Genomic DNA, 144,179 nt, shown 5'->3' with positions numbered 1-144,179 from the left:
CCTGGGGTGGGGGTGGAGTCCACAACGCCTATATGGAATTAGCTTTGGAACATCCTTTTCCCCCTAACATGACCACTGAGCTATAAAAAGTTCTTTTCTCCAATTACCTGGGGCGGGGTCCTCTCAAGAGTGCAACTTAGTAACACCAACAGAGTGCCCGCTTTTACCTCTATGAGAAGATCCCAACTCTTACGAATATGCTTCTGAAAAGGTACAGCAAGGATTGCCAGACGAGGCCACGGTTCGCTACACCGAGCCCGGTAACCCCGGGGGCACTCTGTACGATCCCACGCTCAGGGACTGCTTTAGACGCCAAAGCAGCCATGCAGTGCGGGGCGGGGCGACCCAGACACCACGAGAGGCGCCGTGACCTCGGAGGAGACCCTTTGCAGCAGCCCACCCCGCACGCGAAATCAGGCACCCCTTCTGCGGGACTACAGGATTCTGAGAGTAGGAGACACGCCGGCCTTTCCTCCCCGAGCAACCTAACCTGTCCGGGAGAGAAGCAGCGCGCGGCGCAAGGCAGGGGCGTCCTTCCGGGCGCAGGAGGCGGGAGCAGCCCCCGGCGGACGCGCCCAATGAGGAGCAGTGGAGACTTCCGGCGCCGCCAGCTTCGCGGGCTAGAGCGTTGTGAAGCGGAAGCCGCTGGCCAGAGCGCGCCTCCGGGGGAGGGCGGAGGCTGAGAGGGTCTCGCGAGGTGTTGTGTTGCTCCGGGGCGCTCAGACTTTGGCGGGGAAAAGGTTTGATCCTCAAATCACGGCTTTTAGGTCTCTGCCTTCCGGTAGTGCCCGAGGTACATTCTGCCCAGCAGCACCGCCTAGGAAATGTATACCACTAGCTCAGAGTGCCCCGCGCGGCCCCTAGGCTGACTCCAAGGAAACGAAATCACAGAGCATGTTGCGCCTTTTGGTTGAGGGTGGAATTGGGCCGAGGGGTCCCGGGTCCCTTCCTTGTCTCAGGACAAAAATAGTGCCTGCGCTCTAAGTGCGTAGTGAACGTTAGCTGTTACTGTCATCATTCTGTCGGCGTTACATCAGAAGAAATTTTAAAAAGCATCCTCTAGTAGTCTTCATAGAGCCAGCACAGAGTATTCTTAAATTTCCAAAAACAGATTAAGATTGCAGTTCTTTATGTCAAGCTTGATATTTCACAGAATAGATGAACTATTAAAAAAGGCAGGAGGCTTTTCAGACCATTTGTTTGAAAATTCCAAATTTAGATTTCTGTAATTAAATCTGTTAAAGTTTTATCTAAATGTTAATATAGGTTTAAAAAGTACTCTGTAGTGAGTAATTCTGTATGTATCTACTTTACATCTATTCCCTGTGAGACACAGGGCAAGCTAGGAATTAGGCAGTTTTAGGGACACTGCAAGAGGGGACCTCGGAGAGTTGAGGAAGGCTTCAGACATAAGGGCAGCAAGAGGAGTGTAACCAATTCCACCTGGAAAAACAAACATCCCAGGACCAAGGAAAACATTGTTAACGCTGGCCTTGGTTTCCTTCAAGTGTCAAAGGGAGGTAGAGATTGGGGAGATGGAGAGTGGTTTAATTTATGGACAACTTAGAAGGGCAGCTGTTTAACTTCAATGCAGGGATGCCCATCCAGAAGACTGGGCCGTAAAGATAAAGATGCAACAAATGGGGAAAGAGAAAGCTGTTAGATAAGGAATGTGAAGATCCCCCACTCAGTAGCAAATTAAGTGAGAAAGTGAGACAGCCGAGAACTAAGCAATCACAAAGAACCTGGTGGAGTTTTAGAATAATGAGGGGAAAAAGGTATATATTCCCTGAGACATAACTCCACTTTGGCTTCCTTGCCCCTCCCAGGCTGGGTTTCCTGGCCTGGGAGTCCCACTTTATTATTGTTCCTTTTCTCCTCAATAAACTTTTTCTTTCTCAAAACAAACCTGCCTCTTCTCGCTTGCTTGCCTGAGAGTCTGCAAAGTTCCTGCTGCGGCTTCGTGAGACACCAACCCGTGGGGGTCTAGTGGCTGGGGCTCAGCGCTGCCCCTGCAGCCTGGGCTCCGTTCCTGGCTGGGAGACTAGGCCTGACAATCCCGGTATCACCCGCTTCCCCCTTTGTAACAAAACCCCCTATTTTATTTAAATAGTCATCCTAATCCCAGCACCAGGAAATGATACTGATAAAATCTAAACCTGTCACAATACAGAATTCTTCTAGGAAAGATTATTGGCCAGGGGATGAGCAAATAAGTTAATCCAATCAGACTAAACAAAAGGACCATTTCATGCTTATGAGAAAGTTCTACCACATTGTTTTCTTGAAATGGAAACATCTAGCCCAGACTGCCATGGCAGAAGGAAATAAAGCTATTCTGAGGACAGCTGAATGAGTGAAAACAATATCATTCTAAATATAGAGCTCACTGCCTTTTTGAACTTCTTGTATGTCTAATATGCTTCCCTACAGTTTCCTGATAGAGATAATATAAAGATTAAATAAGGTTGTTTTTTTTTTTTGTAAGTGTTGGTAATGTTGCAAGTGCTCAATAAACATTGGTTAGCATTAAGTCAACCTAAGACAGGGATTCTATTTCTTATAGCCAAAATTTAGCTTATATCCCTAAGATTTTCCATAAACAGTTTAAAATCTATACTTCTCATACCAACTTGTCACTGGAGGACTTCTGATTACCCACACACCTGCTTATTAAAGGTGGATGGCCAAAAAGCCAGCTGTCTAGGCAGTGTTACCGGAGGGAGGGCAGAATCAAAATTACAGCATGGGTGGAGTAAACAGTAGTGGCTGCCATCACTGCTGCTAACTGCCAGACCAGGAAACAGACAACAGAAGTTGCAGATTTGGGTACACAGGTCTCTAGAATTATTACACAAATGTGAGAAAGATTATGCCACCCCCATTCCCAAAACTGGAGGTTAGGGACTTCAATCCCTACAAACTTTACTGCCCAGATCAACAGATCCTGTAGTAAGTAGTAGAAAAACAAGAGGTTCTGCTTCTGAAACAGGACCAAAAAAGACACTTAAAACAGATTTCAGACAGTGCTAAGGGGTAGTGCCAATGTGGGGAAACAGGTCACTATCAGTGGGATTCTTACCCACGTGCACAATTGCCAGACCACTCAGGCTGAAGTTCCAATAACCACTGGGTTTATTTAACAAAGAGGAGATTGGGGGAAAGGAAAGTTTCTAAGTTCAGAAATGGCCAGTTGTCTCACCCCCAAATAGTGTCCATAGTGTCCAGAAGTCCCAAGCAAAGGCTGCTTGTGGAAGATGAGGTGACACTGCAGTACCCCACAACAGCAATCTGAAGCCGCTGCTGGATGCCAGCCCAGACAGCTACAGACTCAACAGCAACAGTAAATGTTGCCTGAGAACCATAGACTGTGGTCAGCTCTTTGCGATATAAAGTGCTCCTTGCATGCAATATTAGGCGCAGGGTCACAGACAGATGTAGTAGCTGAGTCTCTGCAATGGCTTGTGAAGGTCTACTGAGGTCTAGTGTGCTGGAGGTCTGGAAGTCCACTGGATCCCATAGAGGTACTTGATGCTTCTCTCTCTTCAGAGGCTGTCTGTCAAATCCTTCTTTGAAGGTAGTACGATGAATGCTTTCTCTTCAAAGACCAGCTGTTGACTTCTTCAAAGGTGGTCCAACAACTCCTCTTTTCAAATGTCAGGAGAAGAATGAATTTCTTCTCCTTCAAAGGCAGTCCAATGAATCCTTTGTTCTTCACAGACCTGTTGTAGAATCTTTTTTTTTTCTTTCTTTGGAGGCCAAGAACAAAAATCTTTCTTCTTTCTTTGAAGCCACTGCAATAGTTTATAAGTTTATATATGTAATATTAATGTCTATGTGTGTGTATTGGGATAAAATCAAATAAACAATGATATTAGGGTTTTTGGAAACCAAGTTTTTTCACAGTAAGAAAATGTGTTACAAATAGAAAATCAAAAATTAATGACTTATTTCATCTCTTCCTAAATATTTTCTAGTCCCATATTCTGGTTTCTCTTCAGATCTCATAAATCTTTCATTTTTTATATATTTTCTAGTCCAGTTCACTAAAATGACCTAAATGTAATGATTTAGTGTTCAGATTGTGGTCCTGAATTACTATTTTTCTTTTAAAGAGTAAAACAGGATCTGTAAAGGAATGCCTGATTCCAGATATGTGCAGGAAATATTAAAATAAAATGTACCTGGGTTATCTTGTCATGTCTGAAAGACAACTGGAGTAATGTTAAAGGGATACAGGCATCGATTTAACCTAAAAACTATCAGAAACATTTGAAAAGTAAAACATAATGATTTGATATACATATATTGTGAAATGATTAGCACAATAAGGTTAGTCAACCCATCTACTCACATAATTGTCCTTTTTTTGAGTGAGAACACTTAAGATCTGCTTTCTTGGCAACTCTTAAGTATATGATTCAAATTGTCACCATGCTGTGTATTAACTCACTGTAACTTATTCATCTTATAACTGTAAGTTGGTTGCTTTTTCCCCCACTCCTTAGCCCAGGCAAAAATAATTCTATTCACTCTTTCTAAGCATTCAGCTTTTTAAGATTATAGCTATAAAAAAAATACCATTCATTTCTTGTCTTTGTCTGACTTATCTCAATTAACAGAATCTTTCAAGGCCATACACGTTGCTGCAAATAACAGGATTTACCTCTTCTTATTCCATACAAACATTTTTTTTTCCTTTATCCTTTCATCCCTCCATGGACACTTAGGTTGTTTCCTTGTTTTGGCTATTGTGAATAATGCTTCTTATTCCATACAAACATTTTTTTTTCCTTTATCCTTTCATCCCTCCATGGACACTTAGGTTGTTTCCTTGTTTTGGCTATTGTGAATAATGCTGCAATGAATATGGGAGTTTGAATAGCTCTTTAACATAGTGATTGCATTTCATTTGGATATAATCCCAGAACTGGGATTGCTGGATCATATGATAGATCTATTTTTAAATTGCTGAGGAACATCCATAGTTTTTTTTTTTTTTCATAGTGCTATACCAATAAACATTTTCATCAACAGTGCACAAAGTTGTCCCTTTTTCCACATTGTTACTAACACTTGTTATCTCTTGTGGGTTTTTTTCCTATTCAGAAAAACTTTTAATGGTGGGAAAAGCAAAGAAAACAAATTTATCCTGAACAAGAGGAATTACTATATGAAACTATTATGTCAAGAAGTGGTGAAGTCACCAATATTTATCCCATTTAATTGTTGGCATAAAATTAATGGTAAATGATGATATTCTGATATTATCAAGAATATGGCTTCAGTGAAGGGTTTTATTCCATTTAGACATCAATGAAAAATATCTCTTGTCTTTTTGATAATAGCAATCCCAACAGGAGTGACTCATTGTGGTCTTGATTTGCATTTTTCTGATGTTTAGTAATAAGCACCATTCCACTGACCATTTTTGAAAAAATGTAATTTGTCCATTTTAGAATGAATCATTTCTTTCATTTTTCTACTGAGTTGTATGAGTTTCCAGTATTATTTTGAGTATTAACCTCTTGTCAGGTATATAGTTTACAACTATTTTCTCCTGTTGTCTAGGTTGTGCTTTCATTAATTGATTGTTTCTTTGTTCATAGTGATACGTAAGAGAAAAGTTTTTGCCTTTTTTGATTTTGATATATTAACTCTTCAGGAAAGCTTCTAAATATTTTGTTTTTAAAGACTTAATTTACATACTTGCTCTTTTTTTCACAACATAGGATTTCTTCCCTAAGATGTGGTCACCACAGTTTTCAAACCACCAATTTATCCACAGTTCTCCATCAAAATCCATTGGGGTCTCCTCACTTCCTCTCCCTACTTTCTCCCCTCCCCTATACCCTATATGTTTCAGATCTAGGATCAAATTTAAATGGTTTGTTTTAAATTTTGTCTTTCTCTGATCCTTTGTTTGGTTTTTCTATATTCAACCTATAAGTGAGATCATCTGGTATTTAGGATAAACCCGTCCAGTTCCATTCATGTTACTGCAAATGGCATGACTATGTTTTTGTCACTGAAGAATATTCCATTTGTGTGTGTGTGTAGAAAGATTTTCTTTCAAATTAGTGTTTTCCTATTGTTTGGGTAGGAGTAGATTCGCTGGGTCTTATGGCAGATAAATTTTTAGTCTTTTGAGGAACCTGCACACTTCTTTCCATACGGGCTAGACCAGTCTGCATTCCCACCAACCATTTCAGAGATTTCTTTTATCTCCACAACTTGGCCAGCATTTGCTGTTTCTGTTTTTTGGTTGTTGTTGTTTGCTTGTTTTTGTTTTTGTTTTTGTTTTTGTTTTTTATAGAGGCATGTTTTATTTATTTATTTATTTATTTGTTTGTTTGTTTGTTTGTTTGTTTGTTTGTTTGTTTTGTTTATACAAGCACTGGGTACAGTCAGAAGCACGGGAGGGTGAGAGAATTCACCAGAGCCAGAGCTAGGAGCAGAGCAGGCAGAAGGACCGAAGTACACTGCTGAGGGGAGCAGCGGGTGGCAGGAGAGGTCTGTGCGCCATGTGGGACTCTCCTCTGGTGGCCGGGGAGCAGCCGGGGATCGAACCGGCGCCGCAGAGGCCGCGGGCAGCTTCGCAACCCAGGGCTCAACCGCTGTGCCACCAGGGAGGCCCTGTTTTTGTTTTTTTGATATACACCATTCTCCCAGGTGTGAAATGGTATCTCACGGTATTTTTGATTTGCATTTCACTGATAATAAGTGATGATAAACAATTTTTCCCCTATGCCTGCAGAGCACCTGCATGCTTACTTTGGAAAGTGCCTATTTGGTTCTTCTGTCCATTTGTTAGTTGAGTTGTTTGTTTTCTTGTTAAGTTGTATGAGCTCTTTCTAGATCTTCAATATCAGTCCCTTCTCAGGTGTATGTTGTGCAAATATTTTTTCCATTAAGTAGGGTATTTCTTTGTTTCGGTTATTGTCTTTTGCTGTACTAAAACATTTTAATGCGATGGAGTCCCAGTTGTTTATTTTCTCCTTTTTTTTCCTGGCTGTGGAAGATGAGTTAGCAAAGATGTTTCTGAAATTTTGTCCTGGATGGTTTCACCTGTTTTCTTTAATGTATTTTATGCTTTACGGTATTACATCAAAGTCTTTTATCCATTTTGAGTTGATTTTTTGATGGTGTAAAATAGTGGTCTAGTTTCATTATTTTTTTTAAAGATTTATTTATTTATGGATATAAGAGATGGGTTATAGGCTGAGATAGCGGGAGGTGAGAGGACTCACCAGAGACAGAGTGGGGAATAAAACAGGCAGACTGACTGAAATACACTGCTGAGGGGAGCAGCGGGCGAGACAGGAGCGGTCTGCTGCACCATGTGGGTTTCTCCCTGGCCGGCCAGGGATCGAACTCGTGATGCAGAGGCTGTGGATTGCTTCATCATGTGCTGCTTAACCCTTTGTGCCAGCAGGGAGGCCCTACTTTCATTCTTGAAGAGGCTTTCCTTGCTCCAGTATATATGCTTTGATCCTTTGTAATAGGCTAGTTGTCAGTACATCTGTTTTATCTCTGGGATCTCAATTGTATTTCATTGGCCTGTGTGTTTTTGTTCCAGTAGCATGCTGTTTTAATTATTGTGGCTTTATTTTCTAGTTTGCAGTCTGGAAGTGTGGTGCCTTCATTTTCCCACATTTTAGTCAGGAGAGCTTTGCTATTTGTGTGTTTTGTAGTTTTATATGAATTTCAGGAATCTGAAGAATGCCATTGAGATTTTTATTGGGATGGCATTGAGTCTGTAAATTTCTTTGAGGAAGATGGCTATTTTGACAATATTGACTCATCCACAAACAGGGAATATTTTTCCATTTCTTTGTGCCTTCTTCTATTTCTTTTAATGATGTTTTATAATTTCCTTGAAGAGCTCCTTCAGTTCCTTGTTAAGTTTATTCCTAGGTTTTTTGTTTTGTTTCTTTTTGTTTCTTTTTTGTTGTTGTTTTGTTTGTTTTTGGTGAGATTGTAAATGGGATGGCTTTCTTAATTTCCTCTTCTAGTTCAGTGTTTGTACAAAGAAAGACAATTGATGTTATGTATTGATTTTGTATTCTGCCACTTTGCTGAAAAGGTTTACTATTTTAATTAGTTTTTCCATAAAGTCTTTGAGGTTCTCCATGTACATCATCATGTCATCTGCAAATTATAGCTTTATCCCTTCTTTCCAAATTTGGAATACTTTATAGGTTTCTCTTGCCTAATTGCTCTAGCTGGAACTTCTAGTACTATGTTGAATAGTAGTGGTGAGAGTGAAAATCCTTATCTTGCTGAATCTTATCAAATACTTTTTCAGCATCTATTGATATTATCATGTGTTATTTTCTTTCCTTTTTGCTGATGTAGTGAATTATGCTGATTGATTTTTGGATGCTGAACCATTCTTCCAGGGGGTAAATACCACTTGATCATGGTGTATAATCCCTGCTTATAATGCATTTTGTATTCAGTTTGCTAAGATTTTATTATGGACTTTTGCATATGTGTTCATTAGGGAAGTTGATCTATAGTTTCGTTTATTTGTGTTGTCTTTGGTTTTGGTAGTAGTGTGATGTTTACTTCATAAAATGTATTTGAAGAAATCCTTCTTTCTTGATTATTGAAAGAGTCTGATCAGGATAAGTATTAGTTCATCTTTGAAGGTTTGGTAAAACTTGCTTGTGAAGCCATGTGGTCCTGGACTTTTGTTTTTTGGGAGGGCTTTAATTACTGTTTCAATATCCTTGCTTATGCTTGGTTTGTTAAGGCTTTCTATTTCTTCCCTTTTCAGTCCAACTCATCTAAATTGTTGAAATTATTTGCATATAAATATTCATATTGATCTCTTATTATATTTTGAATTTCCACAATGTCTGTTGTAACGTCTTCTTTTTCATTTTTGATCCTATTTATTTGAGTTTTCTTCTCTTAAGTGAGCCTAGCAAGAAGTTTGCCTATTTTGTTCATTATTTCAAAGAAGGAGCTTTTGGTTGACTTTTGAACTGTCTTTAATTTCCTTTTCATTTATTTCTTTTGTAATTTTTATCATTTCCTTCCTTATCCTTTGGGTTTTTTTTTTAATTCTTTCTTTTCTAGTTTGAGATGAGAACAAGTTGTTTGGGCACTTTTTAGTTTCTTAACGTTGTCTACATTGCTATACACATCCCTCTTAGAACTGATTTTGCTGTATCTCATATATTTTTTAATTTTTTTAATTTATTTTTAATTTTTTTTATTTTTCTATTCCCCATACAATTGCAATCCCCTGATTTTAACTCCAATCCGTCCTTTCCCTGCTCCCCCCAAAGTGTGTCTGTCTCTGGTTCATAGTTGTTTGTTGATTTTGATTTTTTTCTTTCTTATAGTTATTCTTGTTCCTGGTCCCTTATTTATGTTTTCTAGATTCCTGTAATGAGTGAGACCATCCGGTATTTTTCTTTTACTTTCTGGCTTATTTTACTGAGCATGATCCCTTCCAGCTCCATCCATGTTGCTGCAAATTGCTTGTGTTTATCTTTTTTGAATGCTGAGTGATATTCCATTGTGTATATGTACCACATCTTCTTGATCCAGTCATCTATTTTTGGGCATTTGGGTTGTTTCCATAGCCTTGAGGTTTGTCTATTTTGTTTATTTTTTTCAAAGAATCAACTTTTGGTTTCATTGATCTTTTGGATTTTTTTTTTAATTTCTAGTTCTTTTATTTGTGCTTTGATTTTTATTATTTCCTTTCTTCTACTGGCTTTAGGGTTTGGGGTTGTTCTTTTTCTAGTTCTTTGAGATGTGAGATTAGTTTCTTTGAGTTCTTTCTTGTTTGTTGATGTGAACCTGTGTTGCTATATATTTTCCTCTTATTACTGCTTTTGCTGCATCCCATACATTCTGGAAAGTGGCATCCTTCTTGTCATTCAACTCAAAGTATTTTTTAATTTCTTGTTTGATCCCCTCAGTAGTGCAGTGGCCATCCAGAAGTGTGCATTTCAATCTCCATGAAGTGGAAGGTTTCCTTGTTTTCTTTTCATGATTTATTTCTAGCTTGATGCCTTTATGATCAGAGACGATAGTTGGAATGATTTTAATTTTCATGTATGTGGTTGATGTTTGCCTTGTGGCCCAGTAAGTGAGTGATTCTGGAGAATGATCCATGTGCCTTTGGGAAAAATGTGCACTCGGATTTTTTTTGGGTGTGGTGTTCTATAGATGTCTGTTAAGAGCATGAGTTCTATGTCTTTATTTAGGGCTCTAGTGTTGTCTTTGTTTATTTTTTGTCTCGTTGATATGTCCATTGGTGAGAGTGGGGTGTTGTAGCCTCCTACTATATATGTATTTTCTTTAATGTCTGTTTTCAGAGCTGATAATAATTGTCTAATATATTTTAGTGCCCCTTCATTTGATGAGTATATGTTGATGAGTGTTATATCTTCCTGATGTATTGTCCCCTTGATCATAATGTAGTGTCCATCTATGTCTATTTTTATTTTTTTAATTTGAAATCTATTTCAGCTGATATAAATATGGCTGTTCCTGCCTTCTTTTTTGGTCCATTTGCTTGTAGGATTGTTTTCCAACCTTTTAATTTCAGTCTGTGTTTATCTTTTGTGGTTAAATGTGTTTCCTGGAGCCAGCCGAAGGTTGGATTTTGTTCTTTAATCCAGCCTGCTACTCTGTGTCTTTTTATTGATGAGTTTAATCCATTTACATTTAGAGTTCATATTGATATGTTGGCATCTGTGTTTGCTATTTTGTTTGGTTTTTTTGTGTGTGTGATTTTATTCCTGGCTTTATTCTGTTTTTCTTGTTCATTCCTTTGTTGGTTTTAGCTTTAGGACTTGTAGAATTTTTTGGAGTGGGGGTTTAGTTGTTATGAATTTTTGAAGTTTCTGTTTGTCTGAGAAGGTCCATATTTTTTCTTCATAGAGGAAGGAGAGCTTTGCAGGGTACTCTTGGTTGGCATTTGCTGTCTTGAAGTTTGCTGAATATGTTACTCCATTCTCTTCTGCCTGTAATGTTTCTTGGAGAAGTCAGGAGTTAACCTGATTGGTTTTCCCTTATAATTTATCTGTTTCTTTCCCCTTGCCAGTTTCATTATTTTTTCCTTGTCTTGGTCTCTTGCAAGCTTTTCTATTAGGTATCTTGCCATAGTTCTCTTTTCATTGTGGTAATTGGGAGTTCTTCCCAATTCTTGTATGTCTATATTCATCTCCTTTTTCATGCTTGGGAAATTTTCTTCAATTATCTCCTTGAATAATTTCTCAGATCCTTTGTCTCTCTCCTTATCTTTTGGAATGCCTATAACTCTACATTTCCTCTCTTCATGGAATCTGATAGTTATCTAAGAGTATCCTCATACTGCTTCATTTGCACTTCTCTCTCCTTTTTCCTTTTGGCTCTTTTTATTTCTGTGTCTTTGATAGTACTGATCTGTTCTTCCATTTCATCGATTCTGTTTTCATTGTTTTTCCCAGAGTTCTTTATCTCCTCTAGTAATCTTTTAATCTCCTGTGTTTCTTTTCCTTCCTTTCTTAAGGTCTCAGTTTCATTTTTCAATTCATAATTTTTCAGATTATTTGTCTCAAATCATTTTTTTCCTTTTCATTTTCTTTCTGCTTTTTAATCATGATGATTATTAATTCTCTAACTGATAGGTGGAGAAATTCTTCCTTGTCACTGTTGAGCTCTGGTGACTTTTCTTTTTGTGGTGTGTCCTCCTGCGGGCTTGCTTGGTTATTTATATTTTTTTCTTCTCCCTGTTGTTTGCTTTCTAATTAGTTCTATTTGTTGGGACATTGTGCCACTGGTGTTGGGCATCTCTTTGGAGTGCTCCTTTAGGGGTGTTGAAAACTGTTTACCAGATTGAGACCAGCACTGGTAGGCCAAAACTCCACCAGGGTGTTGATGCTGTGTTGCTGGGCTCTGTCCCTTACAGTTCCCTCCCTCTGTATTTACTCAGTTCCAAACGGGAATCAGCTAGTTGGTGATTTAGTTCTGGTCAAGAGGTGATGCCAGAGACCCATATTTGCTGACCTATGCTTTTTCCCAGTGTATCTCTGAGTAGTAGGGGGGGGGGAACACAGGGGAGCACCGCAACACAGGGGTTCTTATTCAAGCTGGGTGCTGCGTCTGATGGTGTTCACCCAGTGCTGTGCTAGCAGTTGTATGGATCCCGCACCCTGAATTCTGCACTCTAGGTCTCAGTTCCAGGGCTATCAGATCCAAAATGCTGGCTGTCACCCTGTTCATTGACCACTGTGGCGCGTCCCATGCCCGGATCCTGTGCCTGGCTCTCAGTTCCAGGATGGGGTCTTGCTCCACGCCTTATTTCCGTCCTTGGCCCACCCTCTCTCAGAGTCTGAGGGTGTTTTGGGGATTTCTGGTTTCCAACTATAGGGTGTTGGTGATTTTTTCTGGTTGATAGGTGGCACCAGATATCTTTCCTTCCAGAACTATTCCCCACCCACGCCTACCCCCACCCCCATGGGTCTGGGGGAACACTGTGGGAGTGGCATGGAGTGCCTCAATGGCATGGACATGCTGTGTCTGCCCTATGCCCCACCACCGTGGGAATCCCACACCCTGAATTTCGTGCCCCAGGGTCTCAGTTCTAAAGCCCTCAGATCCAGTACACGGGTTTTAGCCCAGTTCAGTGTCTGCAGCAATGGCACCTTTTGCATCCTTCTCCCTGGTTTCTGATTACTCAGTGAAGGACATTCACCTCAGTGAGGGCTCCCGCGCATCTTCCTGAAAGCCTAGGTCACAGGAGTGGGGACCTGGGCAGCCGGGATCCACGTATGCTTTTCAAGAGCACAGCTTTTCTGCACAAGCTTACCGGCTGGCCTTGGGCTGTTTGTAGGTCTCCTCGGAGTCTTTGTTTTTCTCTAATGGCACCTGGAGCCATTCGCTCACCTTCAGGAGATTCCTGCAAGGTTCTCTACAGTTCCAGTTCACAGGGTGCGGTGCCTGAAATAGTTCCTTTCCACTCACAGTCCCGCTTGATGCATAGTTTGTTCTTGTTGGTTGTTGTAGTTTTTTTTTTTTTCCTCCTTTCTGTTGGTTGGAGAGTGCCAACTTTGTGGGTTGAGGAAGGTAGCTGGATTCTGAGCTGTCCTCCCTTCTAGTCCTCTTTTATGGCAACTTTCTTCTTCGGGCAGTTTGCCAGAGTTGCCCATTTATCTTCCGTGTCCCATTTCTCACAGGGACCTGCCGCTTTTCTTCCCCATTAACTTTCTTTTTAATGGGAGGTCTTACTCTCAGCGTTTCCTCGCCACCATGTTGATCTCCATTTTTCTATTTTTTCCTTGTTTTAGACTCTTGGAACTTTTATTACTGTGTGTCTCCTTTTATTTAGGAGTTTGGAGTTCATTTTGCTTCCTGTATTTGTATGCATACTATCTTCTTCAAGTTTGGCAGGTTTTCTTCCATTATTTCTTTAAATCATTTTTCAGTGTCCTCTCTTCTTCTGGGATTCCTATGATTCTTATACTTCCTTTCTTCATGGTAACAGATAGTTCTTGAAATGTTTCTTCATTCTTTTTCCTTTGTATCTTCCTGTTTTTCATCTTTCCTCATATTCTTCTTCAGTATTACCAATTTGTTATTCCATTTGTTTTTTTCTACTTCCATGGCTTTTTTCCCAAATTTTCAACCTCCTCCATTGATCTTTTTACATCCCACAATTCTTGTTTGTTAGTTTTTTGTTTGTTTAAAGTCTCAATTTCAATCTTCTGTTCACTGGTTAATCATGGCAATTTTGAATTTTATGTTTGAAAGGTAAGAATGCTCTTCCATGTCTTTGTGGTTTGGTTCTGTGGTAGTTTTCTTTCTGTGATACATTTTTTCCCTTGAGGATTTGCTTGGTCACTTGTATTTTTCTTTCTCCCCATTGTTTGTTTGGGGTTTGCTTCACTGTAGTTGGGGCTTTTGGTGTGTGTGGGTCCTTCCCTCCCACTGTTTAGGTTGTTTACCTCATGTTGGGTAAACCATGGTAGGTGCTGCTGGGGTCTTGTATGATCTGGGTTAATGCTATGGCCTCTACTGGAGCACTTTCACACCTGGTTCCAGTGACCCAAAGGCTGGGATGGCACTGGGTCAAGAGGCTGAGTTTCTGTGACCTCACCCCATCCAGGAGCCATGGCTCTGAACCTGTTCCCAGTGGCTGCAAGAGCTGGGAACATGTTGGGTGAGGGACCCAGTTCCAGGACTATGGACTTTTTCCAGTGACTGGAGAATTGGGAGCAAGCTAACAAGGGGCTGCCTTGCTGGGACCTCAGCTTGCCTGAGAGTGTAGCCTCTGGGCCTGTTTTTTTTTTTTTTTTATTTAGGTAGACTTTTATTTGTCTCAATACTTTTTTATTTTTATTTTTTTTTTTTAATAAATTTTATTGTTATATTCCCCATACAATTGCAGCCCCCCATTCTGACCCCAATCCCTCCCCTCCCGCCCCCGCCCCGCTAAAAGTGTCTCTGGTTCATAGTTTTTTGTTGATTTTGATTTTCACTTTCTTATAGTTATTCATTTTCCTGGTCCATTATTTAAGTTTTCTAGATTCCTGCTATGAGTGAGACCATCCGGTATTTTTCTTTTTCTTTTTGGCTTATTTCGCTGAGCATGATCCCTTCCAGCGCCATCCATGTTGCAGCAAATTGCATGTGTTTATCTTTTTTGAATGCTGAGTAATATTCCATGGTATATATGTACCACATCTTCTTGATCCAGTCATCTATTTTTGGGCATTTGGGTTGTTTCCAAAGCTTAGCTATTGTAAACAGTGCTGCTATAAACATAGGGGTGCAGGTGTTCTTTGGAATTGATGTTTCTGTGTCCTTTGGGTAAATACCTAGGAGTGGAATTGCTGGGTCATATGGAAGCTCTATGTTTAGTAGGTTCTGGGCCTGTTTTTTGGTGGCTAGGATAGCTGGGAGTATTTTGGGTGAGGGGCTGAGTCATCTTAAGAAAAAAAGTTCACCGATATTTTTTTCTTTTTTTGGTGATTGTTAAACACCAACACAGTATCCTGAAAATAGATAAGGAATAAATAAGTAAGCATTCACCTGCCCTTCTGTACATATTGCATTTTATTGTACCCAAATGGATAAGGGACAATTCTGAATATAAAACTTCCAACTAATGTACACAAGAATGATTAAGAAAATCACCTGAAACAAGATAGGCAGTTAAACATATAGGTTTGGAGCTTCACAGAGCCTGAGGGAATGTATTTGGAAGTCATTAAAATATGGCATATGACACAAACCTTCTGGATTTGTGGGAATTCAGGATATACTAAAGAGAACAAAAGCCACAACTGATGTTATCAAATAGGGGCATTAGCAAACGAAAAATAACTAGTGAGAGTAGCTGAGCTGAATGGGACAGAGATGTATAAAGTGAAACATATGACTGGATTAGTGGCACATTAGCCAAGGGAGTGGAACAGTTTATTAAAGTGAGGAGGGATTGGGAGAAGGGTTTGCAGAGTATGGTGATTATGATAAATAGCATGTAAAAATTCAGAAGAATGAAGTCTGAGAAGAACACATTGGTTATGGGAGCTTTAGTGACAACAGAGAACAGAGGTAGAAGCCAAACTTTACAGTAAGTGAGGAAAACATTTGCTGGTAATAGTGTGCAAGCTAAAGAACATTCATAAGAGAATTTTTAGGATTCAAGCAAATTTATAACCAGCAAAAAACAGGCCTATGAGAATAGAAAGAAACAGAATGAAAGAGAAGGAATGAGAGAATATTTGTGGTACTAAATGTTTTAAAAATGCTGAGCTAGTGATATTGAAATATTGGAATATTGCTGCAGAAACAATTCTCCCAAATACAGAGAACTCTATGTAGAAAACCAGTTAACCCTCCTCTACTTAAACTGTGAACAGGCACAGTCATTGTTTAAATTGTTGCCTCAGCATCTTCTAGATGAGTATCAGCAAACTATGACCTTTACACCAAAATTAGCCACCTGCTTTTGTAAATAAAGTTTTATTAAAACATGACCACCTACAGTCATTTACATATTATCTATGATTGATTTCACCTTACAATAGCAGAGTTGAGTAATTGTAACAGAACTCATATGGCCTGTAAAGTTGAAAATATTTAATATCTGACCCTTTATAGAAAAAATTTTCTATTCCCTATCCTAGACTATTGCCCTCTTCTACATAATCAAAAGAACATGCCACTAAATACTGGATCTACATTACAGCCAAAAGAAAAAGGAAAATGAGCAGTTGAAAAAATGCCCTATCCTGAAGGAACATACCTTAACATGATAAAAGCCATATACAACAAACCTACAGCCAATATTATTCTCAATGACAAAATGCTGAAAGCCTTTCCTTTAAGATCAGGAACAAGACAAGGATGTCCTCTTTTACCACTGCTCTTCAATATAATACTGGAGGTCCTGGCCAAGGCAATAAGACTGGAAAAAGACATACAAGGAACCAGATAGGGAAAGAAGAAGTAAAACTATCACTATTTGCAGACGATATGATAATATACATAGAGAACCCTAAAAATTCCACAGAAAAATTACTCAAAATAATCCACCAGTTCAGTAAAGTAGCAGGATACAAAATCAACACACAAAAATCAGTAGCCTTCCTATACACAATCAATCAGAAGAAGAAGAAATCAAAAAAACCATCCCTTTTATAATTGAAACCAAAAAAATCAAATACTGGGAAATTAACCTAACAAAAGAGGTGAAAGACCTATATAAAGAAAATTATAAAACACTATTAAAAGAAATATGGGCCTCCCCGGTGGTGCAGCGGTAGAGCGCTGGGTTGCGAAGCTGCCCGCGGCCTCTGCGGCGCCGGTTCGATCCCCGGCTGCTCCCCGGCCACCGGAGGAGGGTCCCACATGGCGCGCAGACCCCTCCTGCCGCCCGCTGCTCCCCTCAGCAGTGTACTTCGGTCCTTCTGCCTGCTCTTCTCCCCGCTCTGGCTCCGGTGAATTCTCTCACCCTCCCGCACTTCTGACTGTACCCAGTACATGTATAAACAAAACAAACAAACAAGCAAACAAATAAATAAAGAAAAACATGCCTCTATTAAAAAAAAAATCTTTAAGAAATAGAAGAAGACAAAGAAATGGAATGGCATCCCCTGCTCATGGATTGGAAGAATTAACACTATTAAAATGTCCATCCTATGAAAAGCAGTATACAAATTCAATGTTATTCCAATAAAAATCTCAATGACATTCTTCAAAGAAATAGATCAAATACTGATGAAATTCATATGGAACCACAAAAAACCATGAGTAGCCAAAGCCCTACTGATGAAAACAAAGGAGAACAGAGGTATCACATTTCCAAACTTCAAGCTGTACTACAAAGCCATAATAATTAAAACAGTTTGGTATTGGAAACAGACACACAGGCCAATGAAACTGAATAGACAGCCCAGAAATGAAACCACAACTGATATGGACAACTGATTTTTGACAAAGGAGCAAAGAATATGCAATGGAACACAGACAGTTTGTTCAATAAATGGTTCTGGGAAAACTGAACCACCACAAGCAAAACAATGAAACTAGACCACTATGTTTCACCATGCACAAAAATCAACTCCAAATGGATAAGAGAACTGTACATAAGACCTGAAACCAGAAAATACATAGAAGAAAACATAGGTAAAACACTACAAGACATACATCACGATAACATCTTCAAAGACTCATCACCCAAAGCAAAGAAAGTGAAAGAAAAGATAAACACCTGGGATTACATCAAACTGAAAAGATTCTGCACAGCAAAAGAGACATTAACCAAAACAGAGAGACACCCCACTGATCAGGAAAAAATCTTTGCACTCCAGTCAACTGAGAAGGGACTGATCATAAAGATATACAGAGAACTCACAAGACTCCACAAAAAATAAACAATCCAGTCAAGAAATGGGCAGAAGAACTTAAAAGACATTTCTACAAAGAGAAAATGCAAATGATCAACTGTCATATGAAAATATGTTCAACATCTCTTATAATCAGGGAAATTCAAATAAAAACCACACTGATACCACCTTACACCAGTAAGAATGGCACATATCAAAAAAAACAAAAAAACAAACAACAACAAATGTTGGTGAGGATGTGGTGAAAAAGGAACTCTCCTGCATTGCTGGTAGGAGTGCAGACTGGTCCAATCACTATGGAAAGCTGTCTGGAGGTTCCTCAGTCTGCTAAAAATGGAGCTACCATATGACCCGGCAATTCCACTACTAGGGATCTACCCAAAGGACACAGAAACATGATTCAAAATAACACCTGTACCCCTATGTTTATTGCAGCACTATTTACAATAGCTTAAAACTGGAAACAACCCAAATGCCCAAAAATAGATGACTAGATGAAGAAGATGAGGCATATATATACAATGGAATATTATTTAGCAATCAAAAAGATAAACTCATGCCATTCACAGCAACATGGATGGGACTAGAAGGAATTATGCTCAGTGAAATAAGCCAGAAGGAAAAAGAAAAATATCAGATGGTTTCACTTATAGCAGGAATATAGGGGAACCAAATAAGACATCAGTGTAAAAAAATACTAACAGTACAAAACACCACAAAGCAAAAATGGACAATTATAAATCAGAGACATACTGCAGGGGAAGAGAAGGAAGAGGCATCAGATGAGGAGGAGGGAGGGAGGAGCACAGTGGACTGAGGTGATGGTGCACAGATGCATGGGTGAAGGAAAATCTATGGGAACTATACTTGAGGGGTGGGGGGAAGCAAATATTGTTTAAAAATGAACAATGATGTAAAAAATGAAAAAAAGAAAAAATGCCCTATCCTTTAAGGAAATAACTTGGAAATTGTACAAATCACTTCAGTCCACATGGTTCCAATTATCAATAGAACCTAATATCATGACCGTAACTTTCTGGAAAGGAGGCTAGGTAATGTGGTCTAAGTATGTGCCTATCTAAAATTTGTGGTGTCAGTGCAGGAGAATGGATATTGGGATTGATAAGTTTTTTCTACCATAATACTATATTTATGGCCAATTGTGATTACAAGGTAGACATCTACGCAAAACACTTAAAGAAAAAGTGGTAGCCAAAGTCCAGTTTTTCAATGTAAGTGATAGGCACTGGATATATTTCCATATTTGACTTTAAAAATTAAGTTTTGAACATAGAAAGACAAAGTATTAAGTGTACAAAGTCAAGAAAATCATGAAGATTTTTCAACACATCCTCATGTCCTTGAGGGGCAACTTTGAAACTTGAAGAAACACTGAACTTTGAAACTTGAATGAGGTGGGTGGGTGATAACAATGTGCTTAATAACTAAGCACATTTCCAGGTAATTGGAAGAGCAGAAGTGGGCCAGCACAGATTTTATACTTTGGTCTGGCAGAATGGTTGGGTTCACAGTTCACGAATTTGAAGGAAGAGGAATATCAGAACTTGGGAGTGCCAGGAGCATCTGCCCTAATAAAGCCAGAACTCACCCCGGAGCCTAAAGGAATGTCTAAGTTAGGAGTTAGAGGTACAAACATGGAGGGGAGATAGCTAATGATAGTTGTTTAATAGGCATTATCCTCAGTGGTAGTGTATGTACATTTAATGTTTCCATAGGCACAAACCCATTTCCCCTCCTTTTCACATTGTTCCAGTTTCTATTGCGAAAATTCCCTCTTCCTACTCAATCCAAATGTTTCATGTGGAGCTTGAGACCTGGTTTTCCCAAGTCAAATCATTCCATTCCATTGGGACAGTGATTAACCCAGAGATTGGTATATTATCTTCTCAGGGTCTCCTTAGAATCAAGGATCTTGTGGGTCTTTGAACTTGAGAGAATATAAAAATAAAATGTCTATTGTGCCATCAGAGAGATTTGGTACAAGAACTGAGTAACAGAAGTCATTGACAGACTTAGACAAAGATACCAGATTCTGGTTTAACTTGCAGAACTGAGTTTAACCATGCCTAGAGTCAGTACTACCTTCTGAATTTTGTTATTATGAGAAGATAAAACATGTTTTTGGGGGTGTAAGCCATGGTAGATTGAGTTTTCTGACACTTTTAATAGAAAAAGACTCAGTACTAATAAATACTTAAAACCTCATTTAATTTCATAACACTTGTACATCATAGTTGCTATTATTTTCATTTTGCCCAAACAAGTTGATATTATTTTCATTTTGAAACTTAGAGAAGTTGGTAATTTGCATAAGATATATAGCTCACTGACCCGTTTTGAATTTGTATTTAGTTACAAAAATCCACTGTACAGTAAAATCTTGCTCATATAGTATGAGTATGCATGTAAATATTCAATTCACCAAAAGAATCAAAATGGAGAATTACTTAAAAAATGAAGGAGATCGGGCATCCCCGGTGGTTCAACGGTTGAGCGCTGGGTTGGGAAGCTGCCTGCAGCCTCGGGGAGGGTCCCACATGGCACACAGACCTCTCCTGCCGCCCACTGCTCCCCTCAGCAGTGTACTTCGGTCCTTCTGCCTGCTCTGCTGTCCACTCTGACTCTGGTGAATTCTCTCACCCTCCCGCGTTTCTGACTGTACCCAGTGCTTGTATAAATAAATAAATAAATAAATAAATAAATAAATAAATAAATAAATAAATCTTTAAAAAAAAAATGAAGGAGATCAAGAAGGTGTGGTATATATACACAATGGATACTACCCAGCAATCAAAAAAGACAAACTTGGGGATCCAGCCACTGCTGGTGCAGGCTGCAGAGACAGGGAAGTTCCCTCCTCACTCACCATTTTAGAACAGGCATATTTGTGTCCTGAACACAACTAGACTGCGTGGATCTGGGAAAGGTCTAACCCTACAGCCAGAGGTGAGCTGAAAAGCCCCCACAAGTCAGGCCCCATCTGGCCACCCAGATGGGGATCCAGCAATTTGGAGCCCAGTGGGCAATCCAGCCACATCCAGGACAGTCTGTGGGACTGTAAGACCCACTGTGGAATTAAACAAATACAGAAGGAGGAGATTTTCTGTGACAGGCACCATTAATATATTCATCATACCACTGCCCTACTGGACTTCTGGCATAAACAGTTTTAGACTCGATTGGACCACCAGTTTCTGATATCCCCAAAAGAGCACACCAAAGAGATGCCAGCCAGTAATAGCTACACATGTCCGAATGCACAGGACAAATTAGAAAACAGGCAGCAGGGAGGAGAAAAACTACAAGAAACCAAGAAACTCCTCAAGGAAAAGACACACCACAAAAAGAAAATCACCCACCAGAATGCAACAACAGTGACCTGGAAGAACTTTTGAGCCTTCCAGATAGAGAATTTAAAATTGCCATGATTAAAAAACTCAAAGAAGTCACAAGGGAAAACAATGATAAGGGAAAAGTAATCAACGATCCGAAAAATTAAACTGAGTCCCTAAGGAGGAAGTAAAAGAAATGAAGGGAATCAAAGAATTAATGGAGGAGCTAGAGAAATCTGGGAAAAGTAGTGAAAGCAGAATAGATGAAATGGAAGAATGAATAAGTACTCTCAAAGACACAGAAATAAAGAGAACCAAATCAGAAAAGGAAAGAGAAGTATGAATGAAAAAGAATGAAGAAAGACTTCAGGAACTATCTGACTCCATGAAGAAAGGAAATATAAGAGTTGTTGGAATCCCAGAAGGAGAGGAGAGAGACATAGAAACAGAGAAAATATTCAAGGAAATAATTGAAGAGAACTTCCCAAACATGAAGAAGGAGCTGAAAATAGACATACAAGAAGCAAGAAGAATACCAAGCTTCCATGATGAAAGGAAAAATACAGCAAGACACATAATAGTAAGGCTTCCAAGAATCCAAGACAAGGAAAAAATAATGAAGCTGACAAGAGGGAAGAAACAGATAACATACAATGGAAAACCAATCAGGCTGACATCAGACTTCTCTGAAGACACATTATGGGCAAGGAGAGAGTGAAGGGACATAGTCAACAAACTCCAAGACAAAAAATGCCAGCCAAGAATACTCTATCCCAAAAAGCTTTCCTTCCTCTATAAAGAAAGAATAAAGACCTTCCCAGTCAAACAGAAATTCTGGAATTTCATTGCAAATAAACCCCCACTCCAAAAAATACTACAAGGAGTCCTAAAGCCAGAACCAACAGAGGGATGAACAAAAACAAAACAAGACAAAAAATTTAATTAAAATAAGTAAATAAAACCAGAGAAAAACAACAAAATGGCAAATACAAATGCTAATATATCAATATTGAGTAAATGCAAATGGACTAAACTCTTCAATAAAAAGACACAGAATTGCAGGTTGGATTAAGAAACAAAACCCAACCTTTTGCTGTCTCCAGGAAACACATTTAACTTTGTACAAAAGAAAAAAAATAGACTCAAAGTTAAAGGATGGAAAACAATACTACAAGCAAATGGACCAAAAAAGAAGGCAGGAACAGCTATATTTATACAAGATAAAACAGATTTCAAACTCAAAAAGGTAAATAGAGACCCCAAAGGTCACTACATTTTGATCTAGGGGAAAATACTTCAAGAAGAAATAACACTCATTAACATATACTCATCAAATGAAGGTGCACCAAAATATATCAGACAACTATTATCATCTATGAAAACAGACATCAGAGAAAACACATATGTAGTAAGATACTTCAACACACCACTATCAAGAATGGATAGATCAAATGGGACAAAAAAATAAGTAAGGACACTAAAGCTTTAAATAAGGATCTAGAGCACATGGACTTAACAGACATCTATAGAACACTAAACACAAAAATATCGGAGTACACATTTTTCTCAAGTGCACACGGATCATTCTCCAGGATCGATCACATACTAGGACACGAGACAAACATCAACAGATACACCAAGATTGAAATCATACCAACCATCTTCTCTGACCATGAAGGCATCAAACTAGAAATAAACCATAAAAAGAAGGCAAGGAACTCTCCTACCTCTTAGAGATTGAAAGCCACACTACTGGAAGACCACTGGACTAATGAGGAGATTATTTGAAGAAATTAAAAAATACTTTGAGTTGAATGACAAGGAGGACACCAATTTCCAGAATGTATGGGACGCAGCAAAAGCAGTAATAAGAGGGAAATATATAGCAATAGAGACTCACATCAAGAAACAAGAAAGCTCTCAAAAAAACAACCTAATCTCAAAGCTCAAAGAACTAGAAAAAAACAACAAAAAAACCCAAAACCAGCAGAAGAAAAGAAATAATAAAGACCAAAGCAGAAATAAATGAAATCAAAACTAAAAAGACAATCCAAAAGATCAATGAAACCAAAAGCTGGTTCTTTGAAAAAACAAAATAGACAAACCCCTAGCCAGGCTTGCAAAGGAAAAAAGGGAGAAAGCACAAATAAATAGGATCGCAAATGAAAAGGAGAATTCACAGCAGACACAGCAGAAATCAAAAGAATAATCAGAAACTACTATGAACATATATGTGCAAACAAGTTCAACAATCTGGAAGAGATGGACAAATTCCTACAACTATACAATCACCCAAAGCTAGATAAAGAAGAAATAGAACACCTAAACAGACCAATTACAAGCAGCGAAATTGAAATGGTAATCAAAAACCTCCCCAAAAACAAAAGCCCAGGACCTGATGGATTTACAAATGAATTCTACCAAACATTCAGAAATGAATTAGTGCCTGTTCTTCACAAACTCTTTCAAAAATTTGAGAAGGAAGGGATAATACCAAACATGTTCTATGACGCCAACATTACACAAGTACCAAAACCGAACAAGGACAACACAAAAAAAGAAAACTACAGGCCAATCTCTCTAATGAACACTGATGCAAGAATCCTCAATAATTTTAGCTATCAGAATCCAACAATGTATCCATAAGATAATTCAACATGACCAAGTAGGATTTATTCCAGGGACACAAGGATGATTCAACATGCAAAAATCAATAAATGTTATCCAACACATCAACAAAAAGAAATATAAAAACCATATGATAATATCAATAGATGCTGAGAAAGCATTTGACAACGTACAACACCCATTTATTATAAAGGCCCTTGAAATTCTTGAGATTCCAGGAACATACCTCAAATTCATAAAGGCCATCTATGACAAGCCCACAGCCAAAATCATTCTCAATGGTGAAAAGCTGAAAGCATTTCCATTAAGATCTGGAACAAGAAAAGGATGTCCACTCTCACCACTGCTTTTCAATATAATACTGGAAGTCCTAGCCAGAGCAATAAGAGAAGAGAAAGACATACAAGGAATCTCAATAGGGAAGGAAGAATTTAAAATATCACTATTTGCAGATGATATGATAATATACATAGAGAACCCTAAAAACTCCACAGAAAAAGTAATTCAACTCATCAATCAGTTTAGTAAAGTGGCAGGATAAAAAAATCAACGCGCAAAAATCAGTAGCCTTCCTATACACAAACAATAAATCGGAAGAAGATGAAATCAAAAAAACCATCCCTTTTATTCTTGAAACAAAAATATCAAATACTTGGGAATAAATCTAACAAAAGAGGAAAAGGACCTATACAAATAAAACTATAAAACACTGTTAAAAGAAATAGAAGAAGACACAAAGAAATGGAAAGATATCCCTTGCTCATGCATTGGAAGAATTAACATTATTAAAATGGCCATCCTACCAAAAGCAATTTACAGATTCAATGCTATTCCAATCAAAATTTCAATGACATTCTTCAAAGAAATAGAACAATTATTGATGAAATTAATATGGAAGCACCAAAAACCCCAAATAGCCAAAACGCCCCTGAAAAAAAAAAAGAAGGGAATGGAGGCATCACACTCCCAGACTTCAAACTATACTACAAAGCCATAATCATCAAAACTGCATGGTATTGGAACAAGAACAGACACACAGACCAATGGAATCGAATAGAAAATCCAGAAATAAAACCACAGATTTATGGTCAACTAATCTTTGACAAAGGAGCAAAGAATATGCACTGGAGCAAAGAAAGTTTGTTCAATAAATATTGGGTGGAAAACTGGGTCGCTACATGCAAAAGATTGAAGCTTGACTACTACCTCACACCACGCACAAAAACCAACTCAAAATGGATTAAAGAACTAGACATAAGACCTGAAACCATAAAATACATAGAAGGAAATATAGACTAAACATTACACGACATGCACCTCAAAGACATCTTTACAGACATAACACCCAAAGCAGTGAAAGTTTATCTGTGAAAGCACATTTAAACAGCTGGGACTACATCAAATTAAAGAGCTTCTGCACAGCAAAAGACACGATAGCCAAAACAAAGAGAAACCCCATTGACTAGGAGAAAATTTTCGCACACAATGCTAATGATAAAGGACTCATCACAAAAATCTAGAAAGAGCTGATAAGACTCAACAAAAACAGAAAATAATCCAGTCAAAAAATGGGCAGAAGAGCTAAAAAACAAACTTCACCAAAGAGGAAATGCAAATGGCCAATAAGCATATGAAAAAATGTTCAACATCACTTGTAATCAGGAAATGCAAATCAAAATTACCATGAGATACCATCTTACACCAGTGAAAATGGCACATATTAAAAACACTAGCAACAACAAATGCTGGCGAGGGTGTGGAGAAAAAGGAACTCTTCTGCACTATTGGTGGGAGTGCAAACTGGTCCAACCACTATGGAGAGCTGTGTGGAGATTTCTGGACCTACTAAATATAGAGCTTCCATATGATCCAGCAATTCCACTCCTAGGTATTTACCCAAATGACACAGAAATAGTAATTCCAAAGGGAACCTGCACGGCTATGTTTTTAGCAGCACTATTTACAATAGCTAAGCTATGGAAACAACCCAAATGCCCAAGAACAGATGACTAGATCACGAGGATGTGGTACATATACACAATGGAATATTACTCAGCAATCAAAAAAGATAAACATATGCAGTTTGCAGCAACATGGATGGAGCTAGAAGGGATCATGCTCAGCGAAATGAGTCAGAAAGAAAAAGAAAAATAACGGATGGTCTCATTCGTAGCAGGAATTTAGAAAACTTAACTAAGAGACCAGGAAAAAAGACTAATCAATGCACAGTAAAAATCAAAATCAACAAGCATCTCTAAATCAGAGACACACTGCGGTGTGGAGGTGAGGAAGGACTAGAGTCAAAATAAGGGGGTATGCAATTGTATGGGGAATATAACCTTATTGAAAATGCATACATTGTGCAAAGATGAAAAATGATGTAAGAATTATATAAAATAAAATATTAAAAAACAAAAAAGAAATAATAAAAATCCAAGCAGAAGTAAATAAAATAGGAAGTAAAAAATAAAATCCAAAAGATCAATGAAACCAAGAGCTTGTTCTTCGAAAAAAATCAATAAAATAGACAAACCCCTAGCCAGGCTCACAAAGGAAAAATGGGAGAAAGCACAAATAATTAGGATCACAAATGAAAGGGGAGAAATCACAACAGACACAGCAGTAATCAAAAGAATAATCAGAAACTACTATGAACAGTTAAATGCAAACAAGCTCAACAAGCTGGAAGAGATGGACAAATTCCTACAACTCTATAATCACCCAAAACTAGATAAAGAAGAAATAGAACAACTAAACAGACCACTTACAAGCAGCGAAATTGAAATGGTAATCAAAACCCTCCCCAAAAACAAAAGCCCAGGACCTGATGGATTTACAAATGAATTCTACCAAACACTCAGAAATGAATTAGTGCCTATCCTTCACAAACTCTTACAATAGCTAAGCTATGGAAACAACCCAAATGCCCATAAATAGATGACTGGATCAAGAAGATGTGGTACATATACACCATGGAATATTACTCAGCATTCAAAAAAGATAAACACATGCAATTTGCAGCAACATGGATGGAGCTGGAAGGGATCATGCTCAGTGAAATAAGCCAGATAGAAAAAAAAAAAAAAACACCCCGATGGTCTCACTTAGCAGGAATTTAGAAAACTTAAATAAGGGACCAGGAAAAAGACAATATAATAAAGTAAAAATCAAAATCAACAAGCAACTATAAATCAGAGACATGGTGGGCTCAGGGGAGGAGAGATTAGGGTCAAAATGAGGGAGGTGAGAATTGTATGGGGAATATAACCAAGACAAAAATGCATACATTGTGCAAAAATGAAAAATGATATACAAAATACATAAAGTTAAATTTAAAAAAGATAAACTCATGCAATTCACAACAACATGGATGGAGGTAGAAGGAATTGTGCTCAGTGAAATAAGCCAGAAGGAAAAAGAAAAATATCAGATCATTTCACATATAGCAGGAATATAGGGGAATCAAAGAAGACATCAGGTGAAAAAATAATAACAATACAAAACACAACACAACAAAACAAAAACAAACAGACAATAATACACCAGAGACATCCTGCAGGGGGAGGAGGAGGGAGAGGGTTCAGAAGGAGGAAGGGGGGGCATAAGAGTCTGAGGTGATGGTGCACGGGTGCATTGGTGAAGGGAATTCTATGGGGACTACACCTCGTGGTGGTGGGGGGGAAGAAAGCATTGTTTAAAAATGAACAATGATGTAAAAATTATATAAATAAAAGATTTTTTTAAAATGATGCACACCTCTCTCACATATCTTCACTTAAATCACAGAAATGGAAATGTTGGCCATCAATCTTTGCTGTAGGTAGGTTCAAGACATTCATTTGAGTATTTGACTGATGATTTCTCTTGCATGAACCATATCAGTATATGAAAGATTTTTAGGTTTTATTTCTTTAAAGGTTTTAAAGGTACTTTAATAGCAAGTTGAGAACTGAACTCTATTTGCTTTCTTACAGTACTTTATAGTTGTTTATAATAATTTCATTAACAAATATATCTGGCACTGACAAAGAAAATTAGTTTTGCACAGCTGTTATAAAAATGTTCCACAAAAGAGGTGACTTAGCACAACACAAATTTATTGTCTTACAGTTCTAGAGGCTTGAAATCTGACATCGAATTATTAGTGGGACAATGTTGATTCTTCTAACCATTTGCAGGAAATATTTTTCCATTCTTTGTGTCTTGTATGTCTAAAAAAGTGTCTTACAGTTTTCTTTGTATAGATCTTTATCTCCGTTGTTAGATTTACTCTTAGGTATTTTTTTTGGTGTATTTGTAAATAGGATTGCTTTCTTAATTTCTTCCACATCAATCTTATTGTTTGTACATGGGAAGGAAACTGATTTTTGGATGTTGATTTTAGAGCCATCCACTTTGCTAAATGGATTATTTTGATTAGGTTTTCCATGGAGTCTTGAGTTCTCTATATTATCATGTAATCTGCAAATTATGATAGCTTTACTTCTTCTTGCCCAATTTTGATTCATTTTATATCTTTCTGTTGTCTAATTGCTCTATCTAGAATTTCCAATACTGTGTCAAATAGTAGTGATGAGAGTGGTCTTTCCTGTCTTGTACCAGATCTTAGTGTGAAAGCTTTCAGGTTTTCACCATTGAGAATGATATTAGCTGTGGGTTTGTTGTAAGATGCTTTTATTATTCTAAGGTATGTTCCATTTACCTCCAGAGTTTTGAGGGTTTCATTATAAATGGATATTGGATCTTCTCAAATCCTGTCTCAGCATTTTTTTGATATGATCATGTGGTTTTTATCTTTTTTATTGTTGTTGTTAATGTGATGAATGACATTGACTGATTTTCAGATGTTGACCCATCTTTGTGTCCTTCATATGATTCCCACTTAGTCATAGTGTATGAGCCTTTTAATGCATTGTTGAATTCAGTTTACTAAGATTTTATTGAGGATTTTTGCATCTGTGGTGATTAGAAAAATTGGTCTGTTGTATGCCTCAGTTCTATGGTTAGCTTGCTAGTTTTGACATATTTTTAACCCTTTCTTTGATTCCCTATATTCCACATATAAGTGAGACCATCTGGTATTTATCTTTTTCCTTCTCACTAACTTCAGCTAGTATAATCCTTTCCAACTGATGGTGGGAGGGCAGAAAAGCCTGACATTTTTCTTTACCCTACAAGCTGGGAGAACACTGTTGCTAGCTATGGTGTTATGACAAAAAATTGGCTTATATACTGCGAGATGGGAGGGATCTCCAATTGCTGGTGCCAATAATTTCTTTGTCTTTTCACCTCTAGGCTGGTATGCCCTAACACCTTAGTAGACTGGGCTCATCCCATTAGGGTATTAGGTCCTTGGATATATAAGTACAGTGTTCCACATTACTTGCTGTGGGGGCAGGAACAGGGCACTGAGCAGGTTTTCTAACCCAGCAGACCGGGCAAAGGAGAAGTCAGAGTCCTCAGTGGTTTTTGCAGGTCTTTTATTTAGATTTACCAGGCATATGGCAGGCAGGGATGCTGGGGGGCTGGGAGGTTGGCAGTCCTCCCAGCACCCAGCAAATCCTCACTATATCTGGGCTCTCTGGCATTCTCTCTGCTTCTCTTCTTCTTCTCTCAGCTTCCGTTCATTCTTGGCTTATGCTGGCGTCCCCATAATGCCGCCCTTATAAACTCAGTATCTCAGCCCAGGTGTACCCACTTCAGGTGCCCGCCATCGGGGATGCATTCAGGACCACAGGGTTCCCTCATCTATCCTAATGGCGGGAGGGCAGAGAAGCCACCGAGTGTAGGGTAAGGAAAAATGTCAGGCTTTTCTGCCCTCCCGCCATCAGGAGAGATGATGGATCCTTGCGGTCCTGAATGCATGCCTGATGGCGGGCACCTGGAGTAGGGTGTGGGCATAGGTAGGTGGGCTTCACCTGGGCTAAGACTGTGCTTTTAAGGGCAGCGTCACAGGGACGCCAGTAAAAGTTGAAGGAGAAGTCGAGAAAGCAGCAGAGAAGCTGAGAGCAGAGAAGCAGAGAGAACGCCAGAGAGCCCAGATAGAATGAGGATTTGCTGGGGGCTGGGAGAACTGCCAGCCTCCCGGCCCCCCAGCACCCCTGCCTGCCATATGCCTGGTGAACCCCAATAAAAGACCTGCAAAAGCCACTAAGGACTCTGACTCCTCCTTTACCTGGTCTGCTGGATCAGAAAACCTGCACTGTGGTCCATTCCTGACCCTACACTTGCCAAGGAAAACTTGCAGAAGAATGACACATAGATAATATGGCGAAAAAATTCCTGAGGGGGTGGAGTATAAGCAACTATAGTAAAAAGTGCTGAGGCTCTTTTTACCTCCCATTGCCAGCCTCTGTGGCCACCACCTGTGGCTGGCTTTGTTTTCCTCTCAGGTTTCATTTTCTTCACGTGATACTGTTATTGTAAGAAGTACTTAGGAGTGTGAGCATGAGACACATGCATATATAAATATGGACACCTGGGCCAGAGATCATGGTTACTGTCTGCCTGCCTCCCTATCTGCTCGTCTTCCTGTGTATACGGTCCCCTGCTTCAGCATTAAAGGCATGTCAGATATAACTAAGGCTCCAAGATTCTTCTTCTGTTTTCTCAAATTAACAATGAACCTGCCTGACCTGTGATGGTTGCTGTAGCATAAATGATTGTCAGGCATTTCTGCCCTCCCACCATTAGTATTAATGACGGATCCCTGTAGTCCTGAATGTATGCCTGATGGCAGGCACCTGGAGTGGGGTGTGGGCATACTTAGTGTGGGTACACCTAGGCTGAGACTGGTCTTTAACGGGCGGCGTCACTAGGACGCCAGTAGGACCAGAAGCAGAACGAGAAGAAGAAAGCAGAAGAGAGAGAATAAGAGCACGAGAGCACACCGGAGAGCCCAGAAAGAGTGAAGATTCGCCGCGGGATGGGAGTCTTGCCAGGCCTCCCAGCCCCCTGGCACCCCTGCCTGCCGTGTACCTGGTAAAATGGCAATAAAAGCTTGAAAAGCCACCGAGGGCTCCAGGATTCTCCTTTACCTGTCTGCATAGGATAACAGAGATCCTGCGCTATGCTTTCCTGCCATTACAGTTGCACAACAGTAATACTTCATTTGTATATACAGATTTTCATGATCCACGGTCGTGCCAGGAAGGGCACCGTGCAGGTTTCTCTATGTTTGGAGCAGATGGGTGAAGGAAGAGTCCTGGAGCCCTCAGTGGCTGTAGGGTAAGGTTAAAAATCAGGCTTTTCTGCCCTCCTGCCATCAGGATAGATGAGGGAACCCTGTGATCCTGAATGCATCCCCGATGGCGGGCACCTGAAGTGGGTACACCTGAGCTAAGACTGTGCTTTTTAAGGGCAGCGTCACGGGGACGCCAGTAGAAGCAGCAGAAGCCGAAAGAGAAGCCGAGAGAGAAGCCGAGAAGAAGAAGCAGAAGCAGAGAACGCCAGAGAGCCCAGATAGAGTGAAGATTTGCTGGGGGCTGGGAGGCCTGCCAGCCATATGCCTGGTGAACCCCAATAAAAGACCTGCAAAAAACTGCTGAGGACTCTGACTCCTCCTTTACCTGGTCTGAATGGGCTCAGAAAACCTGCTCAGTGGTCCATTCCTGACCTTACAGTGACTTTTTCAGGCTTTTATTGGGATTTTACCAGGTACACGGCTGGCAGGGGGGCCTGTTGCATGTAAAGCCTGGCCTCTCAGCCCCCGGTGAATCTTCACTCTTCCTGGACTCTCCGGCATTCTCTCGTGGCTTCTGCTTCTGGTTCCATTCTTCTGGCTACCTGGTGACACTGCCCTTATGAGCCCAGGAGTATCCACCTATGCGTGCCCACACCCTACCCCATCAGGCATGCATTCAAGACCACAGGGATCCATCATCAAGGCCGATGGCAGGAGGGCAGAAAAGCCTGACAATTACTTACCCTACTTCACTCATCTGTTTTTGGGCACTTACATTGTTTTTACAATTCAACTATAGTAAATAGTGCTGCAATAAACATGGGAGTGCAAGTTTCCTTTAATTAGTGATTTTGAAATTTTGGGGTAGATACCTGGGAGTGGAATTACTGTGATGAGCAGCAGATCAATTTTTAATGTTTCAAGCATGTCCATGCGGCTTTTCGTAAGTGCTGGACCAGTTTGCATTCCCACCAATAGAATAGAAGGGTTCCTTTTTCTCCACAACATTGCCAGAACTTGTTATTTCTGGTCTGTTCAGTTTGGGCCATTCTCACAGGCGTTAAATATTATTTCATTGTGGTTTTGATTTGCACTACTCCAATAATAAGAGACTGTGATCATTTTTTCATGTGCCTGTGGGCCATTTGAATGTTGTCTTTGAGAAGTGTCAACCCATTTTTTTGATTGGGTTAAATATTTTGTTTTTGTAGAAATTATGAGTTCTTTGTGTATATTTGATATCAGTCCTTTGTCAGATGTATGGCATGCAAATATTTTCTTCCATTACAGTGTGGTGTGTTTTCACTTTAGTTAGTTTCTTTCACTGGGCAGAAGCTGTTTAGTTTGATCTAGTTCCAGTTGTTTGTTTTTGTTTTCTGTGCTATTGGGGATGAATCACTAAATATATCACTAAGAATTATGTCATGAAATGTTTTTTCTATGTTTTCTTCTATGTATTTTATGGATTCAGTTTTCACATCCAGGTTTTTTATCCATTTTGAATTGATTTTTTGTATATGATGTGAGATAGTGATTTAGTATTATTCTTTTGCATATAGCTATCCAGTTTTCCCAAAACCATTTATTGAAGAGGCTATCTTTGTTCCAGTGTATGTTCTTGGCTCCTTTGTCATAGATTTCAGTCCTTATAATTATGGGTTTATTTCTGGGCTCTCAATTCTGTTCCATTGGTCTGTGTGTTGTTACAGTACCAAGTTGTTTCAATTGTTACGGCTTTATAATATAATTTGAGGTCTGGAAGTATGACACCTCCATTATCTTTCTTTTTTATCATGATTGAGTTTTTCTATTTGAGGTCTTTTGTGGTTTCATATGAATACCAGTAGTATTTGCTCTAGTTCTTTGAAAGATACCATTAATATTGTGATTGCTTAGAGTCTGTATATTGCTTTGGGTAGGATGGCCATTTTGACAATGTTGCTTCTTCTAAGGCATGTGCAGGGACTATTTTTCCTTTTTGTGTGTGTGTGTCTTCTATTTCTTTCAACAATGTCTTATAATTCTCTTTATAGCTCTTTTATTTCATTAGGTTTATTCCTACGTTTTTCATTTTTTTTTGGTGTACTTATAAATGGGGTTAATTTCTTCCTCATCTCATTATTTGAATATGGGAAGACAACTGATTTTTGTTGATTTTATATCCATCCACTTTGCTAAATGGATATATTGATTTGATTAGGCTTTCCATGGAGTCTTGAGAGTTGTATATGTATATTATTATGTCTCCTGCAAATAATGATAGCTTTACTTCCTTCTCAGTTTGGATTCCTTTAATAACTTTCTGTTGTCTAATTGCTCTAGCTAGAACTTCCAATACTGTGGAATAGTAGTGATAACAGAGGGTAGCATTATCTTGGACCAGAACTTAGTGGGAAAACCTTCAGTTGGCCTTGAAAGAAATATTAAAGGGACTATTTAAAACAATAACAAACTCTATCTAGAACTATTAGACACCAAAAACACACAATGTGTAGGTGGACAAGAGTAAAAATGTGGATCATTAGAATGAATTTGAGATCAAACCATTCAATAGGTCATAAGTATAGACTACTGCATAAAATCTCTGTATAAACCCTCAAATGTTATTAGAAGTAACCTACAATACAATGGAAATGAACCCTCCCCCAAAATAAAGGAACTTGTCAAGTATAAAAAAAAGAAAAAAATATAAAAATACAAGAAAATGACAAAATGGCAATAAAGGAAGTTTTCAAGAATCACATTAAATGTAAATGCTTGAATTCATCAATAAAAAATACATACAGTGTAGAACAATGGGTTACACAACAAAATCAAAATTTTCTGTTGTCTAGAAGGAACTCATCTTTATGTAAAATTATTCTTCTTATGGAGGGAACATTAGTTGCAACACTCTACATGACAGAGGTAGAGGGTCAGACCTTCAGATATATGTTACTCCAATAATCTTATTGTCCCTTTGTTTTGTTTCTCTCTATTCCACATGTAAGTAAAACATTTTGGTATCTATTTTCTCTTTCTGATTTATTTTGCCTAACACAATGCTCTCAATTCCATCCATACAGTTTAAAATGGCAGTATTTCATCTTCTTTTAAACTGGGTTATTTGGGTTATTTGTTTTCATTTTGTTGAGCTGCATGAGTTCTTTGTAGATCTTGGATATTAGCTCCTTGTCAGACGTATGATGTGCAAACATCTTCCATTTTATAGGGTATCCATTATAATGATAGTTTTTCTTTCATTGTGTGAAGTTTTTTAGTTTGATGTAGAACTATTTGTTTGTTTCTTTTGTTTTCTTTACTGTTGGAGTCCAGTCTCCAGAGAGATGTCTGAAGGTAATATTTCCAAATATTTTGCTTATTTTTTCCTCCATGTATTTTATAGTTTCTTGTCTTGCATACAACTCTACATCTTTTTTTTTTTGTAAGGTTTATTTTTTTTTATTTATACAATAGCTGGGGTACAGGCCAGAGGCGCGGGAGGGTGAGAGGATTCACCAGAGACAGAGTGGGGAGCAGAACAGGCAGACAGACTGAAAGCACTGCTGAGGGGAGCAGTGGGCAAGACAGGAGAGGTCCGCTGCACCATGGAGGAATCTCCCTGGCTGGCCAGGAATCAAACCCGCACTACAGAGGCTGCAGATGCTTCACAGCACTGTGCTCAACCTGCTGTGCCACTGGGAGGCCCAACTCTTCATCATTTTTGAGTTAACTTTTATATATGGTATGAAACAGAAGTCTAATTTCTTTTGCATATGACTGATCACTTTTCCCAACACAATTTGGTGAAGAAACTTTCCTTTCTCTTGGCTTATTTGTCTTAGATTCACTATCTATAAAATGTGGGTATATTTCTAGGCTCTCAATTCTTTTCATTAGTCTTGGTGACTACTTTTATTCCTGTACCATACTGTTTTGATTATCATAGCTTGTAGTATAGTTTTAAGTATGGAATGTGATTTCTCCATTCTTCTACTTTTTTAACTATTCAGGATCTATTGTGTTTGCATATAAATGCCATTGAAACTTTGATATGACATATAGCATGGGATGGAAAAAGATTACACAGAGTCTATGTGCAGAGCAATGAGAAGCCTAAAGGGACTACAACAAGAGTTCAAGGTGCATTGAAGCTCCAAGGGAAGTCTCATTTTTTGTTTAGAATCAAGTAGCAGATTAAAAAAAGATCAAAGAGGGCCTCCCTGGCGGCATGGTAGGTTGAGCACCGCACTGTGAAGCTGTCCGCAGCACAGGTTCGATTCCTGGCCAGCCAGGGAGATACCCACATGGCACAGCAGAACTCTCCTGCTGTGCCCGCTGCTCCTCTCAGCAGTGTCTTCAGTCTGTCTGCCTGTTCTGTTCCCTGCTCTGTCTGGGAATTCCTCTCACCCTGCTGTGCCTCTGGCCTGTACCCCAGTTCTTGTATAAATAAATGAATCTTAAAATATATATATATAGATAGATAGATAGATAGATAGATAGATAGATAGATAGACCTGTCGGCAACATGGCAGCGAGGAGACGCTGCGAGTAAGATCTCCCATTAAAAAAAGTTAATAGGGAGGAAAAGCGGCAGGTCCCAGTGAGAACTGGGACACGGAAGATAAACGGACGACTCCAGCAAACTACCCGAAGAAGAAAGTGGCCATAAAAGAGGACCAGAAGGGAGGAAAGCGCAGAACCCTGCTCCCCTCCCCCACCCACAAAGTCGGCACTCTCTGACCAGCAGAGAGGAGGAAAAAAAAAAAACAAACTAAAACGACCAACAAGAACAAACTATGCAGCAAGCGGGACTGTGAGTGGAAAGGAACTATTTCAGCCACCACACCCCGTGAATGGGAGCTGTGGAAAACCCTGCAGGATTCGCCGCGGAGGTGAGCTCCAGGCGCCATTAAAGAGAGCCCCCCCCCCAGGAGGAGACCAGCACCAGCACACAGCCCTGGGCCGCCCGGTAAGCTTGCTCGGAAAAGCAGCGTGCTGGAAAAGCAAATGCGGATCGGAATCAGGAGCACGCCGAAAAGCAGTGCGGTTGAAAAGCAAACGCGGATCCGGATCGCAGCTGCCCAGGTCCCTGCGCCTGCGACATAGGCTTGCGGGGAGATGCGTGGAGGCCCTCACTGAGTGAGCAGGAACCAGGCGCCCAGGCACGGGAGCGGGATTCAAAAGGCGCCATTCCCACGCCACTGAACTGGGCTACAGCCCGCGTCCTGGAACTGAGGGCTTTGGAACTGAGACCCGGGGCAGGAAATTAGGGGGTGGGTTCCCCACGACGGTGGGGCACAAGGCAGACACAGCACCCCAAAGCCGTTGAGGTTTACCCTACCATACCCGCTCTGTTCCCTGTCCCACGGGGTGGAAAATCAGCTCCCCAAGGGCTCTAGGAGAGATCTCTGGCGGCACCTAGCAACTTGAAACCAGCAGAGGCTCCTGGAGGAGCCAGTGGCCAGCTGGGGAGTTAGCCCACTCCGGGCCCCTTCGACCAGTAGTCTGAGCCCACAGGGGGAGCGAGCACCCATAGCCGGGGCAGACCAGGCGCGCAGAAGAGTGTGCCTGAGACCAGACGCGCAGGGAGTGTGTCCCACATCACCATTTTAGAACAGGGACATTTCTTCAGTAAAGACTACCTGCAGAAGACTTCCTTAGGAGCCAGAGGTGAGTGGGGGAAGTTCGCCCACGCCAGACCCCCTCTGGCCTGCAGTCCAAGCCCAGAGGGGGAGCAGGAACCCACCGCCGGGGCAGACCAGGCACACAGGGGAGTGTGTCCCCACATCGGCATTTTAGAACAGGGACCTTTCTCCAAAAAGACTGCTTGAAACTGACAGATGGCTCCTGGAGGAACCAGAGGGGAGCAGAGAAGCTCACCCAAGATGCCGGCCAGTCCCAACAACACAGTGTCCCAACGCATACGGCAAATTAGAAAACAGACAGTAGGGAGTAGAAGAACCACATGCAACCTAGCAACTCCCCAGGGAAAAAGCACACCACAAAAAGAAAACCAGCCCCCAGATTGCAACAACAGTAACTTGGAAGAACTTCTGAGCCTTCCAGAAAGAGAATTTAAAATTGCCATGATTAAAAAACTGACAGAAGTCATAAAGGAAAACAATGATAAGGGAAAAATAATCAACGATCAGAAGAATGAAATTGAGTCCCTAAAGAGGGAAAACAATGGTCAGATGAATGAAATTGAGTCCCTAAAGAGGGAAGTAAAAGAAATGCAGGAGATCAAAGAATTAATGGAAGAACTAAAGAATTCTGGGAAAAGCAATGAAAGCAGAATAGATGAAATGGAAGAACAAATAAGTTCTCTTGAAGACACAGAAATAAAAAGAACCAAAACAGAAAAGGAAAGAGAAGTACGAAGGAAAAAGAACGAAGAAAGGAAAGGAAATATAAGAGTTATACCAGAAGGAGAGGAGAGAGATGTAGGAACAGAGAAAATATTCAAAGAGATAATTGAAGAGAACTTCCCAAATGTGAAGAAGGAGCTGAAAATTGATATACAAGAAGCAAGAAGAACACCAAACTTCCACGACGAAAGGAAAAATACAGCAAGTCACATACTAGTAAAGCTCCCAAGAATCCAGAACAAGGAAAAAATAATGAAGGTGGCAAGAGGGAAGAAACAGATAACATTCAAAGGAAAGCCAATCAGGCTGACATCAGACTTCTCCGAAGAAACACTACGGCAAGGAGAGAGTGGAGGGACATAGTCAACAGACTCCAAGAAAACAGATGCCAACCAAGAATACTCTATCCCGCAAAGCTCTCCTTCCTCTTTGAAGAAAGAATATGGACCTTCCCAGACAAACAGAAACTCCGGAATTTCATTACAACTAAACCCCCACTCCAAAATATACTACAAGGAGTCCTAAAGCCAGAACCTCAGAGGGACAAATAACAATGAAAGAAGGCCAAAAAAAAAAGTTATTAGGGCCTCCCTGGTGGCGCAGCGGTTAAGCGCTGGGTTGCGAAGCTGCCCGCGGCCTCCGCGGCACCGGTTTGATCCCCGGCTGCTCCCCGGCCACCGGAGGAGGGTCCCACATGGCGCGCAAACCTCTCCTGCCGCCCGCTGCTCCCCTCAGCAGTGTACTTCGGTCCCTCTGACCGCTCTGCTCCCCGCTCTGGCTCTGGTGAATTCTCTCACCCTCCCATACTTCTGACTGTACCCAGTGCATGTATAAAACAAACAAACAAATAAATAAATAAAAAAACATGCCTTAATTAAAAACAAAATTAAAAAAAAAGTTATTAAAAGAATAAATAAATAAAATCAAAGGAAAGACAAACTCAATGTCAAATACAGATGCTAACATATCAATATTAACTCTAAATGTAAATGGACTAAACTCTTCAATAAAAAGACGCAGAGTTGCAGCCTGGATTAAGAAACAAAACCCAACCTTTTGCTGTCTCCAGGAAACACATTTAGCTACAAAAGATAAAAATAGGCTCAAAGTTAAAGGATGGAAAAAAGTCCTACAAGCAAATGTACCAAAAAAGAAAGCAGGAACAGCTATACTTATATCAGAGAAAACAGACTTCAAACTCAAAAAGATAAAAAGAGACCCCAATGGTCACTACATCATGATCAAGGGGAAAATACGTCAAGAAGAAATAAACTCATTAACATATACTCACCAAATGAAGGAGCACCAAATATATCAGACAACTGTTGTCCTCTCTGAAAACAGACATCAGAGAAAACACATACGTAGTGGGAGGCTTCAACACACCACTATCAACAATGGATAGATCAACAAGACAAAAAATAAGTAAAGAAACCAAAGCTCTAAATAAGGACCTAGAGCATTTGGGCTTAACAGACATCTATAGAACACTGAACCCCAAAAAAACGGAGTACACATTTTTCTCAAGCGCACACGGATCATTTTCCAGGATCGATCACATACTGGGGCACAAGACAAACATCAACAGATACACCAAGATTGAAATCATACCAACCATCTTTTCTGACGACGAAGGCATCAAACTAGAAATAAACCATAAAAAGAAGGCAAGGAACTATCCTACCTCATGGAGATTAAAAACCACACTACTGGAAGACCACTGGACTAACGAGGAGATCAAAGAAGAAATTAAAAAATTCTTTCAATTGAATGACAAGGAGGACACCAATATCCTAAATGTATGGGATGCAGCAAAAGCAGTAATAAGAGGGAAATATATAGCAATGGAAGCTCACATCAAGAAACAAGAAAGAACTCAAAGAAACAACCTAATCTCGAAGCTCAAAGATCTAGAAAAAGAACAACAAAACAACCCCAAAACCAGTAGAAGAAAAGAAATAATAAAAACCAAAGAAGAAATAAATGAAATTGAAACTAAACAAACAATCCAAAAGATCAATGAAACCAAGAGCTGGTTCTTTGAAAAAATCAATAAAATAGACAAACCCCTAGCCAGGCTCACAAAGGAAAAAAGGGAGAAAGCACAAATATACAGGATCATCAATGAAAGAGGAGAAATCACAACGGACACAGCAGAAATCAAAAGAATAATCAGTAACTACTATGAACAGTTATATGGAAACAAGTTCAACAATCTAGAGGAGATGGACAAATTCCTACAACTCTACAGTCACCCAAAGCTAGATAAAGAAGAAATAGAACACCTAAACAGACCAATTACAATGAATGAAATTGAAATGGTAATCAAAAACCTCCCCAAAAACAAAAGCCCAGGACCTGATGGATTTACATATGAATTCTACCAAACATTCAGAGACGAATTAGTGCCTATCCTTCACAAACTCTTCCAAAAAATTGAGAAGGAAGGGACAATACCAAACACGTTCTATGAAGCCAATATTACACTAATACCAAAACCGAATAAGGACAACACAAAAAAGGAAAACTACAGGCCAATCTCCCTACTGAACACTGATGCAAAAATCCTCAATAAAATTTTAGCTATCAGAATCCAACAATGTACCCATAAGATAATTCACCACGACCAAGTTGGATTCATTCCAGGGACACAAGGATGGTTTAACATCCGAAAATCAATCAACGTTATCCAAAACATCAACAAAAAGAAATATAAAAACCATATGATAATATCAATAGATGCTGAGAAAGCTTTCGACACAGTGCAACACCCATTCATGATAAAAGCCCTTGAAATTCTTGGGATACAAGGAACATACCTCAACATCATAAAGGCCATCTATGACAAGCCAACAGCCAGTATCATTCTCAATGGTGAAAAGCTGAAAGCAATTCCATTAAGATCTGGAACAAGAAAAGGATGTCCACTCTCACCACTGCTTTTCAATATAATACTGGAAGTCCTAGCCAGAACAATAAGACAAGAGAAAGACATCCAAGGAATCCAAATAGGAAAAGAAGAAGTCAAACTATCACTATTTGCAGATGATATGATAATATACATAGAGAACCCCAAAATCTCCACAGAAAAACTAATTCAACTCATCAATCAGTTCAGTAAAGTGGCAGGATACAAAATCAACACGCAAAAGTCAGTAGCCTTCCTATACACAAACAACAAATCTGAAGAAGAAGAAATCAAAAAAACCATCCCTTTTATTATCGAAACAAAAAAAAATCAAATATTTGGGAATAAATCTAACAAAATAGGTAAAGGACCTATACAAAGAAAACTATAAAGCACTGTTAAAAGAAATAGAAGAAGACACAAAGAAATGGAAAGACATCCCCTGCTCATGGATTGGAAGAATAAACATTATTAAAATGGCCATCCTACCAAAAGCAATCTACAGATTCAATGCTATTCCAATCAAAATTTCAATGACATTCTTCAAAGAAATAGAACAATTGTTGATGAAATTCATATGGAATCACCAATAACCCCAAATAGCCAAAGCTCTCCTGAAAAAAAAAGAAGGGAATGGAGGCATCACACTCCCAGACTTCAAACTCTACTACAAAGCCATAATCATCAAAACTGCATGGTATTGGAACAAGAACAGACATACAGACCAATGGAATCGAATAGAAAATCCAGAAATAAACCCACAGATTTATGGTCAACTAATCTTTGACAAAGGAGCAAAGACTATGCATTGGAGCAAAGAAAGTTTGTTCAATAAGTGGTGCTGGGAAAACTGGTTCGCTACATGCAAAAGAATGAAGCTTGACCACTACCTCACACCATACACAAAAATCAACTCAAAATGGATTAAAGAACTAGACATAAGACCTGAAACCATAAAATACATAGAAGGAAATATAGGCGAAACACTACGGGATTTGCACATCAAAGACATCTTTACAGACACATCACCCAAAGCAGTGATAGTGAAGGCAAAGATAAACAGCTGGGACTACATCAGATTAAAGAGCTTCTGCACAGCAAAAGAGACAATAACAAAAACAAAGAGAAACCCCACCAACTGGGAGAACATTTTTGCACCCAACACTAATGTTAAAGGACTGATCACAAAAATCTGCAAAGAGCTGATGAGACTCAGCAACAACAAAGAAAATAATCCAGTCAAAAAATGGGCAGAAGAGCTAAAAAGAAACTTCTCTGAAGAGGAAATGCAAATGGCCAACAGGCATATGAAAAAATGTTCAACATCACTGTCATCAGGGAAATGCAAATCAAAACTACCATGAGATACCATCTCACACCAGTGAGAATGGCACATATTAAAAAAACTAGCAACAGCAAATGTTGGCGAGGGTGTGGAGAAAAAGGATCTCTTCTGCACTGTTGGTGGGAGTGCAAACTGGTCCAACCACTGTGGAGAGCTGTGTGGAGATTTCTGGACCTACTAAACACAGAGCTTCCATATGATCCAGCAATTCCACTCCTAGGTATTTACACAAAGGACACAGAAACATCAATTCCAAAGAACACCTGCACCCCTATTTTTATAGCAGCACTGTTTACAATAGCTAAGCTTTGGAAACAACCCAAATGCCCAAAAATAGATGACTGGATCAAGAAGATGTGGTACATATATACCATGGAATATTACTCAGCATTCAAAAAAGATAAACACATGCAATTTGCAGCAACATGGATGGCGCTGGAAGGGATCATGCTCAGCGAAATAAGCCAAAAAGAAAAAGAAAAATACTGGATGGTCTCACTCATAGCAGGAATCTAGAAAACTTAAATAAGGGACCAGGAAAATGAATAACTATAAGAAAGTGAAAATGAAAATCAACAAAAAACTATGAACCAGAGACACTTTTAGGGGGGCGGGGGCGGGAGGGGAGGGATTGGGGTCAGAATGGGGGGGCTGCAATTGTATGGGGAATATAAAAATAAAATTAAAAAAATAAATAAATAAATAAATAAATAAATAAATAAATAAATAAAATCTTGATTGCATTAAAATATATATATATATATTTAAAAAGATCTAAGAAGCAAGCAGGTGAACAGGGAATGCATAAATATGTTGGGGATGCATATCCATCAGGCCCCAGTCAAGACTGGGAAATCAGGGAGCGAGTCAGAGGAAGCCTCTGTGTTTTTACTAATCTAAGCATAACTTGTATTACTATTTTCAGCATGTATAGATCCTCACACCAGGACTTTTGCCCTGAGAGGTTCCTTATCTCAAACTTTCTCTGTTTGTACTCTGGGTGAAAGGCACAGAATTTTCAAGGTAAAGGCACAGAATGGCTTAAGTACAAAATAATCCAAGATCCCAAAACCTATATTGTTTTGGGTAAGACAGTCACTTCAACATTATTAATTCTTTCAATCCATGATTATGGAATGTGTTTCCATTTCTTTGTCTTCTACTATTTTCAAACAATTTTTTTTTACAGTTTTCATTGTATAGATCCTTTACCCCCTTTGTTAAGTTTATTCCTAGGTATTTAATTTTTTTTTTTTTTTGCTGTGATAGCATATTGAATAGCTTTCTTGATTTCTTTCTTTTCTAATTTATTAAACTGATTTTGTGGTCTAACACTTCACTGTTCTGATTTATTATTTCTAAAGCTTTTTAGTTGAGGCTTTAGACTTTCATGTTGTCAGCAAATAGTGAGAGTCTTACTTCTTTCCCAATTTGAATTCCTTTTTATTCCTTATTGTCCTAGCTAGGATTTCTAGTACTATGTTGAATAGTAGTGGTAAAAGTGGACATCCTTGTCATTAGCTGACTTTAGAGGAAAAGCTTTCATCATTGAGTATAATATTAGTTGTGGGTTTGTCATAAAATCTGTTAACAAAATTGGAATAAAGAAATTTATATCAACATAATAAAGTCCATGAAGTACAGATCCATAGCTAATATTACACTCAACAATGAAAATATGAAAGCTTTCCCTTTAAGGTCAGGAACAAGGCAGGGGTGCCTACTATCACTAAATTTCTTTAAATTAGTAATAGATATTTTAGCAAAAACAATCTGAAAAAGAGAAATAAGAGAAATACAGATTTTAAAAGAAGTAAAATTATCATTATTGCAGATTATATGTTATCTTAAGTTGAAAGCCCTAAAAATATCCACAAAAAGCTACTATTATAGACAATAATGTGACAGTCTACCAATAATATTATTGGTTGTCAGGTCATAGAAGGATGTGAACTCTTTGTTGAAGGAAATGCCAGTCAACCTTACAGCAGAGTTCTGATTCTAGGAAGATCATGGAGTAGGAAACACCAGGAACCTGTCCCCCCATATAAACAACAATTGTTCTGAACAAATCTGTCTAAGGTAGATCCTCACCACAAGACAATCTACAACAATAAAATAAAAATCAACAAGCAAAAAAAAAAAAAAAGTAAGATAAATAATAAAAAAAAATACAGATGCTCAAAGAATTAAAGACAGATGTAGAGCGAGTCAAGAAAATATGTGTGACCAATAGAGCTCAACAATGACATGGAAGAACTTCTCAGCCTATAAGATAGAGAATTAATGATCATCATGATTAAAAAGCAGAAAGAAAATGAAAAGGAAAAAAATGACTAGAGACAAATAATCACTGAACTGAAGAATGAAATTGAGACCTTAAGAAAGGAAAGGAAAGAAATGCAGGAGATTAAAAGATTACTAGCGGAGATAAAGAACTCTGGGAAAAGTAATGAAAACAGAATTGATGAAATGGAAGAACAGATCAGTGCTATCAAAGATACAGAAATAAAAAGAGCCAAAAGAGAAAAGGAGAGAGAAGTGCATGTGAAGCAGTATGAAGATACTCTTAGACAATGATCAGACTCCATGGAGAGAGGAAATAGAGTAGCAGTCTGGATTAAAAAACAAAATCCAACCTTCTGGTGGCTCCAGGAAACACATTCAACCACAAGAGATAAACATAGACTGAAAGTAAAAGGATGGAAACAATCTTACAAGCAAATGGACCAAAAAAGAAGGCAGGAACAGGAATATTTCTATCAGATGAAACAGACTTCAAATTAAAAATGGTAAAAAGAGATAAAAATTGACACTACGTTATGATCAGGAAGATAGAACACTCATCCACATGTACTCACCAAATGAAGGGGGACCAAAATATATTAACCAATTATTATCAGCTCTGAAAACAGACATTAAAGAAAATACATATAAAGTGGAAGACTTCAACACCCCACTCTCACCAATGGACAGATCAATGAGACAAAAAATAAACAAAGACAATAGAGCCCTAAATAAAGACACAGAACTTATGGACTTAACAGACATCTATAGGACACTGCACCCAACAAAATCCTAGTACACATTTTTCCCAAATGCACATGGATCATTCTCCAGAATCGATCACACACTGGGCCACAATACAAACATCAACAGATACATGAAGATCAAAATCATTCCAGCTATCTTTTCCAATCATAAAGGCATCAAGCTAGAAATAAATCATGAAAAGAAAACAAGGAACCCTCCCACTTCATGGAGATAGAAATCCACACTACTGGAAGACCACTGCTCTAGTGAGGAAATCAAAGAAGAAATTAAAAAATACTTTGAGTTGAACGACAAGGAGGACACCACTTTCCAGAATGTATGGGATGCAGCAAAAGCAGTAATAAGAGGAAAATATATAGCAGTACAGGCTCACATCAACAAACAAGAAAGAACTCAAAGAAACAAACTATTCTCACTTCTCAAAGAGCTAGAAAAAGAACAACAGAAAAACCCTAAAGCTATTAGAACAACAGAAATAATACAAATCACAGAGAAATAAAAGAATTGGAAATTAAATAAATAATCCAAAAGATCAATGAAACCAAAAGTTGGTTCTTTGAAAAAATAAATAGACAAACCTCTAGCCAGGCTCACAAAGAAAAAATAGGAGAAAACATATACAAATAGGATTACAAATGAAAGTGGAGAAATTACAAAAGACTCAGTTGAAATCAAAAGAATAATCAGAGATTACTATGAACACTTACATGAAAACCAATTCAACACCTAGAAAAGATGGACAAATTCCTAGAAAGATATAATCATCCAAAGCTGGACAAAGAATTAATAGAACAGGGGCCTCCCCGGTGGCACAGTGGTTGAGCGCTGGGTTGCGAAGCTGCCCGCAGCCTCTGCGGCGCCGGTTCGATCCCCGCTGCTCCCTGGCCACCGGAGGAGGGTCCCACATGGTGCGCAGACCTCTCTTGCCGCCCGCTGCTCCCCTCAGCAGTGTACTTCGGTCCTTCTGCCTGTTCTGCTCCCTGCTCTGGCTCTGGTGAATTCTCTCACCCTCCCGTGCTTCTGACTGTACCCAGTGCATGTATAAACAAACAAACAAACTAACTAAATAAATAAAGCATGCCTCTATTTAAAAAAAAAAATAAATAATAAAAAAAAAGAATTAATAGAACAACTAAACAGACCAATTACAAACAGAGAAATTGAGGCAGTAATCAAAGCACTCCCCAAAAACAAAAGGCCAGGCCCAGAAGGCTTCACAAATGAATTCTACCAAGCGTTTAGCAGTGAATTAGTGCCTATCCTACACAAACTCTTCCAAAAAATTGAAAAAGAAGGAATACTACCAAATACGTTCTATGACGCCAACATTACACTAATACCAAATCCAAACAAAGACAGCATAAAAAAAGAAAATTACAGGCCAATCTCCCTAATGAACACTGATGCAAAAATCCTCAACAAAATCCTTGCTAACAGAATCCAACAATGCATCAAAGGGATAGTACACCACGATCAAGTGGGATTCATCCCAGGGCACAAGGATGGTTCAACATAAGAAAATCTATAAGTGTAATCCAAAACATCAACAAAGTAAAAATAAAAACCATATGATCACATCAACAGATGCTGAGAAAGCATTTGTCAAAGTCCAACATCCATTTATGATGAAGGCCCTTGAAAGTCTCGTGATAGAAGGAACATACCTCAACATGATAAAAGCCATATACGACAAACCCACTGCCAACATCATTCTCAATGGTGAAAAGCTGAAGGCCTTTCCTTTAAGATCAGGAACAAGACAAGGATGTCCTCTCTCACCACTGCTCTTCAATATAATACTGGAGGCCCTAGCCAGGACAATAAGACAAGAGAAAAACATACAAGTGTTACTAGCAATAAAATATAATTGCTCGCCCTGTGCACAGATGTTTGAAGGAGGCTTGATTCCGTGAGATTCAATGACCACACCGTATTAAAAGAAAAAGGATTTATCGTGAGCAACATAGGTGGTGTGCGAGCAAAATTATAAACAGTGCCCCAACCCCAACCAAACTGATAAACATGCATATTGTACATTTTTCTCCGAAATCAGCATCACGGAGGCAAAGAGTCCGCACTCCGGAGAACAGCACGGGAGACGTATCCAAGTCTAGCGGCTGCGAGCAGCAGCAGCTAGGTGTCCACTGTGTTTTTATCTCCCAAGGTCAGATGTGGCCAGTACCCAAGCCCAGGGATTCATGGTGGGCTGGTCACGTTTCTGTGCACGACGCCCTGGAGTTACATAACCAGCCATATATTTTGACTCCCCGTCCAGGCGCTGGCCAGGCTCCCGGACCAGGGGGCCAAAAGGTGATCGCATGTCCTCCAATGTCCTTGGCCAAACGTCATTAACACTCATCATCCTGGGCCTACCCGGTGGCGCAGCGGTTGAGCGCTGGGTTGCGAAGCTGCCCGCGGCCTCTGCGGCGCCGGTTCGATCCCCGGCTGCTCCCCGGCCACCGGAGGAGGGTCCCACATGGCGCGCAGACCTCTCCTGCCGCCCGCTGCTCCCCTCAGCAGTGTACTTCGGTCCTTCTGCCTGCTCTGCTCCCTGCTCTGGTTCTGGTGAATTCTCTCACCCTCCCGCGCTTCTGACTGTACCCAGTGCATGTATAAACAAAAAAACAAACCAGCAAACAAATAAATAAAGCATGCCTCTATTAAAAAAAAAAAAAAAAAAAAAAACACTCATCATCCTACAACAAGGAATCCAAATAGGGAAAGAAGAAGTAAAACTATCACTATTTGCAGACAATATGATAATATACATAGAGAACCCTAAAAACTCCACAGAAAAACTACTCAAAATAATCAACCAGTTCAGTAAAGTAGCAGGATACAAAATCAATACACAAAAATTAGCCTTCCTATACACAATCAATCAGAAGAAGAAGAAATCAAGAAAACCATCCCTTTTATAATTGAAACCAAAAAAATCAAATACTTGGAAATAAACCTAACAAAAGAGGTGAAAGACCTATACAAAGAAAATTATAAAATACTGTTAAAAGAAATGGAAAAAGACACAAAGAAATGGAAAGAAATACCCTGCTCATGGATTGGAAGAATCGACATTATTGAAAAAGCCATCTTTCCAAAAGCAATATACAGATTCAATGCTATTCCAATAAAAATCCCAATGACATTCTTCAAAGAAATAGAACAAATACTAATGAAATTCATATGGAACCACAAAAAAACACACATAGCCAAAGCCACAAATAGCCAAATAGCCAAAGCCCTACTGATGAAAACAAAGGAGAAAGGAGGTGTCACACTTCCAAATTTTAAACTGTACTACAAAGCCATAATAATTAAAACAGTTTGGTATTTGAACAAAAAAAGACACACAGACCAATGGAACTGAACAGAGAGCACATAAAGCCACACTTATATGAACAACTAATCTTTGAGAAAGAATATACAATGGAATGTAAACAGTTTGTTCAATAAATGGTGCTTGGAAAACTGGACCTCCACATGCAAAAAAATGAAACTAGACCACTACCTCTCACTGTACACAAAAATCAACTCAAATGGATAAAAGAACTGGACATAAGACCTGAAACCATAAAATTTATAGAAGAAAATATAGGTAAAACACTATAAGACATACATCTCAGAAATATCTTTAAAGACTCATCATCCAAAGCAGTGATAGTGAAGGCAAAGATAAACACATAGGATTACATCAAACTGAAAAGCTTCTGTACAGCCGAAGAGACATTAACCAAAACAGAGAGACACCCCACTGATTGGGAAAAAAATCTTTGCACTCCATTCAACTGATAAGGGACTGATCACAAAGATATACAAAGAACTCACAGGACTCAACAAAAACAAAATAAACAATCCAGTCAAGAAATGGGCAGAAGAACCTAAAAGACATTTCTCCAAAGAGGAAATGCAAATGGCCAACAGGAATATGAAAAAATGTTCAACATCCCTTATAATCAGGGAAATGCAAATCAAAACCACACTGAGACACCACCTTACACCAGTAACAATGGCACATATCAAAAAATTAAGCTGGGGCCTCCCTGGTGGTGCTGGTGGCTGAGCACTGTGCTGTGAAGTTTGCAGCCTCTGCAGTGCTGTTTTGATCCTGGTCAGCTAGCAAGGGTCCCACATGGTGGGGCTAACCTCTCGTATCTTGCCCACTGCTCCCCTCAACAGTGTATTTTAGTCATTCTGCCTGTTCCCTGCTTGTCTCTGGTGCATCTTCTCACCCTCCCGGACATCTGGCCTGTACCCCAGTTCTTGTATAAATAAATCTTTAAAAAAAATAAAAAATAATTAAAAAAAAAAACAAGCAACAACAAATGTTGGTGAGGATGTGGTGAAAAAGGAAATCTGCTACATTGCTGGTGGGAGTGCAAACTGGTCCAAGCACTGTGGAAAGCTTTCTGGAGGTTCCTCAGTCTACTAAAAATGGAGCTACCATACCATCCGGCAATTACACTACTAGAGATCTACCCAGAGGACACAGAAACATGATTCAAAAGAACACCTGTACCCCTACATTTATTGCAGCACTATTTACAATAGGTAAAACCTGGAAACAACCCAAATGCCCAAAAATAGATGACTGGATCAAGAAGATGTGGTACATATATACCATGGAATATTACTCAGCAATCAAAAAAGATAAACTCATGCCATTCGCAGCAACTTGAATGCAGCTAGAAGGAATTATGCTCAGTGAAATAAGCCAGAAGGAGAAAGATAAATATTGGATGGTTTCACTTATAACAGGAATATAGGGAAACCAAATAAGACATTAGTATACAAAAAAATAAGAACAGTACAAAGTACAACAAAGCAAAAACAGACAATTATAAACCACAGACATACTGCAGGGGGGAAGGAGTGAGAGGGATCAGAGGGAGGAAGAGGGGAGCATCGGGGACTGTGGTAGGGTGCATGGGTGCTTTGGGAAAGGAAATTCTATGGGGAATCAATCTGAGGTGGTGGGGGGAAGCAAATTTAGTCTAAAAAAATTAACAAATGATAAATGTTAAAATAAAAAAGGAAAGAAAAAAGAGAAAAAAGAAAATATGCGTGAATAATATAGAGCTATCAAGATAGAAAATCTAAAAAGAAATTCTTGAACTGAAAATACAATAGCTTATATGAAAAATTTACTAAGAGGGACTAAAAGGTAGGTTTAAGTAGGCAGAAGAAAGAATCAGTAAATTTGAAGATAAGTCAATGAAAAGTATGAGGAACAGAAAGAAAAACTGGAAAAAAAAATGGACATGCTAAGGGACCTTTGGGATACCATCAAACCAAACAATGTATTCATCATGGGAGTTTTATTTATTTATTTTTAAGATTTATATTTTTGTTATACAAGAGCTGGGGTACAGGGCCTCCCCGGCTGTCACAAGTGGTTGAGCACAGCGCTGTGAAGCTGTCCGCAGCCTCTGCAGCGCAGGTTCGATCCCATCTGGCTGGCGAAGGTCCCACATGGCTGGGCAGACCTCTCCTGTCTCAACTGCTGCTCTCCACAGCAGTGTATTTCGTCAGTCTGCCTGTTCTGTTCCCCGCCCTGTCTCTGGTGAATCCTCTCACCCTCCCACAAATCTGGCCTGTACCCCGGTTCTTGTATAAATAAGTAAATAAATAAATCTTTTTTTTTAAAAAAAGAGCTGGGGCACAGGCCAGAGACATGGGACAGTGAGAGAATTCACCAGAGACAGAGCAGGGAGCAGAACAGGCAGACGGACTGAAATACACTGCTGAGGAGAGCAGCAGGAGCTACAGGAGAGGTTTGCCCGGCCATGTGGGATTCTCCCTGGCTGGTCAGGAATTGAACCAGTGCTGCAGAGGCTGCGGACAGCTTCACAGTGCTGCGCTCAACCCACTGCGCCACTAGGTAGGCCCCATCATGGGAGTTTTAGAAAGAGAATATATAGAAAGGGGAAGAGAGGATATTTGAAGACATACTGACTGAAAATTTCCCAAATTTGATGAAACACATGACTATAAATTTCCAAGAAGCTTAATGAACTCCAAGACAGATGAACCCATGAGACCCACACCAGTACACATGATCAAACATTCAAAATGCAAATACAAAGAAAAAAGCTTGAAAGGAACATGAGAGAAGTAAACTGTCATATATAAGTAATTTTATTAACAGATTTCTCATTAGAAATTTGGAGACTAGATACCAGTGGGAAGATACACAAACATATATGGCTTAATGTGGGGGCTTGGATTATTCAGTGCCTTGACTATTCTTGCCTTTCACCCAGAGTACAAACAGGGAAAGTTTGATATAAGGAACCTCTCAGGGCAAAAGTCCTGGTATGAGGATCTATACATGCTGAAAACAGCATGTGCTGAAAACAGCAATAGATGTTATGCTTAGATTAACAAAAACACTGAGGCTTCCCCTGACTCTCTTCCTGATTTCCCAGCCTTGGCTGGGGCCAGATGATTACACATTTATGCATTCCCTGTTTGCCTGCTTGCTTCTATGATCTTTTTAAAAATCTTCTGTTTGATTTTAAATCAAGGTGCAGCTTTGCTGCACCTTGAACTCCTCTTGTTGTAGTCCCTCTGGGCTTCTCATTGCTCTGCACATGGACTCTGAGTAATCTTTTTCCATTCTACATCACATATCATAATGAGATAGCATAACAATGCTTTGGTCAATGACAGGTCAAATATACTGTAGATGTCCTTATAGGTTATATCTTAAGGTCTAAGTGCATAAGTGGCTATACTACTTTGATTTGTGATTGTGCTCTATTAGGTTTATACAATGACAGAATTGCCTAACAATGCATTTCTCAGAACGTATTCGCATCTTAAAACATAAATGACTGTATTCAAAGTGCTCAATGAAAAAAAATATCAAAATCAAGATTCTTGTATTTGACAAGAGTCTTTCAAAAGCGAAAGAGAAATTGTCATTCCCAGAAAAAAGTGGAGGGAGTAAAAAATTGATGACACCAAAGTTTCTTTGAAAATATCAGCAAAATTGACAGACCTTTAGCTAGATGGACGAAAAAAGAGAGAGAAGAAGTAAAAGTAGGGACATTAATATAGGTAATAAAGAAATGGAAAGGATAATAATAGGGTACTATGAAAAACTGCATGTCAACCAATCAGATAAAGTAGATGAATTGAACAAATTACTAGAAACACAAAACCTACCAATACTAAATTATAAGGAAATAGAAAATCTGATTAGGCCTAAACTGGTAACGCAATTAAATCAGTAATAACAAAATCTCTCCACAAAAAAAGCACTGTAACTGGTGACTTTCATGGTGAAATATTTAAAGAAAAACTAATATCAACACTTCTCAAATTGTCTAAAAAAATGAAGGAGGAATACCTTATAATGCATTCTATTAAATCAGTTTTATAATGATGCCAAACACGAGATGTCATAAGAAAAATTACAGATCAATATCCCTTATGAATACAATGCAAAAACATTCACCCAAATACTAGGAAACTGAATTTAGCAGCATATTAAAAAACTCATAGACCATTACCAAGTGGAATGGTTAAACGTACAAAAATTGACCAATATAATGTGCCAACAAAGTAGGAATAAAAGACGTAATAAAGGACACACATGAAAATTTCACAGTGAATATCATAATTACTGGAGAAGGACTGAAAACTTTCTTCTAAGATCAGGATTAGGGTAAGGATGCCCATTTTTACCACTTTTAAAATTCAACAACAAAAAGCCAAACAGTCAAAAATAGGCAAAAGACTTAGATAAATACTTCTCCAAAGAAAAGACACAAATAACTAATAAGCACATGCAAAGATGCCTAAAACCACCAATCACTAGCCAAAATGCAAATCAATACCAAGCAGATTTTGGTTAGATAGACAGGGCAGAGGCCCTTTGAAGAATAAAAGTGACAGAAGAAAAATTATAAAAGAATGGAAATTTACAGGCCTTAAGTCTGTGAGCAGGAGTCTGCCAAAAAAAAAAAAAATGCTTGATAAGAAGAGGAGCAGGAGGGAGGAGGTGATGACCCTGCATTTTGGGCTGTGAGTGTTAATTTCTAGAGAGCTAGCTGTGTTTTTTTTAGCTGCCTGTGCGCCTCTGTGTTAATCTTTAGCAAGCTATGAACTCCACCCCCATCCCATGTGTATTCAGATAGAGGCCTCTTAGTAAGCTAGATTTAGAATGAAAGACCCTAGAAATGAGCATTTCGGGGTACCTATTGATGTCCCTTCTCCCTGTCATTACAGGGAGCTTTCAACTTTCCTATTGTTGAATAAACTCTCTTAAACTCACTTGTCGCCATCCATGTCCTCAATTTTCATGGCATGAGACAAGAACTTGCTGACACCATGCAACAATACCAGAATGAGATTCGGCCTCACCTTTATTTAATGGCAACTATCAAGAAAATAAAATACAAATACTTGCAAGGGCAGGGAGAAACAGGAACCCCTTGTTTAGTATTGTTGGTGAGAATGTGAAATAGTATAGTTATCATGGAAAAGAGAATGATGGTTCCCAGATAATTAAAATTAGAATTACCATATGATTCAGCAATTCCACTTCTGGGTATGTGCCGAAGAACCAAAAGCAGCTTCTCTAAGATATTTGTATAGCTGTGCTTATAGCAGCATTATTCACAATTGCTAAACCTTGGAAGCAACTCAAGTGTCTGTCAATTGAAGAAAGAGTAAGCAAAATGTGCAAAACGTGGTCTATACAATGGATTGTTGTTCTGCCTTTAAAAGGAAGGAAACTCTGCAATATATTGCAACATGGTGGAATCTTGAGGTCATTATTCTAAATTAAACATGTCAGAAAAAATACTGCATGATTCCACTTACATGAGGAACTTAGAGTACTCAGATCTTAAAGATAGAAGCTATAAAATGGTGTTTGCTAGGGGTTAAGAATAGTAGATGATGGGTAGTTACTGTTTAATGAGCACAGTTTCATTTTTACAAGAATAAATGACTTATGGAGAAGCAAACTGGTGATGGTTGCACAATATAAATCTATTTGCTACTACTGAATTGTACACTTAAAAATGGTTAAGATAGTTGTTTGTAATGTGTATTTTACCACAAGTCAGAAAAAAACAAAAGTGTCAGGGTATCATTTAATAAAATTAAAATTTAGTCTAATGCACTTTACTTAGCTGAGTAACACTGGGAGACACAAACTAGATAAGGGGGAATTGATAAAGCTGCCATAGAAACCTGGCCTTGGTGGGGCTATCAAGAATTGTGCAGAATTGTGGCCAAACAGGGCCCAACCAAAGCTGATGTCCCAGCATATAATCCGCAGAGAGGGGCTCTTCCAACCCCCTCCTCCCCCCAGTATAAAGCCCACCAAAACGGGTTATAAAAGGGAGTCACAAATCCTTCTTGGTGCACAGACCGTCAATTGAAGAACGAGTAAGCAATTTGTGGTCTATACAATGGATTGTTTTTCTGTCTCCCCCTCTGCTTCGCTTTGCAGCATACTTCAGTAAGTCCGCCTTTTCTGTTCTCCACTTCGTCTCTGGTGAATTCTTTAATCCCCTGCCTCCGGCCTCACTCTTATATTTCTCCCACTACAAAAAGCTTTGCTGCCTGTTTAATGAGTGGCGGGGCGGGGTGAGGGGTGGGGGGAAGTTACTAGGCCAGAACCGCCCCAGAGGTTCCGAGCGCGGGGAGTAGAATCCTAGAGGGGGGCTGCCATTGCAACCTGTGCAGACACCCGAGGGAGGCTCCCGTCCCGTGCGGGAGCGTCCAAGCCCACGCGCGGCTGCAGCCACGGGCCAGGCCTAGTCACCGTGAATCCTGCGGAGTCCCTGCCCGTGACGGCTGCGCCGGGGCTTCACCTCCCGGGTCCCAGAAAAAGGCCGCGCGGCGGGCCCCCCGCAGCTCCTGCCCCCGCCCCCCCTCCCACGCGTCCAGCCGAACAGCCAATCCGAGTCCAGCTTCCGCCGGGCTCGCGGTGCAGGCGGCGGCTCGGCGGCCGGAGGCTGCGCTGAGCTGGAGCTTTGTGTCCGGCGTCAGGTAAGGGGCGCGGGGCGGCGGGGTCGGACGCGGCTGTTATAAAACCGTCGCCCGGAGCTTGCCCTGGAAGCGCGGGACACCGGGGCGCGCCCCGTCGGCGCCCCGACGCCGCCCGCCCGCCCCGCCTGGGCCTAGTGACGGTGGCCGGGAGACGGAGCTGGCCCGGCGTCGCCGCGCACTCCTTTGTGGGGGGGCTTTTTCAATAAACAAAGACCATTAAAAAAAATTAAATCTACATTTAATTTTTGAAATGTTTGCGAGTTCCGTTTTCAGGGCTGCATTAGCCGGCCAGCGCTCGTCGGCGCCCGGAGTCGTGCTGCGGCTTCCCGGCGCGGCGGAGAGTGGGCCCTGGGAACCGGGTGCGGGAGGGGCTGGGGCTCAGGCAGGTACTGGGGTGTGAGTCCTGGGCAAGTCACTGAACCTATTCTGGTTTTCCTTTCCTCTTTGACAACTGGGGAATAGTATTTAATAGACTTTTGGGGGGGGTGGGTAAAGGAGTTAAGTGCACTATAAAACAGTTCTGAGCTCCCATCAATACGAATGTGAGAGAGAGATATAGACATAAACACACACACACTGAGAGGTATTTCTGGGTAATGATACCCTGAGTTGTTCCACTAAGTCATTAAGATAGTGTACAGGGCCTCCCTGGTGGCGCAGGCGGTTGAGCGCCGCGCTGTGAAGCTGTCCACAGCCTCTGCAGCGCCAGTTTGATACCGGCCGGCTGGCGAGGGTCCCACATGGCTTGGCAGACCTCTCCTGTCTCGCCTGCTGCTCCCCTCAGCAGTGTATTTTGTCAGTCTGCCTGGTCTGTTCCCCACTCTGTCTCTGGTGAATCCTCTCACCCTCCCGCGCATCTGGCCTGTACCCCAGTTCTTGTATAAATAAATAATTTTTTTTTTTTAAAAGATAGTGTACAGGGCCTCCCCAGTGGCGCAGCGGTTGAGCGCTGGGTTGCGAAGCTGCCCGCAGCCTGTGCAGCGCCGGTTCGATCCCCGGCCACCGACGAGGGTCCCACGTGGCGCGCAGACCTCTCCTGCCGCCCGCTGCTCCCCTCAGAAGTGTACTTCGGTCCTTCTGCCTGTTCTGCCCTCCTCTCTGGCTCTGGTGAATTCTCTCATCCTCCCGCGCTTCTGACTGTACCCAGTGCTTGTATAAATAAATAAATAAAATCTTTGGGAAAAAAAAAAAAGATCGTGTACAACAAAATCATAGAGTAGTAGCAAAAAAATGGAAAATAAACATAACCAGATATTGGGAGCAGAGAAAATGGGAGGGGATATGAAGTGTGTCAGTCTGCCCAGTAGAACTTTCTATGATAATGGAAATCTTCTATATTTAATTAACTTAAATAGCTGCTTGTGTCTAGTGGCTACTCTCACATTTGACTCCTGGAAGTTAATGTGGTCAGTTACATAATAATTGTCATTTGAAAGTAAAGCATACTAGTAACTTCATTCACTCATTCCCTCAAATGTTAATGACCTTGCAACAAGCAGTACATTTTCTATAATCAGCTGTAAAGACAAATTTTTATACATTTCATTATTACAGCAAGTGTAATAGACTATTGAGTTGAGGAATTGGGTCTGATGGATGAAGTTAGTGAGTATGGCATAATTAAGGACTTTTTAAAAAAAGATTTATTTACTCATATAAGAACTGGGGTACAGGCCAGAGTTGTGGGGGATGAGAGGATTCACCAGAGACTACTGAAATACACTGCTAAGGGGATGAGGGGAGCAGCGAGTGAGTCAGGAGAGGTCTGCTGTGCCATGTGGGTTGCTCCCTGGCCGGGGATGGAACTTATGCTGCAGTAGCAGCGGAAGCTTCATAGGTTGCATCTTAATCCTTTGTGCCCCAGGGAGGCCCATAATTTATGACTTTTTAAAGAAATTGAATGTACAAATGTTAACTGATCTTTATATCAATATTTTAATAGATAAGCAAAAAACAATCCTAAGTCATTAAAAATTCCATCACTCAGATAATAATTACTGCTAGTATTTTGATGCATTATCTGTATTTCCAGGCTTTTGTTCCATGTAGACGTTTTATTTTTCTTGATAGATCCCAAAATAGCCAACTTTGGGGAAGAAAAATCTCTGGTGAAGGGTTGCTTATATCTTTACCTTTGAATTTAGGTCAGCCCCTGGCCCCATCTGAGAATGGCACCCTCTCCCAATCCTTTCCCATACTTTGCCAATGGCCTGAATTTGGAACAATGATTATAGGCATCTGAGAGAATATTTCAGAGTGAAGGAGGGTCATTCTGTGTGATGAGTAATCCCCAGAGTCTCTCAACCTTGGCATTATTGATATTTGGGACTAAATAGCGGCTTCTTGTGGGAGGCTGTTGTGCTCACTTTAGGATGTTCAACAGCACTATTGGTATACACCTCCTTCTTCCATTAGGACAATTAGAAATGTAGGTTGAGACTACTGGATTAATGGAAATCACTAAATTATTGTTGATGTGCTCTAAAGAGGTTCATATTCCAATCTGTATGTGGGAGAGAAACTGAGTTTGAAAGAGAGGTATAATTTAAGCTAAGCAAGCTGTTTCGTACTGGCTGTACCCTTGATTACAGTGAGATTTGGTGGGGAAGAATATCAGTTAGGACTGCAACAGAAATAAGCACAAAATGAAAGGAATTTTTGTGTAAAAATTTGTGTAACCAGTAATGGTAAGGCACCCAGGGATGGTCATCCTGAGGATGTCATACCCACTCTTTGCTGAAGCTACTAAGAAGGGACTGTGGTTCCGCAGTATGGAAGGGACTGTGTTGGAGCACTGAAGGAGGGCTGCCCTCCAGATTTAGCCACTGCCAGAGAGGCAGCCCAGTGGGAAGAGCAGGTTGGGGATAAATCAATTACATCTCAGTAAAGTTATTAAAAAATTGTATAGGAAAACAAACCAGGTACAAAACAGTGAAAGAACCTGACACTCTCAATGTAGAGAATAAAATGATTTATGTAATTAATATTAGGGTCACAGCAGTGCATTGTGAAATCTTGCTTTTAAAAATCTTGATTGACCTACTAAACTTTTGACCTAACTTTTGTTTAAAAACAAAAGTTATAACTACATATTTTGTTTGTATGGAAGATTTGTATTCCTTTGCCTCCCCACACGTATGCACACATACTTGTGAGTTGTGCTGTGCTCAGATGTTCCAGCAGTTCATGTTTTCCTGTAGCACTTGGCCAGAGAGCAACAGGGGATCAAGGTTATGATCTGGACCCTCTGAGTGATCAACAACCCTCTGAGTGCCTAACAACTCGTATGAGCTACAGAATGTCATGATCTCAGCCCACTTTTGAAATTGAATTACATATTGTTCTGAAGTTATTTGAGTTGATTAGCTTCTCTTTCAAAGCATGGATATACCCTTGCAAGTTTAAATATACTAGACATTTATTCTTTGATAAGAGTAATTTGATTCCTCTTAACTCCTATCTCTCCTATAATATCCTGATCACTTTCAATAAAAGGTAGATTGTTTTGAAATAGCAATAAGGAAGAGATAGGAAGGACTTTAGGGGGTGGGAAGGGCTAGAAAAATTGGAGTGGGGAAGAAAGTGGCTTATATTTGGGGAGAGTAACAAGGAATGCTTACCAGTTCAGCACTTTTGTGCCTGGGGACCTGATGGCAGCAGCTACATTGGCTTTGATAACCTGAACCTTGTTTTAGTTCACTCTATCTGTTCCTAAAAGGAGAAGAGAAGGTAATAACTTTCAGTTACCCAGCCCAAATGCTAAGAAAGCTAACCCAAAAGAGAACAAAAAATAATTGGAAGTGTGTTGAATTTATAGCTTGTCATCACTGAAAAAGAGCATAAGAGTCACCTAATTTTGTCTAAATTCATCTGCCCTCTCTCTTTTTCAAGGTGCAGAAACCAAGGCACTAAGAAACCCTGTGCCCTGGCCTTGGTTTCAAGGCTAATAGTGCCCTAGCTAGGTCTAGAATACTGATCTCTTGAATCACAGGCTCTTTATCCCCTGAGAAACAGGTTGTGTGTGCGCACCTGTGCACATCATATTTTGGTGTCAAAGCAAATGAAGGCTTAAACTATTCAATACTGTTTAGTAGAACTGCTGCAGCAAGTATGGAGGAAAGAGAGACCTACCTTAAATGGCTTTAAATAGATTATTTATGTAAATGTGTTGACTTTTTCCTTTTGACTTCTAGTGAATCACTACAGCCTGACCTGTTATTTGTCATTATGCAGTGATTATGGAAGTAACTGAGATAGTAACTTTTATATTTTAAGTGATTGCTTCTGGAGAGGCATATGATATATTTCTTGATGAGAAGGATTATTAATTCAACGTAATTTAATTTTTGTAGGGCACAGTCGTAGTGTGACTTTTTTTAAACTTGACAAAGATATATTTTAAAATTAATCTGGAAGTTTGAACAAGGAAGGATAGATAAGAATACTGAACAAATTAATGAAAGAACTGGAACTACCAGATAACAAAACATATTGGAAAACCACGATCATCTATAGTTTAGGTATGGGAAGAGAAATCAATAGCTCAACAGAAAAAATGAAAATAAGATTAACCATATCTATAAAAATTTAAGTTTGAGTCATTGGGAGAAAATAAAATATTCAGTAAGCAATGTGAAAATAACTGGGGAGAAGTATAGTTAGAATCTTATCTCATGCTATATACCAAAATATAATTTAGATTGATTAAAATATAAAAGTTCAAATAAAGAAAATAGTTAAAAATCTAACAGAAAAAAACTATGTAAGTCTTTCTAAACATGGTGATAAATTCTTTTACTGTTTGACCATTTGAATACTAAATCCTTGAATTAAACAAACATAAATAGGTCTTAGATCTTTTAGAATATATTAAAATATAGGATAAAGTTGTCCCTGGGTCTGTTCAAACTTTACTTGGTGTTGGCAGAATAGTGGAGAGGACGGAAGAGAGAGATGTGTGCTGCATAGGCAGAGTATGAAAATGTGGAGCCAGTTCTTACCTGGCCTGGCATTGCTACCTCTTCCAATAGTGCCATTGTATCATATGGGGAGTTGACAATGGGAAGGGGAAGAATCTGCCCAGGATACCCCAGTTGAATGTGCTTTATTAATGGCAGTGCAGTACATCCTAGGTAATGTGCTGATGATGTTTAATATGGTAGGATTTCTAGGGAGGACTCTTTTTCATACATGTTCATCTCTTCATATCTTTTGCTTTCCTGAGATTCTGTAAGAAAACAGTGAAATTAAAAATTAGCATTTGTAGACTGTTTCTGTAGGATAATGTCCCTGAAAGTTCCATCAGAAAGAGAAGGCAAGCAGCAGTAATATATTTACAAGGACAGAGAACTCAGTGCAATTTAATAATTTCTCTGGAATATGTTTTGGGAACTGGAGACAGAAATAGGAAGCAGTAGAGTTGCTAGGTCAGATATTGTTTGCATTTGGAATTTTAATAGATATTGCTATTCTGCCCTGATGATGTCCACCTGTAGTCCATGGCCAATGTCAGAGAGTGTGTTCTTTCCCACACTTTGACCAACACACTGTGACAAACATTTTGATCTCTGTACATCTGATAAAATATCTTGGTGAAATTATGACTTGATGCTGTGATCCTGACTGAGGTTGAGCATTGCTCTGATTTTCGTCTCCTAAACTTCCTTTTCTGGGAATTAGAGGGTGTTTTAGAGCTGGTACCGACCTTAGAGATGAAGTCCAGCTGTTTAGCCTGCAGATGAGGAATCTGTCTGACCATAGCTATGTGACTAGTCCATGATTGAAGCAGAACCAAATGCTAGGTCTCCTACTTATTTAAAAGATGTCTGCATGAATAAAAGACAGGACCTGGGAAAATCTCTAGGACAATCTGGGATTTGGTTCTAAAACAGAAATTCTTGAAATTACAGTGCAGAACCATAATGCCTTGACTATGAAGCCAAGTTCTTTTCACCTTCCCTGAACCTTGTTATAATATGGAATTAGTAAAAGATTTTTTGCCCTGGTTTCAAAGATTAGGGTTAATGTATATAAATAGCTGAACCAAGTAGATTTACAGCTGTTACTGGCCTTTTGTTTGTGACTTATATATTTGTGCATTTTGTTATATGACTTATCTATTCATATAAACTACAAGGGAGAAGTAAATTAAAGTTATTTACTTATTTTAAATAATAAATTTTATTTTTATATTCCCCATACAATTGCAACCCCCCCATTCTGACCCCAATCTCTCCCCTCCCGCCTCTCACCCCCCAAAAAGTGTCTCTGGTTCATAGTTTTTTGTTGATTTTGATTTTCGCTTTCTTATAGTTATTCATTTTTCTGGTCCCTTATTTAAGTTTTCTAGATTCCTGCTATGAGTGAGACCATCCAGTATTTTTCTTTTTCTTTTTGGCTTATTTCGCTGAGCATGATCCCTTCCAGCGCCATCCATGTTGCTGCAAATTACATGTGTTTATCTTTTTTGAATGCTGAGTAATATTCCATGGTATATATGTACCACATCTTCTTGATCCAGTCATCTATTTTTGGGCATCTGGGCTGTTTCCAAAGCTTAGCTATTGTAAATAGTGCTGCTATAAACATAGGGGTGCAGGTGTTCTTTGGAATTGATGTTTCTGTGTCCTTTGGGTAAATACCTAGGAGTGGAATTGCTGGATCATATGGAAGCTCTATGTTTAGTAGGTCCAGAAATCTCCACACAGCTCTCCATAGTGGTTGGACCAGTTTGCACTCCCACCAACAGTGCAGAAGAGTTCCTTTTTCTCCACACCCTCACCAACATTTGTTGTTGCTAGTTTTTTTAATATGTGCCATTCTCACTGGTGTAAGATGGTATCTCATGGTAGTTTTGATTTGCATTTCCCTGATGACAAGTGATGTTGAACATTTTTTCATATGCCTGTTGGCCATTTGCATTTCCTCTTCAGAGAAGTTTCTTTTTAGCTCTTCTGCCCATTTTTTGACTGGATTATTTTCTTTGTTGTTGTTGAGTCTCATCAGCTCTTTGCAGATTTTTGTGATCAGCCCTTTATCATTAGTGTTGTGTGCAAAAATGTTCTCCCAGTTGGTGGGGTTTCTCTTTGTTTTTGTTATTGTCTCTTTTGCTGTACATACAGAAGCTCTTTAATTTGATGTAGTCCCAGCTGTTTATCTTTGCCTTCACTATCACTACTTTGGGTGATGTGTCTGTAAAGATGTCTTTGATGTGCAAATCACGTAGTGTTTCGCCTATATTTCCTTCTATATATTTTATGGTTTCAGGTCTTATGTCTAGTTCTTTAATCCATTTTGAGTTGATTTTTGTGTATGGTGTGAGGTAGTGGTCAAGCTTCATTCTTTTGCATGTAGTGACCCAATTTTCCCAGCACCATTTATTGAACAAACTTTCTTTGCTCCAATGCATAGTCTTTGCTCCTTTGTCAAAGATTAGTTGACCATAAATCTATGGGTTTATTTCTGGATTTTCTATTCAATTCCATTGGTCTGTGTGTCTGTTCTTGTTCCACTACCATGCAGTTTTGATGATTATGGCTTTGTAGTAGAGTTTGAAGTGTGGGAGTGTGATGCCTCCATTCCCTTCTTTTTTTTTCAGGAGAGCTTTGGCTATTCGGGGTTTTTGGTGATTCCATATGAATTTCATCAATAATTGTTCTATTTCTTTGAAGAATGACATTGAAATTTTGATTGGAATAGCATTGAATCTGTAGATTGCTTTTGGTAGGATGGCCATTTTAATAATGTTTATTCTTCCAATCCATGAGCAGGGGATGTCTTTCCATTCCTTTGTGTCTTCTTCTATTTCTTTTAACAGTGTTTTATAATTTTCTTTGTATAGGTCCTTTGCCTCTTTTGTTAGATTTATTCCCAAATATTTGATTTTTTTTGTTTCAATAATAAAAGGGATGGTTTTTTTGGTTTCTTCTTCTTCAGATTTATTGTTTGTGTATAGGAAGGCTACTGACTTTTGCGTGTTGATTTTGTATCCTGCCACTTTACTGAACTGATTGATGAGTTGAATTAGTTTTTCTGTGGAGCTTTTGGGGTTCTCTATGTATATTATCATATCGTCTGCAAATAGTGATAGTTTGACTTCTTCTTTTCCTATTTGGATTCCTTGGATGTCTTTCTCTTGTCTTATTGCTCTGGCTAGGACTTCCAGTATTATATTGAAGAGCAGTGGTGAGAGTGGACATCCTTTTCTTGTTCCAGATCTTAATGGAATTGCTTTCAGCTATTCACCATTGAGAATGATACTGGCTGTTGGCTTGTCATAGATGGCCTTTATGATGTTGAGGTATGTTCCTTGTATCCCAAGAATTTCAAGGGCTTTTATCATGAATGGGTGTTGCACTGTGTCGAAAGCTTTCTCAGCATCTATTGATATTATCATATTGTTTTTATATTTCTTTTTGTTGATGTGTTGGATAACGTTGATTGATTTTCGGATGTTGAACCATCCTTGTGTCCCTGGAATGAATCCTACTTGGTCATGGTGAATTATCTTATGGACACATTGTTGGATTCTGATAGCTAAAATTTTATGGAGGGTTTTTGCATCAGGGTTCATTAGGGAGATTGGCCTGTAGTTTTCCTTTTTTGTGTTGTCCTTGTTTGGTTTTGGTATTAGTGTAATGTTGGCTTCATAGAACATGTTTGGTATTGTCCCTTCCTTCTCAATTTTTTGGAAGAGTTTGTGAAGGATAGGCACTAATTCGTCTCTGAATGTTTGGTAGAATTCATTTGTAAATCCATCAGGTCCTGGGCTTTTGTTTTTGGGGAGGTTTTTGATTACCATTTCAATTTCATTAATTGTAATTGGTCTGTTTAGGTGTTCTATTTCTTCTTTATCTAGCTTTGGGTGACTGTAGAGTTTTAGGAATTTGTCCATCTCCTCTAGATTGTTGAACTTGTTTCCATATAACTGTTCATAGTAGTTACTGATTATTCTTTTGATTTCTGCTGTGTCCGTTGTGATTTCTCCTCTTTCATTTGTGATCCTGTTTATTTGTGCTTTCTCCCTTTTTTCCTTTGTGAGCCTGGCTAGGGGTTTGTCTATTTTATTTATTTTTTCAAAGAACCAGCTCTTGGTTTCATTGATCTTTTGGATTGTTTGTTTAGTTTCAATTTCATTTATTTCTTCTTTGTTTTTTATTATTTCTTTTCTTCTACTGGTTTTGGGGTTTTTTTGTTGTTCTTTTTCTAGATCTTTGAGCTTCGAGATTAGGTTGTTTCTTTGAGTTCTTTCTTGTTTCTTGATGTGAGCTTCCATTGCTATATATTTCCCTCTTATTACTGCTTTTGCTGCATCCCATACATTTAGGATATTGGTGTCCTCCTTGTCGTTCAATTCAAAGAATTTTTTAATTTCTTCTTTGATCTCCTCATTAGTCCAGTGGTCTTACAGGAGTGTGGTTTTTAATCTCCATGAGGTATGATAGTTCCTTGCCTTCTTTTTATGGTTTATTTCTAGTTTGATGCCTTCATGGTCAGAAAAGATGGTTGATATGATTTCAATCTTGGTGTATCTATTGATGTTTGTCTTGTGCCCCAGTATGTGATCGATCCTGGAGAATGATCCATGTGCGCTTGAGAAAAATATGTACTCTGTTTTTTGGGGGTTTAATGTTCTATAGATGTCTGTTAAGCCCAAATGCTCTAGGTCCTTATTTAGAGCTTTGGTTTCTTTACTTATTTTTTGTCTTGTTGATCTATCCATTGTTGATAGTGGTGTTTTGATGTCTCCCACTACATATGTGTTTTCTGTGATGTCTGTTTTCAGAGAGGACAACAGTTGTCTGATATATTTTGGTGCTCCTTCGTTTGGTGAGTATATGTTAATGAGTGTTATTACTTCTTGAAGTATTGTCCCCTTGATCATGATGTAGTGACCATTGGGGTCTCTTTTTATTTTTTTGAGTTTGAAGTCTGTTTTATCTGATATAAGTATAGCTGTTCCTGCTTTCTTTTTCGGTCCATTTGCTTGTAGGAATGTTTCCATCCTTTAACTTTGAGCCTATTTTTATCATTTGTAGCTAAATATGTTTCCTGGAGACAGCAAAAGGTTGGGTTTTGTTTCTTAATCCAGGCTACAACTCTGTTCTTTTTATTGAAGAGTTTAGTCCATTTACATTTAGAGTTAATATTGATATGTTAGCATTTGTATTTGCCATTGTGTTTGTCTTTCCTTTGATTTTATTTATTCTTTTAATAACTTTTTTTTTTTTTTTTGGTCTTCTTTCGTTGTTATTCGTCCCTCTGAGGTTCTGGCTTTAGGATTCCTTGTAGTATTTTTTGGAGTGGGGGTTTAGTCGTAATGAAATTCCAGAGTTTCTCTTTGTCTGGGTAGGTCCTTATTCTTTCTTCATAGAGGAAGGAGAGCTTTGCGGGATAGAGTATTCTTGGTTGGCATCTGTTTTCTTGGAGTCTGTTGACTATGTCCCTCCACTCTCTCCTTGCCCGTAGTGTTTCTTCAGAGAAGTCTGATATCAGCCTGATTGGTTTTCCTTTGAATGTTATCTGTTTCTTCCCTCTTGTCAGCTTCATTATTTTTTCCTTGTCCTGGATTCTTGGGAGCTTTACTATTATGTGTCTTGCTGTATTTTTCCTTTCATCGTGGAAGTTTGGTGTTCTTCTTGCTTCTTGTATATTAATTTCAGCTCCTTCTTCGTGTTTGGGAAGTTCTCTTCAATTATCTCATGGAATGTTTTTCTGTTCCTACATCTCTCTCCTCTCCTTCTGGAATTCCTGTAACTCTTATATTTCCTTTCCTCATGGAGTCAGATAGTTCCCGAAGTCTTTCTTCGTTCTTTTTCCTTCGTACTTCTCTTTCCTTTTCTGTTTTGGTTCTTTTTATTTCTGTGTCTTCAAGAGTACTTATTCATTCTTCCATTTCATCTATTCTGCTTTCCTTGCTTTTCCCAGAATTCTTTAGTTCCTCCATTAATTCTTTGATCTCCTACATTTCTTTTAATTCCCTCTTTAGGGACTCAATTTCATTCTTCTGATCATTGTTTTCCTTTATGAGTTCTGTCATTTTTTTAATCATGGCAATTTTAAATTCTCTTTCTGGAAGGCTCAGAAGTTCTTCCAAATTACTGTCGTTGCAATCTGAGGGTTGGTTTTCTTTTTGTGGAGTGCTTTTTTCCTGAGGAGTTGCTAGGTTGCGTGTGGTTCTTCTACTCCCTACTGTCTGTTTTCTAATTTGTCGTATGCATTGGGACACTGTGTTGCTCGGACTGGCGGGCCTCTTGGGTGATCTTCTCCGCTCCCCTCTGGCTCCTCCAGGAGCCATCTCTGGCTTCTGAGGGAGCTTTCTGCTGGTTTCAGGAAGACTTTACTGAAGAAATGTCCCTGTTCGGCCGGCCCGGGGCTGTGTGCAGGTCTCCTCCAGAGTCTTTGTTCTTCTCTAATGGTGCCGGGAGCCGTTCGCTCACCTGTGCGGCGAATCCTGCAGGGTTCTCCATAGCTCCCTTTCTCGGGGTGTGGTGGCTGCAATAGTTCCTTTCCACTCACAGTCCCGCTTGCTGCGTAGTTTGTTCTTGTTGGTCGTTTTAGTTTGTTGTTTTCCTCCTCTCTGCTGGTCAGAGAGTGCCGACTCTGTGGGTGGGTGAGGGGAGCAGGGTTCTGCGCTTTCCTCCCTTCTAGTCCTCTGTTATGGCGACTTTCTTCTTTGGGTAGTTTGCTGGAGTCGTCCGTTTATCTTCCGTGTCCCAGTTCTCACTGGGACCTGCCGCTTTCCCTCCCTATTAACTTTTTTTAATGGGAGATCTTGCTCGCAGTGTCTCCTCGCGGCCATGTTGCTCCGCCCCTCCAATTAAAGTTATTTAAAGTGTAACTAAGCAGAGTGTTTGTTGGGGGGGTTGGTGAGGGTTTGTGCACGGGGAGAGCATCCAGGCCATGCTCTCCCAGGAGCCTCTTCAGGCCAGGCTTTTCTGTCATTCATCCTTCATTTAGTTATGGCTTTTCCCATGGTTTTGTTATCAGTGTCTTTGTTATCTCCTGAAATATTTTATGAAAAAGAACATGTCATACTTACACTGACTCCTGAGATCTGAGAAAGCTTACCTACTTTGTCATTCTCTGCTCTTTAGGATTTGACTTCTATGAAGTTCCCTTTTCAATTTTCCAGGAAACATGAAAGACAGCATGTGTATTGACAGGTCTGGGTCTTGTAAGCCCCACCCCACCCCCAAAGTTGAAAGGAGGAATAGAAGAGAAAAAGGAGGAGAATTACTGAAAACATGTTTTTTTAAACACATGGCATGAGGTAATCATCCCAGGTGTTCTTAGGACACTCGAAAGTCAAGACTTTTTTTAATGGGTAATATTTCACTTATTATTCAAGGTTGGCATCACTATGCTTAATCCTTCCATTTTTTAATTTATGCATACAAGAACTAGGGTGTAAGCCAGAGGTGCGGCAGGGTGAGAGGATTCACCAGAGTGAGGAGCACAACAGGCAGATCTACTGAAATACACTCCTGCAGACAGGAGGGGTCTGCTGCGCCCTGTGGGTAGCTCCTTGGCCAGGGATGGAGCTCGAGCCACAGAGGCTATGGACAGCTTCACAGTGCTGTGCTTACCCCTTGCGCCACCAGGGAAACCCCCCCACCTACTTTATTTTTTTTTTTCCTGATTGCGGCATAGTTCTTTCTTTGTTCTGACATGACTAGCACAAATTCTGTGTTAATCCAGTCAAAGTAGTTTCAGTTTTTTTTTTTTTTAACTTGAGGTAACACAGAGAAACCCTTCCATTGTTTTGAAACAGAATAAGATCAAATACAGGGTAGTGTCCAACCATGGGGGCTGCCACAATGTTCCCTTCCAAGGTCATGGAGGAACCTCCTTTCTCTCCTGATGCTTGGAACAGTCATTCATACTGACTTTCTGGACAGCCCACCTTGCTGGGAGGGCTGGAGAGCCACCCTTCCTCCTTTCTCTATAGTTATTCTTTCACTCTGCCCAGGTGTTAGAATAAAGTAGCAATTGTAACAGCTCTCAGGACTGAATGTGAAAGTTCATTCTTATGGGCCTCTCTGTTCTAACATCAATTCAAGTTTTTTCCAAGTGTGACTCACCATTTGTACCCAATCTCATGACGCCTGTTGACAATGCAGATTCTTAGTCTCCCTTTCCTTCCAGAATCAGAATCTCTGGGAGCAGACCTACAAATACATATCTTTGACAAGCAATCCTAGGAGTACATTAAAGTTTGGAACTACTGTTATTTGTACTAGTTCTGTATTTCTTTTCCTTCTCCCTCCTGTTTCCCTATATTTTTCTTCTTTCCTCATTTCTCTGACTCCTGCTTGCCTCTTTGCTCCCTCCTTCCTCCTTCTTAATACTAATGGTTCTGGTAGCTGGTTGAAGAGTTCTTTATTTTAAAACTTTTTAAGGTAACATTGGTTTACAACACTGTGTATGATCTAGATGTTTGGTTTCACACCTCTTCAGATCATGATACCCTTCAGCATCCACTGCCAGAACCCGTAGTTCCTCACCATAGGCCATTCTGCTCCCTCCCTACTTTGTTCATGCCTACCTCCCCAGGCCCCTTCTGGTAGCCTCAATTCTGCAGCCATGTTTCTAGGATTTATTTTTGGTTTGGTTTTGTCTGGCCCTTCATTTTGTTTCTCTATATGCCACATAATTTTGAATTTATTCATTATTTGTCTTTCTCCTTCTGACTTATTTTGCTTAGCATAATACCCTCCAGTTCCATCCATATTGTTTTAAAAGACAAGACTTCATTTTTTTTATAGCTGATGGTATTTCATTGTGTATATACACCCCATCTTCTTAATCCACTCATCTGTCCTTGGACATTTAGGTTATTTCATAACTTGACTGTTATAAATAGTGCTGTAATGAACGTAGGACTAGGTATATCCCTTTAATTACTTTTGTTACATTCTTTGAGATACATAGGAGTGAAATTGCTAGATCATATGTTAAATCTATTTTTAATATTTTGAGGAACCTCTCTCCTGTTTCCTGTAGGAACAGGACCATCTATATTCCAATGCAACAGTGTGCGGGGGTTCCTTTTATTTCACACCCTCACCAACGGTTGTGATTGTTGGTCTTTTTGGTATGGGCTATTCTCATAGGTGTGAGATGGTATCTCATTGTGATTTTGATTTGCACTTCCCTGGTGGTAAATGATGATGAGCATTTTTTTCTTGGCCTATTGACCATCTATATGCCTTTTTTGAAGAGGTGTCTGTTTAGCTCTTCCACACATTTTTTAATTTAATGTGTTTTCTTCTTCTTTTTTTCCTTCTTGAGTTGTATGAGTTCTTTGTAGATGTTGGCTAGTAGCCCTTCATCAAGTATATGACATGCAAATACTTTCTCCCATTCAGTGGGTGTTGTTTTGTTCAGCGATAGCTTCTTTTGCTCTGCCGAAACTTTTTAGTTTAATTTATTCCTATTTGTTTATTATTGTTTTTGTGTCCATCACAGTTGGAATCCAGTCCCCAAAGATAAGTCTGAAGCTAATATTTCCAAGTGTTTTGCCTGTGGTTTTTTTTTTTTAATGTATTTTATAGTTTCTGGTTTTATGTTCAAGTAGTTGGTCCATTATGAGTTAATGTTTGTCTATAGTGTTAGTGAGCCGTCTAGTTCTTTCCTTTTGCATGTGGCCATTCAGTTTTCTTAGCACCTTACAGGGAAGAGACTTTTCTTTCTCCATTGTATACTCTTGGTTCCTTTGTTGTAGATTAAACAGTGTGGGCTTGGGCCTCCCTCATGGTACAGCGGGTTGAGCGCAGCACTGTGAAGCTGTCCAGAGCCTCTGCAGCACGGGTTCGATCCTAGCTGGCGAGAATCCCATATGGCGTGGCAGACCTCTCCTGTCACGCCCGCTGCTCCCCTCAGCAGTGTATTTCGGTCCTTCTGCCTGTTGTGCTCCCTGCTCTGTCTCTGGTGAATTCTGTCACCCTCCCATGCCTCTGGCCTATACCCCAGTGCTTATATAAATAAATCTTTAAAAAAAACAAAAAAACAAACAAAAACAGTGTGGGCTTATTTCTGGGCTCTCAGTTATTTTCCATTGCTCTGTATGTCTGTTTTTATTCATACTGTTTTTGAATACTCTAGCTTTGTGATGTGATTTGAAGTCTCTAAGGTTGATAACTCAGTTCTTTTTATCAGGACTGTTTTGACTCTTTTTTTTTTTTTAAGAGTTTCTATTTCTTTTTTTTTTTTTTTAATGATTTATTTATTTATTTATACAAGCATTGGGTGCAGTCAGAAGCGCGGGAGGGTGAGAGAATTCACCAGAGCCAGAGTGGGGAGCAGAACTGGCAGAAGGACCGAAGTACACTGCTGAGGGGAGCAGCGGGCGGCAGGAGAGATCTGCACGCCATGTGGGACCCTCGCTAGTGGCCGGGGATTGAACTGGTGCTTCAGAGGCTGCGGGCAGCTTTGCAGCCCAGCGCTCAACCGCTGTGCCACCAGGGGAGGCCAAGGACTGTTTTGACTCTTCAGGATCTTTGGTGGTTCCACATAAATTTAGGAATGCTGTTGAAACTTTGGATAGGGATTGTATTGAACCTGTGTATTGCTTTGGGTAAGATGACCATTATAACAGTGTTAATTCTCTCAATCTGTTAGCAGGAATATCTTTCTTTTTTTGTTTTAATATTTTCTTTCTTTTTTTTTTAAGGTTTATTTATTTATGTATACAAGAATGGGGCTACAGGCCAGAGGTCCAGGGGGTGAGAGGATCACTAGAGACAGAGTGGGGAGCAGAACAGACAGACTGCGAAATACACTGCTGAGGGGAGCAGGGGGCACAGCAGGAGAGATCTGTGTGCCATGTGTGGGACCCTCACCGGAGGCCAGGGATCAAACCAGTGCTGCAGAGCTGGGGGCAGCTTTGCAGCCCAGCGCTCAACCGCTGCACCACCAGGGAGGCCCTAGCAGGAATATCTTTCCACTACTTTGTATCTTCTGTTACTTTCAACAATGTCTTATAGTCTTCTAGTTTTCTTCACACAGGTCTTTCACCTCCTTTGTTAAGTTTATTTCTGGGTTATAATTCTTTGAAGTGATAGTGAATGGGAATTCTTCATTTCTCTCTCTTTTAGTCCTATGTTTAAACATAGGAATGCAACAAACTGTTATGTTGATTTTGTAGTGTGCTACTTAGTAGACACTAACTACATAATTTCTAATAGTTTTTTGGTGGGGTCTTTAGCATTTTCTATGTATATTATCATGATGCTGCAAATATTGATAGTTTTACTTCCTTTCCAATTTGGGTTCCTTTTACCCCCCTTTCTCTGACCTAATTGTTCTAGCTAGGATTTCCAATACCAGGTTGAATAGTAGTGATAAAAATGAACATCCTTGTCTTACCTGATGCCATAGGAAAATCTTTAAGTTTCATACAAATAAGTTTAATGTTAGCTGTGAATTTCTCATAATGGCCTTTATTATGTTTAGGTATGTTTTTCTATGCCCATCTTTTGAGATTTTTTTTTTTTAAGATTTATTTATTTATTTATACAAGCACTGGGTACAGTCAGAAGCATGGAAGGGTGAGAGAATTTACCAGAGTCAGAACGGAGAGCAAAGCAGGCAGAAGGACCACAGTACACTGCTGAGTGGAGCAGTGGGTGTGGCAGGAGAGGTCTGCACACCTTGTGGGACCTTCGCCGGTGGCTGGGGATTGAACCTGCGCTGCAGAGGCTGTGGGCAGCTTTGCAACCCAGCACTCAACTGCTGCACCAGCGGGGAGGACCTTCTGAGATATTTTTAATCATAAATGGATGTTGTATCTTAACAATTGCTCTCTCTATGTCTGTTGATATGATTTTTATTTTTCCTCTTGTTGATGTGATGAATTACATAGATCAAATTTTTTTTTTAAAAGATTTATTTATTTGTGCATACAAAAACTGGGATATAGGCCAGAGGTGCGGGGGATGAGAGGACTCACCAGAGACAGAATGGGGAGCAGAACAGGCAGATCTACTGAAATACACTGCTGAGGGGAGCAGCGGATGAGACTTGTGGATGAGCTCCTGAGCCTGGGATTATACTCATACTGCAGTGGCTGCAGATAGCTTCATAGTGCTGAGACTTGACTCCTTGCACCACCAGGGAGGCCCCAGAACCATCGCATTTACAGCTACTCTTCTAGTGTAGGATATGCACATTGGAGTTTGGAAATGTCTTTTGTAAGAGAAACATTACATTACTAATTTGGCATTCCAGAGGAGTCAGCTACCTACCAGCAATCTGAGAATCAGTCTGTCGCCTGGGTACTCTGCCTGAAGGGCACAAGTTGGTTGAGGCATTTGTGGTAGATGGGCCAGTGGGACAGGAAATCATGGGGAATGTCTGCATAGAGTTTCAGTGGGTCCTACCTGGGTCCTGAACCTCTGCTTTTGTCTTCACAGCCACTGGAGGAACAGATCAGGATGAATACAGAGGTGAGTTCTTTAAAAAGGTCATTTTAAGGAATGCTTTTCTCATACTGCCTCTCACTGTTTGCAGTATGGTGTCCTCCTCTTTCATTTTTTTACTGTTTCTCCTTCCCCAAATGTTTTCTCTCCCTACAGAGCTTTGAGAAAAATTTATATAATCTTGAAAACATTTCCTTTCCAACCAGCAGATATTCTTATGGCCCTTAACTTAACAGCCTTTGTGAGTTCTTATCTGCGTCTGTCCAGCTTCAGTTAAAATTTATCTACTATAGCTAATCCTGAAACGTCTCTCACAGACAAGGGGTGGAGTGGGCACAGTGGCATGGGAAGTGCTGGGCCTACTTTGTGTTGTTTTTTGGACACTTAACTCTGCTTATTGTGACTTTCCTTGCATTATTTTCTTGGTGCTTTTACTTCTACCATGCCTGTTCTTTGACCCAAAGATGACTAATCTCTTTGTTTTTTTCTTTTGATCAGTTGATCAACAATTTCCATGTCCAGCCTAGATCCTAGGGTCCAGTTTTCAACTACTGTTGTGCTGATATCTCCGACTTCTTTTTCTTTTGTCCTTTTTAACCATAATGGTAAACTTACATGTCCACCTCAGAATGGTAGTCTTTGGTGAGTAGCACAGCTTTATGCTGTTTGCAGCTGACAAGTGTCTCAAAATCATGATCTGAGTGCTCAGCACTGCCTGCTAGTCCCATTATATAACCCCAGGCAGTTTTCTTTCTCATTGTCTGAACAACCAGGCCCAGTCTTCATCATTCCCTTCTCACTCTTAGCATTTGGATCATCTTTTACTTTACAGAGAAAAATTGGACTCATTAAACATCATCTGTCTCATTCCTGCCTCCCTGTTTGTCCTGTTTATCAGTGAGTCCACTCTTGTATTTCAGTGTTATTAATTATGAAATCACTTTGATTTCTGATTTAGCATATTTGAGTTGAGTTTCTCTTTTTTTTTGTGAGTCAGTGAAAGTTTTGTGAATTTTATCTTTAAAAAAAATAGCTCTTAGTGTTACTACCTTTTCCATTATTCTTTTTTTTTTTTAAAGGTTTATTTATTTTTATACAAGAACCAGGGTGCAGGCCAGATGTGCGGGTGGGTGAGAGGATTCACCAGAGTCAGAACAGGGAACAGAACAGACGGACTGATGAAATACACTGCTGAGGGGAGCAGTGGGCAAGGCAGGAGAGGTCTGCCACGCCATGTAGGACCCTCGCTAGCTGGCCTGGATGGAACCGGCACTGCAGCGGCTGTGGACAGCTTCACAGAACTGCGCTTAACCGGCTGCGCCACCAGGGGAGGCCCTCCATTATTATTTTCATGTTTATTTCATTTATTTCCACTCTGATCTTTGTTTTTTCCTTCCTTCTACTGTTTTCTTGGCTTCATTTTTTCTTTTTTAGCTTTTCTTTTTTTTTTAGTTTCTTGAGCTGTACTGTTAGGTTTATTTGAGATTTGTTTCTTGTTTCTTGATGTAGGCATTGCTATTAACTTACCTTTTACAGCTGTTTGTGCTGCATCCCATAAGTTTTGTAGATTTTATTTCTCTTTTCATTTCTCTCAAGTCATCTTTTTTTCCCCCTTTCTTTTAATATCTTCTTTGATTCACTGGTTGTTCAGTAGCATATTCTTTGATCTCTACATATTTGTAAATTTTTCAATTTTATTTTATAATTTCTATTTTAGATCACTATGATTGGAAAAGGTTCTTGATATGAATGTTTTAAACTTTTTAAAGAATTATTTTGTGGCTTAAAATATGATTTATACTGGACAATGTTCTGTGTGAGCTGGAGAAGAATGTGTATTCTGTTGTCTTTTCTATGGAATGTTTTCTATGTCTGTTAAGTAGCATTAAGTGGTCTAACATCATTAAGGTCAATATTTCCATATTGATTTTTTTGTATGGATAATATATTCATTGATGAATGTGGCTATTAATGTCCCCTACTACTACGGTGTTACTCTATTTCTGCCTTTAGATCTGTTAGTATTTGCTTTATATATTTAAGTGATGCTAAATAGGGTGTGATGCATAAATATTTACACATATTATGTCTTCTTATTGGATTTACCCTTTTGCCATTATGTAATAACTATCTTTATGTCTTTTGATAATCCTTGTCTTAAAGTCTGTTTTGTTTGATGTTATTATATCTATCTCACATTTCTTGTTACTTATTTATTTATTTATGCATACAAGAACTGAGGTATAGGCCAGAAGTGCGGAGGCTGAGAAGATTCACCAGAGACATAGTGGGAGCAGAACAGGCAGACTGAAATACACTGCTGAGGGGAGCAGCAGGTGAGACAGGAGAGGTCTTCTGCACCCTGTGGGTAGCTCCCTGGCTGGCAGGAGATCGAACTCGTGCTGCAGAGGCTGTAGACAGCTTGGTAGTGCCATGCTTAACCCCTTGAGCCACCAGGTAGGCCCTCATTTCTTGTTTTCCATTTGCATATGGGATATCTTTTTCCATTCCTTCACTGTCAGTCTGCACTTGAAGTGAGTCTTTTTTTTTTTTTTTGATGTGTGATAATTTATTTATTTATTTTTTTTATAAATTTTATTGTTATATTCCCCATACAATTGCAGCCCCCCCATTCTGACCCCAATCCCTCCCCTCCCACCCCCGCCCCCCAAAAGTGTCTCTGGTTCATAGTTTTTTGTTGATTTTGATTTTCACTTTCTTATAGTTATTCATTTTCCTGGTCCCTTATTTAAGTTTTCTAGATTCCTGCTATGAGTGAGACCATCCAGTATTTTTCTTTTTCTTTTTGGCTTATTTCGCTGAGCATGATCCCTTCCAGCGCCATCCATGTTGCTGCAAATTGCATGTGTTTATCTTTTTTGAATGCTGAGTAATATTCCATGGTATAGATGTACCACATCTTCTTGATCCAGTCATCTATTTTTGGGCATTTGGGTTGTTTCCAAAGCTTAGCTATTGTAAACAGTGCTGCTATAAACATAGGGGTGCAGGTGTTGTTTGGAATTGATATTTCTGTGTCCTTTGGGTAAATACCTAGGAGTGGAATTGCTGGATCATATGGAAGCTCTATGTTTAGTAGGTCCAGAAATCTCCACACAGCTTTCCACAGTGGTTGGACCAGTTTGCACTCCCACCAACAGTGCAGAAGAGATCCTTTTTCTCCACACCCTCGCCAACATTTGTTGTTGCTAGTTTTTTTAATATGTGCCATTCTCACTGGTGTAAGATGGTATCTCATGGTAGTTTTGATTTGCATTTCCCTGATGACAAGTGATGTTGAACATTTTTTCATATGCCTGTTGGCCATTTGCATTTCCTCTTCAGAGAAGTTTCTTTTTAGCTCTTCTGCCCATTTTTTGACTGGATTATTTTCTTTGTTGTTGTTGAGTCTCATCAACTCTTTGCAGATTTTTGTGATCAGTCCTTTATCATTAGTGTTGGGTGCAAAAATGTTCTCCCAGTCGGTGGGGTTTCTCTTTGTTTTTGTTATTGTCTCTTTTGCTGTGCAGAAGCTCTTTAATTTGATGTAGTCCCAGCTGTTTATCTTTGCCTTCACTATCACTGCTTTGGGTGATGTGTCTGTAAAGATGTCTTTGATGTGCAAATCACGTAGTGTTTCGCCTATATTTCCTTCTATATATTTTATGGTTTCAGGTCTTATGTCTAGTTCTTTAATCCATTTTGAGTTGATTTTTGTGTATGGTGTGAGGTAGTGGTCAAGCTTCATTCTTCTGCATGTAGCGACCCAGTTTTCCCAGCACCATTTATTGAACAAACTTTCTTTGCTCCAATGCATAGTCTTTGCTCCTTTGTCAAAGATTAGTTGACCATAAATCTGTGGGTTTATTTCTGGATTTTCTATTCGATTCCATTGGTCTGTATGTCTGTTCTTTTTCCAATACCATGCAGTTTTGATGATTATGGCTTTGTAGTATAGTTTGAAGTGTGGGAGTGTGATGCCTCCATTCCCTTCTTTTTTTTTCAGGAGAGCTTTGGCTATTCGGGGTTTTTTGTGATTCCATATGAATTTCATCAATAATTGTTCTATTTCTTTGAAGAATGACATTGAAATTTTGATTGGAATAGCATTGAATCTGTATATTGCTTTTGGAAGGATGGCCATTTTAATAATGTTTATTCTTCCAATCCATGAGCAGGGGATGTCTCTCCATTTCTTTGTGTCTTCTTCTATTTCTTTTAACAGTGTTTTATAGTTTTCTTTGTATAGGTCCTTTACCTCTTTTGTTAGATTTATTCCCAAATATTTGATTTTTTTTTGTTTCAATAACAAAAGGGATGGTTTTTTTGATTTCTTCTTCTTCTTCAGATTTATTGTTTGTGTATAGGAAGGCTACTGACTTTTGCGTGTTGATTTTGTATCCTGCCACTTTACTGAACTGATTGATGAGTTGAATTAGCTTTTCTGTGGAGTTTTTGGGGTCTCTATGTATAATATCATATCGTCTGCAAATAGTGACAGTTTGACTTCTTTTCCTATTTGGATTCCTTGGATGTCTTTCTCTTGTCTTATTGCTCTGGCTAGGACTTCCAGTATTATATTGAAAAGCAGTGGTGAGAGTGGACATCCTTTTCTTGTTCCAGATCTTAATGGAATTGCTTTCAGCTTTTCACCATTGAGAATGATACTGGCTGTTGGCTTGTCATAGATGGCCTTTATGATGTTGAGGTATGTTCCTTGTATCCCAAGAATTTCAAGGGCTTTTATCATGAATGGGTGTTGCACTTTGTCGAAAGCTTTCTCAGCATCTATTGATATTATCATATGGTTTTTATATTTCTTTTTGTTGATGTGTTGGATAACGTTGATTGATTTTCGGATGTTAAACCATCCTTGTGTCCCTGGAATGAATCCAACTTGGTCGTGGTGAATTATCTTATGGGTACATTGTTGGATTCTGATAGCTAAAATTTTATTGAGGATTTATGCATCAGTGTTCAGTAGGGAGATTGGCCTGTAGTTTTCCTTTTTTGTGTTGTCCTTGTTCGGTTTTGGTATTAGTGTAATGTTGGCTTCATAAAACGTGTTTGGTATTGTCCCTTCCTTCTCAATTTTTTGGAAGAGTTTGTGAAGGATAGGCACTAATTCGTCTCTGAATGTTTGGTAGAATTCATTTGTAAATCCATCAGGTCCTGGGCTTTTGTTTTTGGGGAGGTTTTTGATTACCATTTCAATTTCGCTAATTGTAATTGGTCTGTTTAGGTGTTCTATTTCTTCTTTATCTAGCTTTGGGTGATTGTAGAGTTGTAGGAATTTGTCCATCTCCTCTAGATTGTTAAACTTGTTTCCATATAACTGTTCATAGTAGTTACTGATTATTCTTTTGATTTCTGCTGTGTCCGTTGTGATTTCTCCTCTTTCATTGATGATCCTGTATATTTGTGCTTTCTCCCTTTTTTCCTTTGTGAGCCTGGCTAGGGGTTTGTCTATTTTATTGATCTTTTCAAAGAACCAGCTCTTGGTTTCATTGATCTTTTGGTTGTTTTTTTAGTTTCAATTTCATTTATTTCTCCTTTGGTTTTTATTATTTCTTTTCTTCTACTGGTTTTGGGTTTTTTTTGTTGTTCTTTTTCTAGATCTTTGAGCTTCGAGATTAGGTTGTTTCTTTGCGTTCTTTCTTGTTTCTTGATGTGAGCTTCTATTGCTATATATTTTCCTCTTATTACTGCTTTTGCTGCATCCCATACATTTAGGATATTGGTGTCCTCGTCGTTCAATTCAAAAAATTTTTTAATTTCTTCTTTGATCTCCTCATTAGTCCAATGGTCTTCCAGTAGTGTGGTTTTTAATCTCCATGAGGTAGGAAAGTTCCTTGCCTTCTTTTTATGGTTTATTTCTAGTTTGATGCCTTCATGGTCAGAAAAGATGGTTGATATGATTTCAATCTTGGTGTATCTGTTGATGTTTGTCTTGTGCCCCAGTATGTGATCGATCCTGGAGAATGATCCGTGTGCGCTTGAGAAAAATGTGTACTCCGTTTTTTGGGGGTTTAGTGTTCTATAGATGTCTGTTAAGCCCAAATGCTCTAGGTCCTTATTTAGAGCTTTGTTTTCTGTACTTATTTTTTGTCTTGTTGATCTATCCATTGTTGATAGTGGTGTGTTGAAGTCTCCCACTACGTATGTGTTTTCTCTGATGTCTGTTTTCAGAGAGGACAACAGTTGTCTGATATATTTTGGTGCTCCTTCGTTTGGTGAGTAATATGTTAATGAGTGTTATTTCTTCTTTGAAGTATTGTCCCCTTGATCATAATGTAGTGACCATTGGGGTCTCTTTTTATCTTTTTGAGTTTGAAATCTGTTTTATCTGATATAAGTATAGCTGTTCCTGCTTTCTTTTTTGGTCCATTTGCTTGTAGGATTGTTTTCCATCCTTTAACTTTGAGCCTATTTTTATCTTTTGTAGCTAAATGTGTTTCCTGGAGACAGCAAAAGGTTGGGTTTTGTTTCTTAATCCAGGCTGCAACTCTGTGTCTTTTTATTGAAGAGTTTAGTCCATTTACATTTAGAGTTAATATTGATATGTTAACATCTGTATTTGCCATTGTGTTTGTCTTTCCTTTGATTTTATTTATTTATTCTTTTAATAACTTTTTTTTTTTTTTTGGCCTTCTTTCATTGTTATTCGTCCCTCTGAGGTTCTGGCTTTAGTACTCCTTGTAGTATTTTTTGGAGTGGGGGTTTAGTTGCAATGAAATTCTGGAGTTTCTGTTTGTCTGGGAAGGTCCATATTCTTTCTTCAAAGAGGAAGGAGAGCTTTGCGGGATAGAGTATTCTTGGTTGGCATTTGTCTTCTTGGAGTCTGTTGACCATGTCCCTCCACTCTCTCCTTGCCCGTAGTGTTTCTTCGGAGAAGTCTGATGTCAGCCTGATTTGTTTTCCTTTGAATGTTATCTGTTTCTTCCCTCTTGCCAGCTTCATTATTTTTTCCTTGTCCTGTATTCTTGGGAGCTTTACTATTATGTGTCTTGCTGTATTTTTCCTTTCGTCGTGGAAGTTTGGTGTTCTTCTTGCTTCTTGTATATCAATTTTCAGCTCCTTCTTCACATTTGGGAAGTTCTCTTCAATTATCTCTTTGAATATTTTCTCTGTTCCTACATCTCTCTCCTCTCCTTCTGGTATTCCTATAACTCTTATATTTCCTTTCCTCATGGAGTCAGATAGTTCCCGAAGTCTTTCTTCGTTCTTTTTCCTTCGTACTTCTCTTTCCTTTTCTGTTTTCGTTCTTTTTATTTCTGTGTCTTCAAGATTACTTATTCGTTCTTCCATTTCATCTATTCTGCTCTGCTTGCTTTTCCCAGAATTCTTTAGTTCTTCCATTAATTCTTTGATCTCTTGCATTTCTTTTACTTCCCTCTTTAGGGACTCAATTTCTTTCTTCTGACCATTGTTTTCCCTCTCTAGGGACTCAATTGCATTCTTCTGATCGTTGATTATTTTTCCCTTATCATTGTTTTCCTTTATGACTTCTGTCAGTTTTTTAATCACAGCAATTTTAAATTCTCTTTTTGGAAGGCTCAGAAATTATTCCAAGTTATTGTCGTTGCAATCTGGGGGCTGGTTTTCTTTTTGTGGTGTGCTTTTTCTCTGGAGAGTTGCTAGGTTGCGTGTGGTTCTTCTCCTCCCTACTGTCTGTTTTCTAATTTCCCGTATGCGTTGGGACACTGTGTTGTTGGGACTGGCCGGCATCTTGGGTGGGCTTCTCTGTTCCCCTCTGGTTCCTCCAGGAGTCATCTGTCAGTTTCAAGCAGTCTTTACTGGAGAAAGGTCCCTGTTCTAAAATGCCGATGTGGGGACACACTCCCCTGTGCGCCTGGTCTGCCCCAGCGGTGGGTTCCTGCTCCCTTCTGGGCTTGGACTGCAGGCCAGAGGGGGTCTGGCGTGGGCGAACTTCCCCCGCTCACCTCTGGCTCCTGAGGAAGCCTTCTGCAGGTAGTCTTTACTGAAGAAATGTCCCTGTTCTAAAATGGTGATGTGGGACACACTCCCTGCGCGTCTGGTCTCAGGCACACTCTTCTGCGCGCCTGGTCTGCCCCGGCTGTGGGTGCTCGCTCTCCCTGTGGGCTCAGACTACTTGTTCGGAAGGGGCCTGGTGTGGGCTAACTCCCCAGCTGGCCACTAGCTCCTTCAGGAGCCTCTGCTGGCTTCAAGTCGCTAGGTGGCGCCAGAGATCTCTCCTGGAGCCCTTGGGGAGCTGATTTTCCACCCCGTGGGACAGGGAGCAGAGCGGGGATGGTAGGGTACACCTCAACGGCTTTGGGGTGCTGTGTCTGCCTTGTGTCCCACCGTCGTGGGGAACCCACGCCCCTAATTTCGTGCCCCGGGTCTCAGTTCCAAAGCCCTCAGTTCCAGGACGCGGGCTGTAGCCCAGATCAGTGGCGCGGGAATGGCGCCTTTTGAATCCCGCTTCCCTTCCTGGGCGCCTTGTTCCTGCTCACTCAGGGAGGGCCTCCGCGGTCTCCCCGCAAGCCTAGGTCGCAGGCGCGGGGACCTGGGCAGCTGCGATCCGATCTGGATCAGCGCGCTGCTTTCTGCACAAGCTTACCGGGCAGCAGGGGCTGTGTGCTGGTGCTGGTCGCCTCCTGGGGTCGGGGCTCTCTTTAATGGCGCCTGGAGCTCACCTCCGCGGGGGATCCTGCAAGGTTCTCCACAGCTCCCGTTCACGGGGTGTGGTGGCTGAAATAGTTCCTTTCCACTCACAGTCCCACTTGCTGCGTCCGTTTTTCTTGTTGACCGTTTTGGTTTGTTGTTTCCCTCCTCTCTGCCGTTCGGAGAGTGCCGACTTTGTGGGCGGGGGAGGGGAGCAGGGTTCTGCGCTTCCCTCCCTTCTGGTCCTCTTTTATGGCAACTTTCTTCTTTGGGCAGTTTGCTGGAGTCATCCGTTTATCTTCCGTGTCCCAGTTCTCACTGGGACCTGCCGCTTTTCCTCCCTATTAACTTTTTTTAATGGGAGATCTTACTCGCAGCGTCTCCTCGCCGCCATGTTGCTCTGCCCCCTCGAGTCTTTTTTTTTTAAGAGGGGGACAGCACATTCACTTTTATTTCAATCAAATCACAATTTTTCCCCTCAACTGCTGCAAAGTGCATTTACAATTTTATATTACAAGTCAACTTTTAAAATGTTTCCTATGATATTAAAGCAAGCCACTTTTTTTTTCCCCATAAGAGGGAAATACCCAAATTCTTTCTCAAGTAAAATAATCTCCTTTCCAGTGAATGGTAATACATGAAGTTACATTAAACCAGACACTCAAAAGTACAGCCAACAAATCTTCCAACAGTTTATTAGAAAGAATGTAGATGTTTATCAAACTGAAAAGCTTCTGTACAGCAAAAGAAACATTAACCAAAACAGAGCTATACCCCACTGATTGGGAAAAAAATCTTTACACTCCATGTAACCGATAAGGCACTGATCACAAAGATATACAATGAACTCACAAGACTCAACAAAAACAAAGTAAACAGTCCAGTTAAGAAATGGACATATGAACTTAAAAGACACTTCTCCAAAGAGGAAATGCAAATGGCCAACAGGCATATGAAAAAATGTTCAACATCCCTTATAATCAAGAAAATGCAAATCAAAACCACACTGAGACACTACCTTGCGCCAGTAAGAATGGCCCATATCAAAAAAACTAGCAACAACAAATGTTGGTGAAGATGGGTGAAAAAGGAACTCTTCTGCATTGCTGGTGGGTGTGCAAACTGGCCCAACCACTATGGAAAGTTGTCTGGAGGTTCCTCAGTCTACTAAAAACGGAGCTACCATGGGGCCCAGCAATTCCACTGCTAGGGATCTACCCAAAGGACACAAAAACCTTGATCAAAAGAATGCCTGTGCCCCTATGTTTATTGCAGTACGATTTACAATAGGTAAAACCTGGAAACAACCCAGATGCCCAGAAATAGATGACTGGAGCAAGAAGATGTGGTATACACACAACCTAACAACACCTCAGGAAAGAAGCACACCACAAAAAGAAAACCACCCCCCAGATTGCAACGACAGTAACTTGGAAGAACTTCTAAGCCTTCCAGAGAGAGAATTTAAAATTGCCATGATTAAAAAAGTGACAGAAGTCATAAAGGAAAACAATGATCAGAAGAAAGAAATTGAGTCCCTAAAGAGGGAAAACAATGGTCAGAAGAATGAAATTGAGTCCCTAAAGAGGGAATTAAAAGAAATGTAGGAGATCAAAGAATTAATGGAGGAACTAAAGAACTCTGGGAAAAGCAAGCAGAGCAGAATAGATGAAATGGAAGAACGAATAAGTACTCTTGAAGACACAGAAATAAAAAGAACCAAAACAGAAAAGGAAAGAGAAGTACGAAGGAAAAAGAATGAAGAAAGACTTCGGGAACTATCTGACTCCATGAGGAAAGGAAATATAAGAGTTATAGGAATTCCAGAAGGAGAGGAGAGAGATGTAGGAAGAGAGAAAATATTCCAGGAGATAATTGAAGAGAACTTCCCAAATTCAAAGAAGGAGCTGAAAATTGATATACAAGAAGCAAGAAGAACACCAAACTCCCACGATGAAAGGAATAATACAGCAAGACACATAATAGTAAAGCTCCCAAGAATCCAGGACAAGGAAAAAATAATGAAGCTGACAAGAGGGAAGAAATAGATAACATTCAAAGGAAAACCAATCAGGCTGACATCAGACTTCCTGAAGAAACACTACGGGCAAGAAGAGAGTGGAGGGACATAGTCAACAGACTCCAAGAAAACAGATGCCAACCAAGAATACTCTATCCCGCAAAGCTCTCCTTCCTCTATGAAGAAAGAATAAGGACCTTCCCAGACAAACAGAAACTCCGGAATTTCATTACGACTAAACCCCCACTCCAAAAAATACTATAAAGAATCCTAAAGCCAGAACCTCAGAGGAATGAATAACAATGAAAGAAGACCAAAAAAAAAAGTTATTAAAAGAATAAATAAAAAAAATCAAAGGAAAGACAAAAACAATGGCAAATACAGATGCTAACATATCAATATTAACTCTAAATGTAAATGGACTAAACTCTTCAATAAAAAGACACAGAGTTGCAGCCTGGATTAAGAAACAGAACCCAACCTTTTGCTGTCTCCAGGAAACACATTTAGCTACAAAATATAAAAATGGGCTCAAAGTTAAAGGATGGAAAACAATCCTACAAGCAAATGGACCAAAAAAGAAAGCAGGAACAGCTATACTTATATCAGATAAAACAGACTTCAAACTCAAAAAAATAAAAAGAGACCCAATGGTCACTACATTATGATCAAGGGGACAATACTTCAAGAAGAAATAACACTCATTAACATATAATCACCAAACGAAGGAGCACCAAAATATATCAGACAACTGTTGTCCTCTCTGAAAACAGACATCAGAGAAAACACATACGTAGTGGGAGACTTCAACACACCACTATCAACAATGGATAGATCAACAAGACAAAAAATAAGTACAGAAACCAAAGCTCTAAATAAGAACCTAGAGCATTTGGGCTTAACAGACATCTATAGAACACTAAACCCCAAAAAAATGGAGTACACATTTTTCTCAAGCGCACACGGATCATTCTCCAGGATCGATCACATACTGGGGCACAAGACAAACATCAACAGATACACCCAGATTGAAATCATACCAACCATCTTTTCTGACCATGAAGGCATCAAACTAGAAATAAACCATAAAAAGAAGGCAAGGAACTATCCTACTTCATGGAGATTAAAAACCAAACTACTGGAAGACCACTGGACGAACGAGGAGATCAAAGAAGAAATTAAAAAATTCTTTGAATTGAATGACAAGGAGGACACCAATATCCTAAATGTATGGGATGCAGCAAAAGCAGTAATAAGAGGGAAATATATAGCAATAGAAGCTCACATCAAGAAACAAGAAAGAACTCAAAGAAACAACCTAATCTCGAAGCTCAAAGATCTAGAAAAAGAACAACAAAAAAACCCCAAAACCAGTAGAAGAAAAGAAATAATAAAAACCAAAGCAGAAATAAATGAAATTGAAACTAAAAAAACAACCAAAAGATCAATGAAACCAAGAGCTCATTCTTTGAAAAAATAAATAAAATAGACAAACCCCTAGCCAGGCTCACAAAGGAAAAAAGGGAGAAAGCACAAATAAACAGGATCACAAATGAAAGAGGAGAAATCACAACGGACACAGCAGAAATCAAAAGAATAATCAGTAACTACTATGAACAGTTATATGGAAACAAGTTCAACAATCGAGAGGAGATGGACAAATTCCTACAACTCTACAATCACCCAAAGCTAGATAAAGAAGAAATAGAACACCTAAACCGACCAATTACAACTAGCGATTGAAATGGTAATCAAAAACCTCCCCAAAAACAAAAGCCCAGGACCTGATGGATTTACAAATGAATTCTACCAAACATTCAGAGACGAATTAGTGCCTATCCTTCACAAACTCTTCCCAAAAATTGAGAAGGAAGGGACAATACCAAACATGTTCTATGAAGCCAACATTACACTAATTCCAAAACCGAACAAGGACAACACAAAAAAGGAAAACTATAGGCCAATCTCCCTAATGAACACTGATGCAAAAATCCTCATTAAAATTTTAGCTATCAGAATCCAACAATGTATCCATAAGATAATTCACCACGACCAAGTAGGATTCATTCCAGGGACACAAGGATGGTTCAACATCCGAAAATCAATCAATGTTATCCAACACATCAACAAAAAGAAATATAAAAACCATATGATAATATCAATGGATGCTGAGAAAGCTTTCGACACAGTGCAACACCCATTCATGATAAAAGACCTTGAAATTCTTGGGATACAAGGAACATACCTCAACATCATAAAGGCCATCTATGACAAGCCAACAGCCAGTATCATTCTCAATAGTGAAAAGCTGAAAGCAATTCCATTAAGATCTGGAACAAGACAAGGATGTCCACTCTCACCACCGCTTTTCAATATAATACTGGAAGTCCTAGCCAGAGCAATAAGACAAGAGAAAGACATCCAAGGAATCCAAATAGGAAAAGAAGAAGTCAAACTATCACTATTTGCAGACGATATGATAATATACATAGAGAACCCTAAAAACTCCACAGAAAAACTAATTCAACTCATCAATCAGTTCAGTAAAGTGGCAGGATACAAAATCAACACGCAAAAGTCAGTAGCCTTCCTATACACAAACAATAAATCTGAAGAAGAAGAAACCAAAAAAACCATCCCTTTTATTATTGAAACAAAAAAAATCAAATATTTGGGAATAAATCTAACAAAAGAGGTAAAGGACCTATACAAAGAAAACTATAAAACACTGTTAAAAGAAATAGAAGAAGACACAAAGAAATGGAAAGACATCCCCTGCTCATGGATTGGAAGAATAAACATTATTAAAATGGCCATCCTACCAAAAGCAATCTACAGATTCAATGCTATTCCAATCAAAATTTCAATGTCATTCTTCAAAGAAATAGAACAATTATTGATGAAATTCACATATGGAATCACCAAAAACCCCAAATAGCCAAAGCTCTCCTGAAAAAAAAAGAAGGGAATGGAGGCATCACACTCCCAGACTTTAAACTATACTACAAAGCCATAATCATCAAAACTGCATGGTATTGGAACAAGAACAGACATACAGACCAATGGAATCGAATAGAAAATCCAGAAATAAACCCACAGATTTATGGTCAACTAATCTTTGACAAAGGAGCAAAGACTATGCATTGGAGCAAAGAAAGTTTGTTCAATAAATGGTGCTGGGAAAACTGGGTCGCTACATGCAAAAGAATGAAGCTTGACCACTACCTCACACCATACACAAAAATCAACTCAAAATGGATTAAAGAACTAGACATAAGACCTGAAACCATAAAATACATAGAAGGAAATATAGGTGAAACACTACATGACATGTACATCAAAGACATCTTTACAGACACATCACCCAAAGCAGTGATAGTGAAGGCAAAGATAAAAAGCTGGGACTACATCAAATTAAAGAGCTTCTGCACAGCAAAAGAGACAATAACCAAAACAAAGAGAAACCCCACCAACTGGGAGAACATTTTTTCACACAACACTGATGATAAAGGACTGATCACAAAAATCTGCAAAGAGCTGATGAGACTCAACAACAACAAAGAAAATAATCCAGTCAAAAAATGGGCAGAAGAGCTAAAAAGAAACTTCTTTGAAGAGGAAATGCAAATGGCCAAGAGGCATATGAAAAAATGTTCAATATCACTTGTCATCAGGGAAATGCAAATCAAAACTACCATGAGATACCATCTTACACCAGTGAGAATGGCACATATTAAAAAAACTAGCAACAACAAATGTTGGTGAGGTTGTGGAGAAAAAGGAACTCTCCTGCACTGTTGGTGGGAGTGCAAACTGGTCCAGTCACTGTGGAGAGCTGTGTGGAGATTTCTGGACCTACTAAACATAGAGCTTCCATATGATCCAGCAATTCCACTCCTAGGTATTTACCCAAAGGACACAGAAACATCCATTCCAAAGAGCACCTGCACCCCTATGTTTATAGCAGCACTGTTTACAATAGCTAAGCTTTGGAAACAACCCAAAGGCCCAAAAATAGATGACTGGATCAAGAAGATGTGGTACATATACACCATGGAATGTTACTCAGCATTCAAAAAAGATAAACACATGTAATTTGCAGCAACATGGATGGCGCTGGAAGGGATCATGCTCAGGGAAATAAGCTAAAAAGAAAAAGAAAAAATACCGGATGGTCTCACTCATAGCAGGAATCTAGAAAACTTAAATAAGGGACCAGGAAAATGAATAACTATAAGAAAGTGAAAATCAAAATCAACAAAAACTATGAAACAGAGACACTTTTGAGGGGGTGGGGTGCGGGAGGGGAGGGGTTGGGATCAGAATGGGGGGGTTGCAATTATATGGGGAATATAAAAATAAAATTTATTATTTAAAAAAAAAGATGTGATATATATATATATATATATATACACAATGGAATGCTAGTCAGCAATCAGAAAAGATAAAGTTATGCAGTTTGCAGCAACATGAATGGAGCTAGAAGGAATTATGCTCAGTGAAATACGTCAGAAGGAAAAAGAAAAATATCAGATGGTTTCACTTATAGGAGGAATATAGGGGAACCAAATAAGACATCAGGGGAAGAAAATATAAAAATATTATAAAAATTATATATATATAAAGATGTACACAAGAATATTATAAAAATATTATAAAAATTATAAAAAATATATAAAGATGTACACAAGAATATGCACTTACTTCTATCAAACTTACATTGTTTCATGGAAAAACAAACAAAAAAAACCAACGAAAGGTTCAGAGAAATCAATCTTTTTTTTGTCACATTGAACACTGGAATAAAAATTTTTGGGTTATGTCAATAAAGAGCTAAGATCCTGTTTTTACTTTAAAAAAAAAAAAAGAAAGAATGTAGATGTTTAAAAAAATCCCCACTGTCATGAACATAAAATTTAGATTTTTTTAACCCTTGTATGAGCTGATTCAAAAAAAGAAATAAAATGTTCAATAATGTATTAAAATTTTTTCACTTATTTTGATACTGACAGTGCAAATACAAATTTGACTAAATGTTTAGACTCTCAAACAACTATATACAGCATTTCTTCATCCTCCATGCTAAGAGGTATTTAAGGGTCAAACAGTATCAAATGTATATGCATCAACCTGAAACTTTAATGGAACAGCATTGAAGGATATACCAGAGGAACAGCAGTTTACCAGTTTATGGTATCAACCAATTTATTCCAGCCAGTTTGAGTCCATGTTCTAAAATCTTAAATTTAGGGCCTCCCTAGTGGCGCAAGGGGTTAAGCACAACACTATGAAGCAATCCACAGCCTCTGCAGCATGAGTTTGATCTCTGGCTGGCCAGGGAGCAACACATATGGTGCAGCAGACTTCTACTGTCTCGCTCACCGCTCCCCTCAGCAGTGTATTTCAGTAGATCTGCCTGTTCTGTTCCCCACTCTGTCTCTGGTGAATCCTCTCACCACCCACCCCCCGCCCTGCACCTCTGGCCTGTTCCCCAGGTTTTATATGCATAAATAAATAAATCTTTAAAACATAAAAAATAAAATTTAGTTCTCTTTCACTAAACCAAGTACTTTCCTGTCATGGCAGTTATCTAGGTTATGAAGTTAAGGAGATTTTGGTGAAGTGCTTTTATCACAACTGCTGTACCAGTTGTCTAGGACTTATCAGTGTCATTGAAATCTGGGAAAATTTCATGCACAAGGTTATTGCCTTAACTGACTTAAAATTGCTACATACAATGGCATGTATCAATCCTTAGTGTCACCTTTAAAAAAAATAGGTTGAAAAATGGGTTAAAGGAGACAAATACAGCATTTGTCTTTATAGCTGTCAACTTAGGAAGTCTCTCAATTATGAAATCTTACGAATAACTTCCTTTTCTCTTTCAAATTCTAGTGATGATGGTAGGATGACTCAGACTGTTTAGCAGTCTTGTATTGCATGACTAGGGGGGGTTAGTGAAAATCTAGAGGAAGGAAATCATATGGCAAATTTTCAAGGCAACTTGTGACTCAGAGGCTGGCAGAAGTGGGAGATTGTAGAAGTATCATCATTAACCTTTTATTTCAGAGAATATCAAATGCATGAATGACTCCCAGGATTTCAAACATTTCATATTGGTTTTTCTGATAGAATTCATGGGGCCACTGGCCTTTGTCCAGAAGTCAGAACACAACCAGGCTGATGCTGATGGTTGGAGTCTAACACAGAACAGAATAATCCATGTCAGGAGGTAATGGTCAGGTGGAAATGCCCAGAGTGTAGTTCTTCTTAGGACTGGAACCTGGAAAGAAGGAAGGTTTATAGCTCAAGACTTCAGAGTCTCAACATATAGGTGGTTATGGAACATGAAGATTGAAGTATTCGCTCACAATTGGAATATGGGGAAGAGAGAATAACAGAGGGACAAGGATTGAAGATTGGGAAATAATGTATACATCTAGGGGGCAGGATGGAAAAGAAAAGCTAAGCATGAGGTGAGAGAAGACACAAAAGGAGTGAATTTATTTTTATTTTATTTTTTTAAAGATTTATTTATTCATGCATACAAGAGCCGGAGTATAGGCCAGATGTGCGGGAGGGTGAGAGGATTCATCAGAGATAGAGTGGGGAACAGAACAGGCAGACTGACTGAAATATACTGCTGAGGGGAGCAGCAGGCGAGACAGGAGAGGTCTGCCATGCCGTGTGGTAATCTCCCCAACTGGCCGGGATCAAACCCATGCTGCAGAAGCTGCAGACAGCTTCACAGCGCTGTGCTCAACCTGCTGCGCCACCAGGGGAGGCCCCAGAAGAGTGAATTTTAAGAATGTCCAGTTAAGTTTCATTTATGTCTTGATGTCCAGGCAAATGGAGCTGAGGAAAAATTCTTGAATTTGGCAACGTGAAGGTCTCGAATTTGTTGTGAAGCAGAGAGGTATGATAGCTAAACCTAATTACCACTGGGTCAGAAAGGGTAAGCCAAAGCAGAAGTTGTCGCCCAAAGGCGGAAGGCATCAGATAAGTCAGGGGCATTGATGGGGGCATTGGTAGGAGCAGAGTCCCTGAGGTAGGGTAGTACCTCTACAGCTTTACAAGTTATAGAGTTCTCATTTGCATGGAGCATCCCTTGGATATTTGTATCTATTTTAGGTGTATGTATTTTGGATAAGTAAACTAATGTGACAACATTATTCAAAATGTTAAAGGATTTAGAAAAAGAAGAGTTATCCTGAGAAGCCTTCTTTTTCCCACTTATTCTGTTTCTCATGATACCAGGCAACAAGAGTTACTGGTTTCTGAACTGTCCTTTCAGAGAGATTTTAAACAGATAACAAGTATTTTTAAATGTTAAAACAAGTTCACTTTCAAATAAAAACGGAACCATTTCACAGGTAATATGAGTACCTTAAAATAACAAAATAATAATATTCTTTTCTCTTGTCTTTGGTATCATTGTTCCTAAGGATACCTAAATTTAAATATATATATATATATATATATATATGTATCCCAAGGATACCTAAATTTTTATATATATATAAAATTGTGTGTATATGTACATAATTGAATACTTTCTTGTTGCTATTAGTTGAACAAATTGTATCTATTAGATCAATTAAGAATAAGAAAAACATCTTGTTTTGCCTTCAGTTAATCATTCTTTGATGCATTTCCTGTTTGTGTGTAGACTTGAGTTTCCAACTTCATTATTTTCCTGCACTCTAAATAAATTCTTTTGACATTTCTCGTGAGGCAGATCTATTGGAATAAATTCTCTAAATTTTTGTTTGGAAACTATTTCTCTTTCACTTTTGAAGGATAATTTCACAGGGTGCAGAACTCAATGTTGGTAGATTTTTTTTTCTCTCAATCCTTTAAATATCTTATTTCACAATCTTATTTGTATATTTTCTGAGAAGTCACATTGCGTTATTATCATTGCTATAAAGATTTATCCATTCATGCATACAAGAACCGGGGTGCAGGCCAGATGCGTGGCAAGGTGAGAGGATTCACCAGAGACAGAATGGGAAACAGAACTGGCAGACTGACTAAAATACACTGCTGAGGGGAGCAGCGGGCGAGACAGGAGAGGTCTGCGCCATGTGGGCACCTCTGCAGCTGACCAGGATGGAACCCGCTCTGCAGAGGCTGCAGGCAGCTTCACAGTGCTATGCACAACCCCCTGCACCTCCAGGGGAGGCCTATTATCATTGCTTTCTGACAGTTAAGATGTTTTCCCCTCTGGCTTCTTTTAGAGTATTTTTCCTTTATCTTTGAATTTCTGTAACTTGAAAATGTTATCTGTAAAATGAAAAAGTGTCATTTGGAGGAGTATTTATCATGCATGCTATTCTGTGAATTTCTGGATGTGTAGTGTGCCAGTATGCGCAGGGTAGGTTCACTCTAGATTTGGGATTTGTCCAAGAGAGCCTTGGAGCCCTTGGTGGATTTTATAGGCCTTTAATGCTCTTCTCAGTGAAACAGGTACACCAGCATCACAGGCAGGGAGACTGGCATGGATCTGGCAGAACTCCAGGGAGGGTGGAAACCCTCCCATCCCCCCAGGGAATCTTTTCTCTGTGGCCTCTCTCTTGCATTCTAGTCTCCTTTTATCTGGTGGACTTACCTCACATGGCCTTCCTGTAGTTGTCATATCCATAGTCATAGTGATACCGCGCTTTTATCCCTGGCCTCTCAGCACAAGTGTGAGCATTTGCACCCCCAAAGGAAAAAGACTGAAGAAAGACTTCCGGAACTATCTGACTCCATGAGGAAAGGAAATATAAGAGTTACAGGAATCCCAGAAGGAGAGGAGAGAGATGTAGGACAGAGAAAATATTCAAGGAGATAACTGAAGAGAACTTCCCAAACGTGAAGAAGGAGCTGAAAATTGATATACAAGAAGCAAGAAGAACACCAAACTCCCACGATGAAAGGAAAAATACAGCAAGACACATACAAGTAAAGCTCCCAAGAATCCAGGACAAGGAAAAAATAATGACGCTGACAAGAGGGAAGGAACAGATAACGTTCAAAGGAAAACCAATCAGGCTGACATCAGACTTCTCTGAAGAAACACTACAGGCAAGGAAAGAGTGGAGGGACATAGCCAACAGACTCCAAGAAAACAGATGCCAACCAAGAATACCTAATCCTGCAAAGCTCTCCTTCCTCTATGAAGAAAGAATAAGGACCTTCCCAGACAAACAGAAACTCTGGAATTTCATTACGACTAAACCCCCACTCCAAAGAACACTACAAGGAGAACTAAAGCCAGAACATCAGAGGGACAAATAACAACAGAAGAAGGCAAAAAAAAAAAATAGAAGCTATTAAAAGAATAAATAAAATCAAAGGAAAGACAAGCACAATGGCAAATAGAGATGCTAACATAGCAATATTAACTCTAAATGTAAATGGACTAAACTCTTCAATAAAAAGACACAGAGTCTCTGGCTGGATTAAGAAACAAAACCCAACCTTTGGCTGTCTACAGGAAACACAGCTACAAAAGATAAAAATAGACTCAAAGTTAAAGGATGGAAACAATCCCACAAGCAAATGGAACAAAAAACAAAGCAGGAATAGCTATACTTATATCAGATAAAACAGATTTCTAACTCAAAAAGATAAAAGGAGACAACAGTGGTCACTAAATTATGATCAAGGGGACAGTACTTCAAGAAGAAATAACACTCATTAACATATATTCACCAAACGAAGGAGCACCAAAATATATCAGACAACTATTGTCATCTCTGAAAACAGACATCAGAGAAAACACATACGTAGTGGGAGACTTCAACACACCACTATCAACAATGGATAGATCAACGAAACAAAAAATAAGTGAAGACACTAAAGCTCTAAATAAGGATCTAGAGTGCTTGGACTTAAAAGACATGTATAGAACACTAAACCCAAAAAAAACAGAGTACACATTTTTCTCAAGTGCACACGGATCATTCTCCAGGATCGATCACATACTGGGACACAAGACAAACATCAACAGATACACCAAGATTGAAATCATACCAACCATCTTTTCTGACCATGAAGGCATCAAACTAGAAATAAAACATGAAAAGAAGGCAAGGAACTCTCCTACCTCATGGAGCTTGAAAACCACACTACTGGGAGACCACTGGACTAATGAGGAGATCAAAGAAGAAATTAAAAAATTATTTGACTTGAATGACAAGGAGGACACCAATTTCCTAAATGTATGAGAAGCAGCAAAAGCATTAATAAGAGGAAAATATATAGCAATAGAGACTCACATCAAGAAACAAGAAAGAGCTCAAAGAAACAACCTAATCTCAAAGCTCAAAGATCTAGAAAAAGAACAACAACAAAAATAACAACCCCAAAACCAGTAGAAGAAGAGAAATAATAAAAACCAAAGCAGAAATAAATGAAATTGAATCTAAAAAAAAAAAAATCCAAAAGATCAATGAAACCAAGAGCTGGTTCTTCGAAAAAATAAATAAAATAGACAACCCCCTAGCCAGGCTCACAAAGGAAAAAAGGGAGAAAGCACAAATAAACAGGACCATAAATGAAAGAGGAGAAATCACAACAGAAACAGCAGAAATCAAAACAATAATCAGTAACTACTATGAACAGTTATATGGAAACAAGTTCAACAATCTAGGGGAGATAGACAAATTCCTACAACCCTACAATCACCCAAAGCTACATCAAGAAGAAATAGAGGGCCTCCCCTGTGGCGCAGGGGTTGAGCGCTGGGTTGCGAAGCTGCCCGCAGCCTCTGCGGCGCCAATTCAATCCCCGGCTGCTCCATGGCCACCGGAGGAGGGTCCCACATGGCGCACAGACCTCTCCGGCCGCCCGCTGCTCCCCTCAGCAGTGTACTTCGGTCCTTCTGCCTGCTCTGCTCCCTGCTCTGGCTCTGGTGAATTCTCTCAACCTCCCGTGCTTCTGACTGTACCCAGTGCATGTATAAACAAAACAAACAAACAAACAAATAAATAAATAAAACATGCCTCTATAAAAAAAAAAAAAAGAAATAGAACACCTAAACAGACCAATTACAAGCAGCAAAATTGAAATGGTAATCAAAAACCTCCCCAAAAACAAAAGCCCAGGACCTGATGGATTTACAAATGAATTCTATCAAACATTCAGAGATGAATTAGTGCCTATCCTTCACAAACTCTTCCAAAATATTGAGAAGGAAGGGATAACACCAAACACGTTCTATGAAGCCAACATTACACAAATACCAAAACCAAACAAGGACAACACAAAAAAGGAAAACTACAGGCCAATCTCCCTAATGAACACTGATGTAAAAATCCTCAATAAAATTTTAGCTATCAGAATCCAACAGTGTATCCATAAGATAATTCACCATGACCAAGTAGGATTCACTCCAGGAACACAAGGATGGTTCAACATCCGAAAATCAATCAACATTATCCAACACATCAACAAAAAGAAACATAATAACCATATGATAATATCAATAGATGCTGAGAAATCTTTCGACAAAGTGCAACACCCATTCATGATAAAAGCCCTTGAAATTCTTGGGATACAAGGAACATACCTCAGCATCATAAAGACCATCTATGACAAGCCAACAGCCAGTATCATTCTCAATGGTGAAAAGCTGAAAGCATTTCCATTAAGGTCTGGAACAAGAAAAGGATGTCCACTCTCACCACTGCTTTTCAATATAATACTGGAAGTCCTAGCCAGAGCAATAAGACGAGAAAGACATCCAAGGAACCCAAATAGGAAAAGAAGAAATCAAACTATCACTATTTGCAGATGATATGATAATATACATAGAGAACCCCAAAAACCCCACAGAAAAATTAATTCAACTCATCAATCAGTTCAGTAAAGTGGCAGGATACAAAATCAACACGCAAAGGTCAGTAGCCTTCCTATACACAAACAACAAATCTGAAGAAGAAGAAGTAAAAAAAAAAATCCCTTTTATTATTGAAACAAAAAAAAATCCAATACTTGGGAATAAATCTAACAAAGAAAGTAAAGGACCTATACAAAGAAACCTGTAAAACACTGTTAAAAGAAATAGAAGAAGACACAAACAAATGGAAAGACATCCCCTGCTCATGGATTGGAAGAGTAAACATTATTAAAATGGCCATCTTATCAAAAGCAATATACAGATTCAATGCTATTCCAATAAAAATTTCAATGACATTCTTCAAGGAAATAGAATAATTATTGATGAGATTCATATGGAATCACCAAAAACCCCAAATAGCCAAAGCTCTCCAGACAAAAAAAGGGAATGGAGGCATCACACTCCCAGACTTAAAACTATACTACAAAGCTATAATCATCAAAACTGCATGGTATTGGAACCAGAACAGACACAAAAATAAACAGACCAGAAATAAACCCACAGATTTATGGTCAACAAATCTTTGACAAAGGAGCAAAGAATATGCACTGGAGCAAAGAAAGTTTGTTCAATAAATGGTGCTGGGAAAACTGGGTCACTACATGCAAAAGAATGAAGCTTCACCACTACCTCACACCATGCACAAAAACCAACTCAAAGTGGATTAAAGAACTAGACATAAGACCTGAAACCATAAAATACATAGAAGGAAATATAGGCGAAACACTAGGTGATATGCACATCAAAGACATCTTTACAGACACTTCACCCAAAGCAGTGATAGTGAAGGCAAGGATAAGCAGCTGGTACTACATCAAAATAAAGAGCTTCTGCACAGCAAAAGAGACAATAACCAAGACAAAGAGAAACCCCACCGATTGGAAGAACATTTTTGCACACAACACTAATGATAAAGGACTAATCACAAAAATCTGCAAAGAGCTGATGAAACTCAATAACAACAAAGAAAATAATCCTGTCAAAAAATGGGCAGAAGAGCTAAAAAGAAACTTCTCTGAAGAGGAAATGCAAATGGCCAACAGGCATATGAAAAAAATGTTCAGCATCACTTGTAGTTAGGGAAATGCAAATCAAAACTACCATGAGATACCATCTTACACCAGTGAGAATGGCACATATTAAAAAAAACTAGCAACAACAAATGTTGGTGAGGTTTTGGAGAAAAAGGAACTCTCCTGCACTGCTGGTGGGAGTGCAAACTGGTCCAACCACTATGGAGAGCTGTGTGGAGATTTCTGGACCTACTAAACATAGAGCTTCCATATGATCCAGCAATTCCACTCCTAGTATTTACCCAAAGGACACAGAAACATCCATTCCAAAGAGCACCTGCACCCCTATGTTTATAGCAGCACTGTTTACAATAGCTAAGCTTTGGAAACAACCCAAATGCCCAAAAATAGATGACTGGATCAAGAAGATGTGGTACATATGCACCATGGAATGTTACTCAGCATTCAAAAAAGATAAACACATATAATTTGCAGCAACATGGATGGTACTGGAAGGGATCATGCTCAGCGAAATTAGCCAGAAAGAAAAAGAAAAATACTGGATGGTCTCACTCATAGCAGGAATCTAGAAAACTTCAATAAGGCACCAGGAAAAATGAATAACTATCAGAAAGTGAAAATCAAAATCAACAAACAACTATGAACCAGAGACACTCTATAGGGTGTTGGGGGTGGGGAGGGGAGGGATTGGGCTCAAAATAAGGGGGTTGCAATTGTATGGGGAATATAAAAATAAAATTTATTTTAAAAAGTTGAAAAAAATAAATAAAAGTGTCCACCTGTAGGCACTGGTGACAAACTCATTCCAGGAAGGAGAACAGGATATGCAAAGACAAGCTTGAGTTTTTTCATCCTTTCATGTTGTTTCAAAGCTCAGAAATTACACAGTGAGGGAATTAACTTGAAAGTAATATTGGACAAGAATGCTAGAAAGGTTATGGAAGTCCTCAAATATTTAGTAAAGAACTTGGATATTTTTCTCTCCTTACTTAGTGTTTTAGTTTAGGCTGATATAATAAAGTATTACCAACAGAAATTTATTTATCACAATTCTGGTGTTTGGAAGTGTATGGTTGGGCTGCAATAAGTTGAATCCTGGTGAGGTCCCTCTTTGAAGTTGTAGACTACCTGCTTCTCATGGTAGCTTCTTATGGGTGTAGGGCAGAAGGAGGAAGGAAGATGTAGGGCAAGTAAAAAAAAAAAAAAATGGAGTTTTTATGTTTCTCATGTTATTTTTTACCATGACTTCCTGGCACAGATGGCTTAAACTTGGTATGTGGTCTGCATGCATGAAAGGTAGTAAATAATATATAATCTTGATATATAGTTCACGTGCATGAAAACATGTAACGTAAGTATAATTTTGGCCCTGTACTGGCTTTGTTTTTAGCAGTATAAAAACATAGGTTGGTGATTCCCTTCGTTGCTGCTGCTGCCTGTGCATCTTATCTCCTGCTGTTGCAATAAATTCATGTTGTTCGATCTGTTCAGGTCTAACATTTGCCAGCATCCAGAAAGAACCTGACCAAGCTTTGAGTGCTGGCCCTACACAAGGTCCCTCACGTCTCTTCTAAATGGTCTTATCCTTTTCATGATGACTTCATCTAATCCTAATTGCCTTCCAAAGGCTCCACCTCCTGATTCTATCACACCAGGATTTCAGTATATAATTGGGGGTATGGAGGACACAAACATTTAGTTCATAACATTTGGAAAATGAAGGGCTTTAATCTAGATAGGACTTTGTTGTCATCTTAAACAACTGCTCTGCATAAACTACTATGTTTTTAGTTTACCTTTAGTGGACACTTTCTATGAACAAAAGCCATCATCAGAAGTTTTCTAGGATTAGCTCGTCAAATTATCTCATTATTATGAAATAGAATGCTGTTGTCCTCATTTTACCCAGGAAGCTAAGAGTTCCAAGCTATCTAACTCATGTAAAAGAGTTGGGAGGTGATGTAGAATAGCTGTGGGATGCTTGGCTCCCAATGGCACATTGCACAGGTTAAAGTGCTGTTTGAGTGTGTCCTTCACTTTCATTCTTTTGGCTCTCACTGAAAATCCCTTTATCTGGTGCTAGTAATCAACCTTGAGATTGAAAATATAAAAAAGAACATCAGAAAAAAAAAAAACTGCTCTGGCAGGACCATGAATGACACATAGGAAGAGTGAGGCTAGAAACAGAGCAGTTGACAATTTATTACATTGTCAGACAGGAGACAAAGAAATACTGGACTAAGATTAGAGCAACAGACAGAGGAAGAAGGGCAGAACTAGTAGACAATGGTAATAAACATATATCAACGGTAAGTGCTGAGTCAAGTAACATTAGTGTTTCCATGCTCAGAGACTTTCAATAAGATTTGGGTTTAAGGGATTATAACAGAGATAGTTCTATCTGTTTGAATTTTATTTAGTTACTCTATAACTTAAAAAATGTGGACTTGACTTTTTACTCTAATACCATTTACATATAGCTTCCAGCAGTATATCTAAATAATAAGTAACAAAAGTAGAGTGAGTGAGGTTGATTGATACTCAGAAGACCAGGGGAATCTGAGTGAGGTGACAGCTCACGGTTGGCCTATTTGGCCTGTCTGCCAGCATTTCACTAAGTAGCAGTAGCCTCTGTATCAGAATCACCTGAGATTCAAGAAGGAGTTGAAGGAGGTACAGAGGTACCAGACCATGGGTTATATGTGATTTGAAGAGGAAAATCTTTCATCAGTGGAGAAGTGGCAGTAGAAGTAGGGAGCTACATGCAAAGAGCCTTTCTGTCAATTACATGAGTCAGAGAACCTAAAGAAATACTCTTTTGGGTAGAGCTTCTCTACCCGTGTCCCATTTCAGGGAGTGTCTCATCCCACCTAACATGTCTCAGCTTCTTAGGTGATCTGGGTTAATAATCACATAAGATCCTTGTTTGCCTAGACCCTGAATAGTCCTGCCAGTATGTCTTTGATTTGCTATTCTCTGCTAGATTTCTGGACTGTTTTTAACTCCATCTTGGTCCTATATGTTTCAGCCTGAGAGGAAGTTTGGTGTGGTGGTGGTTGGCGTTGGCAGAGCTGGCTCTGTGCGGATGAGAGACTTGCGGAATCCACATGCTTCCTCGGCGTTCCTGAACCTGATTGGCTTTGTGTCCAGGTGACTTGGACTTGCTTTGTGCCTCATAATTTGTGGGAAGCACAATGATATGGATTATGCTGTGGGACATGGAGATTCTTCAGACCCAGGAGTCAGCCAACCCTGTGTTCCTGAACTCTCAGATCTGTGCTCAGAATCATATCCACAAAATCTCAAGTTCAATGGTTCTTGAAACTAAAGAGTGCTGACCTGCACTTGGGAATTGCAACAAGTCAACCTAGGGGTGCATTAACCACATGGTGGATTGACCTGAAAGATTTCAGGTGTGCCACTTAGTTGCTACATCAGTTATAACAGCTATCCATGTGGTAGCCCTGGGCTTTACAAACCTTACCAACTATTTGACATGGATACTATTATCAACATTGAATTACATGTGTAGAAGCTGAACCACAGAGAAGTTGAGTAATTTGTCTGTAGTAACGCTTTTGAAAAAATCTAAGAACTGTGTTTGAATGTAGTACGTTTGATTTCACTGCCCATCATTTAAACACCATGTGTACTTTTCCATGGTGCAATTTTTTTTCCATGGTGTACTTTTTTTTCCATGGTGTACTTTTTCCATGGGGCACTAAGGAGATCCAGAATTGTTGGGAATCCATGGTGCACTTTTTTTTCCATGGTGTACTTTTTTTTCCATGGTGTACTTTTCCATGGGGCACTAAGGAGATCCAGAATTGTTGGGAATCCTCCCTGGTCACACAAAATGATTAGTAGTCAATGCTGTACCTCTTGTTGTACCGCTACTTGAAACTGGGATCAAGCATGACACTTGGGGCCAGGCTGAAGCCAGACCTCTTCTTTTTCCTGAAGCCCCAGTCCTCTGCCAGCTGACTGCCATGACAGTAGGAACTCCTAAACTACCTAGGTCATGTGGGAAAATAGCTAGTTCATACCCCCTGCTTTCTGTACCCTGTCATTATACATACTGTTCCCCTTCTCAATTCTCAAATTAAACAACTTATCTACTAATCCTTACTCTCTCCCCAGGAAATCTTTTCTGAAACCCTAAACTAGATGTTCCTTGTCTTCTCTGAATCTCCCGCCTGTCTTATATTGTTATCATATATGTGTTTGTGTGTCTTTCTTCCTCTATTATAACGTGAACTCATTGGAAGTTGAGGACTTTTAATTTATTCTCTGTGATCGTCCCTATAGTGCCTAGCCCACAATAGCCAAACACCAATGATCAAATCAAGCAGTGTAGACTAGGGCCCCATAGGAAGAAACCTACCATAATATCTTTTAGTGGCCAGACTTCCCCAAATGCCCTTAACCTGCTAAGCTCAGATGGTACTCTGAGTTGACTGAGAGTTCCTGCTGGCTGCCCCAGATTCCAGTGTGAATGCCTGCTGCTTCACTGCTCCTGCCTCTTCACCAGGGCAATATGCAGCTGGCCAGGACTTCAGCTCTTCTAAAGCAGAATATCCTTGTCACTCTCTCAGAATCTAATGTTAAAAGGTTTCTGTCCTGCCTCTGCTAATGTTTAGTCATGGCAGTCACTGCCTTTTGGGCTTTATTTCCTTTGCTGTAAGGAGACAGTACACCTGGCTTCCACTTGACTGTCCACATGGCTGTGATATATATGAAAGAGCTTAAGGCCTCAAAGTCAGTGTGTTGAATTTGGAATAGGTTTAATAGTCACAGCATTTGACCCAAGTGCATGGAGCTGGCAATGACAATAGAGATCACTTAGCATGAGAAAAAGTTCTTTTTTCATTTTATTTTAAAGTTCTTTTTATTTTAAAGATGAATTCAGAGACTCCCATAACATACAGGTTGTTAATTATGGCCTGAGCAACAGTTCATCAGTCTTCAAACCTAATTTTTCTCATTCCATGGGAAAATGCAGCAGAAGTTGGAGGGAGGAAATTTATTTCATTTCCAAAAGCTACTCATCAAGACATTGTTAAGGGGGTTTTTTTTCATTTATTTGATATTCTGCTTACTTTTGAATTCCATTTCTTTGTTATTTTCAAATAGACGAGAACTCACAAGAATTGATGAAGTTCAGCAGATTTCTTTGGAAGATGCTCTTTCTAACCAAGAGGTTGAGGTTGCTTATATCTGTAGTGAAAGCTCCAGCCATGAGAACTACATCAGGTGGGTAACTTCACTTTGCACAATAGTGCAGGACTGTAAAAAATACATGTACACTAACACATTGGTGAAGGAGTCTCAATAACTAAGGGGAAAAATAATGTAGATTCATGACTTTTAATAATGTCAGTATGTTAAAACCGCTCACTATTGATCATAAATATATAAGAAAGTAGGATTATTTTGCACTATAAAACATTAAGATTTAAAGTGTTTTATTTCTTTTTAAAAAAGATTTATTTTTATTAGATTTAAATCTTTTTTTAAAGATGTATTAGCACTGGGGTGTAGGCCAGAGATGTGGAGGGTGAGAGACTCACCAGAGACAGAGTGGGGAACAGAACAAGTGGATTGATTGAAATACACTGCTGAGAGGAGCAGCGGGCGAGACAGAAGAGGTCTGCTATGCCATGTGGGTTAGCTCCCTGGCAGAGGATTGCATTCATGCCACAGTGGCTGGCAATAACTTGATAGCACTGAGACACTAACCCGTGTCCCACCAGGGAGACGCCAAGTGTTTTATTTCTTTGTAGAAAAATTTTATTGAGAGTAGTTTAAAAAATGCTCATCTTTTTCTTATCATTTAACCTAAAATATAGAACCCAGAGTATTTTCTGAACTTGACAAATTTTCATAGTCCTTTCTAAATTTTAGCCTTTAAAAGTCTTGCAATGTCATGAATATTTCTGAGAGTGCTTTTAATATGAAGTATTTTTGCAATGAGATAAGTAAGGAACTAGTGGTGGCATCAAAGAGGGAAATGACATCATAGAGCAAGGGAAGTGACCCTCTGCCCCACCTTTGAATGTGAAACCCAGAGCTCTCAAGCATTTGGTGAGACTAATCTAGAAGGAGGAGCCCCAGGCAGTGAACAAAGGCAGTGCCATCAGCCTCCCTGAATCTCAGCTTCCCTTCAAAGTTCTTTATGTTGAACCATAGTTGACACTGCCATGCTGTTCTCTAGGAGAAAACGGCTCTCTGTCACTCCAACTCAGGTGTGGACAGAAACAGATTTCCTTGATTCCTCTTAACCCTCTTTGGTACTAGAGTGTATTTTCTTTAAAAAAAAAACAAACAAACAAGAAAACAAGTACCCATGTAATTCCCATGCATATACAAGTATTCGTGCTCCTATGTATCTAGAGAATCAAATCAAATCAAACTTCTGACTCATTTCTAGGTCCTTCATAGTCAGACTCCTGTCTACTTTTGTGACTTCTTTCTTCTCTACTTCCTATAGCTTACTCCCTTACTGTGCTGAAATTTGCACCATATCTAAAGGGACAAAGCTCCAGAAAGTGCATAGCTCCTACATGTACTGCTCAAAGTGAGACACCCTCATCCTATTGCACCTGGAAAATGCCTACTCCTACTTCAAACACAGTTCAGATGTACTGATAGTGAAATCTTTTCAGGCTGCCTCAGGTAGAGCTAGCTGCCATAAGATTTGTAACCTTTGTAACTATCTTGTGATAACAGGTAATTTACCTGTTAATGTGTCTTTATTTCTCTTAAACAGAAACTAGTTAACTAGTTGAATATGTGAAATATGAAAGTTCAAATTAACATATTAATGAAAAGTTATTCTTTCCATTTGCACAAAATAATAATTCGAAGTACAATTCTTCCTCCTTATCCTCTGACCATATCACCTGCATTCCTTCAGATACATTTACACTCAAGATTTTTGTGCATTTATAATGTCATGCAGGGCAGTTTAGTGAAGCCTATTTGAAGTGTATTTTTTGTGTATTTATCTCTTCTTTTCAAAGGCAGTTCCTTAATGCTGGCAAGCATGTCCTTGTGGAATACCCTATGACATTGTCTCGGGCGGCAGCTCAGGACCTGTGGGAGCTGGCTGAGCAGAAAGGTGACATATGTTCTGTCTCTCTAGAGCACGGACCCTTCTATTAAGAGTTTCTGCCTCTAAGATTACTGAAGTACCATCTTTTTTGCCTTTAAAATGTAACCCCATATCAGATATATTACTAGGTGGACACCTATTCTCCTCTCCACCCCCCTTATTAAGGACACACCTGAGAGGTGTGTGGAGGGTCAACAGGTGAAGGGATTGGTGAGAATTTGCAAACTATTGTTTGAGACTTACCAGCTTCTCTTATCCTAGTGAAAAATAAGTATATACATTAGTTTCTACTTGTGCTAGTGTCATGATAATGTTTTGATTTTATTTGTTCAGTGATTCTATTACTAATGAAAAGGCACTCACATAAGAGTAATTGATTTTCTTATATTCATATTTTGTATTTTGTGTTGTTCCTTAAGGGGAGCATCAATTTATTAAATATTTACTACATGCCAGGAACTTGGGAATTCTGCTAAGTACTTCATATGTTATGTTAATTCTATAGAAATCCTTGGAGGTAGTAGGTATTTTCTATAGCGAATAGAAATCTTGGCTCAGAGGAGTTATATAATATATGCCATGCCACAAAGCTCGTAATATGACTATTAAATGGAGATTTGAATTCAATCCTTTCAGATTCTGAATCCACCACATTTATTCCTTTAAACTGTACTGCCCTCCAGAGATTTTTATGTTTTTACAGTAACTCAACAAGTCCCACAGTCACAGAGCAGGCAACAAGAATTAACTAGAGACATAGAGATCAATTAACTTTAGCGATAAAAGGAGCTAGTAATTGAGATTTAAATTATAAACTCTTTTTGTTTCAGCATTTGCTATTGAAAACCTTTAATATATGAATGTATGATATATGGTGAATAACTGTAATGAAAATCACCCAGAAAATCTATGTAATCTCAAAACTCCTGATTACTTTATCAAAACTCCTGATTATTTTTTTCTGTCACTGGGCTGTGATTCTAGAGGACAGAGCTCATTTTAACCCCTCTGTAACCCCAGCAGCTAAACATTGCCTAGAACTTAATATGTCTTCAGTAGATGTTGTAAAGTAAACAAATGGATGAATAACTATTGTGAAGTGAGCAAGAGGATTGGGAAGATTTGAGGCCATCAGTTTTCTATATTATTTCTCATGGCACAGGTATACATGAGCAAAGTACAAGATGCCAAAGAATGCCACACAGATTTCTTGCCTATTGCAAGGAAAAAAAAAAAATGTCTGTTTACAATGAAGAGCTCTGCTGTTATCATCCTAACCAAATGACTGCTGATATGGGTCAATCTGACAAGATTGGGCCTGTTCAGAGTGGTATGGCCATAGAAAATATATGGGTCAGTCTGATATCATGAGCTTTCTGGTATACTTCAACTGTATAACTGAGACTTAAACCAAACTTTCAGTTTATAGAAATAGATAAGGAAACAAATTTAATTGCACCATAAAAAGATAACAGAGTAAGTTTCTTAAAAAGATATAGTTACTCCCTTCTGAAAAGTACAATATGGAAAGGAGGGGGAAGAGTAACTTTATTCTGGAGAAATCAGACAAGCACTACCTCAGCCTATGGTCAAGGTCAACATCAATAATGATAAGTCACCATTTAATGGCATGTATCCTTGATATGACGTGTTGAAAATGACCCATTTCCTCTCTGGTTTTCCTCCTCAAAATATATAGCCCTAGTCTAATCATGAGAAAATCAGCAAAAATACATTAGTTGAGAGGGACTCTACAAAATAACTGACTAATATTCTTCAGAACTGTCAGGATCATTAAAAATAAAATAAAAATAAAAATAAAAATAAAAATAAAAATAAAAATAAAGTTTGAGAAACTTTATAACCCACGATGAGCCTAAGGTGACTTGATGACTAAATGTAATGTGTTATACTAAAACAAACAAAAAAATTAGGTAAAAACTAAAGAAATCAGAATAAAATAGGAACTTTAGTTAATTTTTTTTAAAAATGAGAAACAAAGTACAAAGAATCAGTGTTATATTGGAGATTTGTTATTAGCTCCTTAAGAAGCAGAATTTGGTTATGTAAAGATTAGGAATAACTTTTTGTCCCGACCCGCGGGATTCGTAGGCACGAAAAGAGAAGGGCTGAGGATTGCAATGAGGGGCTTGAGACAACTTGACGTTATGTTTACTTCTTTATTTTTCCTTTTCCTTTCTTTTACTTTTCCCTGTCTTTCTACCTTCCCTGACCTTCTCTCTGCTCCTCTCGCAATAACCTCTCTCGCAATAACCTCCTCGCAATGACCTCCTGACCTTCTCGTGTTCTCCTCTTATATCCTGGTAGCTCCTCCCATCGCACCTCCCAGTCTCATTTGATTAATAGGAAACACCTGTGGTTTCTCAGCAGGCAAACGGTAAAGCGAAAACTAATTAATAGCACGTGTGTTGCGCAACACGGCGCATGCTCCAGGCGGCTCCGGACAACTTTAAAAAAAAATAAAGTTCTTAACAATGAAAGTGACCTTTGTTCTCTAGGTAAATATTCATAACTCATGCTAGAACATTCATTAAGCACTTGTACATAATTATCATTATATAAGAGATATGGAGCTTGATAATAGTGATAACACAACAATGCACCTAATCCTTGGGGAACTCACATTGCTAAATGTTCATAATTAGCAGTGTTAATTTACGTGCTACAAAGGATTTGAAAAGGCAACTGTAACATTGTAGTCCAGGAAGTAAGAAACTTACTAAACTCGGAATACCAAAAGTTACATCATTTCAGTTGGCATATATACACAAAATGTGTGGGTGATATTTGCAGTATGATTGAATAGGAAGCCTAGGACATTATTCCCCCAAGTAGACACTTACTCAACACACATATATATACCAAATAGCCTTTGTGAGAACTTCAGAAACAAATTAAGTGGCTGCAGTACCCCAGGCAAGCACAAAGTCAAGAAGATCTACATTGAAACAGGTAAGAAAGTTTATTACATTAGCTCTTAATAGCCCTTACCCCTTCCTTGTACAACATTGGTATGAGCAGAAACCTTTAGGGACTTGTGAGACACCATCAACCAGATCAATATATGCATTATTGCAAGTTCTAGAAAGAGAGAGAAAGGAAAAGAGAAGTTATTTGAAGAAAACTGTCTGAAAACTTCCCATATTTGAGGAAGGTATTGGGGTACAAATTCAAGACACTATATGAGGTCCAACTAAATATAAGTCCAGAGACCCTCACCAGGATACATTATAATTCTTCTGTCAAAACTCACAGGCAAAGGCATAATCTTCAAAAAATCAAAGGAAAGTGACTCATAGTATACAAAGGAGCTTTTACATGATTCTCAGCAGAATTCTCAGTTGAAACTTTGTAGTCCAAAAAGTAGATGGGTGTATCAAAATGTTGAAAGGAAAAATAATATCCTGCCAACTAAGAATACTACTTTCAGCAAAACTGTGTATCAAAAATGAAGGTGAAATTAAGACTATTCCCATACAGGGTCCTCCCTGGTGGTGCAAGGAGTTAAGACACAACCTTTGAAGCTACCCACAGCCATGCAACATAAGCTACCCACATGGCAGGGCAGACCTCTCCTGTCTCACCTGCTGCTCCCCCCAGCAGTGTATTTCAGTCAGTCTGCCTGTTCTGTTCCCCACTCTGTTTCTGGTGAATCCTCTTACTCCCCACACCTCTGGCCTGTACCCCAGTTCTTGTATGCATAAATAAATAAATCTTTAAGAAAAAAAGACTATTCCCAGACAAGTGAAAGTTGAAGGAGCTAATTTGCCATTACACATACAGGAAATTCTAAAGGAAGCCCTTCAAACTGAAACAAAAGTGTGCTAGACAGCAATACAAAAGCATTTTAAAATGAAAAGGAAAATATAAAGACAAAGAATACTGTAGTAGTTATATTGGTGCATAAGTCATTTTTTATTTTTATTTTTTCTGAGCATTTTTATTTTATATATTTTTTACATCATTTTTCATTTTTGCACAATGTATGCATTTTCATATTGGTCATAGTCCCCATACAATTCCTACCCCTCTTATTTTGAGCCTACTCCCCCCCCCCATAGTGTGTCTCTGGTTTGTAGTTGGTTGTTGATTTTGATTTTTACTTTATTATAATTAGTCTTTTTCCTGGATCCTTATTTAGGTTTGCTAAATTCTTGCTATGAGTGAGACCATCTGATATTTTTCTTTTCCTTTCTGGCTTATTTTGCCGAGCATGATCCCTCCCAGCTCCATCCATGTTGCTGCAAATTGCATGAGTTTATCTTTTTTGATTGCTGAGCAATATTCCGTTGTATATATATATCACATCTTCTTGATCCAGTCATCTATTTTTGGGCATTTGGGTTGTTTCCACTGTTAAAAGAAATAGGAGAAGACACAAAGAAATGGAAAGACATCCCCTGCTCATGGATTGGAAGAATTAACATGATCAAAATGGCCATCGTACCAAAAGCAATTTACAGATTCAATGCTATTCCAATAAAAATTTCAATGACATGTTTCAAAGAAATAGAACAAATATTGATGAAATTCAAATGAAACCACCAAAAACCCTGAATAGCCAAAGCTCTTCTGAAAAAAAAAAAAAAAAGGGAATGGAGGTATCACACGCCCAGACTTCAGATTATACTACAAAGCCATAATAATCAAAACTGCATGGTATTGGAACAAGAACAGATGCATGGAACAATGAAACCAAATAGAAAATCCATAAATAAACCCACAGATTTACGGTCAACTAATCTTTGACAAGGGAGCATAAGTCATTTTAAATTCAGGTATAAAATTGAAAATATGTAGCACAAAATAACTACAAATGTATCTTAATGGTTTGTAATGCAAAAATATCATTTTTGACATGAGAAACAAGTTGAGAGGTTGGAAATATTAAGGAATAGAACATTTATATGCAATTGAAGTTTAATTGTTTAAATTAGGTTATTTTGACTTTAAGATGTTTTATATAGGGCCTACCTGGTGGCGCAGCAGTTGAGCGCTGGGTTGCGAAGCTGCCCGCAGCCTCTGCAGCACTGGTTTGATCCCCAGCTGCTCCCCTGCCACGGGAGGAGGGTCCCACATGGCACGCAGACCTCTCCTGCTGCCCGCTGCTCCCCTCAGCAGTGTACTTCGGTCCTTCTGCCTGCTCTGCTCCTAGCTCTGGCTCTGGTGAATTCTCTCACCCTCCCCCCGCTTCTGACTGTATGTATCCAGTGCTTGTATAAATAAATAAATAAATCTTAAAAAAAAAGATGTTTTATATAATAATGACATAAAAAATACCCCTAGACTACACAAAAGGAAATGAGAAAGGAATCAAAACATGTCACCACAAAAAATCAAAATAACATAGCTATGTTAAGTAGGAAAACAGACCTGTAACTAGTGAGGAGATTGAGTAATCAAAACCTCACAACTAGAAAATCCCAGAACTGCATAGCTTCACTGAAGAATTCTGCCAAATAATTATGCAAGAACTAACACCAATACTCCTCAAAAATTTCCCCCCCAAAATCAAAGAGACTTTTATGAGTCCAACATTATTCTAATACCAAAGCTGGATAAAGATATCACAAGAAAACTATAGATCTGCATTCAGATGAATATAGATAGGTGCAGATGCTCTCAGCAAAACACCAACAACCCAAATTCAACTGCATATTTAAAGGATTATTGATTATGATCAAGTGGAATTTATTCCTGGAATGCAAGAATGGGTCAAAATATGAAAATCAATCAATGTAATACACCACATTAATGGGATGAAGGACAAAATCCATAAAATCATATCATATGTTGATGTAGAAAAAACATTTGACAAATTTCAGCATCCTTTCATGACAAAAGAAAAACACAACAAATTATAGAATAATAGAAGGAAACTCCTTAGTAATAAAAAGGACCATATATGAAAGACCCACAGCTAACATCATACTCAGTGGGGTAATACTGAGGCTTTTCCCATAAAATCAGAAGACAAGAATGCCTACTCTTACTCCTCCTATTGATAATATTACTATAAGTTAGTCAGAGCAATTAGCCAAGTAAAAGACACAAAGACACCTAACTTAGAAAGGAAGAAAGGAAATCATCTCTGCAAATGACATGAAGAATTCTAACAATGCTCCTACATGTAGATGACCCTAAGGATTCCACCATAAGCTGTTAGAACTAATAAGTTCAGTAAAGTAATAGGATGCAAAGTCACATATGGAAATATAACAGCAAATTTTCTGAAAGGAAATTAAGAAAGAAATACACCATTTACAGTAGCATCAAAAACATTGAAATACCTGGAAATAAACTTAACCAAGGAGGCAAAAGACACAGAAAACTGCAAAACATGGGCAAAAGATTACTAAGGAACACATAAGTAAATGGTATGACATCTAGTATTCATGGACTGAAAGACTTATATGTCCACACCACCCAAAGTAATATACAGATTCATGATAATCTAGCAAAATTCAATGGTATATTTTTTTGACAGAAATAGAAGCAGTCGGCCAAAATAATTTATGGAGTCATCAAAATGATTATATTGTTTTGGCCAGATACTCAAAACAGTGTCAAATGGCAACAAAGAAATAGTTTTATTCCTGCTTTAAAACATATTGCAGGGCCTCCCCAGTGGCGCAGTGGTTGAGCACTGGGTTGTGAAGTTGCCCGCAGCCTCTGCAGCGCCAATCCCCGGCTTGACACTGGAGGAGGGTCCCACATGGTGCGCAGACCTCTCCTGCCGCCTGCTCCCCTTAGCAGTGTACTTCGGTCCTTCTGCCTGCTCTGTTCCCTGCTCTGGCTCTGGTGAATTCTCTCACCCTCCTGTGCTTCTGACTGTACCCAATGCTTGTATAAATAAATGAATAAATCAATAAATCTTTTTAAAAAAATAGAAATTTGGAGAAGGGTAGATCAACATGGTGGTGCGGAAATGCTGCGAGTAAGATCTCCCATTAAGAAAAAGTTAATAGGGAGGAAAAGCGGCAGGTCCCAGTGAGAACTGGGACATGGAAGATAAACGGACGGCTCCAGCAAACTACCCGAAGAAGAAATTTGCCATAAAAGAGGACTAGAAGGGAGGAAAGCTCAGAACCCTGCTACCCTCCCCCACCCACAAAGTCGGCACTCTCCGACCAACAGAAAGGAGGAAAAAAAAAAAAAAAACAACCAACATGAAAAAACTACGCATCAAGCGGGACTGTGAGTAGAAAGGAACTATTTCAGCCACCACACCCCGAGAACTGGAACTGTGGAGAACCCTGCAGGATTCATCGCAGAGGTGAGGGAACGGCTCCAGGCGCCATTAGAGAAAAACAAAGATTCCTGGAGACCTACAAACAGCCCCAGGCCAGCCGGTAGCTCTTGCGGGAAAGCAGCATGCTTGGGATCGCAGCTGCCCAGGTTCCCATGCCTGTGACTTAGGCTTGCGGGGAGATGCGCAGGAGCCCTCACTGAGGTGAAAGTCCCTTACTGAGTAATCAGAAACCAGGCACCTTGACACTGGAGCGAGGTGCAAAAGGCGCCATTTCTGTGGACACTGAACTGGGCTACAGCCCGTGTCCTGGACCTGAGGGCTTTGGAACTGAGACCCAGGGCACAAAATTCGGGGCATGGGTTCCCCACGACGGTGGGGCACAAGGCAGACATAGCACCCCAAAGCCATTGAGGCTTTCCCACCACTCCCACTCTGTTCCCTGTCCCATGGGGTGAAAAAAAAAAAGCTCCCCAAGGACACTAGGAGAGATCTCTAGCGCCACCTAGTGACCAGAAAAAAATCACAAAACACCCCATAGAATAGGTTCCTCTCTTCAGTAAAGACTGCTTACAACCACAAGAAGGCTCCCAGAGGAGCCAGTGGTGAGCTGGAAAGTTTGCCCATGCCAGGCCCCTTCTGACCAGTAGTCTGAGCCCAGCGGGGGAGTGGGCACCCACGGCAGGAGCAGACCAGGCACACAGAAGAGTGTGCCTCTCTCTGAATCGCCATTTTAGAATAGGGACCTTTCTTCAGTAGACTGCTTGAGAGAGGTGAGCTGGGAAGTTCACCCACGCCAGGCCCCTTCTGGCCTGCAGTCCGAGCCCAGAGCGGGAGCAGAAACCCACCGCCAGGGCAGACCAGGCACTTTGGGAGTGCGTCCCGCGTCACCGTTTTAAAACAGGGTCATTTCTTCAGTAAAGACTGCCGGAAACTGGCAGAAGGGTCCCGGAGGAGCCAGAGGTGAGCTGGGAAGTTTGCCCACGCCAGGCCCCTTCTGGCCTGCAATCCGAGCCCAGAGGGGGAGCAATAACCCACCACTGGGGCAGAACCAGGCATGCAGGGGAGTGTGTCCCCACATCGGCATTTTAGAACAGGGACCTTTCTACAGTAAAGACTGCTTGAAACCGACAGATGGCTCCTGGAGGAGCCACAGGGGAGCGGAGAGTTCACCCAAGATGCCGGCCAGTCGCAGCAACAGAGTGTCCCAATGCATACGGCACATTAGAAAATGTGAAAAGTAAATGAATACTTAATTTGAGTGTTTATATATAACAATGACAAATTTGTTTGCAAGATGAGAAAGTTTAGAATTCAAAAAGTGGCAAAAGAAAATGAGATATAATATGTATTAGAAAATCATGATTTGGTAATGACAAAAAAGTCCAGTAGACCTTTCTAAGGACATCTGAAAGCAGAGACCCAAAATGGTAGAAACAGTGGTTTTCTTGATTTTTAGACTTCATGGATCAGTAATAATTTTTTAAGAATTTGTCATCATTCACAAATATAAACAAAATTTTAAAACCAAAAAAAATGAAGGATGTAATAGCCAAAAAAGGTAGTTTGTTAAATAAATTAAATAAACAAATTATTTTATGGTGAAAAAAAAAAGAAAACAGACAGTAGGGACTAGAAGAACCACACGCAACCGAGCAACTCCTCAGGAAAAAAGCACACCACAAAAAGAATACCAGCCCCCAGATTTCAATGACAGTAACTTGGAAGAACTTCTGAGCTTTCCAGAAAGAGAATTTAAAATTGCCATGATTAAAAAACTGACAGAAGTCATATAGGAAAACAATGATAAGGAAAAAATAATCAACGACCAGAAGAATGAAACTGAGTCCCTAAAGAGGGAAGTAAAAGAAATGCAGGAGATCAAAGAATTAATGGAGGCACTACAGAACTCTGGGAAAAGCAATGAAAGCAGAATAGATGAAATAGAAGAATGAATAAGCACTCTTGAAGACACAGAAATAAAAGGAACCAAACAGAAAAGGAAAGAGAAGTACGAAGGAAAAAGACCAAAGAAAGACTTTCGGGACTATCTGACTCCATGAGGAAATGAAATATAAGAGTTACAGGAATCCCAGAAGGAGAGGAGAGAGATGTAGGAACAGAGAAAATATTTAAGGAGATAATTGAAGAGAACTTCCCAAACGTGAAGAAGGAGCTGAAAATTGATATACAAAAAGCAAGAAGAACACCAGACTTCCACAACGAAAGGAAAAATACAGCAAGACAGATAATAGTAAAGCTCCCAAGAATCCAGGACAAGGAAAAAATAATGAAGCTGACAAGAGGGAAGAAACAGATAAAATTCAAAGGAAAACCAATCAGGCTGACATCAGACTTCTCTGAAGAAACACTACGGGCAAGGAGAGAGTGGAGGGACGTAGTCAACAGACTCCAAGAAAACAGATGCCAACCAAGAATACTCTATCCTGCAAAGCTCTCCTTCCTCTATGAAGAATAAGGACCTTCCCAGACAAACAGAAACTCTGGAATTTCATTAAGAATAAACCCCCACTCCAAAAAATACTATAAGAAGTCCTAACGCCAGAACCTTAGAGGGATGAATAACAATGAAAGAAAGCCAAAAATTATTAAAAGAATAAATAAATAAAATCAAAGGGAAGACAAACACAATGGCTAATAAAGATGTTAACATATCAATATTAACTCTAAATGTAAATGGACTAAACTCTTCAATAAAAAGACACAGACTCGCAGGCTGGATTAAGAAACAAAACCTAACCTTTTGCTGTCTCCAGGAAACACATTTAGCTACAAAAGATAAAAATAGACTCAAAGTTAAAGGATGGAAAACAATCTCACAAGCAAATGGACCAAAAAAGAAAGCAGGAACAGCTATACTTATATAAGATAAAACAGATTTCTAACTTAAAAAGATAAAAAGAGACACCAACGGACACTACATTATGATCAAGGGGACAATACTTCAAGAAGAAATAACACTCATACATATATTCACCAAACGAAGGAGCACCAAAATATATCAGACAACTATTGTCATCTCTGAAAACAGACATCAGAGAAAACATATACATAGTGGGAGACTTCAACACACCACTATCAACAATGGATAGATCAACGAGACAAAAAATAAGTGAAGACACTAAAGCTCTAAATAAGGATCTAGAGTGCTTGGGTTTAACAGACATCTATAGAACACTAAACCCAAAAAAAAAAACGGAGTACACATTTTTCTCAAGTGCACACGGATCATTCTCCAGGATCGATCACATACTGGGACACAAGACAAACATCAACAGATACACCAAGATTGAAATCATACCAACCATCTTTTCTGACCATGAAGGCATCAAACTAGAAATAAACCATGAAAAGAAGGCAAGGAACTCTCCTACCTCATGGAGATGAAAACCACACTACTGGAAGACCACTGGACTAAAGGGGAGATCAAAGAAGAAATTAAAAAATTCTTTGAATTGAATGACAATGAGGACACCAATTTCCTAAATGTATGGGATGCAGCAAAAGCAGTAATAAGAGGAAAATATATAGCTATAAAGGCTCACATCAAGAAACAAGAAAGAACTCAAAGAAACAACCAAATCTCGAAGCTCAACGATCTAGAAAAAGAACAACAAAAGAAACCCTAAACCAGTAGAATAAAAAAAATACTAAAAACCAAAGCACAAAATAAATGAAATTGAAGCTAAAAAAAAAAACAATCCAAAAGATCAATGAAACCAAGAGCTGGTTCTTCGAAAAAATAAATAAAATAGACAACCCCCTAGCCAGGCTCACAAAGGAAAAAAGGGAGAAAGCACAAATAAACAGGATCATCAATGAAAGAGGAGAAATCACAACGGACACAGCAGAAATCAAAAGAATAATCAGTAAGTACTATGAACAGTTACATGGAAACAAGTTCAACAATCTAGAGGAGAAGGACAAATTCCTACAACTCTACAATCACCCAAAGCTAAATCAAGAAGAAATAGAACACCTAAACAGACCAATTACAAGCAGCAAAATTGAAATGGTAATCAAAAACCTCCCCAAAAACAAAAGCCCAGGACCTGATGGATTTACAAATGAATTGCGCCAAACATTCAGAGATGAATTAGTGCCTATCGTTCACAAACTCTTGCAAAAAATTGAGAAGGATATACAATACCAAACGTGTTCTATGAAGCCAACATTACACTAATACCAAAACCGAACAAGGACAACACAAAAAAGGGAAACTACAGACCAATCTCCCTAAAAAACACTGATGCAAAAATCCTCAATAAAATTTTAGCTACCAGAATCCAACAATGTATCCATAAGATAATTCACCACGACCAAGTAGGATTCATGCCAGTGACACATCCAAAAATCAATCAACGTTATCCAACACATCAACAAAAAGAAATATAAAAACCATATGATAATATCAATAGATGCTGAGAAAGCTTTTGACAAAGTGCAACACCCATTCATGATAAAAGCCCTTGAAAATCTTGGGATACAAGGAACATACCTCAACATCATAAAGGCCATATATGACAAGTCAACAGCCAGTATCATTCTCAATGGTGAAAAGCTGAAAGCATTTCCATTAAGATCTGGAACAAGAAAAGGATGTCCACTCTCACCACTGCTTTTCAATATAATACTGGAAGTCCTAGCCATTGCAGTAAGACAAGAGAAAGACATCCAAGGAATCCAAATAGGAAAAGAAGAAGTCAAACTCTCAGTATTTGCAGATGATATGATAATATACAGAGAGAACCCCAAAAACTCCACAGAAAAACTAATTCAACTCATCAATCAGTTCAGTAAAGTGGCAGGATACAAAATCAACATGCAAAAGTCAGTAGCCTTCCTATACACAAACAATAAATCTGAAGAAGAAATAAAAAAAAATCCCTTTTATTATTGAAACAAAAAAAATCAAATACGTGGGAATAAATCTAACAAAAGAGGTAAAGGAAAGAAAGAAAACTATAAAACACTGTTAAAAGAAATAGAAGAAGACACAAAGTAATGGAAAGACATCCCCTGCTCATGGATTGGAAGAATAAACATTTTTAAAATGGCCGTCCTACCAATAGCACTATACAGATTCAGTGCTATTCTAATAAAATTTTAATGTCATTCTTCAAAGAAATAGAACAATTATTGATGAAATTCATATGGAATCACCAAAAACCCTGAATAGCCAAAGCTCTCCTGAAAAAAAAAAGGGAATGGAGGCATCACACTCCAGACTTCAAACTCTACTACAAAGCCATAATCATCAAAACTGCATGGTATTGGAACAAGAACAGACACACAGACCAATGGAATCGAATAGAAAATCCAGAAATAAACCCACAGATTTATGGTCAACTAATCTTTGACAAAGGAGCAAAGAATATGCACTGGAGCAAAGAGTTTGTTCAGTAAATGTTGGGGGGAAAACTGGGTCGCTACATGCAAAAGAATGAAGCTTAACCATGACCTCACACCATACACAAAAACCAACTCAAAATGGATTAAAGAACTAGACATAAGACCTGAAACCGTAAAATACATAGAAGGAAATATAGGCGAAACACTACGGGATATGCATCTCAAAGACATCTTTAGAGACACATCACCCAAAGCAGTGATAGTGAAGGCAAAGATAAACAGGTGGGACTACATCAAATTAAAGAGCTTCTGCACAGCAAAAGAGACAATAACCAAAACAAAGAGAAACCCCAGCAACTGGGAGAACATTTTTGCACACAACACTAATGATAAAGGACTGATCACAAAAATCTACAAAGAGCTGATGAGACTCAACAACAACAAAGAAAATAATCCAGTCCAAAAATGGGCAGAAGAGCTAAAAAGAAACTTCTCTGAAGAGGAAATGCAAATGGCCAAGAGGCATATGAAAAAATGTTCAACATCACTTGTAATCAGGGAAATGCAAATCAAAACTACCATGAGATACCATCTTACACCAGTGAGAATGGCACATATTAAAAAAAAACTAGCAACAACAAATGTTGGTGAGATTGTGGAGAAAAAGGAACTCTCCTGCACTGCTGGTGGGAGTGCAAACTGGTCCAACCATTATGGAGAGCTGTGTGGAGATTTCTTGACCTACTAAACATAGAGCTTCCATATGATCCAGCAATTCCACTCCTAGGTATTTACCCAAAGCACACGGAAACATCAATTCCAAAGAGCACCCCTATGTTTATAGCAGCACTGTTTACAATAGCTAAGCTTTGGAAACAACCCAAATGCCCAAAAATAGATGACTGGATCAAGAAGATGTGGTACATATACACTATGGAATGTTACTCAGCATTCAAAAAAGATAAGCACATGCAATTTGCAGCAACATGGATGGCGCTGGAAGGGATCATGCTCAGCGAAGTAAGTCAGAAAGAAAAAGAAAAATACCGGATGGTCTCACTCATAGCAGGAATCTAGAAAACTTCAATAAGGGACCAGGAAAATGAATAACTATAGGAAAGTGAAAATCAAAATCAACAAAAAACTGTGAACCAGAGACACTCTATGGGGGGTGGGGGGCATGGAGGGGAGGGATTGGGGTCAAAATAAGGGGGTTGCAATTTTATGGGGAATATAAAATTAAAATTCATTTTTAAATAAATAAATAAATAAATAAATAAATAAATAAATAAAACCTATTACAGGGTATAGTAATGAACAGTAGTGATACTTGGATATAGCACAGACATTTAGTCCAAAAGAATAGATTAGGGGGCCCGGAAATAAACTCTTGGATATGTGGTCTTTGATAAGACCTCCAAGACCACACAATGGGAAAGCATAAAGTTTCTTCAACAATGATGTAGGGAAAAGTGGATATCCAAATGCAAAAGAATGTAGTATTATCATTACCTTACAAAATGTTAACTCAAAAACAGATTAAGAGCGTTTGTGTGATCTGAAACTATAAAATTCCTTGGGAAAAACAGAAGGAAAAAGTATCTAGATATTGACTACAGCAATGAGTTTTGTGATGTGAAAAGAGCAAAGAACAATAACAAAAATTGATAAATAGGATTGCACTGAACTAAAAAGTTTCTCACAACAAAGGAATTAATTACCAGAGTAATCACCAGGCAACCTATGGACTGGGAGAATATATGCAAATTATATACCTAATAAGGTATTAATATTCAGAATACATAAACTCAACAACAGCAGTAAAAGATATCCTGATTTAAAATGTACACAGGACCTGTTTGTAATAATTTCTTCAGAGAGATACATACAAATGATCAACAGACATCAGAAAATACACTCAAGATAGCCAGCGATTGAAATGAGATATCTCCTCAGGACCAGTAGGATGACCACTATGAAAAGAAAACAATTAACCTGAAAACAACAAGTGCTTAAGAGTTTAAGAAATAGCCATTGTGCACTATTGGTGCATGTACAAAATGGTGCAACTACTGTGGAAAATAAAGAGGGTCCTGGTTTCATTAAAAATATAACTTCCATATGATAGAGCAATTTGACTTCTGGGTATAAAGAAATGAAAGTAGGATCTGAAAGAGATAATTGCATACCCATGTTCATCATAGCACATTACTCATAATAACCAAGAGATGGAAGCAACCCAAATGTCCATTGAGGTATAAATGGATAAAGAAAATATTCTGACAGGAGGGGGCGGAGCAACATGGCGGCGAGGAGACGCTGCGAGTAAGATCTCCCATTAAAAAAAGTTAATAGGGAGGAAAAGCGGCAGGTCCCAGTGAGAACTGGGACACGGAAGATAAACGGACGACTGCAGCAAACTGCCCGAAGAGAAAGTTGCCATAAAAGAGGACCAGAAGGGAGGGAAGCGCAGAACCCTGCTCCCCTACCCCGCCCACAAAGGCGGCACTCTCCGACCGGCAGAGACGAGGGAAACAACAAACCAAAACGCCCAACAAGAAAAACGGATGCAGCAAGTGGGACTGTGAGTGGAAAGGAACTATTTCAGCCACCACACCCCGTGAACGGGAGCTGAGGTGAACCCTGCAGGATCCGCTGCGGAGGTGAGCTCCAGGCGCCATTAAAGAGAGCCCCGCCCACCAGGAGGAGACCAGCACCAGCACACAGCCCCGGCAGCCCGGTAAGCTTGCGCGAAAGCGGCGCTCGGATTACAGCTGCCCAGGGCCCTGCGCCTGCGACCTAGGCTTGCGGGGAGACGGCGGAGGCCCTCCCTGAGTGAGCAGGAACAAGGCGCCCAGGCAGGGGAGCGGGATTCAAAAGGCGCCATTCCCGCGCCACTGATCTGGGCTACAGCCCGCGTCCTGGAACTGAGGGCTTTGGAACTGAGACCCGGGGCACAAAATTAGGGGCGTGGGTTCCCCACGACGGTGGGGCACAAGGCAGACACAGTACCCCAAAGCCGTTGAGGTGTACCCTACCATCCCCGCTCTGCTCCCTGTCCCACGGGTTGGAAAATCAGCTCCCCAAGGGCTCTAGGAGAGATCTCTGGTGCCACCTAGCGACTTGACCCCAGCACAGGCTACTGAAGGAGCTAGTGGCCAGCTGGGGAGTTAGCCCACACCGGGCCCCTTCTGAACAAGTAGTCTGAGCTCACAGGGAGAGCGAGCACCCACAGCCGGGGCAGACCAGGCGCGCAGAATAGTGTGCCTGAGACCAGAAGCGCAGGGAGTGTGTCCCACATCACCATTTTAGAACAGGGACATTTCTTCAGTAAAGACTACCTGCAGAAGGCTTCCTCAGGAGCCAGAGGTGAGCGGGGGAAGTTCGCCCACGCCAGACCCCCTCTGGCCTGCAGTCCAAGCCCAGAGGGGAGCAGGAACCCACCGCCGGGGCAGACCAGGCGCACAGGGGAGTGTGTCCCCACATCGGCATTTTAGAACAGGGACCTTTCTCCAGTAAAGGCTGCTTGAAAGTGACAGATGACTCCTGGAAGAACCAGAGGGGAACAGAGAAGCCCACCCAAGATGCCGGCAAGTCCCAACAACACAGTGTCCCAACGCATACGGCAAATTAGAAAACAGACAGTAGGGAGGAGAAGAACCACACGCAACCTAGCAACTCTCCAGAGAAAAAGCACACCACAAAAAGAAAGCCAGCCCCCAGATTGCAACGACAATAACTTGGAAGAATTTCTTAGCCTTCCAGAAAGAGAATTTAAAATTGCCGTGATTAAAAAACTGACAGAAGTCATAAAGGAAAACAATGATAAGGGAAAAATAATCAACGATCAGAAGAATGCAATTGAGTCCCTAGAGAGGGAAAACAATGGTCAGAAGAAAGAAATTGAGTCCCTAAAGAGGGAAGTAAAAGAAATGCAGGAGATCAAAGAATTAATGGAAGAACTAAAGAACTCTGGGAAAAGCAATGAAAGCAGAATAGATGAAATGGAAGAACGAATAAGTAATCTTGAAGACACAGAAATAAAAAGAACCAAAGCAGAAAAGGAAAGAGAAGTACGAAGGAAAAAGAACGAAGAAAGACTTCGGGAACTATCTGACTCCATGAGGAAAGGAAATATAAGAGTTATAGGAATACCAGAAGGAGAGGAGAGAGATGTAGGAACAGAGAAAATATTCAAAGAGATAATTGAAGAGAACTTCCCAAATGTGAAGAAGGAGCTGAAAATTGATATACAAGAAGCAAGAAGAACACCAAACTTCCACGACGAAAGGAAAAATACAGCAAGACACATAATAGTAAAGCTCCCAAGAATCCAGGACAAGGAAAAAATAATGAAGCTGGCAAGAGGGAAGAAACAGATAACATTCAAAGGAAAACCAATCAGGCTGACATCAGACTTCTCCGAAGAAACACTACGGGCAAGGAGAGAGTGGAGGGACATAGTCAAGAGACTCCAAGAAAACAGATGCCAACCAAGAATACTCTATCCCGCAAAGCTCTCCTTCCTCTTTGAAGAAAGAATATGGACCTTCCCAGACAAACAGAAACTCCGGAATTTCATTGCAACTAAACCCCCACTCCAAAAAATACTACAAGGAGTCCTAAAGCCAGAACCTCAGAGCGACAAATAACAATGAAAGAAGGCCAAAAAAAAAAAAGTTATTAAAAGAATAAATAAATAAAATCAAAGGAAAGACAAACACAATGGCAAATACAGATGTTAACATATCAATATTAACTCTAAATGTAAATGGACTAAACTCTTCAATAAAAAGACACAGAGTTGCAGCCTGGATTAAGAAACAAAACCCAACCTTTTGCTGTCTCCAGGAAACACATTTAGCTACAAAAGATAAAAATAGGCTCAGAGTTAAAGGATGGAAAACAATCCTACAAGCAAATGGACCAAAAAAGAAAGCAGGAACAGCTATACTTATATCAGATAAAACAGATTTCAAACTCAAAAAGATAAAAAGAGACCCCAATGGTCACTACATTATGATCAAGGGGACAATACTTCAAGAAGAAATAACACTCATTAACATATACTCACCAAACGAAGGAGCACCAAAATATATCAGACAACTGTTGTCCTCTCTGAAAACAGACATCAGAGAAAACACATACGTAGTGGGAGACTTCAACACACCACTATCAACAATGGATAGATCAACAAGACAAAAAATAAGTAAAGAAACCAAAGCTCTAAATAAAGACCTAGAGCAATTGGGCTTAACAGACATCTATAGAACACTAAACCCCAAAAAAACGGAGTACACATTTTTCTCAAGCGCACACGGATCATTCTGCAGGATCGATCACATACTGGGGCACAAGACAAACATCAACAGATACACCAAGATTGAAATCATATCAACCATCTTTTCTGACCATGAAGGCATCAAACTAGAAATAAACCATAAAAAGAAGGCAAGGAACTTTCCTACCTCATGGAGATTAAAAACCACACTACTGGAAGACCATTGGACTAATGAGGAGATCAAAGAAGAAATTAAAAAATTTTTTGAATTGAATGACAAGGAGGACACCAATATCCTAAATGTATGGGATGCAGCAAAAGCAGTAATAAGAGGAAAATATATAGCAATAGAAGCTCACATCAAGAAACAAGAAAGAACGCAAAGAAACAACCTAATCTCGAAGCTCAAAGATCTAGAAAAAGAACAACAAAACAACCCCAAAACCAGTAGAAGAAAAGAAATAATAAAAACCAAAGCAGAAATAAATGAAATTGAAACTAAAAAAACAATCCAAAAGATCAATGAAACCAAGAGCTGGTTCTTTGAAAAAATCAATAAAATAGACAAACCCCTAGCCAGGCTCACAAAGGAAAAAAGGGAGAAAGCACAAATAAACAGGATCATCAATGAAAGAGGAGAAATCACAACGGACACAGCAGAAAACAAAAGAATAATCAGTAACTACTATGAACAGTTATATGGAAACAAGTTTAACAATCTAGAGGAGATGGACAAATTCCTACAACTCTACAATCACCCAAAGCTAGATAAAGAAGAAATAGAACACCTAAACAGACCAATTACAATTAGCGAAATTGAAATGGTAATCAAAAACCTCCCCAAAAACAAAAGCCCAGGACCTGATGGATTTACAAATGAATTCTACCAAACATTCAGAGACGAATTAGTGCCTATCCTTCACAAACTCTTCCAAAAAATTGAGAAGGAAGGGACAATACCAAACACGTTCTATGAAGCCAACATTACACTAATACCAAAACCGAACAAGGACAACACAAAAAAGGAAAACTACAGGCCAATCTCCCTAATGAACACTGATGCAAAAATCCTCAATAAAATTTTAGCCATCAGAATCCAACAATGTATCCATAAGATAATTCACCACGACCAAGTTGGATTCATTCCAGGGGCACAAGGATGGTTTAACATCCGAAAATCAATCAACGTTATCCAACACATCAACAAAAAGAAATATAAAAACCATATGATAATATCAATAGATGCTGAGAAAGCTTTCGACAAAGTGCAACACCCATTCATGATAAAAGCCCTTGAAATTCTTGGGATACAAGGAACATACCTCAACATCATAAAGGCCATCTATGACAAGCCAACAGCCAGTATCATTCTCAATGGTGAAAAGCTGAAAGCAATTCCATTAAGATCTGGAACAAGACAAGGATGTCCACTCTCACCATTGCTTTTCAATATAATACTGGAAGTCCTAGCCAGGGCAATAAGACAAGAGAAAGACATCCAAGGAATCCAAATAGGAAAAGAAGAAGTCAAACTATCACTATTTGCAGACGATATGATATTATACATAGAGAACCCCAAAAACTCCACAGAAAAGCTAATTCAACTCATCAATCAGTTCAGTAAAGTGGCAGGATACAAAATCAACACGCAAAAGTCAGTAGCCTTCCTATACACAAACAATAAATCTGAAGAAGAAGAAATCAAAAAGACCATCCCTTTTGTTATTGAAACAAAAAAAATCAAATATTTGGGAATAAATCTAACAAAAGAGGTAAAGGACCTATACAAAGAAAACTATAAAACACTGTTAAAAGAAATAGAAGAAGACACAAAGAAATGGAGAGACATCCCCTGCTCATGGATTGGAAGAATAAACATTATTAAAATGGCCATCCTACCAAAAGCAATATACCGATTCAATGCTATTCCAATCAAAATTTCAATGTCATTCTTCAAAGAAATAGAACAATTATTGATGAAATTCATATGGAATCACAAAAAACCCCGAATAGCCAAAGCTCTCCTGAAAAAAAAAGAAGGGAATGGAGGCATCAGACTCCCAGACTTCAAACTATACTACAAAGCCATAATCATCAAAACTGCATGGTATTGGAACAAGAACAGACATACAGACCAATGGAATCGAATAGAAAATCCAGAAATAAACCCACAGATTTATGGTCAACTAATCTTTGACAAAGGAGCAAAGACTATGCATTGGAGCAAAGAAAGTTTGTTCAATAAATGGTGCTGGGAAAACTGGGTCGCTACATGCAAAAGAATGAAGCTTGACCACCACCTCACACCATACACAAAAATCAACTCAAAATGGATTAAAGAACTAGACATAAGACCTGAAACCATAAAATATATAGAAGGAAATATAGGCGAAACACTACGTGATTTGCACATCAAAGACATCTTTACAGACACATCACCCAAAGCAGTGATAGTGAAGGCAAAGATAAACAGCTGGGACTATGTCAAATTAAAGAGCTTTTGCACAGCAAAAGAGACAATAACAAAAACAAAGAGAAACCCCACCAACTGGGAGAACATTTTTGCACCCAACACTAATGATAAAGGACTGATCACAAAAATCTGCAAAGAGCTGATGAGACTCAACAACAACAAAGAAAATAATCCAGTCAAAAAATGGGCAGAAGAGCTTAAAAGAAACTTCTCTGAAGAGGAAATGCAAATGGCCAACAGGCATATGAAAAAATGTTCAACATCACTTGTCATCAGGGAAATGCAAATCAAAACTACCATGAGATACCATCTTACACCAGTGAGAATGGCACATATTAAAAAAACTAGCAACAACAAATGTTGGCGAGGGTGTGGAGAAAAAGGAACTCTTCTGCACTGTTGGTGGGAGTGCAAACTGGTCCAACCACTGTGGAAAGCTGTGTGGAGATTTCTGGACCTACTAAACATAGAGCTTCCATATGACCCAGCAATTCCACTCCTAGGTATTTACCCAAAGGACACAGAAACATCAATTCCAAAGAACACCTGCACCCCTATGTTTATAGCAGCACTGTTTACAATAGCTAAGCTTTGGAAACAACCCAAATGCCCAAAAATAGATGACTGGATCAAGAAGATGTGGTACATATATACCATGGAATATTACTCAGCATTCAAAAAAGATAAACACATGCAATTTGCTGCAACATGGATGGCGCTGGAAGGGATCATGCTCAGCGAAATAAGCCAAAAAGAAAAAGAAAAATACTGGATGGTCTCACTCATAGCAGGAATCTAGAAAACTTAAATAAGGGACCAGGAAAATGAATAACTATAAGAAAGTGAAAATCAAAATTAACAAAAAACTATGAACCAGAGACACTTTTAGGGGGGCGGGAGGTGAGGGATTGGGGTCAGAATGGGGGGCTGCAATTGTATGGGGAATATAACAATAAAATTTATAAAAAAAAAAATAAAAAAAAAAAATAAAGTAAAAAAAAAAAAAAAAGAAAATATTCTGATATATACAATGGTATATTATTCAGTCTAAAGAAAGAAGGAAATGCTGCCACATGCCTCCAGAAATAAATGAGTCCCAAACTAATAGATTATATGGGATATCTGAAGGAGTCTGATTCATGGAAACAGAAAATAGAATAGTAGTTGCTAGGGGTGGGAGTTGGGGAAAGTTATATGTGAAGTAGTTGTTTAGCAAGATCTAAAAGTTCTAAATATCTTTCACACAACAAAGTGAGTATAGTTAACTCTGCTAGACTGTATATTTTACATGGTTAATATGGTTGATTGTGGGCCTCCCTGAGGGGGGTAGGAGTTAAGTCTCAGAGCTTTTACTCCTATGGCGTAGTTTGATCCTTGGTGAGGGGGCTAACCCTCTCCTGTCTTGTCTGATGCTCCCCTTAGCCATGCATTTCAGTAAATCCAACTGTTCTGCTCCCAGTCTGTGTCTAGTGAATCCTGTTACCCCCAACCTCTGGCCTGCATCCCAGTTATTCTGTGCAAAAAAAAAAAAAGGTAGATAGTATATATATATATATATATATATATATTTTTTTTTTTTTTTTTTTTTTTTTTTTTTTGGTGGGACCCTTGCTGGTGGCCGGGAATAATCGAACTGGCGCTGCAGAGGCTGCGGGCAGCCTCGCAACCCAGCACTCAACCGCTGCACCACCAGGGGAGGCTTGATAGTATATATCTTGCTTGTATTTTTTTTTTTAAATGAAATATGTTTAGAAGACTGAGGGCAAAGTTGAAGACAGGATTTGACCTCAAGTGGAGTGCAGCTGCATGGTAATTCAGAAGGCTCTATTCAATTTGGCAATTCAAAACATGTATAAAAAATTCAAATACTTAGTAAGCCTTTTATTTTACAGAAATATATAAAGTTATTTGTTCCAGAGGTATTCATGCCAACATTATAATAGAAAAAAAGGTAAACACATTTGGCATTCAATAGTAAGAGACTGGTTAATAGCTAATTGTGGTACATTCATCTGATAGAATATTACGCAGGCTCTAAAGTTCATGAAGATTCTTAGTGTAATAAGAGTAGGTACATTATGCAGGCTAATGCCAAATGCAGGTCATAAAACTATGCATTGTGTTAATGCTGTTAAGACAAAAATGATATATTGACAGTTTTCTCAATTGTGGCTATTTCTTGGTAGTGACATATCAACAGCTTGTTTAGTAGTGGTCATTTCTTGGTAATACCATTCAGGGTAAATTTATTTTCCTTGTATTTCTCTTTTTTTAATTTTCTTGTTTTCTATAATGGATCTAATTTGCTTTCATAATATGAAAGAAAACAATACAGTTTAAAAATTAAGGTGAAAAGGTACCAAACTATACAAATGGTATTACTAAAACAAATTTGAACAAGTTACATGGTTTGAACAAGTAACTAGAGAAATTTAAATAATCAATGAAAATAAGAAAAATGTTAATACATTATAAACTCTCCACAGAAAGAGAAAGTAGATTTATGTTGTGCTGTTCCAATTGGTAGGGGATAGAATTATAGAAATGGACATGTCAGGGTCTTTTTAGCAAAAATTTCATAAGAACCTAAGTGTTCTAACATAGACAGTGAACTCAGGAAAACAAAACATGAAGAAAACAAGCTTAGTAAAGATTGAAACCATAAAAAAAAAAAAAAACACAGAAATTCTAGAGCTGAAGAATCAAGAAATGCAGTAGAGAACTTTCAACAATAGAATTAATCAGGCAGAAGAAGAACATTTTTTAAAATATTCTCTAAAATGAAAAAAAAGAAATGAGAACTATAAGAATGGAGAAAGCAAATCTGAATCGCATCAGTTGAAACACTATTCACATTATGGGAGACCCAGAAAGAGAAAGACAGAAAGGAACAGAAAACTTAAAGAAATAATGGCTAATAACTTCCCAAATCTGGGAAGAGAGATGGCTATCTGGAACATAAAGTACAAGTATCCAGAAACAAATTCTACTCAAAGAGATCTTCACCAGCTACATTATAATCAAGCTCTCCTAAATCACAGATAGAATTTTGAAAATAACTAGAAAAAAAAAAAAAAAAAGAATGTGACAATGCTGATAAGGCTACCAGCAGATTTCCCAGCAGAAACCTTGTAGGCTAGGAAAGCATGGGATGATATAGTAACAGCACCCAAAGGAAAAAATAAAAAAGTTGTTCTTCAGTAATGAAACAGCAATAAATACAAAACAAAAACTGAGGGCATGTGTCACCAGTAGTACTGCCTTGTGAGAAATGTTAATGCTGAAGCAAGAATGCTAACTGCTATCAGGAAAATATGTGAAAGTATAAAATTCACTTGTAAAGGTAAATATACAGTCTAATTTAAAACCTCTCATAGTGCAAAGATAATTTGTAAATTACTCTGAACTCTGGCATATAGGTTAAAGACAAAAGCATTCACAATAAATAGCTACAATATGTTAATGGATACACAGTATACAAGATGTAACTTGGGATACCAACATTATTGGGGTTAAGTAAATGTGTGGAAATTTGATGCAACTAAAGTTGTTATCAGCTTAAAGTTGACTATTATAAGATGTAATTTGAAAGACCCATGGTAATTTCAAAGAAACAAGCCTATAATATGTTCACAAATGGTGAAGTGAAAAAAGTCAAAGCTTACCACTACAAAAAAGGAAAAGAGAGCAAAAGAGAAAGAAATGAAAAGAGCTTACAGATTGGAAAGCAATTAAAATATGGTGATAGTCTTTATCAGTAATTACTGTAAATGTAAATTGTTTGAACTCCCTAAGTAAAAGACAAAGTTTCTCAGTAGATTAAAAAAGAAGACCCAAATTTATGCTACTTACAAGAGACTTGCTTAAGTTTAAAATATTCACATAGACTGAAAGTGGAGGAATGAAAAAATATTCCATGCAAATGAAAACCAAAAGAGAAGAATGGGGGAGTATTATTATATCTTCAAAATAGGCTTTTGGTCAAAAGCTGTAACAAGGGACAAAGAAGGTCATTATTATAATGATATAGAGGTCAATTTATCAGAGATTTTAACAGTTACAAATATATGTATATACGAACAAAAACTGCAGCTCCTAAATATATTTAAGTATTATTTACAGAAATAAGGCAAAAGTATATAGCAATAGTAAAGGACTTATTTTTTTTAAAGATTTATTTATTTATACAAGCACTGGGGTACAGGCCAGAGGTATGGGAGGGTGAGAGGATTCACCAGAGACAGAATGGGGAACGGAACAGGCAGACTGATGAAATACACTGCTGAGGGGAGCAGCAGGCAAGACTGGAGTGGTCTGCTGTGCCATCTGGGATTCTTGCCAGCCAGCTGGCTGGCCAGGTTGGAACCCGCACTGCAGAGGCTGTGGACAGCTTCACAAAGTGGCACTCAACCGCCTGTGCCACCAGGGAGGCCCAATAGTAAGGGACTTAAGTTAATTGCTTTTAACAATGAATAGGTCAGACAGGCAATAAAGGAAATAACAGATTTAAACTACAGGTCATATGAACTAACAGACCTATATAGTTACAGAATATACCAAGTGCATGTGGAACAATCTTCAGGAAAGATTACATTAGTAAGTTTAATGAGTATCTTTTTTGACCACAGTGGTATAAAATTAAAAGTTAATAGCAGGACAGAAGCTGGAAAATTCACAAATATGTGGATTAAACAACACACTTCTGAAAATCCAGTGTATCAAAGAAGTCAAAAGGAAAATCACATACACACAAAATTGTTGAGATAAATTACAATGGAAACACAGCATATCAAAACTTATGAAACTCAGCAAAAGCAGTTCTATGATTAAAGTACACACTTTTAAGAAATACCTACATTAAGAAAAAAGAAAGATATCAAATAATCTAACATTTCATCTTAGGGAAATAGAAAAGGAAGAGTAAGTGTAGCAGAAAGAAGGAAATTATAAAGATTAGAGCAGACATAAATGAAATAAAGACCAGGAAGACAATAGAAAAGATCAAATAAAACACAATAGAAGAACTCATTAAAATTAAGAGTTGGTTTTTTGAAAAGATAAAATTGACATACCTTTGGCTAGGTTTACTAAGAAAAAGATGACTCAAATTAATAAAAATATAAATGAAATAGGAAACATTACTTTTTTGTAATCAATAGCTTTTTTTGTCCAAGAGAATTTGAAACTTAGTAAATATTTGTTGTTTATCACACTTTCTGATAATTCATTACTTTGTATCAGTATGTATTCATGACTTCCTTTTCAACTTCCTTTTCAACTTGATAGACACAGGTTGCTTCCATGTCTTGGCTATTGTAAATAATGCTGTTAAACACACACATACATACACAGACTCATATACATATATGGTAATGTTTTCATTTCCTTGGAATAAATACCCAGAACTGTAATTGCTGGAGCATATGATAGTTTTACTTTTAGTTTTTTAAGGTGACTCTGTACTGTTTTCCATAATGACTGCATCAACTTACTTTCCCTCCAACAGTGCAGTTGGTGATATTTCAATATCAAGATCTGTATGCCTGGTATGCTCATTTCTTTTGAAAATAATTTCAATGAAGAGTTATGAATATATGTATATGAATTTGTGTGCCTATGTGAATGTATGACTATACACATGTATGTATATACATACATAACATGCTTGCCATGTGTTTATTACAACAGAGCATTAAGTGAATGGTAGAAAAACAACCAATAAGAAGTACAAAGATACAGATTTCTTTAATGACCATGGTGTGAAAATACAGAAATGGAAATAATGCTAAAAAGAACACAATATGCTCTGAAACATTATCCCAGATACTCAGTATGCCCTCACAGGAAATCAAATATATATGAAAACACCCACAGGAGAGAAACCTCTATTTAAAAGTATGTCTTTGCCATATTCATGGGCTAGGGGGAATCACACTCTCCCACACACCTAGTTCTCTGGTTCTCACAGGACATGGCAGCTGCTCATGAGGTGCAGAACAAGCCCAGCCCATTCTGCAGTGATTATTACAATTATTATTACATCCCAGGACCATCTTCCAGTTGTCTAGATTTCGGTCTATGTTTCAGTGAAACTCTACATCATAACCTACCTTGCACCTAATCACAAAATAATTCTGGTATTTTATAATGCTTTTGGCTAGGTTTACTAAGAGAGTTAAGAGAACAAAGTATTTTAACAACTTTCCCTTAGAATTCAGAATTGTAGTTATGAATATTAAGGTTTTATCCTCTTCCCAACTTGGATCATTTAAACAAAAAGCATCTAGTTCTTCCAATAGTTTGAAGTAAAGAACTCCTCTCTAGCCCTAAAATTATTTTCTTCTCATTGTTCCTTGAACTTTCATGCTGCCATATCCCCTTCTGTCTAGAATAGCACTTAACACTTGGCTGCCCTCAGACACTTTTCTGATCTCATCTTGCTGTTGGGGTATGTGGATACCATCTTGTTTTAGATTTTCACCTACATTGTGCACTTAGAACTGGCACCACCTTTAACTGGGATATCTAAGGGTTTAGTGGTGCCCAGGGTGGTTCCAAGGTCTGTGTGTCCTTTTGTACTGAAGGAAGAGAAACCTAACTCTCCTTTTTACCCATTTTTGTCACAACAGGGAAAGTCTTACATGAAGAGCACGTTGAACTCTTAATGGAAGAGTTTGCATTCCTGAAAAAAGAAGTTGTAGGAAAAGACCTGCTGAAAGGGTCTCTTCTCTTCACAGGTCAGTTTTAGGTGAAATCACAGGTCATGTGTAACTGGTGAAGCTGGAAGGTCAGCAAGGTTCTTTCCTAATAAGCTTGGATTAATTTCTGCTGAAGACTCTATTACTGAAGGCCAATTTAATTTCATTTTCTCACACTTTTGTGAAAAACTATTTTCATTCTTCCCCAAGTAAGATTTATTTATTTTTAAAAAGATTTATTTATTCATACAAGAGCTGGGGTACAAGCCAGAGGTGTGGAAATTCATTGGAGACAGAGTGGGGAACAGAAGAGACAGACTGAAACACACTGTTGAGGGGAGCAGTGGGAGAGACAGGAGAGGTCAGCTGCACCATGTGGGTAGCTCCCTGGCTGGCTGGGGATTGAACTTGTGCTGCAGAGGCTACAGGATAGCTCCACAGTGCTGTGCTTAACCCCTTTCACCACCAGGGAGGCCCCCTCAAAATAAGATTTAATTGCTTAGTGAGTCTTAGGTAAAAATGTATGTTAGAAATCTCAAACATGTTCGTATTTCTGTGTCAATCTACTGGGTAGAATTTTCACTCATGAAATCTTAACAAGTTAGAGATTATTTTTACTTAAGACTGAAAATGAGGGGCCTCCCCTGTTGGCGCAGCAGTTGAGTACTGGGCTGTGAAGCTGCCCGCAGCCTCTGCAGTGCTAGTGCGATCCCCGGCAGCCACCAAGGGTCCCTCAGGGTGCGCAGACCTCTCCTGCTGCGCCTGCTGCTCCCCTCAGCAGTGTATTTCGTCAGTCTTCCTGTTCTGTTCCCCGCTCTGGTTCTGGTGAATTTTCTCACCCTTCCGCGCTTCTGACTGCACCCAGTGCTTGTGTAAATAATAAATAAATCTTAAGAAAAGAAAAAGACTGAAAATGAGACCTCTTTTTTGAAAAAAGAGTGAGATAGATTGTTTTGGAGTACATCTGTATGTACTTTGTATAGCAAAGTGAATATACATTAGTCCCTTTATTCTAAGGACATTAGCCGTCGCCAACATATTTTATGTTTGGCTGTTTACTTTGTATCAGCAATTCTTTGAGCAGTTCCATTAGCAATTGGAAGTGAGCATCCTGGGGCCACCTCCACTTATACTCCATCTTTGAGTGGAGTTTTTAAAAAATCTGGCTATACTCTGGAGTATCTGGGCCACATTCCTGAAGACTTTCATTACAGAAAGGAAGCCCTGGGCCTCCCTGGTGGCTCAAGGGGTTAAGCACAGCACTGTGAAACAACAGAAATTTGATCCCTGGCGGCCAGGGAGCAACCCTCATGGCGCAGGAGACCTCTCCTGACTCGCCCACTGCTCCCCTCAGCAGTGTATTTCAGTCAGTCTGCCTGTTTTGTTCCCCACTCTGTCGCTGGTGGATCCTCTCACCCCGCCCCCCATGCCTCTGGCCTGTACCCCAGATATTGTATGCATAAATAAATCTTTAAAAAAAAAAAAAAGGAAGCCCTGACATGGCCTGGCATCGTTAATTAATAAAACCATTTTACCATGAGTTTCTAGGAAATACAGTGAACTTCATTTAAGATCCATTTTCATCCTTTAAGATGATACCGTAAAAGTTATGACAACAAATAATGATAAAATATGCATAAGGAACTGTGCTAAATAGGTGACCTGCATTATTTCATGTTAATTCATGTGTTGATCCTATAAAGTAGGTAGTTATTGCCATCAATATATAGGGTTTCGAAAAGTGTGAAAGTGTAGCTTCACAGTTGACACAACAGTTATATGGCAGAGCCAGACTGAAAAACATGATTCAAGCCTTGATAGCAGCTCTCTCCAAAGAACAACAACAAATTGTAATCAGCTCAGAAAGAACTGCTTTTCTTTTGTAAGTTTGATACTTAGAGTCTAATGATTTCAAACAATGTTGTCTATGAAAACTTAAAATTTCTCTTGCTTTTATTTATAACTTCCTTTTTATTTTTTCATTTTTAAATATTTTCTTACATCCTTGTTAATTTTTGTACAGTAGTTGATTTCTTCCCTCAGCTATAGTCCTCATAGTTTTAAGAAATAGCCATAACTATGAATTACTTTAAGTCAGTATCAAAGATATAAGAAATTTTTAGTTTCTAGAGCAATGTAACATGTATAAAGTCTTTTAAATTTATACATTATAGTAAAGGTTGGACGGGAACAGTAACTTGTCCAAAGATTTCTCATACAGATACTTTAGACTGTATTTTTTATACATGAGATTGTGAGGACTAAGAATGTACTTTGTACTGATTTTATTGATATTGACATAATTTGTGGGTATTATTTTTTTCATAACTATCACACCATCACATAGATATGGTATATATGGACTGGATGGACTAAACTACATTGATTCTTCTTTTACAATATTTTGTTAAGTAACTAAATGTAACTTCTTTTATAAGATTTTGTTAAATAAATACAGTGTTTATACACACATAGACACACACACATATTAGAAGCCTAAAACATTATTATCCTTTGTGAACTGCCATTTCCAATAAAATATTTTATTTTACTGAACTTAATAAACACCACCAAAAAAGGGGAGACACTTTTATCCAAGAGTTTATGGAGATTCAGGGAGTTTTCATCATTGTTATTATTTTGCATACCCTACATCACAAGGCAAGATTGCATTGTCCTGATCACCCAGCCATGTCTTTTCACTGCCTTTAATACCTATCATGCCCTCCCCCACCACAGCTGCCATCCCTTATTCCCAATTTCCGAAAGTGTTTGTGATTCTATACAGCTGGCCCTTTGGAAGAAGAGCGGTTTGGCTTTCCTGCATTCAGTGGTATCTCTCGTCTGACCTGGCTGGTGTCCCTTTTTGGGGAGCTTTCTGTTGTGTCTGCCACTTTGGAAGAGCAAAAGGAGAATCAGTATATGAAAATGACTGTGTGTTTGGAGACAGAGAACAAACGGTAGGTCATGAGATACTTTGAGGGAAAAGAAATACATTGATATCCTCGTGGGTTCACAAGAGTTTGGGTTTCCTCATATTTAGAGACACCTTCAACTCCACAAGACTGTTTGCTTCTCTAGACAGATATGGTACTGAAATTCCATGTGTGTTGCCTCATATCATCTTCACAGCAGCTCTGTAAGGTAAATAATACAAACACGATTCCCTTTGCTATACATAGTAGAGATTTGAGCAGGTTGTGTAAGCCGCACAAATGTGTATTAACAGATGTAGTAGCAGGAGTTCAGTTACTTCTGTGACTTGAATTTTTTCCAACATTTTATTGTGAAAGTTTTAGACATGGCAAGGTAAAATAGTTTGCCGTAAACACCCATACAACTACAGGCTAGATTCGGCCATTAACATTTTACTCTGCTTGTTAATCACAGCTCCAAATACTCCTCAGCATTTAAGGTTCTACTCATCAGCTTTAAACATCACAATATATTGTGATATTGTTGCTAAAATTCTCATTCTTTGTTTTCCTCGCCAAATATTTGACAATAAAATCACATTCACAGTTTTCCTTAGAAAGCATTTGGGCTTTGTAAAATATTTTAAACAGTGTATTTCTATATGTTTTTCCATATAGGTGTGTCTCGATAATTGTAGGGAGCAGGAATGGCCACTGAGCACGTTTTCTAGGATCCCATGCAGACCGGGTAAAGGAGGAGTTCTGGAGCCCTCAGGGGTTTTGTAGGTCTTTTATTGGGGTTCACCAGGCATATGGCAGGCAAGGGTGCTGCAGGGGCCAGGAGGCTGGTAGGCCTCCCAGCCCCCAGCAGGTCTTCACTCTGTGGGCTCTCCGGCCTTCTCTCAGCCTCTGCTTCTCTTGCTTCTTGCTAGGCTTCTGCTCGGCTTCTGCTGTCGTCCCCATGACACTGCCCTTAAAAGCCCAGTCTTAGCCCAAGTGAATCCCACCTACCTATGCCCACACCCTACTCCAGGTGCCCACCATCAGGCATGCATTCAGGACCGCAAGGATCCATCTATCCTGATGGCAGGAGGGCAGAAAAGCCTGACATTTTTCAGGCTTTTTTTTTTTTAATTTTTATTTGAATAAAAATAAATTAAAGCAGGCAAAAGTGAGTGAGTTTTGCAGGTCTTTTATTGGGGTTCACCAGGCATATGGCAGGCAGGGGTGCTGAGGGGCCGGGAGGTATTCACTCTGTGGGCTCTCCGGCCTTCCCTCAGCTTCTGCTTCTCTTGCTTCTCGCTTGGCTTCTGCTTGGTTTCTGCTGTCGTCCCTGTGACGCCGCCCTTAAAAGCCCAGTCTTAGCCCAGGTGAATCCCACCTACCTATGCCCACACCCTACTCCAGGTGCCCACCATCAGGCATGCATTCAGGACTGCAAGAATCCATCATCTATCCTGATGGCAGGAGGGCAGAAAAGCCTGACATTTTTCCTTACCCTGCAGTCCACCCCCTTAGGGTTTTCTCCCATATAGTCTTCATATATACAATTTTCTTAGCAAATATAAACAAGGCAGCCATGGCCCACTAAAAGCAGATACATCACAGGGCCTCCCCGGTGGCTGTGTTGCGAAGCTGCCCGCAGCCTCTGCAGTGCCGGTTCGATCCCCGGCTGCTCCCCGGCCGCCGGAGGAGGGTCCAGCATGGTGTGCAGACCTCTCCTGCCGCCCGCTGCCCCCCTCAGTAGTGTACTTCGGTCCTTCTGCCTGCTCTGCTCCCGGCTCTGGCTCTGGTGAATTCTCTCACCCTCCCGCGCTTCTGACTGTACCCAGTGCTTGTATAAATAAATAAATCTTTACAAAAAAAAAAAAAAAAGCAAATACATCACAATATAACAACAAAATACAACAGAACACAAATAACTCCAGGCAGGGCACCAACCTAGTGGCAAGACAATTATTGGTACCCGCAGATGATCCACCAAATCTGTTGCTGAAGGCACTGCTCATGCGAGGGAGGGGAATCACTCACAGCATCTACTGTAACACGCCAGGAGCCGTCAGGCTTCCTGGCCTTCTCTGGCTATAGTCTTGGCTACAAGCCACACACCGCATCCCCCCCCCCCCCCCCCGCAGGATGCACTCACTCTGGGATTGGCGATTCTATTCTGTTGGGGGTAATCGCCGACCCTCAGGGTTTCTGTCTGCAGTTGCTCCAACACTCGGCCTTCATAGCCTCCAATGCGACTCGCAGACCCCTGCACTCAGGCCAACCCACTGCACAAGCACATGGGTCGGGGATCCAAACTCTATATTCGGCTTGGGCTCCACCCCAAGCCACGTTCCCCACCCGTCCCCCAAGGACACGTTCCTCAGCTCCTCACCCTCACTCAAAAATGAGCAGGGCATCACCCACAGGTGATTTTACGAGACTCACAGGTCTTCAGCATACTTAGGCTGCTTAATAGCCACTCAGGGCTTCTCAACTTAGCATCAACACCAGCTTTTGCCTTCTCAGTTGGCTTTTCTCCTCTGCCTGGCTGCTGGGCATACACAGGCTGCTTTTGGCCATCAAGGCCCACTGGCCACCCCCAGATTCTCAAAAAAAAAACATAACCTGCCAAGGTCCTCCGCCTTCTGGCGGGATTGTCAGTCCAAGTCCATCAGACCAAGTCCATTAGGCCTCTCCCTACATCAGCACTGGTGAGCTCCAAATCATGGTCCTCTCTACGCTGATGATTCTTGCTGCCTCAGGGGTCGTTGGCTGGTCCTCTCAGGCGTCTCCTCCTCCTCCAGGCGTGGTCTTGTCCTGTAGCTCCTGGACCTTGTCCATCTCCTGGGTCGCCATGACACCTCCAGCGTCATCACAGGCAGTCTTTTACTCCTTAGTCCCTCCAGGTCTTCGGAGGGCTCCATACCCGTCTGCATGGATCATCTTGCCGACTTATGCCAATTGTAGGGAACAGGAATGGCCACTGAGCAGGTTTTCTAGGATCCCATGCAGAACGGGTAAAGGAGGAGTTCTGGAGCACTCAGGGGTTTTGTAGGTCTTTTATTGGGGTTCACCAGGCATATGGCAGGCAGGGGTGCTGCGGGGGCCGGGAGGCTGGCAGGCCTCCCAGCCCCCAGCAGGTCTTCACTCTGTGGGCTCTCCGGCCTTCTCTCGGCTTCTGCTTCTCTTGCTTCTAGCTCGGCGTCTGCTCGGCTTCTGCTGTCATCCCCGTGATGCTGCCCTTAAAATCCCAGTCTTAGCCCAGGTGAATCCCACCTACCTATGCCCACACCCTACTCCAGGTGCCTGCCATCAGGCATGCATTCAGGACCGCAAGGATCCATCATCTAACCTGATGGCAGGAGGGCAGAAAAGCCTGACATTTTTTTCTTACCCTACAGTAATGTTGAATAAAAATAAATTAAAGCAGGCAAAATTGAGTGAGTTCATTAAAGAATCAAAGAGTGAGGGCTTGAGCCTGGGAACAGCTTCCAAATAGCTCAGGAAAAGGTCACCAAGATCCTGGACTTTTTAGTTAGGTTTATATGCAGGGTTTTTTTTAGGGATTTCTGTAAAGGCAAGGAAATTGGATTGGGGGAGTCTTGTTGATGTAAACATCAAATGGATGTCTGTTCATTGAAGAAAACAAAGAGCATTGTTAGAATTTACCCTATCCATTTGGAGCCTTATCTTCTGGGAACTGGAGTTTAAGATGTGCTATAAACCTCAAAGTCTGTCTGTCTTTGGCGTTTCTGATTTGCCCAGAAGCAGTTTTTTGTTGATGTTGACACATTTTGTCACAAAACCAGTCCTGCTGTGTCTTGACTCTGACTTGTGTCCCTTAGTTGAAATCAGGGAGAGAGGTATCCTTTTAATTGCTGATTTTAGTTAATAGTAGTAAAAGAATAAGTTTAGTTAGTAGTAGTAAAAGGCCACTGGGTAGTCACAGAAGGAGAAAAATATTTGAGTCCTTGAATGAAACCTCATCTATGTTCATTTTAAGTTTCTTCTTTCCTAGGGAAAGGCAGAGGTTACAGATGGAGGTAATGCAAGTCTAGCTTGGAAGTACTATGTATTTGTTTCATCATTCTGATGCTGACGATGTAAGGGTTAGAATTGCAGCCATGGTCAGACCTGCCCACAGGTCAGTCCCTGTTGCATGCTCAGGATTTAACACTGTCCCTATTCACACTGGGAACTATTTCACTTTTAACAGTAGTAAACAAATTTGCCTTGTCCTTTACCCTGACTTATCCCTATAGGAAAAGAAAAGGAAGTGGGATATAACAAGTGGTAGCCAGAGGCCAACAGTAAGTCACCTCACTCCTGGGACTCTGCTCTAAGAAGAGGAAGGAGGGAAAACTATATATGTATATATGCATGGAGCTGTTCAGTGCAGGATAACCATATTAATAGAGCTTAAATATGTGGCAACAATAAAATATTGAATGACATAAATTATACATGTTATGTAGGTAAATCATACTAAAAACAAGTAAAATATTCATATTCAAAAGTTGTTAATGATTTACATGTCATATAATTTTTTTTCATATAAAATATTTTAAAAAATTGTCTCAAGCCAAAAATACTTCTACATAGGTGAAAAAAATCATGGTAGTTTTTTCCCTTTCATGTAAAAACTCCTTAAATCAATTCATTTAAAAAGTCCTTAGAATGTATTTTTAAAAGCAGATTTTATATATTTCTTGTTATATTACTCAATGAAGCTTCTTACTGTGGTGAAAGACTACTTCAGAGGTGTCTCTATTTTTCATTAAGCAGATAACACCTGTGATTTACTGTAAAGGCAGAAAGATGAATCCAAAGAAAAGAGACTTTGGAGAAGAATAGTCTAGATTTTTGTGAGTGATGACATGAACCTGGGGAGCAAATTTCACATGGAAATAGGTGCATTGTTAATCAACAGGGGAATATGGTATTTTCTGGCATGTGCTTGAGGTCAAACACTTCCTTGAAGATGTGATAGAAATTCTTTCCCATAGAATTGCGTCTACATAAAGAAATAACAGTTTGCATATAATCTCAGTCATACCTGGCTCCCTCTACAGAGATCCCTGAGACTCAGGTAAAAACTCTTGAATCACAAACAGGTATTCACACAAAAATTATTAAATGACTTCCCCTAGCTGATAACAAAATTAAATAAATGATGGCGTTAAAGTTGGCAACCATTACCCGCAACCTCTTGGAGGTTGGTAAGGCCTTTTGTCTGGATTCCACCTAAAATACCACATTAATCACAGCTGAAGGGAAGATTGTGTGCAAAATCTACTGCTAGGCAATCAGGAGGCAGCAAGCATTCCTTTGTGCTTCCGTGTATTCTCTAATACTGTGCTTCCTTTGTCTTTACAGTCCATTGACATGGATTGAAGAGAAGGGGCCTGGTCTAAAACGAAACAGACATTTAAGCTTCCATTTCAAATCTGGATCTCTGGAGAATATGCCAAAAGTAGGAGTCAATAAGAATATTTTCCTGAAAGATCAAGATATATTTGTCCAGAAACTCTTGGGCAAGTTCTCTGAAAAGGAGCTGGTTGCTGAAAAGAAACGCATCCTGCACTGCCTGGGGCTTGCAGAAGAAATCCAGAGAAACTGCTCAAAGAAGTAAGAGAAGGAATCAGCATAGCACTTCCAAGAAGAGATCATAGTTTGACTTATCATAAGTTAACCTTTGTCTCTGTTCTCATAATTAAACCTCTTGGGTTAACAGGATTTTGCTTATTTTCACAAGCTGTTTTGAGGGTGATCTTTGGGATTAGGGCCACATATAGTGGGGATGAGGCAAGAACTTACATCGGCTGAGCTGAGCTAAATGCTTTATATGCCTGATTTCATTTACTTTTTCAAACAACCCTGTCAGATCTGTATTATCAGCCTTGTTTTCATTAATGTATCAGAAAATCTTGTTTGAAATCACCAGAATAGTAAAAAGACTTTTTACTTTATTTTTTTTAGAGAGATTTTTTTTTATCTTATACAGGTATACAGGCCAGGATACAGGCCAGATGTGTGGGAGGGTGAGAGGATTCACCAGAGACAGAGTGGGGAACAGAACAGGCAGACTGACTGAAATACACTGCTGAGGGGAGCAGCGGGCGAGACAGGAGAGGTCTGCCCCGCCACATGGGTATCTCCCCAACCAGCTGGGATTGAACCTGCGCTGCAGAGGCTGCGGACAGCTGCTGCGCTCAACCACCTGTGCCACCAGGGAGGCCCCAGACTTTTTACTTTAAACCACATCATGCTCTAAACCATTAAATAGGGCCTTCAACCTTTTTCTATGCTTTAAGGAATTTTATCGCCCCCCACCCAACACACACACAAACTTTATACAGGATGACTAGGAATTCTAAAAATAGTCAAGACATAGCCACTACTCTCAGTCACTCTCTGTGTTAAAGTAGTTAGGTCCAGTAAAAGAGATATGAAGATGGGCGTGAAGTTTTACAACCCAGATATTGAAGAATAGGTAGGCTGTGCAAATGTTTTCCTGGTAAAGGATTTGCATGAGCAGAGAAGAAAATAAGAAACTTCTGGTGAGTGCCCTGGGGTCAGTGTTGCCTGGGAATTGTAGGAAGGTGAATCTGGGGGAGTAGCTGAAGGAGCTGGGTATTATTAGGCAGTGTAGAGGTACCAAAGGGTATTATTTAACAGGCGAGTGACATGTCAGGTTTCCCAATTAGTAAAGTACTCAGAAGGCTGGCAGGTGATATGATTTGAGACCAAGGAGGAAGCGTCCAGTTAAGAGCCAGCAAACTTGTTTATACTTGCAGTCCTTAGCTTGTCTGGACTTGTTGCTCATATCAGACTCAGCTGACCTGAAGCAGAGCTGAGTCCAAGGAAACTGTCCTTTCATTTCAGTGGCAGGTCTGTTGGTTTTCTTCAAAGTTTGTGTTAGATTCTTGCTTCTGTAACTGGCTCCCCCTTAGTTTGTGCCTACTGCCCTCTTGCCATTGGAGGTTTCAACAGTTCAGCCACTGTGAGGTCACTGATGGAGGCAAATAGATAAACTTAAGTCTTAAAAGAATTCCTAAGATTTTATGAAATAATAAGATAAATAAAAATGAGATTTTATGAAATAATTTGTAACATTGATACATTGTTTCTTTTATTATCACAACATCTATCTCTTGAGTCAGGAACTTCTGTATCTGTCTAGCATGAAGTAAGTATGAAATATTTGATGATTACAACATAGTACAATGGTTTCTCTCATTTGGACTTGATAATTCTAATGGAAAAATATTGCTCCTATTTGATATTGGAAGAAAGGCTATTCTGAGTTTAAAAAAAAAACACTTCAGTATAAAAGTGGGCTCAATTATGAATTCCAGCTTAGGCAAGTTGGAATTCATAGCCAAGGAGCAGGGTAGGGATCAGTAGATGGAAGAGTACTGAGAGGAAACCTTTGGAGTATTGGAGGGAATCTTGCTGAACTGATGTCACAAGATTCTTGTTAAATATAGACCAATATGGGACCTCCCTGGTGATGCAAGGGGTTGAGCATCAGCACTATGAAGCAGTCCACAGCTGCTGCAGCACGAGTTCAATCCCTGGCAGGGAGGTGACCCACATGGCTCAACAGACCTCTCCTGTCTCACCCACTACTCCCCTCAAGCGTGTATTTCAGTCAATCCACTTGTTCTGCTCCCCACTCTGTCTCTGCTGAGTCCTCTCAGCCCCCCATCTCTGGCCTGTACCCCAGTTCTTTTATACATAAATAAATCTTTAAAGAAAAAGATAGGCCAATATGATCAGATATCAAAGGATGAGAAATTTGATTGCATATTAAGGATAGGGATTCTCACTAAACTAAGTAGGATTATTGTTAAAGTTGGGCTATGCAAAGACAGACATGAAAGTCCAAAGGTCTAATTCCAATTGAGAAGTGGGTGCAGAGGAGCCTGATTAAACTTTGGTCAATGAAAAAATCTGTCATGGGCTATGTGATTAATAATTGATATTGGTAACTACTCATCCCAATTTTGTTTTATATTTGGTCAAAGGATTCAAAATACAAATTTCTATACATTTTATTTATTGGTAGGAATTACAGAGGGAGAAGGAAGAGACAGGAGAAAAAAACCCAGAGGGATGTCGTAGCAGCAGTGTTCCTTACCATCCCTGACTATACTCTCCTGCCCCCAACCTCTGCAGTTTTTCCTTTCTCTAAAGACAACACACCAATTCCCAATCACAAGTTTTCTTCCCAGGTGTAGCGAGTAAAGAAGCCACAAATATCCTTCAACCATGTGTTCAAATTATCCAAAAGATGGTGACCTGTGTTTTCTCCTTACGGTTATCTTGACTTCCATGGAAAGTCTAGTAAGCAAAGAGGTATTGAGATCTGATAATTTGGGATAAAATAGGAATTCTGTCCAATTTGAAGGGGGAAAAAAGGCCTTTATTCCATTACACTAACATTTGTAAGTGTTCAGGTGTGGGGGAGGGGTTCCTCTAGATTAACCGTGTGTCTCTAGCGAAAGTAACTACAGTAATGCCTTTGACTTCTCTGCTTTCACCCAATTCTACCTAATTAGTAATGAAGAGAAAGCCCAACCACCCTGTTGATGTAACTGAGCTCTCTGCTTACTCTTATGTTAGGTGACCAGGGTAATCTCTTCTACAAGGGAGGAAGAGTTAAGTTACTCTAAGAGATGACAGATCAGAAAACATACTTGGTTGTGGGTCTCATATACATTCCCAATGAGCTTTCTCATAAATGTTTTTCTAAAAACTCTCCCACATCTGTAGCTTTTCTAATGTTATAATGCAATGTTACTTCATGTTTTCCTGAAATTTTATTTGTCAGTTAATTTTCATAACTACATCTTTTGCAGGGTGCATTTTCACAATACCATATGTACACATTCTTCACTTGCTCTCCCAGAAAACTCCTCTGAAGTGTTCAAACAATTCTACCCCTATCTTCTCTATATCCCCTCTTTCCCACTGTGGGGTAAGGTAAGAATATCAGGCTTTTCTGCCCTTCTGTCATTAGGATAGATGATGGAACCCTGCAGTCCCGATTGCATGCCTGATGGCGGGCACTTGGAATAGGGTGTGGGCATATGTAGATGGGATTCACCTGGGCTAAGACTGGACTTTTAAGAGTGGCATCATGGGGATGCCAGCAGAAGCAGAGATGCAGAAGCAGAGACCCACGAGAGAAGCAGAGAGAACACCGGAGAGCCCAGAAAGAGTGAAGACTTGCTGGTAGGCCTCCCAGCCCCCCAGGACCCCTGCCTGCCATGTACCTGGTAAAACCAAATAAAAGCCTGCAAAAGCCACTGAGGGCTCCAGGACTCTCTCTTCCTTTACCCCATCTGCATAGAGTCATAGAAAACCTGCTCAGTGCCCTGTCCTACCCTTAACACCCACTGATAACCAGTATATTTTTCACAGAGTCTAAGAATTATTTTTGAAATTATCCACTATCTGTCCTTCAATTTCTGTCTTATTCCAATTAGTGTAATCACCTCAATGTCCTTACATTTTGTCCTTCAAGGCACTATTTTATCTTTTGTAATAGTTGAGTAGTATCCCACTGAATATAATCTTTAATTTTTTTTTAATTTTAGTATTTGTTTTTATTTTATTTATTTTTAATTGTGGTAATATTGGCACACCCCCATCAGGAATTGCCACCATAGTGCACCCACCACCAACTCACCCATGTTATGCCAACATAGACCATTGTGCTTCCTTCTTTCTTTCTTCTTATCCCCCCAACATTTCCTCCATTGGTACTTCAGTTTCATAGTCAGCTATCAATGATTAATGTTCAAATTTGTCTTTATCTTTCTCTTTCTAATTTATTTCACTTAGCATTGTCCCTTCCACTAAAATTCATGTTGACTTAAATAAGCATGAGTTTATCTTTTTTGATCACTGAGTAATATTCCATTATTTATATATCTTCTTGATCCACACATTTGCTTTGGACCACTTAATTTGTTTACATAGTTTAGCTAAATTGTAAATTGTGCTGCAATAAACACAGAACTTCAAGTTTCCTTTTGAATTAATGTTTTTGAATTTTTTGGATAAATGTCTAGGAGTGGAATTACTGGGTCAAAATGTAGATTCATTTTAATGTTTGAGACACCACCATACTGCTTTCCATAAGGGTTTGACCACCAGTATAAGAGGGTTTCCATTTTGCCACAACCTCACCAGTACATGTTTTTTCTAGTCTTTTGGATGTGAGCCATTCTCACAGGTGTGAGATGGTATCTCATTGTGGTCTTGATTGGCATTTCTCTAATAATAAGTGATTGTAAACATCTTTTCATGTGCCTGTAGGCCATTTGAATGTCTTCTTTGGAGAATTGTCCATTTTTGATTGGGTTATTTGTTTAGTTTTTGTAGAGTTTTATGAGTTCTTTGTATATCTTTGATATCTTTCCTTTGTCAGATGTGTGGTGTGAAAATATATTCTCACATTCAGTAGGATGTCTTTTCATTTTATTTGTGGCTTCTTTCACTGGCCAGTAGCTTTTCAATTTGATGTAGTAACAGTTGTATCTTCTTTTGTTTTTCTTGCTGTTAAGGATGAATCCCTAACGGCATCACTGAGGCTGTGTCATGAAGTATTTTGCCTATGTTTTCTTCTATGTATTTCATTGTCTCAGGGCTTATATTCAACTGTTTGATTCAATCAAGAATTGACTTGTGTATGGTGTGACATAGTCATCCAGTTTCATTCTTTTGCATTCAGCTGTCCAGTTTTCCCCCACATCATTTATTGAAGAGGCTACCCTTGTTCCACTGTATATTCTTGACTCCTTTGTCATAGATTAACTATCCGTATATGTTTGAGTTTATTTCTGGGCTCTCAATTTTATTTCATTGGTGTTTCTGTCTGTTTTTTTTTTTTTCATATACCAAGCGTATTAATTATTATTATTTTTTTGTGTGTGCGGGACGCTCGCCGGTGGCCGGGGATTGAACTGGCGCTGCAGAGGCTGCGGGCAGCTTTGCAACCCAGCACTGAACAGCTGCGCCACCAGGGGAGGCCCCCAGGTGTATTAATTATTATGGCTTTATAATATAATTTGAGATCTGTAAGTGTGATACAGTCTCCTTTTTTTGTTAGATTACTTCTGCTATTTGAGTTCTTTCTGATTCCATATGAATTTCAGTAGTATTTACTCCAGTTCCCTGAAAAATGCCATTGATATTTTTATTGGGGTTCTGTTGAGTCTGTATATTGCTTGGTTAGTATAGTCATTTTGACAGTGTTGATTTTTTCAGTACATGAGCAGTGAATAGCTTTCCATTCTTTGTTTCTTTTTCTATTTCTTTCAATAATGTCTTACAGTTTTCTTTTTTTTTTAAACCATTTTTTTTAATAGAGGC

The 144,179-nt window shown here is 39.2% G+C and overlaps 1 protein-coding gene across 1 annotated transcript; it reads left to right on the top strand.

Moving 5' to 3' along the window:
- Nucleotides 1-46,704: 46,704 nt before the first annotated feature.
- On the top strand, nt 46,705-138,433 carry BLVRA (biliverdin reductase A; the record flags this gene model as incomplete). The annotated part of the gene is made up of 8 exons (XM_084230571.1): nt 46,705-46,846; nt 54,527-54,690; nt 98,708-98,829; nt 100,813-100,936; nt 102,706-102,799; nt 129,820-129,927; nt 132,677-132,848; nt 138,171-138,433. 8 exons carry the CDS (start codon nt 46,705-46,707, stop codon nt 138,424-138,426), a joined length of 1,182 nt encoding a protein of 393 aa, XP_084086697.1. The 3' UTR covers nt 138,427-138,433.
- Between the last annotated feature and the right edge of the window lie 5,746 nt (nt 138,434-144,179).

Source organism: Talpa europaea (genome assembly GCF_964194135.1).
Source record: "Talpa europaea genome assembly, chromosome: 3".
NCBI lineage: Eukaryota > Metazoa > Chordata > Mammalia > Eulipotyphla > Talpidae > Talpa > Talpa europaea.
The sequence above is the reverse complement of the archived record's forward strand: the minus strand, read 5'-3'. Positions and strand labels throughout refer to the sequence as shown.